The following is a 144,179-nucleotide window of genomic DNA, read 5'->3' on the forward strand; positions in this document are numbered from 1 at the left end:
GCAGCAGAAGGGGAAAGTGGAGCTAGGAGGATATGCTGATGTTGGGAGTGAAATGAGGGAGAGAGAAATGCTATGGAAAGCATCAGGGTGGGCTGTTGCTATGACCATTCTTGTTTTGCTCATCATGTTAAAATTAATGCAGATGGCTGTTTTATCCTCTTCTGAATGCTGTGTGTGTGTGTGTGTGTGTGTGTGTGTGTGTGTGTGTGTCTGCAAGCCTTTACACTTGAATGTCACTTCTATCCCTGGGTTCCTAACCTCAACCATACCAGGTTGGAGAGGTGTTCTGTGAAGTGTAGGATGTTTGACAACATTCCCGGCCTTTACACACTGAATGCAAGAAGGCAATATGTGCATGGAGTACCTTCCTTCCAGCTTGACAACCAAAAATGTCTTCAGACACTGTGGAATTTTTCTTAGCAAAACGGCCACCAGTAGAGAATCACTGCTCTAAGCAAGAATCTCACTGAGGCTGTGACCTGGTTCTGCCTCTAATGGGGTGACTTTGGGCAAGTCACCCAGCCTCTTAGGGCTCTGTGTGTTCATCATAAGTGTGAGTTAGATGCTAGCCCAGGTTGGAAACCATATACTTTGGTGAACCAACTCTGTCTTTCTGAAAAATTAACTTCCACTGAATTTCAGATGCACAGTGTCTCAAAAATATCTTAGTAAAAACATAACAGGTTTTCTTCTGGGAGCGAACAAAATGCCCCCACCAATTATAGCACTGATTTTCTCAATGTAGGCCAATATTTGAGCAGGAAAAATTTGCTAATAGACATTCCCAGCTTCTGAAAAATCATCTGCAATTTCCTTGTTTTGCAAAGGACAATTGAGGACTTGTAACCTCAGCTGTCCATATGTGGTTTCTTGCGATTCTTACTGGGTAATTTGGTCTAACAAAGTTTAGCTTTCAGCTGACAATATTGAATTATGGCAGGTGCTGTTGGGGGTTCTTTTGTTACATCACATCTATTTTTTTGCCCAATTAGAGCTCTAGGTAATAATTGTGTATTTTTCCTTATCCACCCTGAAATTTGTGGCTGAGAGGTGTTCATCATCAAAAGGATGGTACTCATTTGAGTAAATTGAGACTGAGATGGGCTTGTGTCTCCCTCTAAGCAGTAAGGAGTTGGAACCACAGACTGGATCTCTTCCTCAAAGGTCTGGGCCTTGTTCAGCATACCTGCAGGCTCTGCTCTTTTGCCAGATGTTGAGGAAGCAGGTCAGCACACAGATTCACCACGGGTTCTGAAGGTGTATTTGCAAAACTGTGGCTCCAACAGGAAGTCAAATCACATTATTATATATTTGTGTATGTGTTGTAAGATGGCTGAAGGCTACTCTCGTGTGTGTGTGTGTGTATTCTCTATTTGGATGACCTATATGCAGGGTTTCTACTTTTTGAAATCTATGGATGCCTTTTATTAAATGAAAAAGAGAAATCAATTTTCTATATTTAATCCCTGCATTTGAGCTTCTCCCAGCTTGGCCACTGCCAGAAACTTTTAAGGAAAGCAGTGTCAGCTGAATGTGTCTGCCCTTTTTGGCTTTTCCTGAATTCTAGATGGCCAGGGATTTCCTTCCTGGCTGTAGTCGGTGGTCAAGGCTTGATGCTAAATGGTGGATTGATTTTTGGCATTGATTACTTTTAATTAAGCAGCATATGTACAGAGTGGTCCCAAGAGGACTGAATCTGGTGACTTTGATGGGGGTAACCTTGAGATGACTTTCATTATTCCAACAACTAAGCTCTTCAGAGATGGCAGTGATGTGGTCCAACATGGGGAAGACCCAATATTATTTGAGCATCTGGAACCCTGAAGAGCTCTATCAATCAGGGTTCTACCTGGAAAACTGGTCGCATAAGAAAACAGAATACATTATAGCCCAAGGCAGGTCATCAGCATACCTGAGAAGCCACTAGGTCTGCTTGTTGGAGGTTCTAAAATTTTTGTTGGCTAGAGGAATTGCAAAGAAATGATTACTTCCTTTATTCTTTCATTCAACAAATACTTGAACATTCACGGAGCTTAATACTAGGCAAAGACAAAGTTCAGCAGGACCCAGGGCCTTCTGTTAAGGAGTTTGTGAAGTTGTACGGATCAGACTGTCATGGATAGTTCTAAATGGATGACATACACGTGACAAAATAAAATGCACCCTGTGACAGTGGGAAAGCAAAAATGTAGAATAACAGAAAAAAGTGCAATTGATTATGATTATGAAAGCTGTATTTAGTATCTTAATTTAGATTCTTCAACCACGAGTAACAGAACACAGTTTGCAATTAAGAATGACTTATACTGGTGCTGGTCATCTTGTTAAGATGCAGATTCTGATTCAGCATTTCTGGGGTATTGCCCAAGATTCTGCTGTTTTAACACGTTCTGGATTTGGTTGATATGGTTAGTCCACTTGCCACCCTTTGAGCTGAAAGAACTTTCAAAACAAGATTTTCTCTTATCTCATATAACAAAAGTTTACAGGTAGTTAGGTAATGATAGGGCTGATTTAAAAGCTCAAACCACATCAGGATGGACCCAGGTGCTTTCCAACCTGTTCTCAGCCTTCTGGCTTTGTCCTCAGGCTTCTCCCTCAAGGTCTCAAAATGGCTGCTGGGATTCCAGGCATCACACACAGGCATGAAAAAGTGCATGAGAAGTAGAAGACAAATGTATCCCTCTTTTTATTCTTTCCATACAAAGAAAGGCTTTTACTAAAACAATTCTTGGCAACAAGCATCCACTTAGTTTCCATTGACTGAAATAATGTCTGATGTCATCCTTCACTGCAAAGCCTTCTGGGAAAGCAAGTATTCAGCCTCTACAGTGAGATACAGGCTCTGTTAGAAGAATGGTGGGAAGGAGAATGATCATTCTGTTGGACAGCCAACCACATTCGTCAGTGGGGTTAGAGTTCTTTTGGCTAAGGAAGTCTTGCAGGGCTAGGAACACCCTGCTGAGTTGGCGCAGGGCAGGGAAATTGTTAAGTGTCACTTAGATGATGCCAGAGCCATCTTCCTCTCTAGGTGCGCACCTCACCGCCTTCCATTGTCTGGACTCAGAGCCCGAACGTTTCTCACCTAGAGGATTTAATAGGGTCCTAAATGATCTCACCACCCCATCCCTCCATTTACACCTCTCATCTGCTCTGCATAGAGAGTCAGAGACTTCTAGCATGCAAATGTGACTGTGATATACCTTGTTCAAAAAATTGTAAAGGTTCCTCATATCATTCATGACAGATATTAATATTAAAATGTTAACTCCATAGTATCGTACAGTCTTCAAATCTCATTATAATTTCCTCTCTACCACTTATCCTGTCTCCCCTCCCAACACTCCCCATTAAAAATTCATGTCTTCAGGGAGTTCCCTGGTGTCCTAATGGTTAGGATTCTGGGCTTTTACTGCCATGGCCCAGGCTCAATCCCTGGTCAGGGAACTGAGATCCCAGGGGACAGAGATCCCACAAGGCCGTACAGGGTGGCCAAAAAACAGTCAACACCTTTGATGTTACAGAGAATACTAATTTTGCTAGAACCAACTCTGGGTATAAAATCATCTACTTAAGAATTTCTTTCAATATCTCTGCAGATCATGAAAAGTGATTACTGGGATTCCTCTGATTTGGAACATCGGCATTTTTCTGATCTACTCCGTAAGCTAGATGCTTAATTATCAAGGTCATCTTCAAATATGCCAGGAGGCTTTAAGGTCAGGACTCCAGGGCCTTTTCACTCCCTGAGGGAGTCGAAGTCATTTGGAGTGCATGGAGTATGTATGTGTGCTCAGGTGTGTCTTTGGACTGTAGCCCGCCAGGCTCCTCTGACCATGGAATTCTCCAGGCAAGAATACTGGAGTGGGTTGCCATTTCCTCCTCCAGGGAGGATCTTTCTGACTCAGGGATTGAACCCACATCTCCTGCATTGCAGGCAGATTCTTTACCTGCTGAGCCATCCTAAAAGTCTTGGAGCCAACGTTCTTACTTCTTTAACACTCCCCTTAATATGTTCTCCATTTCATGAGTAAGTGCTGCCCAAGACTGGAGGACTTTCCCACTTAACTGACTTCTCACTAGGCATGTTTTTTCATTATTAATGTCTCTGCCCATCCTCTGATCACTCTTTTATTCCATCAGGTGTGGGTCATAGACTGCTTCCTCCCCATCCTGTCCCTCACTGCCGTCCCCACTGCACCAAATCCAGCACGGAGCTGGTCACGTCTTAGGTGCCTAGCAAACACCCTTTCCATTTTCTTTTTCTTTTTTTCCCAAGCTCAAAATTTAATTTAAAAACATACAATGGGAGTTTCTCTGTTTTCCTCTATATGTACATTTTACTGAATTGTGTGTGTGTGTGTGTGATTTTATACTGTTAAAATAAAAAGCAAATACACACCATGGTCATACTTCATCAACAATGAAATAATGTACTTACTAGACAGAACAAGGGAGATCAGTCCTGAGTGTTCATTGGAAGGACTGATGTTGAAGCTGAAACTCCAATATTTTGGCCACCTGATACAAAGAGCTGACTCATTTGAAAAGATCCTGATGCTGGGAAAGATTGAAGGTGGGAGGAGAAGGGACAACAGAGGATGAGACGGTTGGATGGAATCACCAACACAATGGACATGAGATTGGGTAAACTCTGGGAGTTGGTGATAGACCGGGAGGCCTGGAGTGCTGCAGTCCATGGGGTTGCAAAGAGTCGGACATGACTGAGGGACTGAACTGAACTGACTGAACTGAGACAGAACAAAGTTTACATAAAGAAAATAATACTGTAATTCAATAGTCATAAAACTTTTGTTTAGTAAGCTAATTTCCTAATAAAAGAAGCAGAGAGCTTTTATTTGCCTTTCTACTAATTCCTGCCTTGTTGCATGGACACCTCTTATCTGTTTGATGCCAGGGACTTAAACATCTGACACATGGCTCCAGCCTTGAGATGATCACATGTGTGCTCTCCATGACCATGCTAGTTTGTTGATCACCACCTTGAAAGAGTTTCCATGGAGCACTGACAGTGGGGGAGCAGAAATAGCCCTTGGGTCTTCCTGTGAGTTAGGAAAGACAATCTGGGGAGGGTGTTGGTGACAGAAACCTACAAGCAAGGAGACCCTGGCTTCAGAGATGGAGATGCCCGGCAGGACCTCACTGAGGGCCAGCAGTGTGACGGAACCCTGAGCAGCTAAGCGTGACCGAACCAGAAGAAGGGGGTGTGGCAGAGGGCGAGACTAATGACACAGGCAGGAGAAATGATAATGAACTTGGAGGCTGTACAGGGAAGTCAAGATTTTTAATCCTGAACCACTGAAGAATTCTGAGCACGTATGTCTCACATTTGCAGGTTCGAGGGTCATTTCCAGCTGCTGTGCCGAGAAGAGAGGAATCAGAGAGTGAGCCTTTCAGCAGGAAGTCCAGGGTTCAGGTGAGAAATGACCGTGTTCCGAAATCAAGCCAGCAGTGGAGGGGGCCTGTTAGTGTGGTGGGGACTGTTAGAGAGCCACAGGGAGGTACACTTGGTTCAATCAGGTGATTCACATGCAAGAGAAGAATATGCCTTTCAGGGTCTTTCATTTTGAAAAGATCTCCCTCGCTGGAATTGCTGCCCGGCTTCTCGTGTACAAAGGTGTGTGCCAGGCACACCCCGCAGCCCACAGCTTAACTCAGGCTTGATTGCCGGTCAAACTCTCTAGCAAATGCTTCTCCAAGTTTGACTCTTAAGGAATCGAATACCATCGCTCACAGAAGCAGAACATTGGCCACGTGTGAATATTGCACTCTTCCTCCTGGGTATGATCTCTATTTTTATTGAACAACTGTCAGTAGACCATGCAGCACTGCCAACAACACGCTGAAAATAGAATGAAGGCAATTACCTCAGCAAAGATTAACGCAGAAAGTAAAATTGCACTTATGTAACGCTCATCTTCCAGGCACGGAGACCAGCCCGCCTCTGGTTTCCCTGTCTCGGCATCGGCATCGTAATCCAACGGCACCACCCCGGACCACACCGGAAGAACCAACTGTCTCCGCCCTTCCCTCTTCCTGTGTTCGCTAAGCCTTTTCTCAGAGCGGCCCGCGGAACACGGTGCTGCGCTCAGGGATGTTCCCCTCAAGACGCCGCCAACAGATGAGAGAGAATATTAGCTAAGAAGGCAATGGCACCCCACTCCAGTACTCTTGCCTGGAAAATCCCATGGATGGAGGAGCCTGGTAGGCTGCAGTCCATGGGGTCGCTAAGAGGCCGACACGACTGAGCGACTTCACTTTCAGCTTCTAACACCATTTCCGCACTCTTTTGCTGCTTGGCAATTACTTGTCAGTGAACTTCAGGAAAATACTTGTGTTTTGGAGAATGTCAGGTCTGAGAGGAACTTTGCAGATGACTTAGGCCAATCCTCTCAAGGTACAGAGGAAAACACTGAAGCCTGGGGGATTAAATGACATGACTGTGACTTCCTTTGTGGCTTAAATTTAGAAGAGAGGCCTGAAACCGGAGCTGCACTCCAACAAGGGCATTTCCCCTATGCCCTTGGCTTCTTGCAAAGAAACAGGGATGGTAGGAAAAGCCTCCTTGTCAAATCCCCAACACCCCCCAGTGGGTGGAGGAGACTTGAATACAAAAGAAGAAAATCAACCCCATAATTCGATACAGCACTGATTCCAGACCAACTAGCGGAAATATTGTGTGGCTCCCATAAAGCTACAGAAGGAAGAAAACGAAGCCTGCATCAGCAACTTGGGACCCAGGTGTAGGTCTGACAGAACGATACCATTTTCATAAAAGCCAAATATGACAAAAATAGCTTTTATGGGATGCAAGAGAAACAAGAGCAACTAATTCCTAAGGATGGCTACTTGGGTATCAATTGTCAATGTCACCCTGCTTTTCCCCCCTGAATCTCTGACATTGCAGACTGAGCTGGCTCATTGCATCTATTGAATTGCAGTCATATTATAAAAATATTAACCTTGACTTCCCTGGAGGTCCAGCAGCTAAGACTCAGTGCTCTCAATGCAGGGGGCCTGGGTTTGATCTCGGGTCAGGGAACTAGATCTCACATGCTGCAACTAAAAATCTTACGCACTGCAACTCAGACCTGGCACAGACAAATAAATAAATAAAATACTAAAGAAATATTAACCTCACAGTTGGAACTCTGACCACATCTTGTCAGGCCAACTCTTATATCAGAAAATCAGCAAGCGGACATGAAGGATAATGGAAATCTTGGGAAGAAATGGGGTACCTGAGACACAATGGTGATTCTGTCCTATGCACCCAGGTCTGTATTTAATTTTGCTCAGAGAGAGGCTGTTTGCAAATACATTGATGTCATATACTCTATCTCAATTAACTCCTACAGCCACCTGATGAGATGACCATTAGAATAGTGTTGCTTCTTATAAGTAGAAAAGGCTTCCCTTGCGGCTCAGCTGGTAAAGAGTCCGCCTGCAATGAGGGAGACCTGTGTTCAATCTCTGGGTTCGGCAAATCCCCTGGAGAAGGGAAAGGCTACCCACTCCAGTATTCTGGCTGTGGATTGGGTAGTCCAGAATTCCATGGACTGGGTAGTCCATGGGGTCACAAAGAGTTGGACACAAGTGAGCGACTTTCACTTCATTTCATAAGTAGAAAAACTGAGTCAGAAGGGTTTTGAACCTTCCCAGGTTTGGACCTTCTCAGGTTCGTGTGTATGCATGCTCAATTGCTCAGTTGTGTCCAACTCTCTGTGGCCTGATGGGCTGTTGCCCTCCAGGCTCCTCTGTTCATGGGATTCTCCAGTTAGGAATACTGGAATGGGTTGCCATTTCTTCCTCCACGGGATCTTCCCAATCCAGGGATCAAACCCACATCTCCTGTGTCACCTCTGTTGGCATGCAAATTTTTTACCACTGAGCCAACTGGGAAGCCCTCTTCTCAAATTTAGACCCACTTTAAAATTATTTTGCAATAGTTTCATCTTTATACAAGAGTTGCCAGTTTAGTACAGAGTATTCTCATAGACCTTTTACCAGCTTCCCCTAATCTTAGCATTTAGCATCACCAGGTAGTCCTAACTTTGACAGGTTTCTTGAGATGTGATTCATATACCATATAATTTACCTCTTTAAAGTGTACTTTCAATAGCATATTAGCACATATGGGCAACCAGGGCATCCCTGGTGGCTCAGACAGTAAAGAATCCGCCTGCAATGCAGGAGACCTGGGTTCGATCACTGGGTTGGGAAGATCCCCTGAAGGAGGGCATGGCAACCCACTCCAGTATTCTTGCCTGGAGAATCCCCATGGACAGAGAACACTAGTGGGCTATATAGTCCATGGGGTCACAAAGAGTAGGACATGACTGAGCGACTAAGCACAGCACACACATGTTCAACCAACACTCTAGTTTACTAGGACATTTTCAGGACCTCAAATAGAAACCTCATACTCTTTACCCATCACTTTCTCTTCCCTCCTCCATCCTAAAGAATCTGCCTGCAATTCAGGAGACCTGGGTTCAATCCCTGGGTTGGGAAGATCCCCTAGAGAAAGGAAAAGCTGCCCACTCCAGTATTCTGGCCTAGAGAATTCCATGGACCATATAGCCCGTGGGGTCACAAAGAGTTGGACACAACTGAGCAGCTTTCACTTTTCCCCATCCTAACCTTCACCTGACCTGCCTCTTGAGAAATTTGTATGCAGGTCAGGAAGCAACAGTTAGAACTGGACATGGAACAACAGACTGGTTCCAAATAGGAAAAGGAGTACGTCAAGGCTGTATATTGTCACCCTGCTTATTTAACTTATATGCAGAGTCCATCATGAGAAACACTGGGCTGGAAGAAGCACAAGCTGGAATCAAGATTTCTGGGAGAAATATCAATAACCTCAGATATGCAGATGACACCACCCTTATGGAAGAAAGTGAAGAGGAACTCAAAAGCCTCTTGATGAAAGTGAAAGTGGAGAGTGAAAAAGTTGGCTTAAAGCTCAACATTCAGAAAACGAAGATCATGGCATCCGGTCCCATCACTTCATGGGAAATAGATGGGGGAACAGTGGAAACAGTGTCAGACTTTATTTTTTGGGGTTCCAAAATCACAGCAGATGGTGATTGCAGCCATGAAATTAAAAGACACTTACTCCTTGGAAGGAAAGTTATGACCAACCTAGATAGCATATTGAAAAGCAAAGACATTACTTTGCCAACAAAGGTCTGTCTAGTCAAGGCTATGGTTTTTCCAGTGGTCATGTATGGATGTGAGAGTTGGGACTGTGAAGAAAGCTGAGTGCCGAAGAATTGATGCTTTTGAACTGTGGTGTTGGAGAAGACTCTTGAGAGTCCCATGGACTGCAAGGAGATCCAACCAGTCCATTCTGAAGGAGATCAGCCCTGGGATTTCTTTGGAAGGAATGATGCTGAAGCTGAAACTCCGGTCCTTTGGCCACCTCATGCGAAGAGTTAACTCATTGGAAAAGACTCTGATGCTGGGAGGGATTGTGGGCAGGAGGAAGAGGGGACAACAGAGGATGAGATGGATGGCATCACTGACTCAATAGACGTGAGTTTGAGTGAACTCCGGGAGTTGGTGATGGACAGGGAGGCCTGGCGTGCTGCGATTCATGGGGTCACAAAGAGTCAGACACAACTGAGGGACTGAACTGTTCAGTTCTGTTCAGTTCACTTCAGTCTCTCAGTCATGTCCGACTCTTTGTGACCCCATGAATCCCAGCACGCCGTTCAGTTCAGTCACTCAGTTGTGTCCGACTCTTTACAACCCCATGAATCGCAGCACGCCAGGCCTCCCTGTCCATCACCATCTCCTAGAGTTCACTCAGACTCACATCCATCGAGCCAGTGATGCCATCCAGCCATCTCATCCTCTACTGTCCCCTCTTCCTCCTGCCCCCAATCCCTCCCAGCATCAGAGTCTTTTCCAATGAGTCAGCTCTTCGCATGAGGGGGCCAAAGTACTGGAGTTCAGCTTTAGCATCAGTCCTTCCAATGAACACCCAGGACTGATCTCCTTTAGAATGGACTGGTTGGATCTCCTTGCAGTCCAAGGGCCTCTCAAGAGTCTTCTCCAACACCACAGTCCTAACCTTAAGAAACCACTAATCTATTTTATGTCTCCATAGCTCTCCTGGACATTGCATATGAATGTGATCATATAATATGCCATCTTCTGCGACTGGACCTTTCACTTACCATACGTTTTTCAAGGTCCATGCGTGTTGTAGCATGTACCACTGCTTCATCTCTTTTAATGGCCAAACAATATTTCATTGCATGGATACAATATATTTGCTATATTTTTCACTTGATGTATATTTGGGTTGCTTCCACCTTTTGGCTTTTATGAATCATGTGGCCCTATTCTAGACAGAATCTAAATGTCCACTATGTTGCTAGCAAAGCTGATGGGAGCACGTGATTTTAGATCCGTAAGGACCTAGAGGGTATCCTCATACATCACTCTTGAATTAAACTGATTTATCCATCCAGTTGTTAGTTAAAGACCTTCCCTTGGGGGCAAGACCTCACACATGGCAGGAGGCAGGATAAATATGCATGGCCTGTGGACTTGCTGTCACCAAAAGAGGGGCGGTAAAGGGTAATGCCCAGTTTCTCCTTTAAATTCATCAGTCAGGTAATCTGACCCTCTCCTTTAGGGACTTATTGTCCCAGAAGCAGTCTTGACATAGAGATGAGAGTTCAGTTTCTCTGGAAAGTTTTATTAGAGGTCTGGGAAAGTGAAACAAAGAAGCCAGTAAAAGCTTCCCTTTTGAGTGAGTTAGTGTTGTCGGTAATTGGGGCACAGTGATGTTGAGGGCCTCTGGGAGACAGTGTGGAACATGCCTTAGCATCATATCAGCAGAGTAGTCATGTAGACTTTCTACCCATCACCCGGCATGAGTCACTGGGGGAGGGGCAGTTGGTCCCCAGCGCTCCCAGGCTGCCCCCATGGACCAGGCACGGAGTAGCAGGTGCTTGCAGTTGGGAGATGTGGGGTTGAGGATGCAGATGCCACCGGAAGGTGGTGGAGGGCCAGCAGTGACCAGGGACTGAGAATCTTCTGACAGCCCCTCATGGAAAAGCAGGGGGAGGAGGGAGAGGGCTTCCGTCCCGATGATGCTATTTCCACGGAGATGCTGATTAATGACTATGGGAGGCAGGATCGCAGACCTGCGTTAACTGGTCTGTAGAATGAGGACTCATTCTGTGCTCACTACCCCCTTGATAATTAGGGCTGAAGTCATATATGAAGCAATATTTCAATCCAATATTCCTACCCTCTTTCAGTCTACTGCAGATGTTTCTGCCTATAGATAAATAGGTTGGTACATGATTGTGGGATGGTAAAGAGAGCATACATTTCAGAGACTGATGCTCCTGGGTTCAGATCTTGACCCCAACACATATCATCTGTGTGTAAACTGAGTGAACAATTTAATCTCTGAGCATGAAAGAAGTTGCGAAGTTGCCCCCCACCCCCACGCCAAAGCGGGGTAACAAATTACATCAGACGTCTGATGATACTTAGCCCCATGGCTGGTTTATAAAGTAAGTTCAATACATGGTCATTTTTCTTATTTCTTCCTGGGAGCCAGGAAGAAATACAACAAAGAAATACATTGTCACTCAACAAATATTTATTAAACCCCTATGTATGTGCAGAATTCTATTTTCATCACTGCAGAAAATGGCAAAGAATCCAAACCTCTGCCCTCATGAAGCCACCATTCTAATAAATCACAGACACTCGGATCCCGTTTCTACATGTCAGGTCCTATCTTTATTGCCTACAAAAATAGGGTTCAATTTACGTTACTCACTGGGCTTTTAACTTCTCAAAACAGAAGCTTCATATCAAAGTATCCCCAACTGTTCTCTCTCCAACTTTAATCAAGTGTATTTTGGGAAGCATTTCTCAGATCTCTCTTTGATGCTGCATTGGTTGGAATCCTTTTTGGTCCCAAGTGACAGAAACCAAATTTGAGCTCGTTGAAGCCAAGAGGCACATTTATTGAAGAGAGGATGAACAAAAAGCTGTGGCTGGACCTCCAAACCGCTGGAACCAGGAACTCAATTGTTCTTCCTCTCAAATCTGTCCCTGGGGGGCAGCTTTATGTGGAAGTGTGGCTTTCTCCACGTGGCAGACAGTATTCCTACCCGTGGCTTCTACAGTTCACTAACTCTCTCCTAGCAATCTTCCTGTCCAACATTCTGATAATTCCAGCTTGGAACAGGGGTTCCCTCCTGGGTCATTGAGCTTTGTAGTCACATGACATTTCCTATGGTAATTGCATGGCTGGGGGACTACGAGGGTGTATCACTCACACGTGGAATCTTATTGTAAAGTGCGATACAAATGAACTGATTTACAAAACAGAAACAGATTTACAGATGTTGAAATGTATGGTTACCTAAGGGAAAAGGGGAAAGATGGGGGCGGGAGGGATAAATCAGAGCTTGGGATAATCAAACACACACTACTATAGATAAGATACTGAATGCATAAACAGTAAGGGCCTACTGTATAGCACAGTGAACTCTGCCCAACCTTCTGGGATAATATATATATGAGAAAAGAATCTGAAGAATAGATACATGTATAACTGAATCACTTCATTGCACACCTGATACCCAACACTAGTTGGGTTTGTTGTAGTTAATCATAAATCACTAATTGTAGTTGATTGTAAATCAGCTACACTCCAAGACAACTTTTTTAAAAAGAGGGCACTCCTAGAACTCCATAGGTGCCCACACTACCTGCCAAGACATAGAATCCCCAGAAGGCTGGTTCTCACATCACAGTCACCTTCCTGGCAGGAAGTACGTATAAACAGCAACTCTGAAAGCTGGAGAAATGAACAAACAACAGAGCTAGAAGAAGCCACAACTTATTCAGTCCACACAAGATGTCTATCAATAGGAGTGAACCAACAATGCATTACCACCTGTACATTTATCTAGTATGTTCAAAAGAAACACATTAAAAAGGGATTACTCACTATTTATGTGTCAGGGAAGTAGTAATAATGTCTTTATTGCACATATTAGTGTTCTTGAGTGCTTCCAAAGTGTTGTGGAACTTGAAAACATTTTCCGGTTTCAGAGAATTAATTAGCTCCCCTGTGGAGCAACTCACGAACAGTACTGCCATGCTGGAGATAGACTGATTGAGTCAGAAAGGGGAGCAATACTGAATTATTCATCTTTGCAATAAGTGTACATCAAGCATCCACCCCATGTGTGGCTCTGGGCTGAGGGCTGTGAGCACATAAATGGATTGAAATAAAGTCCTTGCTCTCAAGGAGCTTGCAGCCTAGTTGGTGGGTGGGGCGATTTGGGGGAGGGTAGTGAACTTGTCAACAGCTGGCTCTAATCAAAACAAAGGGCCCAGGTAAAAAGGATAAACATTGAGATGCTGGAGGAGGCTATGAAATAGTGTGTAAGATAGATCTGGGAAGAAAGTTAAATCGCAGAGGCTGATGAAAACCGTGATTAGGAATTTGGTCTTTTACTAAATGGAGCCATTATTAATGATTATGTATATATACTTACATATATATTTGTTGTTTTTCAGTCACCAAGTCATGTCTGACTCTTTGCAACCCCATGGACTGCAGCACGCCAGGCTTCCCTATCCTTCACTATCTCCCAGAGTTTGCTCAAACTCATGTCCATTGAGTTGATGATGCCATCCAAGCATCTCATCCTCTGTCGTCCCCTTCTCCTCCTGCCTTCAATCTTTCCCAGCATCAGGGTCTTTTCCAGTGAGTCAGCTCTTTGCATCAGGTGGCCAAAGTATCGGAGCTTTAGCTACAGCCTCAGTCCTTCCAATAAATAGTCAGGATTGATTTCCTTTAGGATTGACTGGTTTGATCTCCTTGCTGTCTAAGCGACTCTCAAGAGAATGTGTGTGTATATTTAATTACTTTGAATTCATTTAAATGGATAATCTTAAAATTATTGTTGTTTTTTTGGTGCTAAACAATAAACTCATTTTTCCCACCCATCAACCCCTTCCTTGGCAACCACCAATCTCTTCTCTGTATCTATGAGTCTTTTGTTTGGTGGATTCCACAAACATTGAGCTCATACAGTGTTTGTCTTTCTCTGACTTATTTCACTTAGCATAATACTCTCAAGATACTCCATGTGGTCACAAGTGGCAGGATTTTTCTTTTTCATGGCTGAGTACAATTCCATTACACGTATATACTCTACATTTACTTTATCCTTCTATCTGTTGATAAACACAGGTCGTTTCCCTATCTTGGCTACTGCAAATAATGTTGCAATGAACATGGGGGTATAAATATCTTTCCAAGACAATGATTTTTGTTTCCTTCAAATAAACACCCAGAAGTGGGACTTCTGGGTCATATGGGAGTTCTCTTTTGAATTTTTTTGAGGAACCTCCATTCTGTTTTCCATAGTGGCTGCACCACTTTACATTCCTAGCTAGTCCTCCAATTCTTAATGAAAAATCTCCATACATGGAAGGAAAATTGATCCACCTGCCTGAATTATTCAAATGATTATCTTTTTAAATAGTTTGGTGAGTTTCAGATCAAAATGTATACTATTGTGTGAAGACTGGATTGTTTGTAGAATGGGCAATACTTAGTTTAGATTTTCCACATTCACAGAAGATCTGATTTCTGTTGACGTTCCTTTTTTTGTGAATCAGATTGCCATGAAATGAGGAAATCTGTGAGAAGCTGTGGAGAGAGACACATGGAGAGGTGAATGCGGAAGGACAGTGGGGACCCCACCCTCAGCTCCTGGTGACCCCTGAGAGCCTGTAGACCGCCAGGCAGTGGGGTGAGCCATCTGGGAGGCAGAGAAGGTGTCCCTGAGTTCACACAGCACAGGCCAGAGCTCAGCCTTCCTCCCTGAGCCTCGTCCAGATTTCAGATTCAGCACAAGGAAGGATTGTTATTTTAAGCCAAGAAGTTCTAGGGTGGTTTGTTATCAAGAGCGGTTAACCGGCACACCTTCCACAAAGAATTCATGACAGTAACATCTTTTCGCCTTGATCCCATTCATTCCTTAGACGCCAGAGTTTTTGACACCCCAACTCTTCAGATTTCAGAAATTCAACTCAAGGGCTCAGAGAAATGCATTTCTCTTTCTGGTGAGAGTTTCAAAGGGAGACAATTCAAAAATCAAAGACTTTCCTTTACATGCAAAATTACTGAAATATATTCCTTTTAAAACAATTGACCCCTATTTTTTTAAAAAAGTTGCACTAAGGACACCAGTAAGTATTGTGGCCTTTACATTTCTGTAACATTTGTAATATGCTCAGACAAGTTTTACAAAAGCTTCACCTCCAACCCACAGGGACTACCGCTGTACACGTGAAGGTCACAGACACTCATGGCCCTTCAATGCCAGGCTTTGTTTCCTAATTCCCTAATCAAAACTTACAAATATAACTTCTCTCTCCTCTTCTTTTATTTATGTGTTGGCTCTTAAGACAAGGCGGGAACAGCAACCAGTCAGCTCTTCATATTAAGCAGCATATTTTGCTGAGCTGGACTTGACTCCTGGTTGCTACAAAACAAGTCCAAGTTTATATGGAAGGTGACAGACTCCATGCCCTGTCATTCATCCTTTTTATAGCCTGGGTGACACCAGCAGCCAGCAAGTCCTGTTGATTATGTGAATCGACTAGAGCACAAAGCGTCCTAGTCTAGAGGTTTCCTGTGTCAATAGTTAGAAATTGTTTGTTTTAATTAAGAGAAAACTAATTCCACTGCTTTTGGTTACTACATAAATTTTTAAAAAGAAACCCATAATCCAAGTATTAAGAGGGATAAACAATGCTTATCGTTTCAGCTGCATATTTATTGTCTAGAGTGCATATTACTCTACACAGGAGTCTAAATGCATATATATGCAACAAAACATGTATTCAGCTCATCTTTAACAGTTAATAATGGCCAAAAGGAAAACATATTGAGATTTTACCATGCCTTAGGCATTGCACTGTTTTTCATAAATACTATTTAATTTAAAGCACAAAAACACTATGAGGTAAATAACAATCCGATCACGCAACCAAGGTATTAGAGAGGAACAGCACAGCTGGCAAGTAAAAATGTCTGACTCCAAACCGAGATCTGTCCATTTCAGATTTTAATTTTCACTATTTTCTCATCTTCTGCATCTGATTTTTTCAACTAAAATTGTATTATAACCATCATTCTCGACCATATTCACCTATCCACTTACAACAACTGTTCAATGTCTGACTAATATTGAAGTAGTTATTCAAACTATTTCACCATTTCTTTCTTGTGAGATATGAGTTTGGTTTTGATATTGTACTAGGAAAAGCAACACAGCAATAAACATCCTTGTAGATAAATCTTGTCGTACATCCTCAATTATTTCCTGAGGATGAATTTCTAGAAATAGAGTCATGAGGACAATGACATGCGAATACTTTATGTTTTCAGTAGTAATGCCCAATTTCTCTTCAGAAAAAAACTATACCAAATTACACACCTGCCATCCATATTTACCTGTGACTTTATCTAAAAAACAAAACAAAATAAATAAACAAAACTTCAAACTACAACCTTTCCAATCACAGTATCATCTTAGAAAATATCATTTTATTTTTTTTTTCCCTCAATCTCCTACACATTTATGGACCCTTTTCATAGTGCAGCCCTGATCTGGGGAATCTGACCTATAGTTGATAGGAAGTGAGGGCAGAAAATAAAGGATTATTTAATATATCCCTAAGCCACAAAGCACAAACTCTCTTGGCGATGAAATACTGCTCAGTTTGAAGATGCATCCAGAACAAGAGAGCCACACTGGAAATGAGGAAATCTTGGCAGGCTTCCAACAGACTTGACACGGGTCATGAAATGATAAAAATTGTCTGGTCCTTCTCACCTGGAATGGGTTTGCTCTAGGTGTTAGCGCTGGGAATGTACCTCTCACCCTATGCAGCTGTGCAACAGCTTGGTTTTCTTTGCCTTTGGAAATTCTGCAGACAGAGGTGGGGTGATCAGTGAGAGAAGATTATTTAGAAACAAGACTGAAGTACACAGTTGTACATTTCTAGCTCAGAGAGGTGTGAGTTTAACTGTCTGTGTCTTCTGTCCCATCCAAACTCTTACAGATTTCATCACTGAGTCCTTGTGATTCTAGATTAAATCACTGAGATTTAGCTGCTTGAAGGAGAAATCGACCTTCCACTGGTTAAGCTTTCCTTGAGAACCCTACCGGTTAGATACAACACATTGCTGGATGTTGCAGTGGAGAAAGAAAAATTAACAATACTCACAGGTGAATGAAGCCATAGAAATCTATAAGCAAATCTATAAATATGCAAATCCTGCAAGTGACTGGCAAATGCAACGGTGACAGCAAAGAGAAGGGAAGATTAATTCTGCCTGGGGTGAGAGTGAGGATGGGCTATAAAAGAAGGTGTTATCTGTAGACCCTGGGGAGGCCAGGTCCTCTGGCCCAATTTTTTATTTTTTCCTTTTGGTATAGATCTGATAAATAATTTACATCATGAAGCAATACCGTTATGAAAATCAGTAAGTAATTCGCTTTAATCTTACACACACTTTCTTAGGGACTTACAGACTCCATTTCGGCTGCAGATACATGCACGGTCCTCCCCGGGAGAGGAAGGAAAAAATTGATTTTCTAACACCTTCTGCTTTGGGAAACTGATTGGACTGGCTGCGGGGGAAGGGCTCTGAGCCCAAAACTTTGGGCCTCCGGAACTGCAGGGGGCCTTTCTAGGGTCTTATCCTGGAGTCTGAGAAGGGGCGGGGGTGGTATCCACTTAATCATCCTCCGGCAAAATAGCCGAGCGCGATGCTCTGCACCCAGTGGACCATCATCTGTCAAAAGGATTTCAAGCATCCTCCTTTCTTCCCATTTAGAGGTTTATCCACCCATATCCCCACGTTGTGTTGCTCCGGCCAGCTAAATTCGGTTCTGATCTCGAGAGTTAGAAAAAACAGAGGAGAAAGGATCGGGCCGTAGCAAGCTGAGAGTGGAGCTATGCCAGGAGGTGTGAGAGAGGGGGGCGAGGGCGGCGCGCCGAGCGAGCGCTCGCGCCCCAGCTCAGCGGCTCCTGCGGCGATCGCTCAGCCCCCGCCCCCTCGCTCCCTCGCGGACCCCCGCCCGGGAGGCGGGAGGGCAGCGCCCGCGCCGCCGAGGCTGGGCTCTGGCTGTCGCGCTCGTCCCCTGCTGCTCTTGCCGTCCCCAGCCGCCGCCTCCTCCTCCTACTCCCTCCTCCCCGGCCCGGCTTTGGAGGCGATTCCCCTCTAGCGACCGAGCCGATCGCTTCTGGGCGGGCGGCGCTTTGTCTGCTCCCTCCAGCGAGGCTCCGGGCCCGGCGCCGGGTCTGCAGCGACCGCCGCTGCAGCGGGAGCCCGGCGGCGCCTTCTCGCGCCCCCGGGGGCCGCGCCCTCTCCCCGCCGAGGCGCCGGGGGACGGCGGCCCAGCCACTCACCGCCCGCGTCCCGCGCACCAACGCCGCCGCCGCCGCCGCCGCCGCGGAAGAACCGGCCCAGCCGGCCCGCCAGGTTCGAGGCAGGCAGCCCGGCGGGCAGTCGGGCGGGGACGGCGGCTGCTGCGGGTCTGGCAGCGCGCACGCCGCCCCGCAGACGCACCCAACGCCTCCTCCGTGCGCTGCGAGGATGGAGCAGCCGCCCCGGCCGCGGACTGGCGCAAGGTAAGGTGCAGCCGCCTGTTGCTTTTCGCCCAGCGCCGCGTTGGCCCCTCTGCCCGGGTACCTAGGCCGTCCCTCCCCGGAACCCGTAGAGAAGAACCATCATCATCCCATTTCTGAGCCGTGTCCAGCCCCCAGGCTCCCTGGCGCAGATCCTTGGAGAGACCCCCTTCTTGGCGAGTGGCGGGAGAGGTGGGGGGGGGGGGTGTCGACCCTCTTTGCTCGCGTGCCGCTGGCTGCAGTGCCACAGTCTGCAAACTTTTGTGCCCCCTCGCTGCGCGGCGCTCAGCCAGTGCGTGCAAGTTGCACGTCTAGTTATCGCTTGCGCCCTTCCCCCCATCTCCCCCCACCCCGCCCCCCTCCCCGCCTCGCCGGAGGCATCTATTTCTCTGTGTGTTCTTGCCAGTCGACTTTTCGCTCCCTGCAGAGGGGCGAGGGTCTGGGACCCAGCGGTGCTCATCCTGCCTGTAGGGGTTGAGTAGGAGCCAAGAGGGTTAATAGAATTGGTGGGACGTGGCGGGGAGGCTGCCCCCTCCCCTCGCCCCGGGGCTCCGTCCGGCGCGGCGGGAGTCGGTCGGTTCTCCCGTGTGCCACCCCCAACTCGGTCATGAAACCCTCGGAGTGGTTTGCGGCTGTGCGCCGTGGGAAGGCAAGTACAGATCCGGGTGGGTGAAGTAAGTGGTTTGGGGGGGCAAAGGTGGTCTGCGGGGTGTTGTGGGGGGCGGTGGGAGGGAGCTGAAGGTGGAGACGGATCGGGTTGAGGGGAGACCCAAAAGCTCGGCTCAAGTGGGCGAGGGGCCGGCTCCCCAGCCGTCTTCTGGGAATCTGAGTGTGGAGGGCACCGACTGGGTGTGTAAATACGGCTGGGGGAGGGGGCGGGTACCCGGGGAAGCGTCTGGGGGCCGACCCCAGCCGCCGAATGCTGGGCCCGGGGTGGGGGGCGTGGGAAGGCCGGCTTCTGGATGCCTGGACTGGGGCGATCTCCGTCTCCGGGTGGAACAGACCGTGTCGGTTGGCGTCTTGGGCGGTGACTGAGTGGTCGGGGGACGCTTTCCCAGCTCCAGGAGGACCCCGCGTCCCCTCTCACCCAGCACCCGCGGCTGCACCTTTCCCTTCCGCAGCCTGGCGGGCCGGCCCACGCCCACCCTCCAGCCCGGCGCCCGGGAGTTCGGGGTGTTTCCGCAGCCGCGGGGTGGGAAGGGGATTCCGGGATTCCGGGGGGAGGCTTGTGTGCTGCTTGGGGAGTGTCCCCGGAGCCTGGGCTTGGAGACCCGGATCCCAGTCTGTGGGAGGACAGCGCAGGGGCCGCGGCTGCAGCGCCAGCCCCCTCCCCCGTCTCCCGCACCACCCCCCTAGGCGGAGCGAGCGACCCGGGGAGCCCCGAGACCCCCGGGCAGCTCCGGAGCGCTGCTCCCGGAGGGGATGCGGCGAAAGGCGGGGCGCGGGGCGAGGGGGTGCGGGCCTCAGGAGAGGGGAGGCCTGGCTCCCAGACCCGGGGCCCCGGGCAGAGGGAACTCGGTCCACCTCTCTGCCCCCAGGTAGACCCTCTGGGCTGTTTCAGACGTCTTGGCAGATGCGGGAAGGAGAGCCCCTCTCCTCCTTGGCACCCCAGCAATCTGGTGGGGAAGGCCATTGGGAGGGGGGGGTCCCTAGAGTGCTGTGAAGAAGAAAGGGGAGCCCCCCTCACCCCGCGGCCCCGCGGAGGCCGGCGGGGAACTCGCTAGGCTGTCAAAGGCCTGGCAGCTCCTGGTTTAACCCTTCCTCTCTGAGGAGTGCACGCCCCTCTCAAAGTGGCGCTTTTGGCTGAGACTCCGGTCCGGGTCGCTTCCTCCTGGCTGCAGAGAAGAGGGGTTTGAACGTTGCCTGGGTCTAGAGAGCCCGAAACCCTCGGGTCGTCCCTGCGCAGCTCTCCCACGTGCAGGCTCGGAGGGGGACCCCCGTCTCGTCCCTGCGGTTCCCCTGCAGACATCTCTGGATCCGAGCTGGGAGAAAGCAGAGCTCCGCGCAGACCCCTCTTTTGGGCCCCAGGCTTTGCAGACCCTTCTGGAAGAGACATCGACAGGCCCGGACTCAGGGAGGAGTCCTGAGTTGGGTCATTCCCCTCCATCCAGATTCCCCTGCGGCCGCGCGCTCCCTGCCTCCCGAAGGCAAGCTCCAGAGCCCCAGGCAGCTGTCGTGGGGCGGCGGGGGGGGGGTGCCCTGGGACGAGGCTGGGGTGCAGCTTCTGAGCGCCAAGGCCACACCCCACAGGCCCGCTTTGGTCTCTTCAGAATTCCCCAGCTCTCCAGGTAGGATCCTAGAATTAAGTCCCTCGCTCAAGCTCACCATTGAGCTTTTGACTCCCAGGGCCTGCTTCTCTCTGGATGCTTATGGCCTGGTTTGTGTTCTGCTCACTTGCTTTGCTTGTAGAAAGAGATGGAACGTGTCCCTGGGCAACTCTTTTGAAATTGTTCCTTTGGTTGCTGTGGGTCTTGTGGCGGGCAGGCTTTTTCTAGGTGCAGGAGAGTGGGGCTACCCTCCCTAGGTGCCGGGTCCGTGGAGCCCTCAGACTTCAGTAGTTGCGGCGCCGGAAGCAGTTGTTCCCTGGCGTGTGGAATGCTCCCAGACCAGGGGGAGGACCTGTGTCCCCCATGTTGGCAGCCAGATTCTCAACCCCTGGACCGCCAGGAAAGTCCCCTTGGCAACTGCTGACGGAGGACTTAAAATTCGCACCAAGGTGCTTGTGCAGGTTGCTGGGGAGCTCTTCTGAGGGGCTAGGTAGCAGGGACAGTGGTCCACACCGGCCTTTACCCTGTGCCAGGCTCTGATGGTTTCCTGGGCACAACCCTGCTCACAACCCTGCAGGAGAGTTATTTTGAAAACTAAGCGGTGGAGAAGGTAGTCGGTTTGCTCTTTGTCACCCAGCCAGTAAGTGGCGGGATGGGTTAGTCTTGGGTGGAGGACGGTTGGTGTGTCCCTGCTTTGAACCCCACTTGCTCCCAAAGACCCTTTGGCCACAGGACGTGGGTGAGTCCCTAGTTTTCTACTGCAGCCCAGGGCTGTGTTGGCCGCTCCATGCTGGCCTGTGAGGCTCCTGGGGATGTGACACCGATCGGTCCCTTGGGGCGCACCTCGGCAGGGTGGGATCCTGGCACTGGAAGCAGATTTAGGGAATTGGCCACCGGCACTGGACTTCTTTTCTGATTCTTTCGGAGAGTGTGCGTGGTAAGTCGCTCAGTCGTGTCTGCCTCTTTGCGACCCCATGGACTGTAGCCTGCCGGGCTCCTCTGCCCATGGCATTCTCCAGGCAAGAATACTGGAGTGGGTGGCCATGCCCTCCTCCATGGATCTTCCAGACCCAGGGATCGAACCCATGTCTCTTATGTCTCCTGCATTGACAGGCAGGTTCTTTACCACAGCACCACCTGGGAAGCCCCTTTGTAAAAGTGAGGAGATATGGAAGGGGGGATATGAGTGTGAGCAGGGTCTGCTCTAGAGACAGAAATTGTAGGCACTGGATTCTGCAAGAGTCTATTTCTCATGACTGAATCACAGAATACCAGAGCGAGGGCCTTCTCAGGTCTGCCCCTCCCAGCCCAGAGGTGGAAGGATGTTCCCTGATGAAGGTCATTTTTGTGTGTTTCTAGCGCCGCTAGTACTGGAACCACTGTCTTCTGACCCTTGGTTGAAATAGCCCATGTTGATGCATGCATGCATTGGGTTCACTGCGGTTGTTTCTCAGCATCTTAAAATTAACTTGTGAAAAATTGATTAGGGAAAAACTTTATTAAAAAAGTAGAGCTCTTTGCTAATTTGGCATCAATGCGTCCATCTGCACAACCAGAAAAAAGCTGCTCATGTAGAGTGGTTAAACCACTGCAAGTGTATGTCTTTCGCCAAAAATTGCAGTAGACCATTTCTAAGTCTTCTGGTAAAAGACTAACTGCGCAGCCTTTTCAATAATTCTAAAGAAAATTAAAGGCATTCTCAGCCATTTTAGCCAGGTCCTTCTGTCCAGTGGAGTGGATCTGTCTTCCCCCACCCGCAGATATTCGTGAAAATAAGAGAAAATGTCGGACTTCAGAGGGAAAGATCCTTTTGCATTCTATGATACGATTTGGTATTATTTCTCCTGGATTTCTGATCATTGGTTTCTGATTTCTGATCCTAAACTTTAGGCTGCTGTCAACTTGAGGCAAAAACCACATCTTTCTGGCGGACATACTTGGGGCTCAGAAATAGACATACTTGGGGCTCAGAAAAGGGAAATTATTCTTTGCCACGTCTCACTCACTGAGCCCCTTTAACAAAGGGGACTTTCTCTAGCAGTTTGGGCATTCCTTATGCCCCTCAGTGTTCTTGCAGGACAGAATTCTGATTCCTAAGAACATCCCCTGTCTTCTCCCCTGCAGCTCCAGTATCAAGATGCTCTTCCCCTGGAGCTGAATCAACAAAAAGTAAACAGAGAGGAAATTGGGAAAGCCTGTTTCTCAGACTCACACTGAGGCGGGGGAGGTAAGAGTTGCAGGCAGATGGTGGAGATTTGGTGCCTTTTATGTCCCCTGGAACAAGCTTTTCACCCCTGTTACTGTGACAGGCCAGGATGGAGGCCCTTAGGCAGCAAGGACACCCACGTGGGGTGAGGCAGGGGTGGGGGAGGTAGAAAGAGGCTTGGGTGACAGAGGGCTTTGGTGGGCCCTGCCCGATGCTGTCCTTCCTGCCTCCCCTTCTGCCCACCTCCTCAGTCTGCCCTTAGGGCAGGGCTGACTGATCTGAATCCCAGAGTCCTCGGTTATCTCAAGGGAAGCATTCACTTTCTAGAGAGTTCATTAGAAACGCATATTGTTTTTACTATAAGGAGGGAAAAGTATGTCCCGATGCCCCAGTCTGCAGGGAGTGCCCTGAACCTCAAATCATCCCAGAAGGGTGATCTTCTGAAGGAGGGGCTGCTGCTTTAGCTGGATTCCCTCAGTGTTGGAGCAGTGGCTTTGAAATCAGGTGCGACAGCCTCCCAGAGAAGGGGTCTCTCTCAGGAACCACAGGAGGAAGACACTGCTCGCCCCTAGGCGGACATCCTGGTTTCCAGTTCCTAGCTTTTCAGGCGTGCCAGGGGAGTTCCTTGTCTCCTTGTCCCGTGTATGTGGTCCGTATCCCCTCTGCTGACTCACACACTCACTGCCCGAGGCCCACACAGCGCTTCTACAGGGACAATTCATTGGGGGTATATTTATCTTAAACCATATAAACACAAGTTTTTTGACAGAATAACTATTATTATTGAGCAACATGCTCTGGGAAGAGGTTATGAAACACATGAAACCTTTTTATTTGGAACACAATGAATAACTATTGTTATACAATACATAGTAAGAATTAAAATTCTCAGTTTTGGTGAGATAGTTAAAAATAAGAGAATCAAGAACCACAGCATCTGAATTTGACCTGTTTTTATTAACAAGAGAATCCGAATAATAAGGATCTGTGGAATTTGAAGGTGATGACAGGGGGAAAATAAGGAAAAGAAAACATAGCCAAGTAGAACCTGAGAAGCTATTTCTTCATTGGCTTTATTTTAAATAAAAATATAATATCTTAATCTAGATTTAAATAATCCACAGGATTTATCTTCAGGTTGTAGCTATGACGAGCTTTATTCTACAAGTGGTTGGGAACCATAATGGCAGCTCTTAGATCTGACATACTGGTATATACCCATCTGTGCTTTGTAAAAACTCGGTGAATTAATGCATCACAACATGACATGAAATGGCCATTTGAGGTAAGAATGAAGTCTGCAACCTTCTCAAGACCTGACAAGTTTGGACCATATTTTCCCAAAGTGAGTAAGTTAAGGGTAAGGAGTGTATAATATTTAAATTTTTTTTAAAAAAATATTAATTAAGTATTGAAAAGGGTTTTCCAGGTGTTGCCAGTGGTAAAGAACCCACCTGACAATGCAGGAGACTTAAGAGATGCAGGTTCGATCCCTGGGTTGGGAAGATCCCCTGGAGGAGGGCATGGCAACCCACTCAGTGTTCTTGCTTGGAGACTCCCATGGACAGAAGAGCCTGGTGGGCTACAGTCCATAGGGTTGCACAGAGTTGGACATGACTGAAGTGACTTAGCATGCATGCATGCATGTACAGAAAAAGAACCACTCTGATAAAGACTTTTTTCTTTTGGAGGATAAATTAACAGCTATTATAAAATTTATGGTTTCAATTTCTCCTAAACTCTGAGCTGCTTTTTATGTTAATACTTGTCCAGGGACAGGTTTTGAAAAAAGGATTTGAGACAGTGTTTGAAAAAGGATTTGTGCCTTTGAGTAGAAGTAAAATGGAGACAAATATAAAAAATAAAAATATATAATATTGTGAATCACTCTTAAGCATGGAGTGACAAAATTTAGATCGATTCCTTCTTTCTTTCTTTTTTCCTGCCTTCTTTTCCTCTTCTTCTTTTCTTTAGATCATTGATAGACTTCTCAATCTGCATATAAGTCAGTCCCTTGCTGGGGGAGATGGCTGTTTCAGGACACAAATTTCCCCTGGTGGGAGGAGGGAGAAGGCACAGGGCCCTTGCATATTTGTCCAGAGCTAAAGCACAAAGGTCCTTAAGTCACACTGACTTCTCGAGTCTGCCTTCGGTCCTGATCGAGAAAAGCAGTGCTTGTATAGGCCTGCATACAGAGGGCTCACCCGGGTAGCAGTGACTAAGCAGGATCCTTTCTGTGGCTACACTGGGAATTTATGCTCTGCGAGGAATCCTGGCCCCAGCTTGCTGACCTTCCCTAGACATCTGGTCATGAGGGATTATCAAGCAGGAATGCTTGCCATCCTTTCTACAGAGTACATTTAAGCTTGGGTTGTCAGAGTAATAGCATCTCCTGCCGTGGACTGTTTCGGAGTCATTTATTTGGGTGGGCAGTCTGTTTTTTAGTTGCTTCTCAAAAGCACTTCCTATCAACAGAATGAATACCCTGCCCCAGTGAAAGATAGTATGACACCCTTGGTGCACAAAGCACCTGCTACGAAACCTATGGAAAAGGGAAGGCTGAGAGCCCGCCAGGTCAGGAGGCCCAGGAGAGAGGTCCGGGAGAAGCAGTGGAGGCAGGGGTAGGAGAAAACGGGTGGGGGTGGGGCAAGCGTCAGCGGAAATGGACCACCCAAACGAAGAGGGCCCAGTGATCAGCAGCAGAAGATGAACAGATACTTGGTTTAAGCCAAACCCAACAGATAAAGAAAGGCATAAAAGTAAGAGAAGATGAAGAAAGCTAATGGGAATGCTCAAGGCCTGCAGAAGAGCTGTGCAAGCTGTCAGGGTGCACCTGCGTAATTCCTCAAGGTCTGGATCAACTCAGTGGCAGGCTGAGACATCACCCAGAGGGCAGGATTTCTTTCCCACATCCTCTGTCCTTGGCGAAGGTGGCTTCTGCAACACCAGGCCAAAGCCTCTTAATCTTATCTATGCCATGGTGCCCCTTGGTGGTCTGACAAGTTTAGGGACCCTGGAACGATGCGTTTCAATGTACACATTGCAATGCGTAAGATTATAACACAAATCTTATTGAGACCATTTTACATTCTACATAAACCACTGTGAACTACCCGAGTCAGTGTAACCAGATCGGACATAGACCAATAATTGGGTGAGCGTGATGCTGCAGGCGTGGGTAACTGCAGGCCTGAACCATGATAGGAAAACATCCCATTTGTATGTTTGGGTGACAGCGTCGCTGGTACCTGTACTCCGTCTAAAGTTTGTGGCCTGCATTTATAATAGAATGAAATGCTACATTGTAGCTCGTTGTTGGGAAGCACATTCATGACTGTTGTCATATTCAAGTTCATGGATTCTTGGAATTCTGTTGATAGACGCCTTGGAGAGGTCTGTGGCTAGAGTGACCACAGACGATCAGGTACTTTCGAGAATGAAAGGGAGCCTAGTTGTTGCTGTACAAAGTGGGTGTGAATTGGGATGGGCCTGGGCAAATGGTAACAGAAGGTCCCTCCTCTGCTATCCACCACTTCCCTGGTGGCTCAGATGGTAAAGCGTCTGCCTGCAATGTGGGGGACCCGGGTTTGATCCCTGGGTCGGGAAGATCCCCTGGAGAAGGAAATGGCAACCTACTCCAGTATTCTTGCCTGGAAAATCACATGGACAGAGGAGCCTGGTGGGCTACAGTCCGTGGGGCCGCAAAGAGTTGGACACAACTGAGCGGCTTCACTTTCTTTTCTTTCTTTCAGCTGCCATCACCTCCCCGGGGTCTCTCTCCCCAGATCAGTTTTCCCTTCTCTGGCCCAAGGGATTGTCATTATCTGCCCTGTTCCCAGGGGTCATGGTGGTGGCTACTGATGGGCTTTGGAAAGTGGAGAACAACTCTAGCTGAAAGAAGCCACGAGGCAGGTCGCAGCCAGGCTGGAGGAAGCCTTTGTAAGGACTGGACAATGGGCTTCCTTGGAATAGCTGCAGCCTCTGGGTCCTGGCTGGGTGAACGCTGGCCTGCATTTCAGTTCCCGATTGCTGCCTTGGCCAGATGTCCTGAAGCCTTGGCCAATTTCACCTGAAGCGAGGCTGAATTATTAGACTACGGTGCAATTCAGCAGAAAGTTTCACCTTCTCCAACAATCTTTTCTTTTTTTCCCCAAAGCAGAGCTGGCACAATGGCTTTGCAAGGTTCACTTCCTGTCCCTGCCCATCCTACTTACCAGGAAATGGCCTCAGTGCAGGCAGGTGGAGGGAGGCCCCGTGGGAAGAGCCCAGGACCTGGAGAGTCCTTAGACTGGATCATAAGACCTCGAGTGAGGTAGGTGGACCGAGGTCACAGCGTGTTCCCTGAGCAGATGGCTCGTGTTGTCCTGTGCTGGGGGAAGTGGCAGCAGGTCCCTGCTTCTGGAGATTGCCTTGTGTCTATCTGTTCCAGCTGGTGAAGTGGAACCAGCTTGGTAGGAAAGAAAGACTCTTCTAAGAAAGCCTTTGATTCTGCAGGGGGTACACAGCATCTCAGAAACATTGCTTTATGTGCACCTAGAGTATTCAACTGGGAGCCAGGCAGCCTGGTTCTTGGTCCAGCTTTGGACCTTACCAGCTCGGGGTCTTTGGGCTGGCTAAGACGATTGCCTTCTGCTCTCCTTCCTCGGTGAGAGGGTGTTTGGAAGCCAGCTGGTTTCTAAAGCCCCTTTCAGCACTGTGGTCTGCGGTGGCATTGTTTCGTTTATACTCCCCAGACCAGGCTCTCTCTATAAGATGGTTCAGGCTCACTGCTTTGCGCTGCCTTCCTTAGATAGCACAGATCCAGCAGTGATAGCTAGAGACTCCCCACCACCCCGAGGGGCTGCGACTCGAGTGAGGGGATGGAGGAGAAGAAGCCGGCAGGCACAGGCATGGTGTCGGGAAGGAGCGGGACGGTTGATAGCTTTTCTAGCAAGAGTCATCGCTCAGGAGAGACAGAGGAGGAGCTCCTGAAGTGTGGACGGTGTGCTCATCTGCGTCTAACCCTTCATAACCGTGGAGTCATGTCCCTCCCTGCTGAAAATGGCTCAGGCGCTCCTGGTTGCCTCTAGAAGAAGTGGATCCTTATGATGCTTTAGTGGGTCCTTCCTCACCTGCCTGTGTCTTCAGTGGGCATTTTCCACTTCTGTACCCTGAGGCATTCAAGCTGGAGTGCTCGTACTATTTAGTACCAGCTAGTAAGTGTGTTAGGCTTCACACCTCTTCTCTCAAGCTCTGCACTGGGTGGGTCATACGGCAGCTTGCCGTCAGCTGTGGTCAGCCATCTACACCTCAGAAATTGACTGACGTTCTAAAGCAGGGCAGTCTGCCCGGAGAGTCTACTGTTAAAAATGACTAGCTCACACCACAGCCCCTGCCCCCACCCGAAGACTTCAGTTCCTGCCACGAAAACGCCTCCATCTGCTGTTACCAACTCCTGACAGCTCATCTGTCTTTCCTTCTCTCTTGCTTTCCCTTCTTCTTTCCCTCCCTTCCTTCTGTCTAAGGGTCCATCCAATCCACCTTCTCATCCAGACGTCGCCAGACTCCATTCTTTTGCCTCTTCTGCCGCTTAATGGTTGGGTCAGAGAATCTGGGAGGCTGTCCTAACTTTTAACACACCTCAGTTTTCTCTACATCAAATGGGTATAACTGGTCGTCGTGGGGCTAAAGTGAGTTAGGATGTATAAGGCACTTTGAATAGTCTCTGATGCATGGTAAGTCTTTCATTTTAGTATTGATCACCACATTGGGGATTGCTTACTCTGTACCCAGAACTGAATAGTGCATGTATGGTCCAATAAAACAAGCACAAGAAAATGTCGAAGAGACTTAAACAAAGCCTGGTTAGCTCTTCCAGGCATATCAGAATGGACTTTACGGAGCCAGGGTCATTTGAAGCGAATCCAAAAAAGACATGATAAAAGCCCGTGTAACTGGCAAGACAGGTGGCGGCCTCTCAGGAGAAGGAGGGTCCCGTGACCAGAGGCGCCGAAGAGAAGAGCAGCACAGTGTGTGAGGCTTTGTGTGGCTGAGCATGAGCCAGTGGGAGGAGTGGGGCTTTGGTCACATCTGGGTTATGGGCGGAGTGCCCCGCAGCCTCCTCTTAGCCCTGCCGTCCTCTTGCCCGCAGCAGCACAGGTCTAAGCTTTGGATTTTCCCCAAAAAGTCAGACATCTTGATTCACTAATTCAATTAAAAAAAATAAGCAAAATAAGCAAAGCAAAGCATATCCAGAGGCTGTATCCAATCTCCTGTAAGAGATGGGGACTCCAGATCCCCAAACTGTGTCCCCTAAGGTTGCAGTCGAACACGGGACCCCATTTTGAATGTGGTTCGGACAGTCGCATCCCTGGTGGCTCAGCTGGTAAAGACTCTGCCGTCAGCGTAGGAGACCCAGGTTCAATTCCTGGGTCAGGATGATCCCCTGGAAAGGGAATGGCGCTTCACTCCAGTATTCATGCCTGAAAACTTCCATGACAGAGGAGCCTGGAGGGCTCCAATCCATGGGGTCACAAGGAGTCTGACACAACTGAGTGGCTAACACGGACAGTCTTCTGTGGCCACAGGCGAGAGACCCTCAAGGTCTCGGAGCTCTGCCACGTGGCTCTGCTGTTTCTTGTCCTACCGGCCTTGGGGTGAGGAACCTTTTGGACTACAGAGATAAAAGCCCTTGCAAAGTGCCAGACACGGGTTAGAATTGGGCCCTGCATGCTGTGGGCAGAGCCCCGCCCTCAGTGCCCCCCAAGCCTGATCCCATCTCATTCATCCAGAGCTTCCTGGGTATCCTCACCTGCCTTTTTAATTTTAATGATCGATGGGGGAAGAGAAATGTAGGGGTGTGTTTTCTCCTTCATTCTGTTAAAAACTTCGCGAGGAGCTTGACATGCCATTTGGAAAGGCTGGATGTCACAGATCCAGCTGAGAGCTATTCATTGCTTCTGCTTGGATTCAAGACTGTGGGGAAGAGAGGGCACGCAGCCTCCACGCCCTGTGTGGTGACTGTTCCTTCGAGGTGCAGTCAGCCCTGTGAGGTGTTAGTTGGGGTCATGTCAGGATCTGCACTTACGTTTGTGCAGTTTCCTCTCTTTGGAGTCCTTTCCATTCCAGGTTGGCTTTGACCATGCAGGCTTTTACGGAAATGATCATACCTTAAGAAGAGAGTAGAATTATTTCTAGCTGAGGGAGCTTGGTGGATGTTGGCTTCTGTACAGTAGAGAGGTGGACAGGCCCCCAGCCTACTTCATCAAGCCTGGTGAAAAGCACTCTCTCACTGCAGCTTTGTGAAAACTGGCTTTCCTGGTGGTCCCAGATGGTAAAGAATCTGCCTGCAATGCAGAAGCCCCGGGTTCTATCCCTGGGTCAGGAAGATCCCCTGGAGGAGGGCACGGCAGCCCACTCCAGTATTCTTCCCTGGAGAATTCCATGGACAGAGGAGTCTGGTGGGCTACACTCCATGGAGTTGCAAACAGTCTGACACGACTGAGCAACTAACACTTTCTTTTCAGGCTGATTATGTGCCTTGAATCCTGTTGTTACTCTGATTTTGTGTTATCTATATTCATTTCGTGGCATTTCCCAATTGAACTTGATCAGGAGACACTTCAGAGTTGCAGGCGGGCCTTGAAGTCAGGACAGCTGTCTTTGAAAATTGCATCAGGGCTAGATTCTGGCCCCACTGCAGAACACTGCCGCCTCTGCTCCAGGAGCTGACCTGAGCCTTGGTCTGCCTCAGTCTCCAAGCTCTAAGCCACCTGGGCCCTCAGGACTGAGGTGTCTGATGCTACTGTGGCCCTCACCCCCTGTCGGTGCCTTTCCTTACCAAACTCTGCAGGAGCCAAACTGCAGAGAAGCCAAGGGCTTACTCTTCTGAGGTGAATATGAAACACTTGCATGCGTGCGTGCATGCCAAGTCGCTTCAGTGTGTCTGACTCTTTGCAATCCCATGGACTGTAACCTGCCAGGCTCCTCTGTCCATGGGATTTTCCAGGTAGGAATATTGGAGTGGGTTGCCATTTCTTCCTCCAGGGGATCTTCCCCACCCAGGGGTCAAACCCGCATCTCTTCCATCTCCTGCGTTGGCAAGCAGGTTCTTTACCACTAGTGCCACCTGGGAAGCCCTATGAAACACTTCAGTTCACTTCAGTTGCTCAGTCGTGTCCAACTCTTTGCGACCCCATGAATCGAAGCACGCCAGGCCTCCCTGTCCATCACCAACTCCCGGAGTTCACTCAGACTCACGTCCATCGAGTTAGTGATGCCATCCAGCCATCTCATCCTCTGTTGTCCCCTTCTCCTCCTGCCCCCAATCCCTCCCAGCATCAGAGTCTTTTCCAATGAGTCAACTCTTTGCATGAGGTGGCCAAAGTACTGGAGTTTCAGCTTTAGCATCATTCCTTCCAAAGAAATCCCAGGGCTGATCTCCTTCAGAATGGACTGGTTGAATCTCCTTGCAGTCCAAGGCACTCTCAAGAGTCTTCTCCAACACCACAGTTCAAAAGCATCAATTCTTCGGTGCTCAGCCTTCTTCACAGTCCAACTCTCACATCCATACATGACCATAGGAAAAACCATAGCCTTGACTAGACGGACCTATGTTGGCAATGAAACACTTAGGTCTATAGAAATTAACATTATGGGTCAAATAGCATATTTACTGTGAAGGAGGTGTTGGAGCCGCAACCCCTTATGTGATGTTGTTTGGAGATGAGACCTCTGGGCGGTGATTATGGTTGCGAGAGGTCAGGAGGATGGGGCCAGACAGTGAGAGTTCCCTTCCTCTCTTTCCACGGACATACACCCAGGAAGGGCCATGTGAGCATACAGGAAGAACAGGGTCTTCTGTGACCCAAGGAGAGGGCCCTCACCAGACACTGCCCATGCTGGCACCTGATCTTGGACTTCCAGTCGCTAAAACTGGGAGAAACAAAATTCCCGTTGCACCCAGTCTATCGTATTCTGTTATGGCAGCCTGAGATGACTAATACAGGAGGTTGCTGTAGATTAGCCTGGTATCTAGCCACCTTGTGAAACATCTCTTGGAAAAGATGTGCCTTTTTCATGGCATGATATCTCATGCTTACTGCCAGCTTGGCCCTTAGTAGGCACTCAGTAACTTCTTGTCAAATGCAAGAATGAATGAACACTAATGAATGGAGTGGGAAACGTTCAGTTGATAAATGAACATTTGGAAAACAGTTCATTTGAGTGTTGGAAATTTCCTGCAATCGTGGTTTTGGAGATGAAGGAAAAATAATTCTTGTAGAGAAGAAGCTGTGAGTAGTCTGAGTTTTTTCCTCGTTCACCCCATATAAGGTCTCCTGGACCGATTCTCCATAAGAAAATGCTTGAGTTAAGCTGTTGACCTACCAAAGCATCATTACCTTTAGGTTAGTCAAGTAACAAAGAAAAATCATTTCTTTATAAGAAAATCTTAGGACCTCAAAATTGGAAAGGACTTCCAAGGTCCTTTTTTACTTTAAATACCCAGTGGGCAGGTTGTCACAGAAGGATGTGATTTTTTTTCTGAGAACACGGTGGCTCTTGAGGTCTTTCTTGTTCCTCCGAGAGATTCCCTCAGACGCTAGGAGGACTTTGCTCCACGGCTTTTGCCATTTGAGCGTGGAGATGCTATTTCCTCAAGAAGCTCTTCATCTTTATTCATACCTGGGTGCAGATGAGTTCACAGTGTGTGGGTGTGGGGTTTGAAGAGTCTGACGTGCTTAGGTAACAGTTGGCGTGTCAGCTGTATAATGAAGAGTATGTATTGACAATGTTAAATTGTGGGCTGAATCTCGTTTTTGGTGCTTAAAAAAAAAAGAATAAAATTTCTAAAAGCAACAATGTTGTTTTTAGCCAGGGGTGTTTCTAAACGTTGGGACAACAGAGCCGAGAAGTGTGGGCTTCCAGCAGGCATCGCTTCCTTCCGCCCAGCCTGGTTTTACTGTGGAAGCCCCACTCCACTTTCTTTTTAATTGGAAGGTGCTGTACGGCTTCTAAATATACATTCATGTTGTACTCAACCGATGAAGGGAAGTAGCTTCAGAAATAACAGGTAAAATTTTAATGCGCTTTTCATATTGAGGGTGGAAGAGCCAGCTGGTTTCTAAGAACAATTAATGGCGTTTTACTGAATTACTAGGAAGTTACTGTTTGCTCCGCAGGCTCCAAAATCTCTCAGTCATCGTCAGCTTCCAGGGCTTTCTCAGGTGAAGCTGTGCACCATGGCTTCTGTAAACAGCCACGTGCCTTTCTCTACCTTTGCTGTGTGCTGGCAAGAATAGAGACTGAAACACAGAGGGACTTTCTGCTACTCATTTGTGGGCCGAGAAGGCAGTGTGAGGGTGATCCTGATGGGCGCTGGGTAACCCTGTGGATTCTACCAGAAGCAGGTGCCCTGAGTTAAAAACACGTGGGTATTTGGAGTCCTGTAAGGCTTGGGTGAACTCTGGGAGATGGTGATGGACAGGGAGGCCTGGCGTGCTGCGATTCATGGGGTCGCAAAGAGTCGGACATGACTGAGCGACTGAACTGAACTGAAGGCTTGGGTAAGGGGGTTTTAACTTTTTTCCTGGTATGTATTCTTTTGGCAGTCTAGTGAAATCTATGTACACTTACTATTTTTTTTTTTTACATTTTATTTTGTTTAAATAAAATTTAAAATATTAATGTTAAAATTAATACTTTTATTTGTTTAAATAAAATATAAAAAAAGTCAAAACGTAAAAGGTATGTAGAATTACTAAGAACAAAAAAAATACAGAAACACACTGATTTTCCCAGAACTTACAACCTTATGCATGGTCTATATCACTGCCCAATCTGTCACCATATTTTAAAAATGACTTTAAATAACACGCTTTAGTTAGCTTAACCATCAGATGTGTTTGAATGTGCCTGGTAAAGACTTGTAGCTGACTCACCTATCATGTTTCAAAAAACAATGCTAACTTACAAGGAGTTACAAATTCTCATTTTTGCAAAACTCTAACAAATAATTTAAATAGCTGATTTCTTCCCATGTATCCATGAATGACAAGCAAGTGTAGACAGGTAAGACCATAAAGCATGTTCCGTGTCTGGATCGCCAGGTGGAGAAAGCACCTCATCCACAGTGACCAGATTAGAGATTGACCAAGAGTTGCCTCTGTGTTATGAGGTGCTGCTATGCATGTGTGCGTGCTGAGTTGCTTCAGTCGTGTCCGACTCTTTGTAGCCCTGTGGAGTGTTGCTCGCCGGGCTCCTCTGTCCATGGCATTCTCCAGGCGAGATAACTGGAATGTGTCATCCTGCTCTTCTCCAGGGGATCTTTCCGACCCAGGGATCTAACCCGCATCTCATAAGTCTCCTGTACTGGCAAGTGGGTTCTTTACCACTAGCGCACCTGGGAAGCCCATGAGGTGCTATAGTCAGGAAGAATTAACTACCATAAAGTTATGATGTGCATAAATCATATTTCAGGATTTCTGAAATAACTGTGTTGTTATGAGAAAAAAAAAAAGCTGTGATTTTTATTGCTGATATCATAGGTCCTGATAATAGTAACGTAGTTTATTGCTTGCCTTGAAATTTGAAGTGAGGTGAAGTGAAAGTCACTCAGTCGTGTCCGACTTTTTGTGACCCATGGACTGTACACTCTGTGGAATTCTCCAGGCCAGAACACTGGAGTGGGTAGCTGTTCCCTTCTCCAGCGGATCTTCCCAACCTAGGGATCGAACCCAGGTCTCCCACACTGCAGGCAGATTCTTTACCAGGTGAGCTATTAGGGAAGCCCTGAAATTTGAAGGACATGCTAAATTTCAGCTGGAAATCAGTGGAGGAAAAAAAAAAATCAGAAAAGACCCTCCACCATTGTGGATCCCTTTTATTCTAGCCACGGCTGTAATATTGAGGAGTGGTGGATGGACCCTGAGTGAGAACCCTCTGCTCAAGGTGTGAGTAAACACCTGGTAACAAACAAAGCAGTTTTCAGGGGGATGAGACCTGTTAGAAGGAATTTTTAAAAGAATGTCATTTTCTGTTTGGTAGTTTATTTAGCAAACATGCCAGAATTTAACCTAAGGAGCGGTTGGCTTTGTAACTGGTCCCTTTGGAGAGAGATGCCATTGATTTTATTTAAAATACTGTTGGGTCTTCTTTGAGATCCAGTAGTATAATATTTTGAATATTCTTATCAGTGCTGGTTCTTGAACTATTTGGGCTGGTTTGAAATAAGCCAAAGGCGTTTGAAAGGACTGCTGCTGGAGGTAGAGGGTGCTCACGGTGTGTAGACACCAGACTGGGAGTTGAAAATCCCAAGGCTTCTTTTCAGAAGGGACTTGTCAGCTACCCTGGAGGCTGCTCCATCATGGGTGGAGGTGGGGTAGAGGCGAGATCCAGAAAAGATTGAGTTTCCAAAATGGTAGCATCTTTGGATTCAGTCTGTGGTCCTCTGGAATGACAACTTTATACATGCATTTCTGTCTATAGAGTAACGTTCCAAGATGGTTTAAAAATATTCAGTGACAACATTCGGGGTCACGGTTTACACAATCTTGACTGCACTGAACTGTCCAATATGAAATAATGCTAGCTACTTACTTAATTTCAGCTTCCCAGTAGCTACACTCCACATCTAAAAAGAAAACGATGAAATTAGTTTTAATAATTTATTTTACTTAAACCCAATATCTCCAAAATTATCATTTAAACATAAAACCAAATTAAAACGTATTAAATGTTTTTCACACCGAGTCTTTGAAATTTCATGTGTATTTTATACCCCGCAGCCCATTGCATTTTGGACACTGAATGTTCATCAGACTTATTTGACCTACATTTACATTTCATAAAATGTACTGTTGAAAATCGGATTTGTGTATCCAAGTTGTTTCAAATATACCTAAACATCTTCCAATAGCTGAATGAGTGTTAGTTTTTGCGTTTTGAATAAATCACAATTAAAATTCAGCCTTCGGCTTCTCGGTCTTGCCATTTTGAGCGCTGGAAGCTGATTACTGTATTAGATGGTGCAGGTCCAGATTATATGGAGCACCGTTGGAGAGGGGTCCCCAGACACAGAGCCCACAGGGAAAACTCGGTGGGAAAATTACAGAGAGCTTTGTCCTTCTGATTCTTTGTTCTTTCTGTGAATCCGTTCCATTTGTCTTTTTCTTAATCCAGTATTTTTCCAAAAGCTCCTGATCGTTTTTCTAGGATCTCTCTTGTAACCAAAAGAGACTACTGGTCACCTACATCTGGGGACAACCCGTACCTGTACCCTCGGCTTCCTAGGAGGAATGTTCGGGGTGGGGCAGGTGCCAGGAAGCTCACACCTCTGCCTCAGGGTCTCAAGACTGAGAGTCTAGTTCCTGACTCTCCACCCCGATGCCTATGTCTGTCAAGGTACCTCTGATTCTGATTCTGAGAAATTGGGCAGAGCCCAGGAAACTGCATTTTTATCAAGTCTTCCTCGCTCTCCCTACCTTCGCCCACCAAGTGATTCAGAACAGCTTTGTCTGAGAACTGCTGATCTTAGCATCCTTCCCACCACTGTGTTCTTTATGCTGGTGGTTCGGAGCTGTGCTCTGAGGACCCTCTTCCTCAGGAGCCCTTGTGTCTCCTTAAACTGGAGAGTTGTAGGCCCTGCTCCAAACCAGCTAAATCAGAATATTTGAAAGTGTGGCACTAGGAGTCTGCATTCTGAACAAGCTCCCCAAGTCATCGTTATGCCTACGAAAGCTTGTACAGACCCTCCTGCCTAGTAATATGGAATTCTTCAATTCCAGCTTTTCTCACTCAGCCTTTCCCCTCATGTCTGACCTTTAGAAATACATATCCCATTTTTATTCCACCTCCCCTGTCTTAAGGTTATTTCATGAATATGCGTTTGTTCCAGGCACTGAGGAAAGAAAAATACAAACCATGAGATCCTGTCTTTGACTGTAGAGAGCCTGCAGAACATGGAGTGGAGAGACAGATCTGTGGAAAACTGAGGTCACAGAGGAATGCAGGTGGAATGCTACATAAATGTGCTGGACTCCAGGGAGAAAAGAGTCATGCATATGCACCTGGGCTTTGAGTTGATGAGGATGGCTTCAAAAGGGCTTCAGGACCTGTTACCAACCAGGGCTTTTGGCCTCCTCAATCAATAAAAATTGATCAGAGGCCAGACAAGAAATTCAGGCAAGGCTTTATGGGGACCCCAGCTGCACAGAGGGGATGAAAACAAGTAACAGGGTTCGTTTGCTCACTCCCTGACGAGGGTGAGCAGTTCCTTCTACAGGGTGAGAGCAGGGGTGGATCCAAGGATCGGGCTGGAGGGGTGACTGAGGTGGTTTGACCATCCTTGGGTGGTACTGAGTGCAGGGGGCAATGCACAGTACCCTGCTTTCATTCCTGTCCCCAGCTCTTCACAAGTGGCACTTGGGTTCTTGGTCTCTGTATCTTATTGTCCATAATTTGCCCCAACTGCTCATGCAAGCAATTGTTTTTAATCCCTGATAGTTCCTTTGTATTTTGTTGCTGGAGGAGACGTTTGTCCAGGTGCGAGCACTGCAGCAAAAGGTCCCAGGTCCCGGGTCCCAGCCTGGCTCAGACTCAGAGTTAATTGAGGAAAGCTACCATTGAGGGGTTTTCCATCAGATGGAGGAGGGGGGCACCCTGATGACTTAGTATGAATTAGAAAGTGGGAAGGGGAGCTGGGCCATCACAAATGACACAGCCTAATGCATTCATCTCAGGAATCAGGCCTCATGGAGTCCTGGGAGAAGTTCAGCATGCAGATGTCCACAAGGGCACAGGAGGGAGCAGAGGAAAGCCACTGCGCAGGGCCCAGGGAGGGAGCCAGTGAGACCTCCAGAAAGCACAGTGCCTCCTGGTGATGGACCCGAAGTTGCTCTAGGTCGGCAGGGCTCAGAGGGGGAACCGGGAGGTGAGGGAAGCAAGGGCCACCGGAGCCTAGGAGAATGAACTGGAGCCCCTGCCCGTGGGAGAAGCTGGAGGAGCTGAACATGCACACTCAGAACCGTGGGCCACCTCCATGCTCAGCACGTGGGGAGCCACCGCCTGGGAACAGCCACGGGGCCATCCAGTCTGATACTGTGGCTTCACTTCTGCTGCCAGGGTTCACACGGATTTCTGCCGTGGCCAGTCTTCACTTGCACCCCCAGGCTAGGGAACTCCGGAGAACACGGGCAAATGAAGCAAAGTCAACGCAACACAAAACCACTGCAGCTGGCTTAGGACACCTGTGTGGGGGTGGCTCCATGGAGGAAGGGAGTGGGCAGTGGGTGGGATGTCCAGCCTCAGTCAATCTTTGCGACCCCATGGACTGAAGCATGCCAGGCCTCCCTGTCTATCACCAACTCCCAGAGCTTGCTCAAACTCATGTCCATTGAGTCGGTGATGCCATCCAACCATCACACCCTCTGTCGTCCCCTTCTCCTCCTGCCTTCAATCTTTCCCAGAATCAGGGTCTTGCATCAGGTGGCCAAAGTATTGGAGTTTCAGCTTCAGCATCAGTTCTTCCAATGAATATTCAGGACTGATTTCCTTTAGGATGGATTGCATCGATCTCCTTGCAGTCCAAGGGACTCTCAAGAGTCTTCTCCAACACCACAGTTCAAAAGCACCAGCTTTGTTTATAGTCCAGCTCTCACATCCATACATGACTGCTGGAAAAACCATAGCTTTGACTAGATGGACCTTTGTTGGCAAAGTAATGTCTCTGCTTTTTAATATGCTGTGTAGGTTGGTCATAACTTTTCTTCCAAGCAGCAAGTGTCTTTTCATGGCTGCAGTCACCATCTGCAGTGATTTTGGAGCCCCCCCAAAATAAAGTCTCTCACTGTTTCCATTGTTTCCCCATCTATTTGCCATGAAGCAACGGGACCAGATACCATGATCTTACTTTTCAAGGCCCTGCTAAATTCATAAGGACTTTACCTCTGGGTAGCAACGCCTCATACGTTGCAGGAATAGCATGATAAATGAATGTCTTTAAGAAAATAACTCAGGCAGTGGTTCTCAAACTTTTTGGCACCAGAAACCTTTTGGACTCTCAACTCTGATGGAGGATCTCAAAGAGGTTTTGTTTACATGGATTATGTTGTTCATATTTACTGAATACTGTAAATTAGAAATTAAAACCAAGACATTTTAGAAATGGTTACTAATGCATTAAAACTAACAACAATAAGCACATTATATATTAGCGTAAAAACAATTTTTTATGAAAAAGAATTTATTTTCCAAAACAAAAATTCAGCGAGGAGAGTGGTTTCATTTTAGGTTTCTGCACACCATGTGAATATCTGCTTCCTCCACTTGCTCCTGGTTCACTGCTGTGAGAGCCCATGGCAGAGAGCCTTGGGAAAACCCCACATTCCACGTGTGACAGATGAAGAGCAGAAAAGATGGATCATGTCTGTAGTGTCCTGTCTGTAGTATTATGGAAACAGTCTCTGTCATATCTACAGTCAGGTCATGTCTGCAGTAGTATGGAGAGTCTCATCCCCCTTCATCCCTGGGAAGGGTCCTGGGGGGCCCATGGACCACACACCCACTGGTGAGCAGGCAGTGTGACCAGGATACTCCGAAGGAGACCTTGTAACAGTGTGTAGGGAGGTGAGGGCTTGCCTCAAGGGGTATCAGTGGGGATGAGAAGAGGGGTACTGGGGAGAGAGGCTAAGGAGACAGATGCCACAGAATGAACCAGCTGATGTGGAGATGAAGGAGGGGAGAGGCCCTGAGGGTGTCCTGGATCAATGGAGATCCACTAGCCGCCAGCCAGGCCTCTAGTTCACAGGGTCATAGAAGACGGGAGAAAGGAAGTGGCAGACCCAGCCCTGTTGTCTGCAGGTCTAAGGCTGCCTTCGGTAGTCTGATCGAGGCTTCCCTGGGGCTCAGTGGTAAAGAATCCACCTACCTATGAGGAGATGTGGTTTCAACCCCTGGGGCAGGAAGGTCCCCCGGAGAAGGGAATGGCAACCCACTCCAGTATTCTTCCCTGGAAAATCTCATTGACAGAGAAGCCTGGCAGGCTACGGTCCATGGGGTCACAAGAGTCAGACATGACTTAACGAGTAAACAACAACAAATATTAATAGTATAATTATACACTAGGGGGAACTCCCCGGGTCTGTAGGTGCCTGAGAAGAACTAAAAAGCCTCTTGATGAAAGTGAAAGAGGAGAGTGAAAAAGTTGGCTTAAAGCTCAATATTCAGAAAACTAAGATCATGGCATCTGGTCCCATCACTTCATGGGAAATAGATGGGGAAACAGTGGAAACAGTGTCAGACTTTATTTTTTTGGGCTCCAAAGTCACTGCAGATGGTGACTGCAGCCATGAAATTAAAAGACACTTACTCCTTGGAAGGAAAGTTATGACCAATTTAGATAGCATATTGAAAAGCAGAGACATTACTTTGCCAACAAAGGTCTGTCTAGTCAAGGCTATGGTTTTTCCAGTGGTCATGTATGGATGTGAGAGTTGGACTGTGAAGAAAGCTGAGTGCCGAAGAATTGATGCTTTTGAACTGTGGTATTAGAGAAGACTCTTGAGAGTCCCTTGGACTGCAAGGAAATTCAACCAGTCCATTCTAAAGGAGATCAGTCCTGGGTGTTCATTGGAAGGACTGATGCTGAAGCTGAAACTCCAGTCCTTTGGCCACCTCATGCGAAGAGTTGACTGATTGGAAAAGACTCTGATGCTGGGAGGGATTGGGGGCAGGAGGAGAAGGGGACAACAGAGGATGAGATGGCTGGATGGCATCACCAACTCGGTGGACATGAGTTTGAGTGAACTCCGGGAGTTGATGATGGACAGGGAGGCCTGGCGTGCTGTGATTTATGGCGTTGCAAAGAGTCGGACACGACTGAGCTACTGAACTGAACTGAACTGAATTATACACTGGCAGGAATATTAGATGGGCAGAGATCCTGAAAGTGTTCCAGGTTGGTTGTGTGGTTCACGGAAACAAGGTTACAGGGAGAGATGGTTGTTTGGTGAGTAGCAAACACAGTCGGGAAGAGGGGAGGTTTGGAGAATGCCCTTCTCTCTGGGACACCTTGGTGGTGAAAGAGTGTTCAGGAGGCATGCAGGAAGTGGGCACATGGTTTTACATAATGTAAGTATGCATGTGTATACATGTGTTGTATACATGTATATAAATATGGTTTTATGTGTGTATATGGTGTGTGTGTAGGTGGTTTTACATATAAATAGCTAGGTAGGCTTAGCATGACGAATTCCAGAGGGGTGAAATGAACTGACCCAGGCATCTGAATTTGTGGATGAAGGTCCTGATTCACCAGCAACTCCCAGTGTGGCGCTGGACAGCCCACCAAGCATGTCTGGGTCTCAGTCTCCTTGTCTGGGAAGGGTTGAGGGTGAAACGGCAAAAGTCGTGTGATCCAGTCCAGTATTTTCCACAGAAGAGTCATCTTCCGGAGGACACAGCGGCTGCATCAGTGTCAGGTCTGTGCGAGCAGCATTGTCCCAGCCTGTTTTCAGCCTTGTCTGCTGACAAGGCTGCAGATGAATGGAGAGGCCATCTATCTGGTGTCAAGGGACAGCAGCTGTCTCTCAGGAGCGGCAGGTCTTGTCGTGTTTGAATGTGGCCCCCGGCTTGGCCTGGCAACCTTGGCGTCTTCTTATTTCCTTGGTACTTGAAAGAGCTTTTTGTGCTGTGTCCACACCTGCCCACGAGTGCTCACAGAGCTGTTTGACCCCACTCTGGTCAGTATTTCCCAGTGTACAATGGAAGTTGTAGATGTGTTTTAGATGTGCACAATTGTTTGGTTTTTGTTTTTTTTTTTGTATTTATGTATGCTTCGATAGTATAGAAAAATAGAGCAAGAATGGCAAAACTATTTATATTGGTATCATTTCTTAGGATAAGAGTTTAAATAAACAAACTGAATTTTTTTAAAGATAGCATAAATGCTAGTACAGGTAAAACTGGATGTATTAGTAGCAAAATTCTTGATGGTACGATGTGAGTGGCTGATATGTGGGGAACACTAAATTGCCTTAATGAGCCTTTTAACAAATTCAGACAAGGAGACAGTCTTATCAGGGGATCCTTGACTCTGATACAAGCTGGAAGTGTTATTCATCATAGGTTTGGTATTTCAGCCTAAAAATTCCTTTTGGGGAGCCTCTTTTTTTTTTTTTTTTTGGCCATCCTATGAATCTTGTGGGATCTTAGCTTCCTGACTGGGGGTTGAACTCAGGCACTCAGTAGTAAAAGCATGGCATCCTAACCACTGAACAGCCAGGGAATTCCTCTGGGGACCTGAGTTTTTATATCTACTTTATACTGGTCATGTTAGGTACTTAAAACATTAGACTTTAACCTGGATTTAACTAGAGGAGAAAAATCAAGCAACTTAAAATGAAGGGAAATTTTATAAAACAACTGGCCCTGTAATATACAAAAATGTCTTGTCATAAAACACCAGCACCCCTCCCCCCAAAAAAACACATGCACCCCCAAAGAAGCATAGCTGGTAGCCATTCTAGAGTAAGAAGACTAAAGAGGAATGACAGCTAAACATAATGTGTGATTCTTGGTTGGACCCTGAATCAAAAATGAGACGTTATAAAGAACGTTAGGACACTTGGGGAAATTTGGAAACCAATTGCTTATTAGATAATAATAGAGTTATCAATTTTAAATTTCCTGAGTGTGATAATCTTCATATAGGGGACTATTCTTGGTTTTAGGAGATTCATGCTAAAGTATTGAGGGATGAAGCACATTAATAATTAACTCCCAAATAGCTCAAGCCAAAATATATGTACATTCACATATACTCATTTGCGCACATAATGCCCATACACACACACACACATGCACAGATACATACACACACAAAACACACAGGGGCACACATAGATATAGACATGCACACATACACGCCCATATATACACACAGATGCAGAAACACAAAAACACACATATGCACACACATGCACATAGACACATACACATACATGCCCAGATGCACACAGATACATATGCATATAGACACTGACATGTACACATGCTTGCCCATACATAGACACACGTGTATACCTACATACACACTCACATACAAGGAGAGGGAAAGCAAACGTGACAGAAAATTGCCAGTTCATCCAGAAGGCCCAGGGTAGCAATTCTTATACTCTTTGGTAGATTTAGACTTAAATATTTTTTGAAAAACTAAGTTGGAAAAAATATTAGACTTTGTGAAGTAGGGAAATCTCAGCGATAAGCTCAGTCTTTCACGAAGCAGATCAAACAGTAAGTGTTGAGAATTTGGATAACATTTTCCCAGTCTTATTAATGTTACCAAAGCAGACTTGCATGCACTGCCCCACACAGTAAAGCTGGTCCACTGACACTGGGCTGTGGGGAAGGAAACTGCAGCCTTTATTGCAGGGCACGCACAAGGAGGATGGGCAGCTCACACTCAGAAGCCCTGAACTCCCTGATGACTTTCAGGGGAGGGGTTTTAAAGGCAGTGTAAGAGAGGGACTGCAGGGTGGGCCGTCAGCTCAAGCATGGTTCTCAGACTAGTTGGCTTTAAGGTGAAGTTTCAAGCATCATCAACCTTCTGGTTTCAACTGAGTCTATGGTCTATGTTCTTGTGGTCAGCAGTTTTCATCTGGAGGGAGTCTGCTTCCTGTAAAAATAACTTAGGGACCTGTGTCAGACCTTTTTCTGTATCTTTCAGGGAACTGGGAGTGGTGAATCCCCCATCTGCCATGTGGCAGATTTATAGTCCAAATTGTAGCCAGTTCCCTAGCCCAACTGGTATTCTTGGTTTCTACCTATTTGCATTTCCCAATCATTAACTCTTGAGTCAGCTTTTTACTTGAAAAGACAGGGACACAGTGGCTTATACACAGTTTCAGTGAGGAGTAGTCTTACATTGTGCAGAAATTTTTTGCAGCTGCTCCCCAGCTAAGATTCCTTCCTCCAAGTAACGTTGGTCATAGTCCGTCTCTGGTCAGCAGAGCCAAGGATGGTTCATGGTGACAGCCCAGGTTCTCGTTTGCACAGGCTTTGCTACGACAGCTGTATCTGTTAATACAGAATAGCCTCTAATATAATAAGAATTTTGTGGATTCAGAAGTCCTTCAGTAAACATTCATCGAGGGCCTACAGGCTCTGGGCATCATTCCTAGGGGCTCATGGAAGACTGTGGAATCCTGTTCCTCGTGGAGATTGTGCTCTCGGTGGGGAAACAGAAGTATCTAGCTAAGGAATGAGATGAACTGAGTAATTTTAAAAAATCGCTAAGTCTTGGGAAGAAAAAGAAAATCACGAGGGAACATGACAGAGAGAGATGAGGCACGTGAGAGGATGGTGGTGACCTGAAGGCTTCTCTGAGGAGGTGACCCACTGCTAAGATCACTGGGAAGAATATTCCATTTTACACGTCTCTGTGATGGATTCCTTGATTCCTCACTCTCCCAGCCTTCGAGTCTGCCCCTGATGTCAAGGTCAAGGATCTTCTGAAACCTGCGAGTCTGCTGGGCTGCATGGGGTCTGTCTCCCCGTTCATCCACACCCAGTGACTGCAGGGTGGGACCAACCCTGGGTGTGCCCATGTCCTCGTTCTTGGGTGGATGAAGGCAGATGTTCTCTGCGCACTTTTCATCTTTATGATGGACTTTTAAGAAAGTTGAATCTAAAAACTACAGAAAGCCCATCATTTGCTCACTCTGACACTCAGTGATCAAAGTGAGTTATCGTCCCCGAATAATGCTGCAGGAAGCCTTCCAACCAGCAATGTTCAGTAACGCCACACTGGCACCCCTCTGAATTACTATCTCCTTTTGCTAATTCACTGTGACAGGTTTCTAAAGCAATTTGAGTTCATGTAAAAGCGGTGACAGGGAGATTATTCAAACTTGCGTAAAGGAGGGTGGGGGACAGAATTGATATCATCTTCCTTGTAGCACCGAGCAGGATCCATTCGGTTTCATTTCCTGGAGGCATTAAATCTGTTTTCTTTTTTTCTTTTTCAGTCATCTTTTCAGTTTCATCTGATAATTATATTCTATCTGCAGTGCTTGAATTTATCCCAGAGCATAGAACCAGTCAGCTGATTCTCCAGCCCAGAGGCCGCCAAAGACAGGAAGTGAAGATGATATTCCTTAGCATTAAAGAAATTCCGACTTTTAAAATCCAGGCCCAAATGATGTCCTTCATGTGAAATCACTCCGGGGATAGGCCAGCAGGTAGAAGGGATTCAAAATGTCCATGTTCCTTTATGTGTCCTGTTTCCACCTGGGTGAACTGAAGCTGGCGCCCCAGATGGCAGAGTGTGGGCTGGGCAGGATGGCATGGCCTGGAGCCCTGGGCCAAGGCACAGCCTCCCTACTCACAACCCTGAACTTGGCTCAAGGCCTGGCTCAGAGTAAACACCCAGCAGACACGAGCCGGTCTCCTCCCCTCGCCCTGTCTCGCTTCCTTATGCCTGGTGGCTCACGCTCCAGCCCACCTCTTACCATCCTCCTGCTCAGCCCGGCCAGTCTGCTGGCTTTCGTTCTGTTTGCAGAAGACGCTGCTGGGAGTGTTCCTGCTTGGAAGCTGCCGAGCCTACATTTGCTGCAGCCCCATGTCCCTCCCTCGGGTCCCCAGTGGCTCCTCCTCACGCTCAGTTCTGAGCTCAAGCATCACCACTCAGAGTAGCTCCCATCCTTGGTTGCTGCAACATGGTACCCTGATGGGTTTTCTTCACATCTTCTCTCCCTCTCCTAAGTCAACTTGATAATTTCTTTGCTGGTTTTGATGCTCTGTCCTGTGCACCCTTGAACTTGGTGGGAACAGCGGCCTTGACTACCTTGATTGCCCAGTGCATGGTTACATACAGTTCAGTTCAGTTGCTCAGTCGTGTCCAACTCTTTGCGACCCCATGGACTACAGCACGCCAGGCTTCCCTGTCCCTCACCAATTCCTGGAGTTTACTCAAACTCATGTCCATTGAGTCGGTCATGCCATCCAATCACCTCATCCTTTGTCATCCCCTTCTCCTCCCGCCTTCAATCTCAACAAGTGGCTCACTAAATATTAATTGCACAGGAGTTACGGGGGACTCCGCTAGAGATGGAAGAGCCTTGCGGAGCTGGTCTGCAGGTCAGATGGTATGAGGTTTCCTTTCTTGAAATTTTTATTTATTGATTTATTTTTGGCTGTACTGTGTCTGATTCTCTGTGGGTTTTCCTCTGGTTGCAGCAAATGGGGGCTACTCTCTAGTTGTAGTACTCAGGCTTCTCCACTCTGTGGCTTCTCTTGTTGCAGAGAATGGGCTCCAGAGCACGGGCTTCAGTAGTTGGGGTTCCCGGGCTCTAGAGCGCAGCCTCAGTGGTTGTGGCTCACATTGGCTTAGTTGCTCCGTGGCACGTGGGATCTTCGCAGACCAGGGATCAAACCCGTGTCTCCTGCATTGGCAGGCAGATTCTTAACCACTGAGCCACCTGGGAAGCCTGGGTGAAAGATTTCTGAGAAGACTTTAGAAGTTGTAAAACTCCATGCAACTAACGCGTCAGTCAGTCTCCCCTCCCGTGGGAGCACTCCTTCCCCGGTGGGGAGCACCCAGACCCAGGCACCCTCTTCGCATTCTTGCAGAACTTTCTGTAAAGATCCCAGCAGTTCTGACATCAGCCTTAACCCCTGATACATTTCATTAGCACTAGTTTCCAATGAAACTCGGAGGAATTTGAAGCAAGAGGAAAAAAATCCTCCGGCTTGGACATTGGTCGTCGGCAGGCCAGCAGGTGTAGCCGGAGTGCAGGGGACCACGCAGGGCCTGTGCCGTTTTGATCGTGGCCAGCACAGCTTCCTGTGCCATGGTTCACTTCAAGAACCATCCTGTCCCTGGTCCGGGACATGGAGACAAGCACAGAGGGGTCAGCTCGGAGGTGAGTGCAGCCCTTGTTCCCTGCGTTTCTTCAGGACAGCAGAGCAGTGGTCCTCAAGGGCAGTGCTGATCAGGAACCTCTGGGTACCTCCCCCTCGGTTCAGTGTATTTTTTCTTTTTTCCCCCATCTACCTACCTTTGTGGAAAACTTTCAGCCTTTACTATTGATAACCTTTTCAGGCTTCCATTAAGATGTAGTATGCTGACTTTGAAAGAGCTCGATTTAAATTGCGGAGGGAGAAGAGGGGCTTTCAGGAATCTCAATCTATGATTCCTGGCTAGAAAGCTATGTTTTTTATTTTTGGAGGTGTGGCGATCATCCCCAGAGAGGCTGATTGGCCAGATTTCAGACGGCCAGAGCCCTGCGTGGCGGCCCCCTGGCTGTAGACACAGCATGTAGACACAGGAAAGTGTCCTGTGCCCTTTCCCCTCTCCACGCTCAGGTTTCCGGGGAAATTGAAATATCCAGTTTAGGAAAATGAAAATAAATCTTGAATTTGGGGGAAAAAAATTACTTTACCTGTGGCTCTTAAAATGGATGGTTTCCCTCTGTATTGAAACGTGATTTTGGTAAACTGAGTCAGAAAAGGAAATTGCACATTGCATCTGTTTCTCTCCCTTCTCCAGAAAACCGGGTCCTACCCTCTTCCTGGTTTCTTTGTTAAACTCGAAAGAGAAACCCTTATATAAAGGCACCTGCCTACCAATAAAAGAAGTATATAGCACAAAGATTTTGAAGCTTGATGCAAAACAATTTTCATTATATTCTTTTTATTTTTTAATTTGAATGACTTGAAGAATAAACAGTTGCAACACCCAGGTTTTTTTAAGCAAAAATTTCCCTAGCTTTTTTTAGAGATATAAAGCTGTATCTGACATATAACACTGTGTAAGTTTAAGGTATACGATGTAATGATTCAGTATACGTACATATTGTGAAATGATTATCTCAGTAAGATTAGTTAACCCATTTACACACAGTTAAAAAATTTTTTTGAGAACTTTTAAGATCTGCTCTCTTAATGACTTTTAAATAGACAATACAGTATTAACCATCGTCACCAGCTGTACATTGCCTCCCCAAAATATTTTCCTCTTACAACTGGACGTGCGTACCCTTTGAATACATTCACCAATTTCCCCATACAATGAGTAGACTTGAAGAACTCACCGTATCTGTTCTTATAAAGTTCTTATGATTGAACTTTGCTTCAACTACAGCATCCTGATTCTAAGCTATCCTACTAAATAACTGAGCACAGGAGAAGTGATTACATTTATTCTCAGTATCCTACTAAGTGAAGACTTAGATATTACAGCTTACAGATTTTCTCTTATGAACATTATACCATTAGACTGTTGGTGTTCATAAGAAGCCAAGAGAATCCAGGGGTACTGCAGGTCATGCCAGTGGAAACACCAAATTTCTAACATGGACTCTGACTTAAATCAGCAAACTATCTGTAACAAATATATTGACTCTACAGACTCTTAAGGGCTTTGCTGGTGGCTCAGTGGTAAAGAATCTGCCTGTAATGGAGGAGACCAGGGTTCGATCCTTGGATCAGGAAGATTCCCTGGAGAAGGGATAGGCTACCCACTCCAGTATTCTTGCCTGGGAAATCCTGTCGGGCTATAATCTGTGGGGTCACAAAAGAGTCAGACATGACTTAGCTATTAAACAACAACAAAATTCTCTTAAATTTTCATTCCTCCCTTAAGCCAACTCATAAAGAAGAACGGGGCACTTGCCTCTTCTGGAGAGTTTTAAGAGTTCTTGAAGGGAGCTTTAAAGAGGAGAGGTGATTCATTCCCCATTATTTCCACCAAAAGAAAAGAAAAAAAAGAGGAGAGGTGAATTAATTAGCATGGGAGACATCACAAATTAATCACAGCTCTGAAATACCACTCATTCAGACCAAGGATTAACGCATACCTCTTTTTTCGATTGAAGTTACTTATGTTTTCAGGGAAGCTTCCCAGGAGGTGCAGTGGTAAAGAATCTGCCTGCCAGAGCAGGAGATGCAAGAGACGAGGTTTCGATCCCTGGGTGGGGAAGATCCCCTGAAGGAGGAAATGGCCACCCGCTCCAGTATTCCTGCCTGGAAAATTCCATGGACAGAGGAGCCTGGCAGGCTACAGTCCATGGGGTCACAAAGAGTTGGACAGGACCGAGGGACGGAGCACACGCACATTTTTCAAGGAGAGAAATGGAAATAGAAGGTAGATGCTAAATTCCTAAGGGGCCCAGGGTTTCCTATGACATCTGGGCCCAGGCGGGTTGTCTCAGGTGGGGCCGACCACCAGACAAATATTCTTGAACACCATGCGAGTGATTCTTCTGGGGGTTTTCTTCTTTTGGAGGATGCAAAGCGTTTAGTGGCTTTTGTGGAAAAACTGAACATTTGAGCTCTAACTTTCAAAGGGAATCCTTTGTTCCTCTGGCCTCTCTGTGCTGCTTCTTCAGGAACATTCATGTCAGAAACATTTCATCTTCAGTTCAGAATCCAACATCCATGAGCTGAAGAGAAATTTCCTAGATGACGCTTGCAAGACTGTTTTCCCCACACCCTTGTCTTCATATTCTCCAAATTAAAAATAAATGCAAACCCTATGAGTTTTAATTTTGTGCTGTTTGATCCTCACTCTAATATCACATGCGTGTGCATGTGTGTAAGTCACTACTGTTGTGTCCGACTCTTCGTGACCCCATGGACTGAAACCACCAGGCTCCTCTGTCCATGGGATTCTGCAGGCAAGAATACTGGAGTGGGTAGCCATGCCCCCCTCCAGGGAATCTTCTGGATCCAGGATGGAACCCTTGTCTCAAGCATCTCCTGCATTGGCAGGCAGGTTCCTCCACCAGTAACGCCACCTGGGAAGCCCCTAAAGTCATACATTTCCATTCACTTTGGAGGAGACTCACTTCAGTTCAGGCCTTGATCACTTTTCACAGGCATCCAAATTTGCACCTACTTCAGCCTCTTCCTCCAGCTCAATTCTTACTTTATAATTCTACCAGATTCATGTCTCAAAAACACCACTTTGAGTTGGACTTATTTGCTTAAAACGGTTGATGACCCTTGGTTGTCTAACTCAGGGATCGGGGAGATCCCCTGGAGGAGGGCATGGCAACCCACTCCAGTATTCTTGGGCTTCCCTGGTGGCTCAGCTGGTACAGAATCCACCTGCAATGTGGGAGACCTGGGTTTGACCCCTAGATTGGGAAGATTCCCTGGAGAGGGGAATGGCAATCCACTGCAATATTCTTGCCACAGGGTTGCAGAGAGTCAGACACGACTGAGCGACTAAGCACAGCACAGCACAGCACAATTGTCTATAAAGTCAGATTCCTGAACCTGGTGTGTGAGCCCCCCACGGCCCCACCCTGCTCCCCCGGATGTATTTCGGGGTGCATCTCAGCGTTCATGCTGGACCATTATCCACACTGCTTGACTCTGACCCACTCTGCATTTTCTCTCTCCTCTTCCTCTTTTCTTACACCCATCGGTGCCATGTCTGCGGGGTCAGGGGTGCAGGCAGTGGGAGTAGCGGGCAGGGAGAGAGTTTAAAAGTGTTGTGAATGGGCTTAGAGTGGTTCTATTTCTCATCATGACCAACACTAGCATTTCTAAATAATGTCAGTGATAAAATACTCTTTTCTCCCCAAAATATGCATTGCTGTGGCTACCGTTCAACTTTAATAATACACGTGAGCTCCAGATTAGCAGACTCTTTTTTTAAAAAATTTACTTATTTTGGGCTGTGCTGGGTCTTTGTTGTTACCTGCGGGCCACTCTCTAGTTGCGGTGTGTGGGCTTCTCGTTGTGGTGGCTTCTCTCATTGTGGAGCATGGGCTCGGGAGCACGTGGGCTTCAGTAATTGCAGCTCCTGGGCGCTAAGGTACAGGCCCTGTGGTTGTACAGGCTTAGGTGCTGCCCTGAATGTGAAATCTTCCCAGTGTTGGGATCAAGTGTCCCTGTGTCTCCTGCATTGGCAGGTGGATTCTTCACCACTGGATCGCCAGGGAAGTCCCAGCACATTCTGCTTATTATGTAATAAAGGCTGTATTCTACATGAAAGTTGATTCCAAGGGAGAAGTCCCAGTTATGCAGACTGCTCACATGATTTCAGCCATCCAGTCAACAAGGACACAGTTGTTCTGGGACCCTTCTCCTGCTTCACGCACAGCTTGGGTCTCCAGCACCTCTGATATTCTTGCATTTATTTATTAAATTTTTTGGCCACCTCACATCATGCGGGGATCTGAGTTCTCCGACCAGGGACTGAACCCACAGCCCCTGTAGTGGAAGCATGGAGTCAATCACTGGACCACCAGGGAAGTCCCTGTTCTCGCACTGAAGCTGTAGCTTTGGAATAAACCACAAGAACACAGTGATTGTAAGAAGGAATGGACTTCGAGTTGCATGAATTCTGTCATTCCCTGAGACCATCTGTGGCTTTTGTTTGTGTTTAACATTTGGCTCCTTCATGTGAGTGATTTCATCTGGTGAGGGCACATTTCATGATTATTGTGAAAATCACTGTTTCAGATAGAGGAGGGGTATGTTGACAATGAATTACTTTGTGAGTCAAATAGACTAAGAATTTCTGTGCATCAGTTGGGTCTGTCTTACTGAAGAATGGTTTCCAAGGAGGTGTCCAGAGAAGACTCCACACAGATGTCAGAGGGTCTTGTTCTGTTCATCCCCTGTGAGACGTGATCACTCTGTACCCTCTCACACCCCGCTTTAGCATCCTTACCCCGTGAGTTTTCTCCATACACTCATCACCTGCTGATACATCATACGTGAGCATGTGTGTGTGTTCCCTTACTAGTCAGTATTTGTCATTTCTTCTAGTCTTGAGTTCCATGGGATCAATGAATTTGTTTTATCCAAACTGTATCCCAGGCACCTATCAGATAGCCCAGCCTATGGTTGATGCTCAGTAAGTATTTGCTGAGTGAATGAGTAAATGAATGAATGAGAGAATTGTCAGAACAAATCCCACACAGACCTTTTGTTCATTTTCTTCTCTCTGGAGCCCCTCTGAAGTGGGGAGAATGAACAGGCCTTCAAATGAGTTACAAAAGTACCTTTTGCCCATCTTAAAGAATATAGTTTTCTTTTTTTTTCTATAAGTGAAAGTGAAAGTTGCTCAGTTCTGTCAGACTCTCTGTGACCCCATGGATTATACAGTCCATGGGATTCTCCAGGACAGAATACTGGAGTGGGTAGCCTTTCCCTTCTCTGGGGGATCTTCCCCACCCAGGGATTGAACCCAGGTCTCCCGCATTGCAGGAAGATCCTTTACCAGCTGAACCATGAGGGAAGCTCAAGAATACTGGAGTGGGTAGCCTATCCTTTCTCCAGTGGATCTACCTGACCCAGGAATCGAACTAGGATCTCCTGTGTTGCAGGCAGATTCTTTACCAACTGAGCTATCAGGGAAGCCCGTTCTATAAATACTTCAAACAAACTTTAAAATTAATTTTTATAGTTGCTTTACAACATTAAGAACGTGGTTGTCCCGAAGTAGATGAAAAATTGCTCCAGCTGCCCTCCTCATCCATGGAACCTGTGCATCTAACTCAGAAGCTGCTGGTGTAACAAAAATGACCACATACTGAGAATTTACTCTAGTTAGGCCCTTGACTTTGTTTCCTCTCCTCAACGGGTTCTCAGAAAGCCATGGTATAGATGAGAACAGGACACCACCCTTGGGATCCCCTGGACTGGCTGGGTCCCTGGGCCCGGGCGGGAAGAGCGGCCAGCCTGCAGGGCGGAGCCGACCCTTGGTGGCCCCGGCGTCCCTCTCGGTCTCGTCTGCTCGCCCAGCATTGTCGCTGCCACATGTTAGGAGTCACCGCACAGCTGGCCGGTGGGGCCGAAGAGGGAAGCTAAAGGAAGAGCATGGTGGAGCCCGGGAGACTAGCACAAGGCTGCAGAGAAGCTGAGCCGGGTCAGCTCCAGGTCCACAAGAAAATGAGCACTGCCTCGGGGAAGGATGCGCGGGAAGCCTTCAGTCCAGAGTGTGCGCCGTGCTCCGGGAGGACTGGCCGTTTCAAACACCCATGCACTAAGCCCTCCTCTGCCAAGGCGCTCATTACTGTCTGCCTCACTCTTTGAATTACTCACTCTATGAGCCCACTTTTTAAAAGGCAATCCGCAGGTATTTTAGAGATAAGTCACTTTGTTCGTGGGCTCCAAAATCAATGCAGAAGGTGAAATGAAAAGATCCTTCTCCTTGGATGGAAAGCTATGACAAACCTAGACAGCATATTAAAAGCAGAGACATCACTTTGCCAACAAAGGTCCATCCATATAGTCAGAGCTATGGTTTTTTCCAGTAGTCTTGTACTGATGTGAGAGTTGGACCATACAGAAGGCTGAGTGCCAAAGAACTGACGCTTTCGAATTGTGTTGGAGAAGACTCTTGAGAGTCCCTTGGACTGCAAGGAGGTCCAACCAGTCCACCCTAAAGGAAATCAGTTCTGAATAGTCATTGGAAGACGACAGTTGCTGAAGCTGAAGCTCCAATACTTTGGCTACCTGATGCAAAAAGCCAACTCATTGGAAAAGCCCATGATGCCGGGAAAGATTGAAGGCAAGAGGAGAAGGGGACGAGATGGTTAGATAGCATCACTGACTCAATGGACATGAATCTGAGCAAACTCCGGGAGATAGTGGAGGACAGAGGAGCCGGGCGTGCTGCAGTCCATGGGGTCACAAAGAGTCAGACATGAGTTAGTGACTAAACAACAACACTTTTTAAAAAATCATGCTTTTTTATTCAAAAGTTTAAAATTCGATTAACAAAGGAATAACAACACTAGCAAAAGTAAAACAAAGCATCTCCCTAAATTTCATGACCCTACAAAATATTTTCAATTTTTTCTGTGTTCTCCCCTTTCCAGTCCTGGCCCTTATCATGCCCATTTTTATTATGGTGTACACCTGTATCTTTAATGTGCTTCCAGATGGAGTTGTTTCCACTACCACCAGTGCGGGCAGGGCACTGCCAGGGCCAGGAGGAGGTGAGGGGGTGACTGCATCCCCAGTAGGCTCACATTTAGGGAGGAGTCACCCCAAAACCAAAGGCTGAGCTTGTGAGATAAGAGAATGGAGGCGATAGCAGAGAAAATCCCGAGGAAGAGAGAACAAAAAGTGCCTAAAACACTAGATAAAAAGCATAGACCATAGTAGGGGGCAGAGAATAATGAGGGGAAGAGAAAACATTAGTGGGGCTTAATGAAAGGAAAATGAGGTGCGTCTCCCTGACATGTAGCTCAGCTGCCAGCCCCTGTCTGGACAGCTTCTCCAGGAAATCGGGAATGCCTGTCATTTTTCTACAGGCAGACTAACAAGATGGCAAAAGGACTGATGGAAAATATCCTCAGAGATGGGCTTGGATACACATGTGGGTTCAGATGTGGCGGACACTGCTCTGCCATTAATCATGTTTTAGGAGAAGCTGACATGTCATTTCTCACTGATTTCAGAACCTGGGAGGCTGAGAGGGATGGTGAGTAACACAAAACATGTCAGAAAAACTCAGAGAGTAGAAAGCTCACAGTGTCTTTTAAACAACGGTAAGATAACCTGGAGATAGACAGAGGAGCCTGGTGGGCTACAGTCCAAGGGGTCGAAAAGAGTCAGACACGACTTAGTGACCGAACAGCAAGATACCCTAAAACCTAGCAGAGATTCTGAGAGCTCTTGTGTGTGGTGAGTGTTCTAGGCTCTTGAATCCTACCTCCAATTATAGCGCATGGCCAAGTGTTAAATTTTGCTTTCTGCCTGCAACGTGGGAGACCTGGGTTCGATCCCTGAGTCAGAAAGATCCTCTGGAGAAGGGAATGGCAACCCACTCCAGTATTCTTGCCTGGAGAATTCCATGGACAGAGGAGCCTGGTGGGCTGCAGTCCATGGGGTTGCAGGGAATCGGCCGTGAGTAAGCGACTAACGCTTTCACTTTTTTCTTTCATAATGATAACATGCGTGCTCAGTTGCTTAGTTGTGTTTGCGACCCCATGGACTGTAGCTGGCCAGGCTCCTCTGTCCATGGGGTTCTCCAGGCAAGAATACTGGAGTAGGTGGCTATTTCCTCCTCTATGGAATCTTCCTGACTCGGATCAAACCCATGTCTCCTGCATTGCAGGTGGATCTTTATACTTGAGCCACCCGGGAAGTAATGGCAGGCATTTAAACTCACTCGGAACTGTGTCTTCTGGAGCACAGCCTCTCCCACGTGCGTGCCTGTGTCGCCAGGCACAGCCATGCCGAAAGACACCAGATTGAAAACAATGGCTCCTCTAATCGATAGGATTTCGTTTACAGAGTTGAATTACATCACGTGGATATTGGAGGAAAAGTTGTTCGTGTCCTTACTCAGTGGCACCAGATAGATATTTCTTTCCATGTTTAGTTAGCATCCTAAAATGGCCTGCGTGATACTTTTCCTAGATGTGGAAGCAGTCCAGTGCCTGGCTGAATCGTTATCATGCCTTCCTGTTCCTGGTGGTCTATTTCTAATAACCTGTGCAATTATGTAATAGAGTCATGACTGAAAAGCCATCAGAGATTTGGGTGTCTTAGCCAGCCTAGGCCTAGATGGATTCAGACACTGAAATGGATGCTTGAGGCTTTCTAGGCCATTCCATCTATGCCAAGGTGAGCAGACATAGAGGCTGATCTTTAAGTAGCAGGGGCCTGGAGGAGATCCCAAGTCTCTGCAGCAGTGGTTCTCAGACTTTGCTGCAGACTGGAGTCTGCTGCACAGCTTCAATGATTCTCTGAGACCTGGGTTGTCTCCTGCGCACAGCAAACCAGGACTTCTAAGGCTGGGGCTAAGGCATTGGTCTTCCCAGGTGGCGGAGTGGTAAAGAATCCCTGTGCCAATGCAGAAGACTCAAGAGACACGAGTTCGAACCCTGGGTCTGGAATATCCTCTGGGGTAGGATATGCAACCCACTCCAGTGTTCTTGCCTGGAAAATCCCATGGACAAAGGAGCCTAGCAGACTGTAGTCCATGGGGTCACAAAACGAGTTGGACACAACTGAGCATGCCCGCACATATGCAAGGCATCAGTAATTTGAAAAAATCTCCCAGGTGGCTCTGATACATGGCTGTAACATAAGGTAAGGTAGAATCATGCTCATGAGACGTGCAGATTGCTTTCGGAGTCCTTCACAGAAAAGAGAAATAGCAAAGACTTCTTTGGCAGGGAGTACAGAGGATGCTAGGCGGACGGAACTACTTAGACAAAAAAGCAGAAATAAGAAAGCGGGTAGTGGCCCAGTGTGGAGTTCTTTTTGGCTTGAACGAATGTGGCAGCATAAAGGAAAAGCAGAAGAGAAAGCCAGGGAGTGTTAGAATGTGCTAGAAAGAAGGGGCTCGGTTGCCAGGCTTAGAGGAAAACTGGTATTAATTTTCATAAATAGAAGTTTAACCTTAGGAACTAGTGCCATAAAAATAACACAGAGTGTTTCCTGTTAGATGCCCTCCCCTGCCAGTGATTTTTCTTTAACACCTTTAACTCTGCACAAGCGAAGATTTGCAAGGGGTGTTACAGACAGAGTAGCGCTGAGCACCGAGTGGAGTAGAGTGGCAAAGATGGAGGGGAGGGACTGGGGTGAGACAGCTCAGGGACAGACACACGCAGCCTTTGGCCAGTGGCCCTTGTGGCCTCTGCATAGGACGAAGGGGATTTTGTCAGTGGCGTCTCAGAGGATGCGGTCAGAGTCTGCTGTGTGTCAGCTTGGATGCTACAATACCTGCATGGGGTTGGCTGAGAAACACAGTTCAAATCACGCCAGCACATCTCTGAAAGCGCTTTTAGATCTGATCCTCCCTTATATTCTGCCTACAGAAAAGGCAGCTCCTGGTGGTTTGATAATCCTAGGAAGAATGTGTTTGTTCTCACTGTCAATGAACTGAACTGGTAACATATAATTTCACTAAACATACCTGGATTTGGAGAATGTCATTTTTAAAATGAAATATTGAATAACAGGAGAATTTGAAATGTCATGGAATTTGACAATAATGTACCGCATGGCTATAGTTTATAGGGTGCGTTTTATGTTGGTGATCATTGAATGAGGTTTGAAGCAATGCAAAAACTGTGCTGTCCCTATGTGTGTGAGTTTCCCTTGTAGCTCAGTTGGTAAAGAATCTGCCTGCGATACAGGAGACCCCGGTTCGATTCCTGGGTTGGGAAGATCCGCTGGAGAAGGGAAAGGCTACCCACCCCAGTGTTCTTGGACTTCCCTTGTGGCTCAGTTTGTAAAGAATCTGCCTGCAATGTGGGAGACCTGGGTTCAGTCCCTGGATTGGGAAGATCCCCTGGAGAAGGGAAAGGCTACCCACTCCAGTATTCTGGCCTGTAGAATTCCATGGACTATATAGTCCATGGGGTCACAAAGAGTCGGACACAACTGAGTGACTTTCACTGTGTGTGTGTGTGTGTGTGCGCCTGATGTTCACAAAGCACTAGGGTAAATGGGAACTTTCCAAAGTAAAGTTCTGAAATTGCTAGGCAAGGAAAGCAATGAAAGAAGTAAGCCCAAAGTTATAGAACAAATATTATGACCCTATCTTTAAAGTCTGTGGCCAACGGAAAAAGAAATGTAATTTTCTCTAACACTCTGATGTTCTCTTAAGGACTATGAGAGGCGTAATAATGTCTGTATTTGGGTTACATGCTGCTTTGATTATGTAGACTATTAGTGAAATCCAATCCACAGCCTCCTACGAGATCGAGTGACTAAGGCATTTTGCTGATGAGTAGATCTTACTTGACAGGTTGACCTAGGATTATTAGTGAAGCCAGAAGTACTGCAGAGAAATACACTTCTGCTCTAGTCACTAACTCATCGGCCCATTTACGTCAACAGCACTTAAACCTTTATCTTTTTAATTGTCTTAACTGTCTTTCCTAGCAGTGTCCCCTTTAGAATAACAGATGGAGAGCTGCAGTCTCTGCTTCTCCATTATTAAGCACCCATGTCACCCTCAACTATAACATAGTTTGTTGTGGTGATGGAAAGCTCGGCAGTGCATCACCTGAAGATGAAATATGCCTACTGGAGACCAAATATCCTCACCCCCTGGTCTGTGCCAAGCATGTCACCTAAGTGGTGATATAGCTTGAAATTGACCATAACATTATTGCTGTTTATTATCACCATGATCATGCATGTATTATGCAGAGTACATCATGAGAAATGCACAAGCTGGAATCAAGATTGCCGGGAGAAATACCAATAACCTCATATATGCAGATGACACCACCCTTATGGCAGAAAGCGAAGAAGAACTAAAGAGCCTCTTGATGAAAGTGAAAGAGGAGAGTGAAAAAGTTGGCTTAAAGCTCAACATTCAGAAAACTAACAGCATGGCATCTGGTCCCATCACTTCATCACAAATAGATGGGGAAAGAGTGTCAGACTTTATTTTGGGGGCTCCAAAATCACTGCAGATGGTGATTGCAGCCATGAAATTAAAAGACACTTGCTCCTTGGAAGGAAAGTTATGACCAACCTAGAGAGAATATTAAAAAGCAGAGACATTACTTTGCCAACAAAGGTCCGTCTAGTTAAGGCTATGGTTTTTCCAGTAGTCATGTATGGATGTGACAGTTGGACTCTAAAGAAAGCTGAGCGCCAAAGAATTGATGCTTTTGAACTGTGGTGTTGGAAAAGACTCTTAAGAGTCCTTTGGACTGTAAGGAGATCCAACCAGTCCATCCTAAAAGAAATCAGCCCTGAATATTCATTGGAAGGACTGATCCTGAAGCTGAAGCTCCAATGCTTTGGCCACCTCATTCGAAGAACTGACTCATTGGAAAAGACCCTGATGCTGGGAAAGATTAAAGGTGGGAGGAGAAGGGGATAACAGAGGATGAGATGGTTGGATGGCATCACCGACTCAATGGACATGAGTTTGAGTGAACTCCGGGAGTTGGTGATGGACAGGGAGGCCTGGCATGCTGCAGTCCATGGGGTTGCAAAGAGACACGACTGAGCGACTGAACTGAACTGATCACCACTTTACACCTGGGGAAACCAAGAGTCAGAGATGCTCAGCAACCAGCCAGAGTTTGCATAGCTTATAAATGATAGAGCGGGACTTCAGACTGAGGCGTGTTCACACAGCCTGGTCTCATCTGCCTCTCTGCCCTGCCTCCAATGGCTCTGCCTGCAGGCCTGGCTCCCCTAGTGCCCTGGGAACCACTGCAGACATGGATTTGATAGTCTGCCTGAAGTAGAGCCAGAGACAGGGTGCTGCCCCAGACAAGCTGGCCTGCAGGACAGCTTGTGTATCACAGCCAAGAAAATCCACCAACTGACCCACCCAAATGTGACATGACTCAGTATAACAAAAGTTTACTTCTTAACCACATGATTGTCCAATCTGAGGGCGGTTGAGGTCAGTGGTGGTGAGGTGGGAAGCAGACTTTGCTCCACACAGTCATTCAGGGACCCAGGCTAACTGTGGCTCTGTTATCATCAATACGTACTTTCCAAGTTTGTCATTGTCATCTCCACTGCAGCCCAGCCAGGAGCAGAGCAGGGTTAGAGGTGTGTGCCTAGGAGACTTTGTGGTCCAAGTCTTAGAAGAGGCACGCACGTCTTGCATTCCCGTTTCATTGGCTAGAATTCATAGTGTGACTATGGCTAATTGCAAGGAATGCTGTGGAAAGTAGTCAAGCTGGGTGTCCAAGAAGAAGAGGGGATAGATGTTAGAGAGTATTCATACAGGAAAACAGGGGAAAGGTCCCTAGGCTTAAAATCCAAAGATTGAGGTTTTGGTCTGATGACCCACCGTAGGGCCACTTGACAAGTTTCTCGTCTGAAAATCAGAATCACCACCACCTGCTGATTTCTGCTCTGTGTGTGCACGCATGTACACTCAATCGTGTCTGGCTTTTTGTGACCCCATGGACTGTAGCCCACCAGGATTCTCTGCCTGTGGAATTTTCCAGGCAAGAATACTGGAATGAGCTGCTATTTCCTACTCCAGGGAATCTTGCCAACCCAGGGACTGAACCATGTCTCTGATGCTTCCTGCGCTGGCAGGTGAATTCTTTACCACTGTGGCACCTGGGAAGCCCTTTCGACTCCATAGGATAATTGAAGATCAAAATTAGGATTAAATAAGATATCTGGGCATGCAATTTAGGACTAGCATGGGAGAGTAGGAAAAACTCTATATTAAGACATGGAGTTCAAATTCTTTTCTCTAGTTCTTTGTGGCTGTGCAAACATGTCTCCCTCATGCTTTCTGAGCTGGGAAGCTTTTCTGTTAATTTAGGAGGAAAAGCACTTGCCTTGTCTTCTTTATAGGGATCCAGAGCGTGTACAAATCAGTAACCTAAGTGAAAGTATCTGAAAGCCATGAATGTCAAATTTCTGTTTTGGGTATCACTGGGAACCATTTTATCCGGAGACTTCTTTCTTTTAAACAATTAATTAATTAATTGCTATGTATTGTTGTTATCATTTGGCTCTGCCGGGTCTTTGTTGCTGCGAGGGATTTTCTCTCACAGAAAAGAGATGAAAAAGTGGGGTGGAAAATCCCATGGACGGAGGAGCCTGGTAGGCTGCAATCCAGGGGGTCGCTAAGAGTCGGATAAGACTGAGCGACTTCACTTTCACTTTTCCCTTTCATGCATTGGAGAAGGAAATGGCAACCCACTCCAGTGTTCTTGCCTGGAGAATCCCAGGGACGGGGGAGCCTGGTGGGCTGCCGTCTGTGGGGTCACACAGAGTCGGACACGACTGAAGCGACTTAGCAGCAGCAGCGGCAGTGGTTCCCAGGCTCCCGAGCTTGGGCTCAATGGTTGTGCACAGGCTTGGCTGCTCCCTGGCATGTGGGATTTTCCTGGACCAGAGATCAAACCTGTGTCGCCTGCATTGACAGGCAGGTTCTTTACCACTGAGCCACCAGGGAAGTTTTAGAGATTCCTTTCTGAGCCCAAACTCCCTGCTTTGTCCTTTCATCCTGGCTAAATGAAGTAGAGTATTTATGCACAAAATAATATTTTTTTCAAAAAATTGAGATAGATGTCTCAGCACACATCATGAGTGACTATAAACTCCTGAGGGAACAGCCTGAGTCATCTCCATGTTTGAAATTCATACTCACTGAATTACGTTCAAGTTTCTTTCTGTTTTCTTTTTTTTTAATGTAAACAAGTCAAATGGAAATAGTGGGTTTGTTTTTTTTTTTGGAATATAGTTGATTTGTAATGTTGTGTAAGTTTCAGATGTACGGCGAAATGATTCCTTTATATATACATGCATATCTGTTCTCTTTCAAATTCTTTTCCCATTTAGTTTATTACAGAATATTGAGTAGAATTCCCTGTGCCATACAGTAGTTCCTTATTGGTTGTCCATTTTATACACAGCAGTGAGAATCTAAGTAACAAAATACTGAGTTGGCCAAAAAGGTTCCCTTGGGTTTTTTCCATCTTATGGGATATGAATGAACTTTTTGACTAGCCCAATCTTAAAAATGATACAAATGAACTTATTTACAAAACAGACCCACAGACTTAGAAAACAAACTTATGCTTACCAAAGGGGAGAGTTGGGGGGAGAAGAGTGGCTAGACAGTGAGTTATCAATTTATCAATTGATTTATTTATCAATTGATTTATTTATCGGTTTATCAATTAGGATTGATAAATTGAAGTTTCAAAGAGACTGTCTGGCTAAAGACAAGGGAACCATGTGGCTGGCACAGCAATGGTCAGTGGCTCCAGCCCACAGCGTGGAGCTCTCCTCACTATTTGTTCTATCTTTGAACCAAGGGTTTATCCTAACTGATCACATTCCCACTTTCTGATTTGCAAAGTCACTTCTCTGAATTGTTGGTGTTAGTCACTCAAGCAGACTCACCGTTTCTTTCTTCATTCAGTTCCACAATTAGAGTGATTCATTAGGCTGTCTTCCTTTCTCTCCTATTTTTCCTGTTGTCTCCCGAAACTTCTTAATTCCAGCCAAGACGCTGATTACCTTCCGGGTTGCCTTTGGGGCTGCGTTGTGCAGAAAGGGGATCGTCTGTCTGACCTGCCTCTTCATTCATTTCTGGGCTCAGTCAGCTATGAAGTGACGGGCTTGCTCTGCTAATCTCGATGTGCGATGAGTCACTCTTCCATTTTTCTGGCTCATTGCAGGTGAGGTTGCATCTGCTTTTTCAAACTTTAATAAGTAACAAGAGACAGTAGAGAAAATCCAGGAGGGACTGGCTTGCTTTTCCTTCTAGAATGGTTGCCAGAGTGTAGCACCAGCTATCCAATTTAGGCTAATCTCCACTTTATCCACCCACTCAACAGCTAGCATGTCCTTCTTTAAATGGCCCCTCCAGGAAAAGAGACACTGTAAGTGACGCCCTTGCAGAGCGGCCCCTCTGCTTCTCAAACCTTCACCTGCACAGGGACCACCTGGGATCTTCTTGCCACAAAGATTCTGACACATTCGATCGGAAGTGAGACCCAGGATTTGGCATTTCAAACAAGCTCCCCAGGGACGCTGCTGATCCAGCAACCATACTTGAGGGGGTGGAGTTGTTGAGGTGGGCCCGTTCTTACTGAGGTCTCATTCTTCACATACATTTTCAGATGATGGGCTTTCTGGAATAAGGAGAAATAGTCAGGATGCACTTGTCAAAATAGATAAGAAATTGTAACCAGGAGGAAAGTGGGATCCCTGATGTCTTTTCAGTTGTGAATTTCCATAAGTTGAACAGCTCCAATTCTATTTGCATTTACATTGACAATAAGCAGGAGGGTGGCAGATCCCATTCCATTTGAGGGATGGCATGGGTGTCACTACCACCATTAATTACCCTTGCTCTATTAGTTAAGAGCAAGGCTGTATCAGGGTCACAGGAAACTGAGGATCTGGGCTGTAATCAGAGGCTAACTTGCTAACGATTTTGCACAGAACATTGGGAGTTTGGGCATATCCAAATATAAATATTGGGAACATGACTTGACAAATATATTTGTGTGTTTTAAAGGGGAGGTAGAATGGGCTAGCTGTACTTATGTTAATAACAGACACATGTATGGTGCCTACTGGGTGCCGAGCACTTTACAAACATCAACTCATTTTATCCTGACAGCAACCTTAGGAAGCAGGTACTATTATTGTCTCTACTTTTATAGATTAATTGAGTTACAGAAAGGTGATGTTCTCCAAAGCAGCAGTGTTCAGGTTTTGAATCTGGGTAGGCTGGCCACTGGGATTCTCTGGTGGGTTAGCTGTAAAGAATCCATCTGCCAACTCAGAAGACATGGGTTTGATCCCTGGGTTGGGAAGCTCCCCTGGAGGAGGGCATGGCAACCCACTCCAGTATTCTTGCCTGAAGAATCCCCATGAACAGAGGAGCTTGGCGGGCTCCAGTCCCTGGGGTCACATAAGATTCAGACATGACTTAGTGACTGAGCACATGCATGAAGCTGGCTATTACTGGGGTTTTCCTGGACTCGTGTACAGCAAGAACATACTAGTTCAAGGTCAGATTCTGCCATTTGCACTTGCCCTTGATTAAATCTTCTGGTCTCTGTCCTCATGATGCCCCGGGAACCTCTCAAAATTGTTGGGAAATTGAAATAAGATAATGCACGTGAAACTTAATAAATTATATGCCACTGTACAGACAGATTCAAAGATTAGATGGATACATTTGATTGCTATTGTTGTATTTTGAAAAGTACTGTCTAAATAGCCAAATTCTCTTTCTTTCGTGTCTATGTTTATATTTCTGCTGCTTCCTCAGGAAGAACTCATTTTGCCCAAAATCCTGAAATGAAAAACAAGAACATCTTTTTGGATTTGTTTTCTTAGGTTTTCTGAAAATAGGATATTTTGTAGAGGCTAAACACCAGTAGATGGCCAATCTGCTGATTTCATCCGTTCTTATTTTGTGATATCGTGCCCTGGAGGTTCTTCTCGGCAGTGTTACCCCATCTGAATTGAAATGATTTTCCAGTGCTTCTTGCATTTTGCTATTCATTTGGTAAAGTGTCTTATGATGAAATCAATTTCGTCTTAGAACTTTGTGCTCGGATGTAAACCATGATTTTTCTTGTTACCTTTCCCCATTGCGGCATAGTTATCTTTCTTTAAAAGCCCTCACTTTTCTCAGAGTTTTAATATTGCAGCTGCACACATTTTTCCTCCTCTGAATTTTAGCAGGAGTTAATGTAAGGTTCCCGCCCCCCATCATTACATTACTACATTCTTCCTCAGGGGACTCGAGATTATGGAATTATGATAAAGGAGGATTATAGGGGTTCAGCTTGTGTTTCTGGGGCCAGGATATCTATGTCTCTGGTTCCTGGATGCAGGTGATGGAAGTGCCTCCTAATTATTTAATTATGAAATTATGATTAGAGATTCATTTCCTTTTCTTTTTGTCAGAAATCCATGGAAGTAAAGCAAGGAAACTTTATTTATTTAAAATTTTCATTTTATGCTGGAGTAGAGTTGATTTCCAGCGTTGTGTTGGTTTCGGGTGTACAGCAAAGTGATTCAGTTGTACATATACATCAGTCATTCATCTTCAAATTCTTTTCCCATGTAGTTTATTACAGAATACCGAGCAGAGTTCTCTGTGCCATATATTACATCCTCGTTGGTTATCTATCTTATATATAGTAGTGTGTGTATGTCAGTCCCAAACTCCCAGTTAATCCCTCCTCTGGAAAGCAAGTCAGTTTTAAACCAGAACTTAATTCTTTTTCATTTAATTTAGCCAGATCAGAATCTGTTTCCTTTTCAGCAATAGATCATGGTAAATCTTTCAGAGTAAATGTTAGAGCTGGATACAGTTATTAGCTCTCTCCTAAGTCAAGTAGCAAACTCAAACCAGACCAAAGATGCAGTGAATTTTATGTATGCAAACAGGTGACATTTTTAAGCTGATTTAATCAAAGGCAAACCACAGATAATGGCATCACCATTTTCTTTTAACTGGCTTCTAAGATAGGGTTCATTTAGGTTTCTGGAGTGGCGGGTATAAGCAACTCTTGTAGTTGCTGCGTGTGTGTCTTCCAGAACATTGCTTGCCTTCTCTTGTATTGTTCTAGAGCAAATGTGGATAAGAGAAGGATGGTTGGTGAGGACCAATTAATTCCAAGATATCCGGGTGTGTATTTCTGGTGTCAAAATAGGCAGACAATACAGAGTAGCCGTCTCAGAGGCAGACCTGAGGTCAGAGAATCTGCAGCTCCATGTCTTAGCTGTGTGACCCTGAGTGAGGCACTGTCTTGCCTAAGCACTTCTTTCTTCATCTGTACAACTGGAATGATACTAGTGCTGAGCTTAGGCCTTTGTGCTGTGTGGCATATCACACACAGGCGTCTCTTGAAAGCACATATAATTCTTAAGAAGAGTTAATCTTGGAAAAAATCTAAATAAGAATGAGTGATATATGAATATGTATAACTGTGTTTGAGCAAACTCCGGGAGATGGTGAAGGACAGGGAAGCCTGGCGTGCTGCAGTTCATGGGATTGCAAAGAGTCTGACACGACTGAGTGACTTAACAACAAATATATAACTGAACCACTGTGCTGTACACATGAAAGCAATGCAACGTGGTAAATCAACTAAAATCAAATTTTAAGAAATGCTTCCTACCCCAGGCAGCCTGTTCTCCCACACAAAAAAGTTAATTTTGATATAATTTTATCCTTGACCTACTATTAATCCAAATGAAATCCTAACAGCTCCAATAAATCTTTGTAGACCTTTGAACAATTTCAAAAACACCCTGAAAGGATGATTAAGTATCTTATGGTGGTGGTGGTGGTGGTCATTTAGTTGCCAAGTCATGTCCAACTCTTGTGACCCCATAGACTGTAGCCCACCAGGCTCCTCTGTCCATAGGCTTTTCCAGGCAAGAATATGGAGTGGGCTGCCATTCCTTCTCCAGGGGATCACCCAGCGATTGAACCTGCAGGGAGGTTCTTTACTGACTGAGCTACCAGGAAGCCCAAGTGTCTTATGAGTGTCTTTCAAATTATCCCATAGAAATGCTGACCCCAGAGCTTCGTGCATCTTTTAACTGAAATCCCCTGACTACTACAACACACACACACACACACACACACACACACACACACACACACACACAGACACACACATACACATGCATTCATTGGCCTTTGCTTGTGGGAATGTCTTGTGCAAAGAACATGGAAAGATGTAAAGAGTCATAGCTTTGAATATGGAGCCAAAAGGGTAATTCCTCTCTGAAGACCACACTTGTTAACCACAGAATAAGTGGAAGTGCCTACACTTCATCCAAAGCAGACGCCTGCTTTCAATTCGTTATTGCATGGTTATTTAAAGTAAACTGAGAAAATACTAATAGATAAAAGGAGGAAGAAATGACACTCAAAATTCCAATCCTCACCCCTAAATACTGTTGTTATAATATTTTGGTGATTTTTATGACTTTAGGTGGTTTTTGTTGTTAGTTATGAACATACTATACTGGTGATTTTATCTCCTCCCTTTTACATGTATACATATATTTTTATGGCTGTGTGATATCACACCAAAAGGGTGTATTGTTGACTATCTGCTCACATTTGTAGAGTAAACATTGATGCTTTCCTTATTCCTGGCTGTCACAGACACTGCGGCCTTGAACCTCTGCTCGTATGATGCTGATGCTGCAGCATTTATGGCAGCGACCCACCCCTGCCCCCGAGCCCTGCATGCGCCAGACCCGTGAAAGTCAGTAGAGTTGGAATTCATGAAGCCGAACCCAGTTCAGTTCAGTTCAGTTCAGTTGCTCAGTTGTGTTGGACTCTTTGCAACCCCATGGACTGCAGCACACCAGGCTTCCCTGTCCATCACCAACTCCTGGAGCTTACTCAAACTCATGTCCATTGAGTCTGTGATGCCATCCAACCATCTCATCCTCTGTCATCCCCTTCTCCCCCCGTCCTCAATCTTTCCCAGCATCAGGTTCTTTTCTAATGAGTTGGTTCTTCGCATCAGGTGGCCAAAGTACTGGAGCTTCAGCTCTAGCATCAGTCCTTCCAATGAGTATTCAGGACTGATCCCCTTTAGGATGGACTGGTTGGATCTCCTTGCGGTCCAAGGGACTCTCAAGAGTCTTCTCCAACACCACAGTTCAAAAGCATCAATTCTTCAGTGCTCAGCTTTCTTCATAGTCCAACTCTCACATCCATACATGACCACTGGAAAAATCATAGCCTTGACTAGACGGACCTTTGTCAGCAAAGTAATGTCTCCGCACCCCAACACCGAATTAAATCTGAGACAGAGTTTTGGATGGAGAATTGGTTTACCAGGCAAAGAAGGCCACACCAGATTCATGCCCTCAAACCTGTGTCCCCAGTATGGGAGGATTTGATGAGATGTTTTATAGTAATGTTTCAAAGAGGGTGTGATAAGCTCATGGACATTCTTCTGATTGGTTGATGGTGCTTTATTCGGGAGTCAGCATCATCAACCTTCTTGTTCCAACCAGTTTAGAGTCTACATGCTTGTAGGAAGCAAACAGTTAACTTCTCCTACCTGGTAGGGATTTCAGTATGTGCAAAACAGCTCAAAGATGTAGCTATGTGTATCCCTTGATGGGGAGGCAGGATCCTGCCCCAAGGCTGCACTATTGTTTCTTGGTGTGCTCATTCGCGCAGTCGTGTCCGACTCTTTATGACACTATGGACTGTAACCCGCCAGGCTCCTCTGTCCATGGGATTCTGGAGTGGGTTGCCATTTCTTCCTCACCCAGGGATTGAATCTGTGTCTCTCGTGTCTCCTGCATTGGTAGACAGATTCTTTACCACTGCATCACCTTGGAAGACTGCTTATCTCTGTATGCCCTCCCTTTCTCGAGTAGGAACTGTTTGAACCTGCCCTTTGGAGCTCAGGGAGGGTTGTGGAGACTGAATGAAGCCCATTTCCTATAATCGAGACATGGAGGGGGCTCAGAGAAGCCTTCCTTTGTGCCCCGGAGCCCACAGGTCCTGCTCCACATCCCTTGGTTGATGAGCCGCCGTTGGGTTCACAGTCACACTGCGTTTCCTGAGGGTCTTAGATTCCTCAGGCTTAGGATCAAAGTCCAGACTTGCTCTCTGACATTTTGCTGGTTCTGAAAGGCTGGAAGGCCAGGAAAGTGCAGAAAGGTTGAGAATGGAGAGGGGATCCCCATCCTGCTGATCACTGTGATCTTGGATGGGGTTACACGTCGCATCTCTGGGACCCCACAGGAACTTCTAGTAATTATCCGAGGATCTGGAGTCTCCTTTGAGAAATGCTATTGTCCTTAACGTATCTCCTGAGAATCCTTATCTGTCCCAGAAAACCAGTCACATTCACCTCGCCATGAAAGAAAGAAACATCTCAGGTCACTTTGTGAAATCCTTCGTTTATCCATCTCTTGAGTTAGATAATTAAGTCCCTTCTTCTAGCTATTAAAGCTAGCCTGTTCTAACTTTTTGGAAACCTCATTATTGTCAGTTTAATTCATTACTCTTAGACTCTCTACCATGCCCAACTCATGCTTGATATTCTGCGATTTGTGGAGTGTAACACGAGAAAAATATTCTTGTTTTCTAGGACTGATAGCCGTCTGATAGGTGTGGCACCAGCTATATCAAATATGGAACTCCATTAGTACTGATTAATAGTTTCTGCCCCTGAGTCCCTTTGAAGGGCCCGCATTGACCCTTTAACTTCTCCCTGGTAGTCCAGCCTGTGCTCTGAAGTTTTCTACCGTCCAGTTCTTCAACTCTGTGGTCACTATGGCATTGTCAGGCTGATTGGCTTCTGTTTGTGTCTAAAGATAAGCAGGCGTGTGTGTGTCTGTTAACACCACGCTTTGCTTTATTCTAATTGTAATTAGAGTCTGTAACTGCAAAGTTCTTGGAGAGAATGTACCTACTTTGGTGGTAGTGCCATCGCTTGATTCCTACCACTCCCGATGCTCTTAATGGATCTGTTAGTGGAAGCCTTAGGTTGATGGTAGGATGATGAAGCCAGCTGGCATCTTCATTACTTTTAGGAAAGCCTGAAACTGGTCATTTCTGTTGTCATTTCCCTCATTTTGGATCCTAAGTAGTTGAAGTCAGATAGAGCAGAAAGGAGGAAAGGTGTGCACCCTTGTTACTCAAGGAGTCTTTCTAAGACTAGAGAGATGGAACCCTTGGGCAGAGGGGAACTGAGTTCTCATGCTGAGTCTGCCTGTCTGTCCCTTTTGTGCCCAGTACATGAGGTACAAGAGGAGGGGGCTGGATTGGATTGGACCGTAGGCCCCCCAGACACAGCGACACCAGTGAACGACCTCTTCCAAGCCATTTCCCCAAGCTTCTCCCTTTTGGCAGACAGCTTCTGCCTTGATCAGGTTCTGTCTCTGGCAAAGGGGCACGTTTAATGGCTAGTCTTTATGAACCACAGGTTGGGTTAGGGTCGGGGCTGTGCTTTGCTTCTGTCCAAATAGTAATCTATGGGTCTCATTTTGCAGTTTGCCTGTTGACAGATTATACTGATTATGTTTTTGCTCCCTGAACACCACTGTTCATTTTACCATTTCTTCTCCTAGTAAACGTCTGCATGTCTCTCCATCTACTTTTATCAAAACTTTGAATTTTATTAATTACTTAAATACTGGAGCCTTTCACAAACTTCCCATTTAAAGTAATCATGCCTAAATTGTGTTGAATGAAAGGACTTGCATATTAATTGCGCCTGGTGTTTCTGTTGATTAGGCAATTCTGTACCAGCGCCAATCAGAGCTGCCTGTGTCTTTCAGCACTGATGAAGTTTTAAATTGACTGCGTTAATTTAAAATGTTAGTCATATTTAACTTTCCCAAGGTTAGGAGCAGGCTTCCCTGGTGGCTCAGATGGTAAAGAATGTGCCTGCAATACAGGAGACCCAGGGTCAGTCATTGGGTCAGGAAGATGCCCTGGAGAAGGGAAGGGCAACCCACTCCAGTATTCTTGCCTGGAGAATCCCATGGACAGAGGCGCCTGGGGGCTACAGTCCCTGGGGTCACAAAGAGTTGGACACGACTGCGTGACTAACCCACACACACAAGGTTAGGCACAACTTTCAGCGTGACTCTTTTCATCCTGACTCTGAAGTGGCAAGATGGAAATGACTATGGCTCTATGGCTTTGTCCTCGCCACACCCTCCCTCTCACTCACAACTGCACCTGTTCAGTGGAAGTCTTACCAATTTCACCTGCTAAATCCTTCCTGGGCTCCACATTATCCTCAAGTTCAGGCCTTTATTATATCTTGCCCCGAATGTCACTGTAGTCATTGACTCGGTCCCCTTGCTGATAGAATTGCCTGCGTAATTCAGCCAGGAGAATCCTCATGCTGAAAACCCATCATCCCACGCCCATCACCCACAGAATGAAGGCCACACTACTTAGTGGGACCGAGAAGTCTTTCTGTGCTTTAGAACATCTCCATTTTTTCAACTTCATCACTTACCCCTCTTCAGTCTGAATTTAATGCTGGAGAGATGCCAAGTGATGCAGCGTTTTCTGTGTTCCTCACCTCCATGTTTTGGTCCATGACTTTGGCTGGAATATTTTGTTTGCTTTCCATATCCTGACACACCAAACCCCAACCACACTTCAGCAGTTAGCTTAACCAATTGCCTCGTATGTGAATTTTAGGGGAAATGTTTTCCCAGCACTGTTGAGAATTTCAGCTTTGTTATATCATCAAGATCCATTCACAGGTCTGCTCCCCATCACGACTCCACTAGCCCCCAGCACCCCGAGGTCACAGGGAGTCCTGACCTTGTTATCCTCAGACTCTAGTTAGTACCTGTTTCTAGAGTTAGACTCTAGAAACAATTGACAATGTGACGCCAGGCTGCCGGCCTATCACCAGTGAAGCTGAAGTTTTCACAGAAGGAGATAGTTTTGGCTTGGTTCTCTAGGAGCAGACTCTGAGCAGAGGATTCAGTGAGACTGATTGATTAGGAAGTGGTCCTAGGAAAAACTGGGGGGTGGTGGGAAGGTGAGACAGGGAGGTGAAAGGAACGAGGCTAAGTGAGGCTGTGTTTTCAGGAGAGTCCCGCAGAGGGCAAGTGTGGCTGAATTCTATAGGGGGTTCTGGAAACAGCGAGGGTCCCACCTGCAGTGAGGTGGGGGTATTGAAACACCCACTGCTCAGCATTGGCTCAGGGCTGCCTCTTCCCAAAAGACAAACTCCAAGTCATTCAACTGTCTACATGGAGAGGTGAGTGGGTCAGCATTGAGCGAGTGTCAGAACAGCCTAAGGGGCCTATTAAAATATGGATGGCAGAACCCCGCTCCTAGAGTTTCTGATTCAGCAGGTCAGGGTGGGACCCAAGTTTGCATTTCTAACAAGTTCCCACGAGATGTTGCTGCCACTGTCTTAACCCTAACTGTCTGTGGCTACTGGTCTGTGGCTCACACCTTGAGGAGCACTAATTTAAGCAAAAGCATTTACAGCAGCCCAGGGGTCATCCTACGATAAAGGCATGGCCCTGACTAGTGTCCAAGAAGACTTGAGCCCTGCTGCCGGCCCCATTTCTAATCCAAGGCAGGTCGCAGTTTGCAGGACTGACTCAGCTGAGTATCCAACTTCAAACCAAGCTTCACTTTGCTGTGATTGAAAACCATACTAAACTATTTCCTCTTAACATCTTTGGCTGCCTTCTTCTCTTCCTCATTCAGTTAGGCTCAAAGTATTTCCTGGAAGCACCACTGCTTTGTCTTGTTGGCATGTTTCTCTTCCCAGCTGACCCTTTGTGAATTCTGTTATTAGAATCGACCAAAATTTCAAGAAGTTGTTATTAGTCAAGAGTAGAAGTCAGTCCCAATAGTTTAGAAAAGAGAGCTGAGGCAGTAAATCATAAAAGTATGTACAGTGAAAGAGATAAATAACCAGATACCAAAATGGCTAGATGAGCAAGAAAGAACCTAGAGGGGGAAAAAAAAATGTTGATTTGCCAGACATTCTTTGGAAATAGGGAGAATTTTTTGGCAGCTGTGGGACTTATAGTCAAACCTTAAGGTATGTTTTTATTTTGCTAAGACTTTCCTTCCTTGGTTGATTGAAGGAGTTCACACAACTCCCAGAGGCACGTAATGTTCACAAGAGGAACTTGTGTACTGGAAAGCCTGTCTAACCGGGTGCTTTGAAATACATATGAAAGAGCTAAAAGCTTAGCGTCATAATGAAACCTGGCATCAGGCTGGAAGGCTTGCGAAGTTAATAAATCATTCAGAAATCAGAAACGGGCCTCTCACTGTACATGGTGTCCGGTAATTTACATCATGCTCACAGAGAACTGCTGAAAACCTCCTCTGTGTGAAAACAATTCTGTCATTCCTGGAATGCGGCCACAGCCTCATGGTCCAGAAGGAGGGAGACCCGAGAGGAGTGGGACGGAGCCCCGTGGAGAAAACGGGCGCTGTGTCCCGAGGGTTCCTGTGGGATGCACCTCTTATGACGTGGCTCCTAAATCTAGTCGTAGCTGTGGATGTTTGAAAGTCTACAGAGAGAAGCCTTCAAGAAAGTGTGTGAGGAAAAGCTAACGACACATACCTTAGTCACGGTGGAGAAGGAAAGGGCAGGAAAACATACAGCCATCTTCATTCACGAAAGTTTATGACAAGAGGGTAAGTTACTCAGTCAAGACAGAAGTACGTGTCAAAGAATACCTTTTGATTCCACCTATAGGAGGTAACATGGAGAAGGGAATGGCAACCCACTCCAGTATGTTTGCCTGGAGAATCCCATGGACAGAGGAGCCTGGCAGGCTACAGTCCACAGGGTCGCAAAATGTCAGGCATGACTGAAGCGAGTTAGAACACAGCACGCATACAAGATACCTAGAATAGTCAAATTCATCAGGTCAGAAAGTACATTGGTAGATGCTGGGGCCAAGCGTCAGGGGGTGGGGAATGGAGTGGGGAGTTGTATTTAATGGGGACAGAGTTTCCATTGAGGAAGATGAAAAATTCAGGAGATGGATGATAGAGATATGCAACCATGTGAGTGTCCTTAGCGCCCCTGAACTGTAGAGCTCAGTGTGATGAAAATAGTATGTTTTATATTATGTGACTTTTACCACAATAAAAAACATTAAAAAAAATTTTAAAAGAAGTACAAGTGAAAGAACCTGTCTGATCAGTTCAGCTCAGTAATAAAATAAGTTGTTCATCTTGCATCAGTTAGATTCACTTATTTTACAACTGACCCAATATTCTCCCCCTGAGGGAAGCAAATGAAGTTCCCTCTGTGGGATCGGAGGGCGGGGGCTGTGAGGACCAACTGGCTTTGTCTCAGGGAGGTTGTTGGGTGATTGTCCCTGGGCTGGGAGGAAGTTAGCCAGGTCTGAGTCTTACCATGAGCCAGGAGTGGAGCTAAGAAAAATGTTCAAGTAGGTATGCATGTATGCATAATGTCATGTACTGCTGGACAGATAATGGACTATTAATCCCATTTAGTCACTCGTGTGTGTGTGTGTGTGTGTGTGTGTGTGTATGTGGGCTCAGTTGTGTCTGACTTTTTTCAACCCCGTAGACTATAGCCCCCCAGGCTCCTCTGTCCATGCAATTTCCTGGGCAAGAATATGGAGTGGGTTGCCATTTCCTTCTCCAGGGGATCTTCCCGACCCAGGGATCAAACCCTTGTCTCCTGCACCGGTAGGTGGATTCTTTACCACTGAGCCCCCTGGGAATCCTCATTTTGTCATAGTAAACCGTATACTTGAATGGCACATGAGGAAGATAACTACTTCCTTTTGGAAACGACATCTCAAACTAACTTAATTTAACACAAAAAGTTTGGTTTGAGGGAGCACAAGACTGTCTTAGGAGCATATGCTCTTTGACTAAAACACACCCAGTTAAAAAAAAAAATACCCCGAAAAGGACTTAGAACAAAAGCGATGGTGGGATTTTAAGGGTTTACTTGAGAAGAAGCACATGAGCACTTACAGGACTCCTTCTGCGAGCTTTTACACCGATTATCTCAACTGACCCTTCTGAATACTTAGCAATACATAATGAAATTTTTTAATCTAAAAATTTAAAATTTTTTTCAACATACACAAAGTTGTAAAGGCAGAATGCAGAGTTTCTGTGTAGCATCACCCAGTTTCCCTGCTTGCTCACATCTGACGTCACTTTCTTTGTCACAGTTTCAACTACGGGTGCGTCGTGTCATCGCATCCCAGACTTTATCTGGGTGCTGCCTGTTTCCCACTCCCGTGCTTTTCTTTTTCAGAGTCCAATCCGGGATCCAGCTTACCTTTCGCCATCTTGCCTTCTCTTCTCTGACCTGGGGCAATATCTCAGTCCTTCCTTGATTTTCATGACCTTGACAGTTTTGAGGATTACAATGAGCTATATCATCGGGTGAAAATTATACAGAGTGAAGTAAGTCAGAGAGAGAAAAGTATCATATATTAGCGCGTATATGTGGAATCTAGAAAAATAATACAGATGAACCTATTTGCAGGGCAGGAATAAAGACACAGACATAGAGAACAGACTTGTGGGCACGTGGGGGGAACTGGAAGGAAGGCGAACTGAGAGAGTAGCACTGATATGTATACACTGCCGTCTGTGGAACAGCTAGTGGGCACGTGCTGTAGAGCACGGAGCTCCGCTCGGTGCTCTGTGATGGCCTAGAGGGGTGGGATGGGCCGTGGGAGGCTCTAGAGAGGGGGGATATATGTACGTCCATGGCTGATTCACCTTGTTGTACAGCAGAAGCATCACAACATTGTAAAGCAATTACCACCAATTAAAAATTTTTTTTAAATACAAGTACTGTAACATTTTCATCAAAGATAGGAATTTCAGCTGAAAAGAGGCATCATCATGGTGGAGAGGAAATGACAAGGTAGTTGTTCTTGCCTGAAACTGTTTTTGTGGAATATGTTGTCATGGGAGAATGAATGTTTAGTTTTCTGTAATTTCCTATGACACTTTGTGGGAATGGGTCCCCAGGACAGACTGGGAGCGGATATTAGGGACATTTTCCAAGAATCTGAGGTTGTTTTCTTTTAATTGGAGTACAGTTGACTTACAATGTTGTGTTAGTTTCAGGTGTGCAGCAGAGTGGATCAGTTACACATGACGTGAAAGTTGCCCAGTCATGTCTGACTCTTTGCGACCCCATGGACTGTAGCCCGGCAGGCTCCTCTGTCCATGGAATTCTCCAGGCCAGAATACTGGAGTGGGTAGCCTTTCCCTTCTCCAGGGGATCTTCCCAACCCAGGCATCGAACCCAGGTCTCCTGCATTGCGGGTGGATTCTTTCCCGCCTGAGCCACCAGTTATACATATTCATGCATTAGTATCTATTCTTTTTTAGAGCCTTTCCCTTGTACATCATTGCAGAGCACTCGCTGGAGTTCCCTGTGCTGCACAGTAGGTCCTTACTGTTATCTGCTTTGCGCACAGCAGTGTGTACCTGTCAATCCCAGTCTCCCAGTTGTCCTTTCCCCACTTTCCCCTTGGTTAACCATGACTTTGTTTTCTGCATCTGTGTCTCTATCTCTGTTTTAAGTTTGCAGACAAATGCTGGGGCCTTCCTGATGAAGTGGCATGGAGACCTTTTGTTAGGTTTTTTGTTAGTTTGTTTTTACTACAACAGGGATGAATAATTTTTGCTGAGAATTTGGAAAATACAGAAAAGCAAACAAACCTCCCTAAGCTCTTCTAGTCGGCAGTGAATACTGTTCATTTCAGTGTGTGATACGCTGCTTCTTTATCAATGCATATAGGCTGCAAACTTTTGCAGGATAACATGCTGAAATGCCTTCCAAAGTCTATTTTTAGACCATGGAGTCTTTAGCAGAAGAGAAAGGGTTCAGTAGTTCCCATCTGGCAGCTGAAGAATCCCAGGGAGCCACGGATTACTTATAAGGGTCTTCAAATCCACATGTTTATCAAATGTTGTCTGTAGACAGAACAACTTGCTATATCACACACACACACACACATTCAACCTTTGGGTAAACATACAAGTTGTGCTCTTCATTGAGATTAATACATGCAAATGCATTCAAAAGCCCTACCGAATTTAGAAGAGCTTGCTGCCATTAGTTACTTTTTTCAGTCAATGAATATTAAATAAGTTCAGCTCTTTAATGGAGGGTCCACAGATGTGCTGATACTCCAGAGGGCTCTCGTGCTTATAAAGGTGAAAACAAAAATGTGATGAGGAGATGAGTGACTGACAGAATGCTTGCTGTTTCTACCACATCACGCTTCAGCCCACGTTGATCACACGTGTCCAGAACACCTCTTTTGCTTCTGATTTTACAGTTTAGCTCCTTTCAGAAAAAGTGAGCAGATCACATTGTTGGGTGGTCCTTCTTCCAACTCTGGATTAACAACCTTCAACTGGTGTAGCTAAATCCAGAAAATGAAAGACTTGATTATCAAAGCAAAAATATTACATCAATATGCTAGTATTTGTGAAGTATGGAGAAGGTGAATTTTACCTTTTTACTGCATGGTGACCCCAAGAGTCCTATTGCTGAACCCCAACCTTTTCTACTTCTTGAAACTTTTTCTTTAAAATTTAGTCTCTTAGTAAAATCTGTCCTATTGGAAGAGAACAAACCAGTAACTTGGAAAATATTTTTAAAAGGTTTCTTATTTGCCATTCTAAAGAAAAAAACTATTTCACACTTCATTACTTTTCTTGCCCCAAAGTTGAATCTTACTTAAAGTCATATGGTTGCTGATGAAAGATGATTTCTTGGCTTTTCCATAAGCAGGATATGTTCAAAGATACCCCTTTCCAGCCAGTTATTTTAGCTTGTTTTAGTTTGCTTTGGTTCAGTCTGTTACTTTGGGGTGGAAACTGGCTCCCAAATGAAAGATCAAACCCTTCTCTTCCATGCCAGGAAATTCCAATTTAAAGCCCATTTTTTGAGCTTGGTAAAGTTCTTCTCTTTCCCTCCTACACACCCTGATTAGCTTTCTCTTTATAAGTGACTTGACTTACTATTCCCAACCCTCTCTGTGCCTGATGGGGCTTGCTAACAGTTTAGTACCTCATTCTGATCATTTCTCTCCATCCCATCTACTTTTATCTGTGTGCTGTTCACTACTTTCATCACAGGAGCAGTGAGGGTGGTTTAGGGAAGGATGGACGTTTCCTATTAGGATGCCCAACTCCAAGGAGAAGACATTCCATCACTTTCCCTTTCAGTGATGAGACCCAGGGAGGCAGTCTCCCAGAATGTGGAGAAACAGGAGTGTTTCCCAAAATAACTAACAAGACTTAGTTTTGATGTCCATCCCCTCCTTCCTGTTTGCTAGAAGCACATGGTGGGCCATAGAAGGCAATGTTCTTTGAGTGATGATTCTGAAGGTGTGAATTCTTGTTCACTCTGCCGCTAGATCCTTGGGCCAATTGTTTTTAGTTTCTCAACTTCTTAACCTATAAGATGGAGCTGAGGCTATTCCTAGGTTGTTAGGGTCATGGAGCATCACATATGCTATGAAAATATCAGAAATTATTACTGCATCAAAGACTTCATGAACAAGCTGAAGGCAAAAGCCATTTATTTCTTTTATTTTTGGAGTGGTTTTTGAATTTTTTATTTTACATTGGACTATAGTTGATTAACAATGCTGTGCTAGTTTCAGGCATGCCACAGAATGGTTCAGTTATACATAAACATGTATAACTGAATTTTCAAATTCTTTTGAAAATTCTAATTTTCAAATTCTTTTCCCACTTAGGTTATTATACAATATTGAACAGAGTTCTCTGTGTTATACAGTAGGTCCTGGTGGTTATCTACAGTAGTGTGTATATGTCAATCCCAAACTTCCAATTTATCCCTGCCCTCCATGTTTCCCCTTTGGTAACCATAAGACTGTTTTCTAAAGCTGTGAGTCTGTTTCTGTTTGGTAAATAAGATCATCCATATTTTTTTTTTTAGATTCACATATAAGCATATCATATGCTTATATCATGTGATATAAGCATTTGTCTTTCTCTGTTCACTTAGCATGATCATCTCCAGGTCCATCCATGTTGCTGCACATGGTATTATCTCATCCCTTTTTATGGGTGAGTAATACTCCAGTGTTCTTGCCTGGAGAATCTCAGGGATGGGGGAGTCTGGTGGGCTGCCGTCTATGGGGTCGCACAGAGTCGGACACTGAAGCGACTTAGCAGCAGCAGCAGCAGCAGCTATACTCGTTGTATACATGAACCACATCTTCTTTACCCAATTCATCGTGGACATGTAGGTTGCTGCCATGTCTTGGCTATTGTAAAGAGTGCTGCAGCGAACACTGAGGTGCGTGTAACCTTTCACACTGTAGTTTTCTCTGGATATACCCCTAGGAATGGGATTGCTGAATCGTATGGTAGCCCTGTTCTTAGTTTTTTATTTGCTTCTTTATTGTAGAAGGAGATCATGAGTCCAGGTATGGATTTCCAGTCCTGCTGGCTAACTCTGCTACCTCGGTCAAGTTACCTCTTTGCATCTCAGTTTCTCCAAGCATAAAACAGAGATTATCCTAGTAACTGTTTCATTAGGGGAGTGGAGAGCAACAGTCTCCATAAAGAGTTAAGTGTGGTGTTGGGAGAGCAGCGAGCCGCCCATGAGGTGAAGTGAGGTGAGGGTGCCGAGTGGGAGGTGGGCGGGCGTCACTCGCTGCTCGGAAGTTCTGCTCGCCCCGGCTCACAGCACTTGGGAGCCCACTTCTAGCCTCAGCATCTGTCGATGTTTCCATGTGAAATAAACCTTAGCAACCACTCCTGAATGGTCCAGACAAAGGTCTGTTGTAGTGCTGAGCCATCTTTTTGTACAAATGTCATGTCAAAAAAAAAAAAAATATCAGTGTTCGTAGGTTGCCTTCATTTCTTCCTAGAAATCATAACTTTAAAAAAAAAAAAAACAAACAGAACATGAAGTGTCTAAAACCGAGCCTATCCCTTCTTTCGTTTCTCGTAGGCTGAGGTTTTCATTTCAAGCAGTGCCTGAAGCGCTGTGTCTTTAGATGTACCCTGTGTGAGACGAAAGACCACCTACGTGGAGGCGGGTATTGGTGGAATTTGTAGGTGGGGAGAGAAACTTGGCCCTGGAGTTGAGCCACAAGGCAATGAAAATGCCCTTCTGTTAAGGTTTTCTCAGCTTCCAGGGGTGGTTTTGAGGGACAGGCTTAGGAAACGGGGCAACCCCATGAGGTGGGTGGATGCCCAGACCTACTCGTGAGTATGTGCCTGTTTTGTACCCACTGCCGGGCTGGATGTAACTCAGCAGAGAAGAACTCAGGGGTCCCAGCGCCCTGGTGATGGGGGAGATGCCGGAGCAGTGCCCTCTCTCTCCTTCCTGGCTTGTGTCGCTCTGGCTGCTCTTCCTTCTGTGGGGTCGCAGGCCCTGTGAGGTCCCGATTGCCGTCTCCCTGAGAACGTCCCCGTCCCTGCTTCAGTCCTGGGACAACGTCCTTCTCAACCTTCCCAGTGAAGAGTCATCGGCCTGGTCCTACCCATGGTCCCTCCTGACTACTTATTAGAGAGGATACGTGCCAGTACAATCCAAGATGGATTCAGAGTAGTTCATATTGGCTCCAGTGTTGATGTCCCATGACCTGCCTTGAGATCCTTGGAAACACCCTGGGATTTCCCAGTGGAAAGAACAAGAATCCGCCTCTCATCATTCTCTAGATTGGGTGTGTGTTTTCTGTGTCCTGCGTGGGATGCCTTCCTTATGGACTGTTTATCCACCTGATTTCAGACGTGAAGTCCGGATGAGATCCGCTAGCTCTAAGTGCGTTTTCTAAATGCAGCCGCTTGACTTGGTGAGTGACACCCTTCTCCACTTTGCTGTTTTGAATTCCTTGTTTGTGGGTTGTACACTGCATTAGAAAGCTAGACAGGCTGCAGGAGACACCGTCTCATCTCCTGGCCTAGTGTAGATGGTGTGTGTGTGTGTGTGTGTGTGTGTGTGTGTGGGCACGCGCGCGCTCAGTCACTTCAGTCCTATCCAACTCTTTGTGACCCTATGGACGTAGCCCGCCAGGCTCCTCTGTCCATAACAAGTAATGATAAATAACAAACCAAAAGATCTGCTGATGAGAAGGTTTTGAACTAAGTTTATTTACTCCGTGATTTGAGAGAGAGTCATTTAATCCACTTGAATTTTTTAGAGCGAGCATACTCTGCATTTTACAGGAGAAGGTATGTTGAGTTAGACTTTGGATTAATGGTGCAACACCATCAGAAACGTGGCTGCGAGGTTTACCATCTCCCAAGGTTAATAGGGATTTCTCTGAGTCTGTGGGAAAACTATCTCCAATTCAGTAGGTTAATTACTCACATTTGGTCAATATATGTTGTCACACTGTCACAGGACAAGCGCAAACAAACTAACGGATGAATGAAAACTATTAAGATGAAATTAAACGGACTAAAATAAAATGTAAGCTCTTGGCTAATGTAGCCAGATGAACAGAAGAAAAGCAAAATATGGGATTAGGCAAATTACAGCACTTGGCTTCTATTTCTGTTTTCTCATAAGAAAGAATGAAGGATGCTCTTTAAAATTTCCAAATGAATCATATATTTTAAAACAAGCTTTCTCAGAGAATAAAAGCACTCTATCAGTTACCTCAGAAATTATTGCTGTGAAAGTCCAGGTTCACTGTGGAAGCAATGCCATTTTCTTTCTTACCCATAACACCTCCCACAGAGTTTGACATTCAGATGATGTATGTAAATAAATATTTTTAGATAAGTAAGTGGATTTATAAATACATACCAGACCTCACAACCTGCAAGCCCCACGAGTACTTCAAGCTGAGCATTTATAAAAATGAGCTCAAATCTGCCCCTTTCTTATCTGCTCCTTCCATATTTTCTTTCTCACCAAAGAGTCATCAGGTTTGACCTGAGTGTCAGCATGGACTAAGGCCTCTTCATTGGCCCTCCTAACTGTTTCTCCAATAGCATGTGCTTAAATATAATATCGAATGTATTCAAAGTCATTTATATCAGTTGTTTTGTTGATGTTCCATGACTTGACTAGAAATAGCTGGAAATATCCTCAGGTACCTACCATAAGCAGAAAGGACAGGAATCCTTCTCTTTAATGGCGTTTCATGGGTATTTTCCATGCACTGTAGGAGGATGTCTTCTCTCCAGGGCTCTTCTCTGACTTTTATTGCAGATAAGTAGATGTCTGTATCTGTTGGTAGTTACTGTTTGGGTAATTTTTTTTTTTTTTAATAAATGAAGACTTGCAGATATAGTGTGGGAACAAAGCCAGTGATGCTCACTGTCAGGTCTGCAGTGTGATGCTGTGCTCCAGAACTTGCAGCTGAACTACCCACCACCTCCCCGGCACTCCAGAGAGAGACGGCTGGGGGCATGGAAACAATCAATCCTTTACTTTTTTGCTTGCCCAGAATACTCCAAGCCAGGTGAAGAAGTGAGTGCTGCTTCCATATTTGCCAAGCAGAAATAAAACTGGAGGTTTTATTATTTATTTTTATTTTATTATTATTATTATTAATGTGGATAAAAGTGAGGTTAATTGGAATGACTGTGTTTTTCTTACATTGTTGAATAAATACGTATATGTGTTTGTGTGTATATATATATATTTGTACACAAACACATGTACCAAGATTGACAAACTTGTGTCAATGAATAAAAATGTACAAAGCATGCCGAAAAGTTATTTTCATTTTTCTGCATGTAAATTCAAAATATAATTTAAAAGAGTGATGTAAAATGCTTTCACGGTTGTTTCCTAGAGAAGACTTAACTTTTAATCACAGATGTTTCCCACCCTGTTTGTACGGTGAACATGTCACTTCTATTACCATACAACAGCGGTGCCTAGCAGAACCAGATGTGACAACCCTGTGTCGCTTCTCCGTCTGTTTCATTTTGAAATTGCGCACGGCCGTGAACGTGGGGCTGGCGGCCCAGTTTTGGAGGGCGGGGTTCTAGACTTCATGGCAGGCACTGCCCTCGATAGACATGGTTGCCGTTCAGAATCACAGAATAAAGTCAGAGCCCTGTGAGGTGTTAGAGCTGGACTAGGAATGCCACCGGTTTGGGAGTCAGAGAACAGGGCTGCTCACCCTCATTGCATCATTGATTAGTCATAGAGCTGAGTCGTCAGTCTCCCCGCCTGCAACATGGAGACATGGACCACATCCCCTTTACGCACAGGGATGTTGAACAATCCAAGTAACGTGCGGGAAGCACTTTGAAAGCTGCATGGAGCTGTACAAAAATAAAGTATTAATCATACAAGGAGGCCATGTTTTCCTCCGGGGAAGTGGGAACGTGTGTGGGTTGTTACGGAAAATGTTTACCCACCCGGGCCTTGTGCTGCAGAGACTGCGTTCCCCTTGTCGTCCACACGGGGGCGAAGCTGAGGGAGACCCTGCCAGGCCAGCGGGCACCTGGCTGTCTTGGAGGTCCCCCTGCCCAGGGCAAGTTCCTCCACCTCCTCTGGAGGGACTGGCAGTCTTGTGTGTGCAGAGGGGTAGCTTATGTGAGTCAAAGTAGATTGGCCAGTTGGTTGAGGGACCCTGGGAGAACGCTTGGGCCAATGCCATGGATCTTTGATGGCTATTCAGGGTGCTATCAAGACCATAATTCTATAACTTCAAAGAAACACACTGTACACATGAAATACATTCTCGTTGTTAGCCAACACTGAGCTGCCAATTAGCATTTTAAAATTGGTTTAGGTATATTTGAAAGCTCCAGAGAGGCCTTCCTGATGAAACTCAGATCATCCTGAGAAGCAGTGGGGTTGCTGGCTGGTGCTGGCAGCTGAGGAATCAGACTTTGCCCCTGGGATCCTGGGGACCCTCGTGCTAATGACAAGGCTGATGCTGGTTCCTGACTCTTCCTTTGGAAGAAGGGTTGGGAAAGCACCACGGTTGGAGGACGTAAAATTATAGATTCCTAGAACCAAAGATCAAAATGACTAGGAGGTCATCTAATACCCAGATTACATTCTGCTGAAGCTCAGCATGAAAGCCTCTGAGAGTTAAGAGGAAAGAAGAACTTTCTGGGAGGAAGGATATTTAATTTCTTAAATTCTAACTATGAGAAGAAAAAATGTATATTTTTCTGATCTCCCATTAGAAACTAAGTAAAAACTAGAATTCCTCTTCCATAAATATTTGGGTGGACTTTCTGTTGACGACATGCCTGCTGGCTTATAACAAGTCCAGATAGATTGGATGAGAAGGACTGTAATAAGTATGGGATAGCATAGGATTCTTTGCCTTGGGCAGCTGGAACATGGACAGCCAGAACCTTTCACTGACATATTCATTCAGTTATTCATTCAGGCATCAAAGATCTGAACATGAAGGCACAAAGCCCTCAAGCATGGACATTCTGTGATATTGTAGGTGTTTGTAGGAAAGCGGACAGCAGGTGATGGCCTTCTTGCAACCACAACAGCCAGAGTGATTTTTCTAATGTATAAATGAGATCATCTCGCTTCTCTGCTTACAATCCTCCAGTGGCTTATCATGCTTAAATAAATTCCAGCCCCCACCATGTTCTTTGAGGACCTCCCTAAACGTTTCTCCACCATTCCGCCCTGCCCATGTGTCTTCAGCCACACTGGGCTTCTCACTGTTCCTCAGAGGAGCTCAGGGTGTCTCAGGGTTTTGGCACATGCTGTTCCTTCTGCCTGGAACACTGTTCCCCCCACTAGCTTTATAAATCATTTCTCTGCTCAAAAGATGCCTCCTTGGGTAGGCTTCTGCCAACTAAGCACCATCACACCCCAGGACACTTCTTTTATTCTGCTTTATCATTTTATGGAAGAAAGGTAAAATATGCTTAAATACCCCATTTTTTTTTCATGGAAAGGGATTTTATTTCAAATATAGTAATGTGTACATGTCAGTCGCAAACTCCTAATCCCTCCCTTTCCCCACTCTTCACCACTGGTAACCATGACTTTGTTCTCTAAGTCTGTGCGTCTGTTTCTGTTTTGTAAGCAAGTTCATTTGTATCATTTTTAAAGATTCTTCATATAAGTGATATCATATGATGTTTATTTTTCTCTGTCTGATTTAGAGACAGAGATGCTTATTCACTTAGAATAAGCATCATCTCCAGGTCCATCCATGTTGCTGTAAATGGCATTATTTCATTCTATTTAATGACTGAATAGTATTCCGTCGTATACGTGTCCCACATCTCCCTTACCCACTCCTCTGTCGATGAGCGTTTATGTTTCTTCCACGTCTTGGCTCTTGTAAACAGTGCTGCAGTGAACACTGGGGTCCATGTATCCTTTCAGACCATGTTTTTCTCTGAATTTACACCCAGGAGTGGGATTGCTGGATCATGTGGTAGTTCTATTTTTAGCTTTTCATGAAACCTCCATACTGTCCCCCATAGGGGCTGCAGCAGTTTAGATTCCCACCAACAGTGGAGGAGGGTTCCCTTTTCTCTGCACCCTCCACAGCATTTACTGTTTGTAGATTTTTTTGTGATGGCCATTCTGACTGATGTAAAGTGATAACTCATTGTAGTTTTTATTTTAAATGGTCCATTTTTTTTAATTAAGAAAGGAATGCACAGAGCTTTAGTGTTAACTGAAATTTGTGGGAGAATTTCAGGACGTTTCCATAAGAATGTGAATCTCCTGGTTCTTGCCATGTCAAGTTTTTTTCTTCTTATACATATCCAAAGGTATCAATAAATCGTGATTATTGTCCCAGAGTTTGAAGAGTGTTCTCAGTAAAGATATTCACAGAGGCAGAAAAAAATGGCATGCACACACGCTCTTTTTATTAAAGTTTCTGTCTTTAGGAATCTTACTGAATTGCGTTTTGGCATATACATCTCCTTAATCTATTTAGGGATTGACTATTTATTTATTTTACAAATGAAGTTCTGATGGTATTTCTTCTGGATGAGGTCTAATGCCACTGGCAGAGACTGTAAATTTCCCGATGAGCTTGAGAACTAGGACTCTACATTTTATCCATTTGCTGGAAGGTTATCCCAGAAATGTCACACATAGGGTACTTCTGTAGTTTCCTGAAGCTTCTCTGTCACCCCAACTCACAAATGTGCAGTTTCTACTCTGCAAGCCAGGGTTGTTGAAGCAATTGAAGTTTTACACCTTCAAAAAGAATCCCACCGAAAGCCCATGGGCAATACGCAAACATTGTTTGGACTCTTGCGTCTGGCAGAGGAAACTACAGCCGGCTTCTCCCTCTTGGTCTCCAAGACTTTTCATTTCATCGTGATCAAAAGAATCAAAGGATCCTCCAGCCCACAAAGAGAACCTGTTTTGGCATCTCTTAAAACACAGATTTCCAAATATTTCAGACAGTATCCTAATCCAGAAAGAGGACTTTATCTTTCCTATTTCATTATTAATCATAGAGTTTTCTTTTGGAAACTAAAACCCAAAGGTAACATTAGACAGAGAAGAAAGAGCCTGTTGTTTTGTTCTCTCCAAAATGTGTTTTTGTCACTTACATGCTACACCAGATAATTTAAATACTGTGGTCTGGATCAGTTGTGTCTGACTCTGCAACCCCATGGACAGCAGCACGCCAGGCCTCCCTGTCCATCACCATCTCCCAGAGCTTGCTCAAACTCATGTGCATCGAGTCAGTGATACCATCCAACCATCTTATCCTCTGTTGCCCCTTCCCCTCCTGCTTAAAAAAAACATAGCTTTTAAGGGAGTGAGAAAGAAGTAGGCAACGATTGGAGAGTGAGATATTATTATAAAGTTTCTGTTCTCATTGGCATTTACTTGTTCTTTTGTGTTTATGGAAGTTCTTTTTCACAGGTAACCTGAGATGACAGCAAATTGTGTAAACGAACATAATTATAGGTGTTGATTTTATGGTTAAAAAAAAGTAATATTGAATATGCAGTTGTAACAGGGAAAGCATTTTGAAAACAAAGGCTGAATTAAACATATTTATGGGAACACACAGGGCTTTCCAGGTGGTGTTAGTGGTAAAGAATCCACCTGCCAATGTGGGAGATGCAAGAGACTCTGGTTTGATCCCCGCGTTGGGAAGATCCCCTGGAGGAGGGCATGGCAACCCACTCCAGTATTCTTGCCTGGAGAATCCCATGGACAGAGGAGCCTGGTGGGCTACAGTCCATAGGGTTGCAAAGAGTCTGACACGACTGAAGTGACTCAGCATGCACTCACACACCATAGGAACATCGGGGTAGCACGTGAAACCTCCCTTCCTCACAGTCTCATAGGCAAGAATAAAGCTAAGCCTCATTAGTTCTACACAGCAAGAGATGGTATTCCGTAATGTTGATGGACCCAAGATTGTGAATTGGCAGACTTAGGTCAGTCTGTGCCACGGACTGAAGTGAGTTTTTCTGAGCGCTCGGACTTTGTGGCTCGCACCTCTCTGGGTAGCTCTGAGGGTGGGATAGGATGATGCGATGTGTACAGAGCATCTGGTCCAAAGGCAGGGCTGCATAGCTCTCAGCCACCCCAATTACACTCATCCTTCTCATCGCTGGACCATCATGAATGTCAATCACTGCCTGGTGCGAGAGTAAGAACCAGATGGCTGATGAACCTGCTATAAACAAAAGTGTTTCTGAAGTGGGCCAAGGCTCTTGAATTGAAAATGTAAACAAAATGATTCATTTAATAACCCAGCCGATGCAAGGTGTTTACCAGATTGAGCAGGGTTTAACCAGACCCATTTTACACCATAGCCAAGTTACACCATTAACCTGCGGTGAGACTGCAGTGACCAAGTCTCACTCGGGACTTGGCAAGACCTGGGTTTTGTTTTGTGTTATTTTGCCCTGCTGGGTCTTCACTGCTGTGCATGGGCTTTTTCTGTCGTTGCAGACAGCGGGAGCTAGGCCTTGTTGCATTGCCCAGGCTTCCCATTGTGGTGGCTCCTCTGTGGAGCACCAGCTCAGGGCGGAGGCTTCAGTGGTTGCAACACACAGGCTCCCATGCGGGATCTTAGTTCTCCGACTGGGGACTGAACCCGAGTCCCCTGCATTGGCAGGTGGATTCCCAGCCCCTGGACCACCAGGGAAGCCCATTGGCAAGAGTTTTGTAGTCACTCCTCCTTCTTTATCCAACACATGTATCTGTATCTCATGCTCCTTTTGTTTCTCACGTGCTGCCAGAATTTAGACCCCTCTGGACACTCACTGTGTCTGGTCATCGTCCCCTTTCCCTCGCAGACTCTCTGTCTCCTTCGCTTTCCCCTCCCCAGGTACACACGCGTGTCACCTGCAGGAGAGGACGTCTTTGGTTGCTGTCTCATCACCTGGTTTACTGCGTGACTACATTTCTTTTTGCTTCTGTTCCTGGTGGAAAGAGCTATTTACTTTCCCCCAGGAAGTCCTGTCGTTGAAATGGGAAAATACGCTTCTTGGCCAAGTGCCTCCAGAAAGACCGTCCCCAGCCTGGAGAAAAGCCAGACGCTGCTTTGGTGGGGCGTTGTTTGCTCCCTGGGCCCCTGCCACACCCCCACTCAGGGTGCTCATACAGGAGCGTCACTGTCCCCCTTGGGTGGGTCCACTCCTTTCCATTGCAGTTGCACGTCCACCCACAGAACATCAGCGTCAAAAGATTACTATTTTTCCTCCTCCTATAGCAATTATTTCCTGTTTCCTCTTCCTTTCTGTTTACCCCAAACGATGCAAGATCTCAGGTTACCTAATTGGCACTCTGTGTTTCCCTACACGAGCATTCTGCCGCATGCATTAAAAATGGCAGACTAAAACAATTCCGGCTGTATATATATATATATATATATATATATATATATATATATATATCAGTTAAACCTGGGCAGGCAATTCTGAGATCTTTTATATTCTAGTCGTGCTGAGTTCCAAGGCGTGCTGAGGAGTCAGCTGCCCCTTTGGAGAATAGGAGGAGGTTCAGAAAGGTCAAGATCTGGGAGAGGGAGATTCATGAGGTTATGAGGCTTCCCTTGACCCATCCATGAAAGGGACAGCAGGTGAGGTCACACCTATGACAGAGGCAAACACTGGCTTTTCACATCAGGTGGCCAAAGTTTTGGAGCTTCAGCATCAGGCCCTCCAATGAATATTCAGGATTGATTTCCTTTAGAATTGACTGGTTAGAGCCCCTTGCAGTCCAAGGGACTCATTGGAAAGATTCCTGGCCGCTTTACCTCCCTGTCCAGCCCAGCGGCCATCAGTTCTTCTGGGCCAAGAGAGGAATCACTCAGGATTCCTTTGGTGCTTCTGCTGCTGTTTAGACACTAAGTCGTGTCCGACTCTTTTGCGACCCCATGGACTGTAGCCCAGACTACAGTCTGTCCATGGGACAGATCAGGCTCCTCTGTCCATGGGATTTTCCAGGCAAGAATACTGGAGTGGGTTGCCATTTCCTTCTCCAGGGGATCTTCCCGACCCAGGGATGGAACCCACATCTCCTGTTTGGCAGGCAGTTTCTTTTCCACTCTTTTTGCTTATTCTACAGAGCTGGGATGCTCACTTTTCCTGAAATACGTGCCAACAGAATTCCTGAGGAATAAACCTCTGTTCTTACCTTCAGGACAGCTTGCCAGATGCGTCTCGGCACTGACTCTTTGGGCTCTCAGTCATGGTGAAGTCTGACGGAGCCTGACCCTCCGGCTACACGGCTTCAACCTCTCAGCGTTTTCTCAGGCTCCTTCTAGCTGGAGCATCTCATCCCATTTCTGCTGGTGAATCAGCCAGTTTAGACAGTTTGCCTGTTATTCAGTAGGATCATGGATGAACAATTCCTTTGGAAAACTCCCTCTTCCCACCCTTTAAAAAATAAAGTTTTGATACATGTATACCTATGGCTGATTCATGAGGTTTAACAGAAAACAACAAATTTCTGTAAAGCAATTATCCTTCAATTAAAAAATAAAAACTAAAGTTCCAGCCCTCTCTGTGAAGCTTTCCATTTTGTGATAGTGGCCAAGGAGCCAAAGGTGAAAGCAGATTGCGTGGAACTGGTCAGTAGAGCTGGTTGCCATGGCATCAAGTCAGAGAGTCAATCTACATGGCATTTAAAGGACCAGCCAAGGTCAGAAATTGGGCCTTGGTGGTGGAAAATCTTGCTGCTGCCTTGGCCTTGAGCATGACATGAGCTGTGTCTCTGTTTACACTTCTGTGTCTCTTTTCTGACAATTTCCAGTCCTTTGCTCCAGCTTTCTGTAAACATATTTAATAGTTCAGAGTGAACTTGATATTCCTGTGGAATTCAGAACCCAGATTTTGCCCTGTCGGCATCAATCCATTCCCCCCACACACTGGAATATTTGCAATGGCTCCAGTGTTCTCTCCGGCCTTCTTGACTTTGCTGGGGTTCGTGTGTGTGTGTGTGTGCGTGTGTGTGCCTCCTAAAACGATCTCTCTCCTCAATCTCTGCTTGTCAAAGGGTTTCCCATCTTACTACTGTGTGTCCATGGACAAATGGTTAAACCTCTCTGAACCTTAGTTTCTTTATCTGTAGAAGGAGGATAAGCACTTCAGAATGGTGAAGATGGGCTTGGTAATGCCGCAGTAATAAATGATCCCCAGATCTCAGTGGCTTCAAAGTACAAAAGTTGGGGAGCTGCCTAACAGTCCAGTTAGTTAGGACTCCAAGCTTGCACTGCCGAGAGTGTGGGTTCAACCCCTGGTTAATTCTTATTCCTGCTGTGTCCAGTGTGTTAGTGACGGGATCTGCTTTTTCTGAGTTACTTACAGACCCAGGAAGACAGAGGAGGAGATTAAAAGGGTCCTTAAAACTCACCTAAGTTCTGCTGAGAATGCATCAGCCAAAGTGATCACACGGAGACAGCTAACTTCAAAGGGGGTGGGGAAGTACAGCTCTCCACCTCCACCAAGGAGCACGGAAGATGTTCTGAAGCACCGTAGTGACAACCACCCCTCCGCCAAGGCACCTGGTGATCCAAGGGCCTCATACAGACGTAGGTGGTGCCACTATACTTCCTCTTTGCAGGGCCAGCTTCAGTGTGGTGGTGAGGGAGACAGAGCACACGCACACACGCGTGCACACACACCCACATATTAAGAGAGAGGAAAGGAGGGAGAGAAAGAAGTGACCTGCAGGGATTCTACACCAGTTCAAATCCTACCTTAGCTAATTACTAACTCTGTGACCTTGGGCAGATTATTTAACATCTCTGGGTCTTGATTTCTTCACCTGGAAAATGGGGGTGCAATTGGCAATTGTAAATTCCTCCAGAGGTGTTTATGCATTTTAAACATGAGTGATTATAAGATTATCAGATGTAGTAAATGATGCCACAGATGTATTTGCTTATTGCATGAATTAGACAACTGCCTTTTTTCTTCTAATATTAAGATGTGGTAGACTTTATATATATATGTGTGTGTGTATGTGTATGTGTGTAGTGTTTGTTTGTGAAAGTCACTCAGTCGTGTCGACTCTTTGTGACCCCATGGACTGTATAGTCCATGGAATTCTCCAGGCCAGAATACTGGAATGGGTAGCATTTCCCTTCTCCAGGGGATCTTCCCAACCCAGGGATCTAACCCAAGTCTCCCGCATTGCAGGCGGATTCTTTACCAGCTGAGTCACAAGGGAAGCCCATGTGTGTATATATATATATTTCTGTGTGTATATTTGTGCTTTTTTGTGTGTATATTCTTCTGGTTTTTTAAAACAGCTACATACTATCCTATTTTTTGCCATATCTTAATTGAAGTTCAATTGCTATAGTAGAATTTAAGGAGACCTTGGTTTCATGAATCCCCATTCACTGAGCTGTTTCCTGCTTTATTCCCCTCAGACATAGGGTCTAAAGGCTGTGTCTGGTGCCATTCAGTGGCAATGATAATTTAGTCCAGTCTCTATGTTAGGACACTTTTATCTGGTGGCAAACATTCTCTTCAGATTGTATTGCCAAAAGTTCCCCCAAGTAGAAAGCATCCTGTTCTTAGATTTAGCCCCAATGGTCACTTGCCCACTAGTGGACTCAGCTGTGGTTTAGGAGTCATCCGAACTCCACCCCTTATCTCACCAGCTGACCACCACTCTGGACCCCTTCGCTGCCCTCCTCCCATAAGCTTGGACCTGATCTGGGTGCCATAATGTTTGCTGAGTGATGGACCTGATCTGGGTGCTGTAACGTTTGCTGAGTGATGTGCCTGTAACTTCTTGGTGTTCCCTATTCCTTAGGGTCCCTTCCGCTGCTTTTTTTAAAGTTCAATTTGAAGCCCAGTCTCGTTATCCTAGTCCTGCTCGGCTCACGCACAGCCTTTCTGTCTCTTGCATCTCCCACGTCCTCAGCTTACATGTCTTCTTGGATGTGTTCCATAGCTTCTCTTGTACATACCAATATCATAACCAAGAGTGAATCTTTAGCTCAGGAAAAAAAAAATGATCAACTGTACATCCCAGGCAGGATGATCACTTGTCAAGCTCTCAGGGGAGAAGACTGGGAATGGGACTCTGCAAACAAGAGGTTTATTAAGAAGTAGTGCACTTGGGATCAGCATTTGTGGATGGGACGGGATGGACTGGCGAGAGGAAGAAGTTACCCTGTGATGCAGAGCCTTGAGATGACCTCAGCCCACCCTGAGGCAGCTCAGAGCTGTCCCAGAATGGTCCAGTGTGGCCAGGACTTTCTCCCTTTCCCTGGTCAGTCATTGGGTGTGGGTTCTTCCTGGGAGGCAAAGTGATTCTGCTTTGGAGACGGTCCCTGAAAAGGGTTCTCCCCGTCAGCTTCCCAGTATCTGGAACAAGCCCTTCCTATTACATAAGCTCTTCCTTGCAGGGCCATGTGGGTGGCACTTCGCAGGGTCGGCTCCAGAGCAGGACAGGACACTGGGAACCAGGGTCCAGTCCCTTCCCATCACATGAGCTCAGAGTGAAGAGGACACGCCCGGCCATTCCAGCTTCCTTCCCTCTCCTGCAGCCTACCTGTGTGAATGACGGTGGGTTAAAAATACTCCTGTGTTTTGTTTTCCTTTCGTTCTTCTTTCGGGTTTTCATACAGTTCTTCCTTGTGTCTGTTGTTGCTGTCCTCGGCATACTCTTTGCAGAATACTTTCTTTTTGTTGCTATGACAGTCGGTGCATCTTCTGTATTATAACTGCTCTCAACATGGTCTTCAAATCCCTTTCCCTCTACTTCTAAGGGAATAAAATGCGTCCAAACGTGACCTTGTTTTATAAAACTTGGGCTACTCTGTGTGACATCTTTTCCCTTTCCTTTGAAGAAGTTGCTGCCGGAGTGAGCTTCCCCCCCGCCTCTCTGCTTCTGTCCCAACAGCTCATTTGCATCCAGCCCCCTCAATATTGCCTGGCAGCAAGGGGCACAGGAATAGCTCAGAGACTCGGAACCCACAGAAGAGCAGCCGCCGCCTCGCCCCTGTACGCTCGCAAGCTGAGCTGCAAACAAGTGGCAGGATTGATTCATTTGAATTTCATCTCCCTTGATTTCCTCCACCTTCCTTCTGGTGCTGGCGATAATGAGTGGTGAAAATGACCCGGGACCCAGGAGGCGGATGAAAGAGAGAGAGAGAACCCCAGGGGTTGGAAGAATCCAGAGTCTGACTCATCAGACATTAGCCCGAGGCTTCTCCACCTCCTGCAGCAGCAGCAGCAGCATCAGCAGCAGCGTTGCCTGTGGCCATGGGGCAGAGCCTCCAAACAAGGAGATGTCCCCACGGTGGCCTCTGGGAACGCTGTCTGTGAGCACTTCATTTGTTGACATTATAAACACGCCTCTCTGAAGCTTACTCCTTGGTCATCTCAGAAAAAGGCTCAGGAACCTCACATGTACCTGGGAAGACTTAACATGGAAGTTTTATGATAAATTAAGAGAAAAGAGACCTTTATAAATATGTCCACAGCCAGACACCCAGGCAACTACTCTTCTCAGGTCAGCAGATAACAGATGTGCTCCCCTGTGGAGGATAACAGACATACATTTAATGTATTTTTTTGAAGCATAGTAGATTTACAATGTATTAACTTCTGCCGTACAGCAGTGATTCAGTCATTCTTTTCCATTATGGTTTATCGTAAGATATTGCACGCAGTTCTCTGTGCTGTATAGTAGGACCGTGTTGTTTATCCATTCTCTATATATAACAGCTAACATGTGCTAACCCCAACCTCCCACTCCATGCCTCCTCCAGCTCCCTTCCCCCTTGGCAACCACCACTCTGTTCTGTGTCCATGATTCTGTTTCTGGGCCACAGATAGGTTCCTTTGTGTCCTATTTTAGAGTCTACCTATAAGTGATATGATATGATATTGTCTTTCTCTGTCTGACTTATTTCACTTAATGTGATCATCTCTAGGTTCATCCATGCTGCTACAAATGGCATTCTTTTATTCTTTTCTTTTTATTTTGACCTTTTTGATGGCTGATTAGTATTCCACTTTATACACATACCACATATCCTATATCCGTTCTTCTGCCGATGGACATTTAGGTTGTTTCCACAGACATATCTTGCAAATAAAGGGCCACAGAGGTAAGAGAGCTTGCTGTTTCTTTGTTGAAATGGAAAGTCCAGCCTCATCAGGGCATATTTGCCTGTACCAAACGAGAATAATGACCTTTTCCAAACCACCCCCATCATCCCTGCTTAGAGCAGACTTTCAACCCTCTGTCCTACTTCTGCCTGCAGATAGGCAAGCATGGTCCCAATCATAGATAGTTGTTAATCAATTGGAACAGACCTCCCTGGATGCCCAAAGAGATAAGAGTCTACAACCTGGATAATAGAAGAGTCAGCTCTTCATGTGGTCAAGGCCTCGGCTTCCCCATCATGAGATGAGTGCCATCTGTTTCCTCCACTGAAGAGAACTCAGTGTTGGAGTCCTGCCAGGACAGCCTTGCCTCTGGAGAGCTCCCTGCAGCTAAGCACCAGGAGGCCTTATAGACTCATAGACGCTCCCTCTCCCTAAGGGTCGATGGTGAGCTGAGACAGAGGCTAGGCAAAGAGAGAAATGCTGCACAACTAAAGTGAAAAGTCCACTTGGTACAGATTCAGCCTGTCTCTGCCACTTATAGCGTTGTTTAGTCCCTAAGTCGTGTCTGCCTCTTTTGGGACCTCTTGGACTGTAGCCTGCCAGGCTCCTCTGCCTGTGGGATTTTCGAGGCAAGAATATACTGGAGTGGGTTTCTATTTCCTTCTCCAAGGGATCTGCCTGACCCAGGGATCAAACCCAAATCTCCTGCATTGGCAGGTGGATTCTTTACCACCAAGCCACCAGAGAGGCCCCTCTCTGCCTCTAAAAGTGAAGTGAAGTTTCTCAGTCGTGTCCGACTCTTTTCGACCTCATGGACTATAGCCTGCCAGGCTCCATCCATGGAATTTTCCAGGCAAGGATACTGGAGTGGGTTCCCCATAAATATTTTACCTTCATGTTTTGACTATGTGTTTCTGGAACTCACAGGCCAGGCCAATGTCACTGGCTTGATGACACAGCATCTGAGAGACCGGGACCCGTCTCGGCATGTTAAACACGGTGAGCCCACCTGGCATGCCGGGGCATCAGCCTACTGATCCTGCTGGATGCTGGTGTTCTTGAGCTGGATGCTGCCTTCTTCACTTTCTCAATGTGGAAGGCTACCTGCGTTGATTTGGGTCCTGACTGCGTGAGAAGCAGGTCGCCATTAATGATGCTCTCTCTTCCTTGGTTTCTCGGCTACCATCTAGATGAAAGAGAGGGGGCACGTCTGCACCCTGTCAGGCTCTTTGCTTCTTGAGAAACGTCTGCTTCGTTTTCTGCCATTCAGCCCTTCATGGAGCAAGCAGGTCCTGAGCACCTCCTGGGTCCCTGACCCTGAATCAGCCCGGGGGCTGCTCACGACCACCCTGTCCACCCCACCTACCTGTTACTTTAGGAACTGCTGAGGTGCAAAGAAGTGTGTGGGATGTGGGGTCGTGGCGGGAGCAGCAGGGAGAACGATGTCCTCATGCTTAAGTCAAGTCTCACTACGTCAGGGATTCGGGAGGCCAGCCCAGACCCAACATTTCCCCCGTTCTCACATCCTGAGATAAAGCAAAATGCCACGGTGGCGTAAAAACGACCCACCTTCTCCTGACCAGTCGTTACTGGAGCTGCCTGTGTATGGACTTGCTTTAATACATAGGCAACTTGGTCACAGGTGCAAGGGGCAGCAGAGGATGAGATGGTTAAATAGCGTCCTAGACTCAACGGACATGAGTTTGAGCAAACTCTGGGAGATGGTGAAGGACAGAGGGGTCTGGTGTGCTGCAGTCCATGGAGTCACAGAGGCGCACATGACTGAGGGACTGAACAAGAATAACAATTTGGTCACAGCTTCTGAAACTGTCCAATGGGCAATCAAGCCGGTGACTGCTTCTTAATATTCTGATGATTTACATTTTAAAAACTGTGCAAGCCTTCAGAGGAGACAGAAATGGGAATTTGTTCTCTTTTTCTGGGAGTGGCGCTCTCCTCTGCCTGACTTTCTTATCTTCACCTGGACCGATTCTTACCTTTCTTACTTACCTTACCTGGCTGGTTTCTTCCCCAAGATAGAGTACATGCTGGGATGGAGAACACACATTCGGTTTTATTTCAATTGACATTTTACATCTGAGTGAGGTGTTGAGGAAATCTGACTGCATCCTGCAGACAATTAAGTGAGTTTGGAAAGTTTTATTTGGTTGGTTGTTGACAAAAGCTAAGTCCCTGGATAGCTGTTAATTTTTCCGGGTGATTCCCAGAGGCAAGTCAAGCCAACACAGGGCCCCACAGTTCCCCATGGACGTGCCATGAACTACGTAGTATGGAAACTCAGTTCTGGTTTCCTTTTTTTGTTTTGTTGAGTTTCCTTACGTAAAAGGAAGTTTGGGGGGAAGAAGCCTATGTTTCACTGAGAAGATAAAGGACTCGGGTGGAGAACAGGAAGAGGTGAGAACAGCTCTAGGCTAGACCCAAGCCATTAATCTGAAAGCACAGTCTCGTTCACCCAAGGGCATAATTTCATGAACAGGAGACTGCCTGTCTGAGGATCCTTCGGCTTGAATTAAATTGTCATCAGTAGTATCCAAGCAAGCCTTCTGTGTGACTCTATAATTCTGCAGATACAGTTTTTCCACCTTATCTTCTTCTCTAAGGAAGACTTAAGTCTGGTTTGTTTTTTTTTAATGTATATTAACATATTTGTTTATTAGCATACTTAATTAGTGCATATTAGCATGCTAGCATTTTTTTTTTTTTTTTAAATGGGAGTGTAGTGTCACTTACAATGCTGTGTCAGTTTCAGATGCACAGCAAAGTGATTCAGCTATTCATACACATGTATCCATTCTTTTTCAGGTACCTTTCCCATATAGGTTATTACAGGGTATTGAGCAGTGTTCCCTGTGCTATACAGTAGAGGACATAGCTCTTTGAAAAGCATGTATCACAGGATAAAATCAGTGAGGAAAAGTTTGATCTTACCTGATCCCCCATGTGGTCACCGAGAAGATGGAATTTGACAGTGTACGTTAGGGTCCTTAGTGGAATGAAGACTCAGCCTGAAATTGAAGGCAAATCACATGAGGGTTCAGGATAATTTATCCACTGCTTGTTTTCTCCTAGCATGTTGGAGGGGTGGCAATTCTACTTGGTTTTTCACACAGGCATTCTGGAAAGGAAAAATTGTCAGGTTCTAGAAGGAAGGAAAATTTGAATGCAAGTGAAATCAGGGTCCAGATGTCAGCCTCAGGTTATCAGCCTAGATTACTCGGTGACACTTTCTGTGAAGTCACAGGTCAGGGCAGGTGTGCTGGTGGGCGAGTGGCCAAAATGAAATTGGAGAAAGCCTTCCCTGGGGGGTCTACCTTTAGGTGTCTGCAATGGAGAGCAGGTTTCATTTGATGGACACCTTTTGCAGACAAAACAACAGGTGAGCACCTCAGAGAAACTGCGTGCTGGCCGTAGTGCCTGAATTAACAAAATACTGTTTATTTCAGTTCTGTTTCATCACAGTTGCTAAGGCATGACCTTTAAATTCTTCATGGAGATTGGGATTGACATATATACACTCCTGTGTATAAAATAGATAACCAATGAGAACCTGCTGCATGGCACTGGGGGAAAAAAGAAGGCACAGTCTGTTTGCAGGACATAGATTACGTTAACTTAGAGATGCATTCCAATGTGCATTAGATGCAGACAAATACTGTTTGATTCCACTTATACGAGGTGACTAGAACACTCACATTCAGAGTCAGAAAATATGTTGGTCGATTCCAGGGACTGGGAGGGGCGCTGCTGTTTAATGAGGACAGTTTCAGTTTAGGAAGGTGAGAAATTCAGGAGACAGATAATGGTGAGAATTGCTATGTGAACATACCTACTGCCACTGAACAATGTGAACGCACCTACTGCCACTGAATGGTACGGTTAAATACAGTTAAATTAGTATGTTTTATATTGTGTGACTTTTACCACAATAAAAATATTAAAAAATAAACATGATAGAGTAAAAGATTATGTGATAACATGGAAAACTATTGATACAGTGAAAAATTCAGCCAATGGTATGCATACAGTATGAGTTTCATATCTGTATGTGACACTCTTAATATTTATATTTTTTAAGTTTTTCAAAACTTATTTGGAAAAATTTCAAAGTTTTAAAAAGTTGCAAAAATAAAAGTAGTACAAGGAACACTCAAAAAAACATTCTCCACTGAATCTCTAGAAACTTGGTTTTCCCTGTAGTTGTCCCTCTGATATTTGTCTCTGCATGATGGCTTCTGAAGCCCTGTCTCCAAGAGTATGTGTCAAGCAGAAATCGCTCAACAAATAGGAATAACTAATATTTACTGACTTAGTGCCACATCCTGTTTCAAGTGCATCACCTAAATGATCTCCTTTAATCCTTACTACAAATAGAAGAGGGTTTCCCAGGTGGCCTGGTGGTAAAAAAAAATAAAAATCTGCCTGCCAATGCAGGACACCCGGGTTTGACCCCTGGATTGGGAAGATCCCCTGGAGAAGGGCCTGATAACCCACTCCAGTATTCTTGCCTGAAGAATCCTATGGACAGAGGATCCTGGTGGACTACAGTCCTTGGGGTCATAAAGAGTCAGATATGACTGAAGTGACTTAGCACACACCCACAAATAGAAGAAGTATAGCTACTTCTGTGATCTTTGTTTATACAGGAGGAGACTGAGGCAAGGCAAGGTCATGGATGGAGCTGGGACTCAGTGTCAGATACAGTCTGACCCCCGAGGCCCTGGTCCTAGCTACACAGATGGAGCTCTGACCCCACTCTGGGCACTGAGCCATAGGCACCAGGGCTATGGGAGAAACCAGTATTTAAAATGTATTATCCAGATTTGATCTTGGTCTTGAATGAATGTCTTTCATCTATGTATTGGCTTTCCTGAGCTACTTGGGGGATGCCGTAGCAGTGTGAAACATTATTGACGCTCATGGTCAGTAGATAGAGTTCTACTGATAATGTAACTGCTAATGCCCTTCAGCATTGAGCCATTACAGTCCTCTTGAATGAGTTTTCTATAAACTTTAAGAAGCATTTTTTTCTAATAGCTGTTGGTATGAATCTGTTAAATGTCAATCGGGCCTTGTGATAATTAACATAAATATATTAACTTTTTAAACTGTTAAATGTTCATGTGTATCAGCTAACTTTTTTGAGATAATAGTGTGCCCAAACCTGGTGGCATTTGCGTACAAGTTCATGAGCACCTGAATGGTCCTCTGGTCTAAGGTGGGCTCACTCATGAGTCCATGAGTCCAAACCCCGCAGATCCGATAGTTGACTCTGATGCTCTGGTTTGGGTTTCCCACATGTCAGTGTGTGGCTGGGTCTAGGCTGGGACAGTGGTGAGATTCACGGAATCACTCACTACCCAGCGTGCTGGCCGTGGTGGCTGGGGAGATTCCAAGAGCAAAGGCAAGGACACGTGCTGACTCTTGAAAAGGCCGAGACTTAGAACAGGCAAAATACAACTTCTGCTCCATCTGCGATCAAAGCAAATCCTAAGGCCACTTCTTTTTTTTTCCAGGAGTTCAGATTTATTCATTTTAAATAATAAAAATACAACTTTCCAAGAATTTGATGCAATTATAAGAAATTACTCTGAAAATTCAGTTTCCCTAATTTAAAAAGTTCCAATTTAATTACAGCTTCCAGTGGAAATATGCATCAAGTTGTCAGTTTGTGTCAGTAAGTTGCATGAGAAAGAGGATATAATTTTGAGAAGGCAAATGTAATGTACCATTTATAACAACTTTTCTTAAAACCATAGTCTAAATATTCTATTTCTCATATTCACATTTCTTAAAATCTAATCCTGTTGAGATATGAGTTAATAAGAGTTGTAACTGTATATGTTTAATAACTATTTGCCACTCCAGTATCCTTACCTGGAGAATCCCATGGACAGAGGAGCCTGGCAGGCTACAGCCAATAGGGTCACACAGTCAGACATGACTAAAGTGACTTACCACACACGCAAGTGATTGAATGTCAAAGTTAGAGGCTTCAGTTCAGTCGCTCAGTTGTGTCCAACTCTTTGCGATCCCATGAATCGCAGCATGCCAGGCCTCCCTGTCCATCACCAACTCCCGGAGTTCACTCAGACTCACGTCCATCGAGTCAGTGATGCCATCCAGCCATCTCATCCTCTGTCGTCCCCTTCTCCTCCTGCCCCCAATCCCTCCCAGCATCAGAGTCTTTTCCAATGAGTCAACTCTTCGCATGAGGTGGCCAAAGTATTGGAGTTTTTCAGCTTTAGCATCGTTCCTTCCAAAGAAATCCCAGGGCTGATCTCCTTTAGAATGGACTGGTTGGATCTCCTTGCAGTCCAAGGGACTCTCAAGAGTCTTCTCCAACACCACAGTTCAAAAGCATCAGTTCTTTGGCGCTCAGCTTTCTTCACGGTCCAACTCTCACATCCATACATGACCACAGGAAAAACCATAGCCTTGACTAGATGGACCTTTGTTGTTAGAGGCTTAGATATGGCTAACTCCAAAGCCTTCTCTTTGAGTTACCACTCTCTAAGGTTTTCAGGGGGCTTCCCAGCTGACAGTAGTGGTAAATAACCTGCTGCTGACTCAGGAGACTCAGGTTCCATCCTTGCGTTGGGAAGCTCTCCTGGAGAAGGAAATGTCAACCCACTCCCATAGTCTTACCTCTTAAATCTCATGGACAGAGGAGCCAGACAGGCTATGGTCCATGAGGTCACAGAGTCAGACACAGCTGAGCACACATGTGCAAGGTTTCAAAGCCCTTAAGGATCATGTTATTAATGATTTTTCCAAAAATAAAAGTGGTGCCTGAGGCAGGATGAGAAAATTGGAGAGCCTGAAATTGAAACATAGTAATATCCCATTTGTTGCAATTTATTTATGGCCATGTAAGTTTTAATCGAGATATTTTTTTCATTAAACAAAATGATCCTTTGTGCTAGCTATAGATTAGTCATTTTTTCATCTCTACCTGCAATGAATCTTATTAATAGTTGGTGGTGATTATTTCTGTATGGTAGTATTATTTGGCCTGAGAAGGATCAAGTGGCAAATTGAATTCTCATTTGCAAAACATGTCACCTCGTATTCCTTCAGAATATTTGGATGAAGTAACAGGAGAAATAGTAGAGATAATATTAAATGTTCTTTAGTTAGATCTGAATTTACCAATTATCATATTCCATGGATGGTTATGCTATAAAAATTACACCGCACCAGAGGCCTTTGTCAGGGGGACCAAGTGTGTTTGGATAATTCCGAGTTAATAGGTTCCTTTGCTGTAACTTCTCAGAACCTTAAATAGGCTGATGACCATTGTAACTCTCAAAAAGTGTGTTTCTTAGACTTACGAGACTGCAACTCACAGGTGGTATTCCACAGAACCCTTGGGAAATCTGAACTTGACTATGATGCCTTTGAAAGTGTGTTCAGAGTCTGTAATATTTTGTCAGGCATCTGCTATGAGAGTGGCACGGTTACACCCATACATGAAACCTGTGAAATCAGTGTTATTCTTATTTATAGCTGAGAAACCTTGGACTCCAAACAGTCACTTTGTTTTCCCAAGCTCCCCCAGCTGGTACCCAAACTGAGGGTTGACCTGGTTTTATCTAACCTCAGGCTTATGGTGTGCTGTACTCTTATCTAAGACTCAGTTTAAACGACTTTTTAGGGTGACTCAGCTAGTCAGAAGAGACATTATGTCTTGCATACTTTTGTACTTTCTGTAACTCCTAACAGAAAATAGCTTATCAGTCAGTACCTTCAGACCAACCCCTTTTGTTCTTACCTAGTTAATGCTATGATTGTGCTCATGGCAAAGATTGTAATAGTAGAGAAGATTATAAGATAAAGTCAAAATTCTCTACACCTTCTGCTCTAGAACCATACTCTGAAGATAAGACTATTATCTATTTTTTATATAAGGTTTTTATATAAGCATTTTATATAAACATTCTTCCATAATGCTTTAATTATACAAGTGTGTGTGTGTGTGTGTGTGTAGATTGATCTCTTTTGTTTTACATCAGTTCAGTTCAGTCGCTCAATCGTGTCCGACTCTTTGCAACCCCATGAACCGCAGCACGCCAGGCCTCCCTGTCCATCACCAACTCCCAGAGTTCACCCAAACCCATGTCCATTGTGTCAATGACACCATCCAACCATCTCATCTGCTGTCATCCCCTTCTCCTCCTGCCCTCAATCTTTCCCAGCATCAGGGTCTTTTCAAATGAGTCAGCTCTCTGCATCAGGTGGCCAAAGTATTGGAGTCTCAGCCTCAACATCAGTCCCTTCAATGAATACCCAGGATGGACTGGTTGGATCTCCTTGCAGTCCAAGGGACTCTCAAGAGTCTTCTCCAACACCATACTTCAAAAGCATCAATTTTTCTGCACTCAGCTTTCTTTATAGTCCAACTCTCACATCCATACATGACTACTGGAAAAACCATAGCCTTGACTAGACGGACCTTTGTTGGCAAAGTAATGTCTCTGCTTTTTAATATGCTATCTAGGTTGGTCATAACTTTCTTTCCAAGGAGCAAGTGTCTTTTAATTTAATTGCTGCAATCACCATCTGCAGTGATTTTGGAGCCCAGAAAAATAAAGACAGCCCCTGTTTCCCCATCTACTTGCCATGAAGTGATGGGACCAGATGCCATGATCTTAGTTTTCTGAATGTTGAGCTTTAAGTCAATTTTTTCACTCTCCTCTTTCACTTTCATCAAGAGGCTCTTTAGTTCTTCTTCACTTTGTGCCATAAGGGTGGTGTTAACTGCATATCTGAGGTTATTGAGATTTCTCCCGGCAATCTTGATTCCAGCTTGTGCTTCTTCCAGCCCAGCGTTTCTCATGATGGACTCTGCATAGAAGTTAAATAAGCAGGGTGACGATATACAGCTTTGACGTACTCCTTTTCCTATTTGGAGTCAGTCTGTTGTTCCATGTCCAGTTCTAACTGTTGCTTCCTGACCTGCATATAGGTTTCTCAAGAGGCAGGTCAGGTGGGCTGGTATTCCCATCTCTTTCAGAATTTTACACAGTTTCTTGTGATCCACACAGTCAAAGGCTTTGGCATAGTCAATAAAGCAGAAATAGATGTTTTTCTGGAACTCTCTTGCTTTTTCCACGATTCAGCAGATGTTGGCAATTTGATCTCTGATTCCTCTGCCTTTTATAAAACCAGCTTGAACATCTGAAAGTTCATGGTTCACGTACTGCTGAAGCCTAACTTGGAGAATTTTGAGCATTACTTTACTAGAGTGTGAGATGAGTGCAATTGTGTCGTAGCTTGAGCATTCTTTGGCATTTCTTTGAGATTGGAGTGAAAACTGCCCTTTTCCAGTCCTGTGGCCACTGCTGAGTTTTCCAAATTTGCTGGCATATTGAATGCAGCACTTTCACAGCATCATCTTTCAGGATTTGAAATAGCTCAACTGGAATTCCATCACCTCCACTAGCTTTGTTCATAGTGATGCTTCCTAAGGCCCACCTCACTTCACATTCCAGGATGTCTGGCTCTAGGTGAGTGTGAGTGATCACACCCTCATGATTATCTGCATTGTGAAGATCTTTTTTGTACAATTCTTCTGTGTATTCTTGCCACCTCTTCTTAATATCTTCTGCTTCTGTTAGGTCCATACCATTTCTGTCCTTTATTGAGCCCATCTTTGCATGAAATATTCCCTGGGTATCTCTAATTTTCTTGAAGAGATCTCTAGTCTTTCCCATTCTATTGTTTTCCTCTATTTCTTTGCATTGATCGCTGAGGGGATCATATATGTACATCTTCACTTAGTATTTATTTGACATCTTTTATTAAAAGTAATTATATATAATGGTATATTAGTTTCAAGTATACAACATTGATTCAGTATTTGTATATATTGCAAAAAGTTTTACTACAATAAGTCTAGTTAACTTCCATCATCACTCATAGTTACATTTAATTGATTTGCAGTATTATATTAGTTTCAGGTATACATTGTAATACTGCTATACTTTTATAGATTATATTCCATTTAAAGTTATTCCTTGTGCTGAACATCTTATCCTTGTATCTTGTTTTTTTAATACTTAGTAGTTTGTTACCTCTTAATCCTCTTTCCTTATTTTCCTCTTTTCCCACCCATCTCCTCACTGTTAACCAGCAGTTGGTCTTCTGTGTCTTGCCACTGTTTCTGTTTTATTTGCTTGTTTCTACATATTTTGGATTCCACATATAGGTGAAAATATACAGTATTTGTCTTTCTCTGACTTACTTCACTAAGCATAATATCTTCCAGGTCCATCTATGTTGCTGGAAAAGGCAAGATTTCATTTTTTTTTAAATGGCTGATAGTATTTCATTGTCTATGCATATGCCACATTTTCTTTATCCATTCTTTATCCAAGTGTTAATGGACATTTAGGCTGTTTCCATATCTTGGCTATTGTGAATAATGTGGCTGTGAACATTGAGGTACGTGTGTCTATTTAAATTAGTGTTTTCATTTCCTTGATTTTAGATCTGAATCTTGTACTTTTCCCACCAAGTCATTGATCATGATAAGTTTTTTTTGTTTGTTTTTTTTTTTACTGGTAAGAGTCATCCATCCCAGTCAGAAATGCAACTGAATTCAGCAAGGATAATGCTTTCTAAAAGCAGTTTTCAAGTTGCCTCTGGACCTTGGAGCATCTCTGGGAGCCTACATTTATGTAGATTGTGTGTTAGAGTTTGCAAAGCTCTCACTGTTGCAAATACCTTAGGCACTTAGTGGGAAATAATAATAACAGAGAAGCAGAAAGAAACTGAGACGATGGGTTCTTACTCGGCCTTCCTATATAACCTTGCAGCATGATGAATAATAAATACAGATGTCAGGGAAGACATAATCTTATCTATATTCTTTATTTAGTACCCAGAGAGAGAGAGAGTTAAAAAAAAAAGTGTTGTTTATTTGTTAGTGCTGACTCAAAAAAAAAAAAAAAAACCAATCTGAAAGTTTCCAGATAAGTTTTGTTCCAGGACCTTAGTGAGGACTATAGCCTGCGAGAGACAACCTCTTATTAGCTCCAAGGAAGTACTCTGGAGAGGAAACGGAGGGGCCAGGATATACAGTAAGTCCCTTGCAAATGAACGAGTTCCTTTCCAAAAGTATGTTCATAAGTCCATCAAAGTTAGCCTAGATACCTAGCTAACGCAGTCAACTATATAGTACTATTCTGTAATGGCCTTATAATCCTTTTTGCACAAATAATATATTAAAAAAATAAAGAAACATTTCCAATCGTACAGGACAGGACCTTGTAAAGTACAGTAATACCAGCTGCATCAGCCTGCTTTTTCACTTGCTCCCTCACATTAGAGGCTTGAAATAAAAATACTACACTAATGTATTCTATACAGTAAAGTACACAAAAGCCCAACCACTTACAGAGGATCCACATATATAATAATGTACACCAGACTTGTGATTGGACGTTAGACTGAGCAACAACTTAGTTGACAGAAAACTTGATCAAATAAAGAAATCAGTATGTAATTTCCTAACCACTGGCCCACCAGAGAATTCTCCTATTATGCCAGCTTTTTAGACAAAGAATTTAAATGCACAGAAAGGTTTGACCAAGGTCACAAATAAGTGACAGCCTGTATTTAAACTTAGATAATTAAGTTACACCAAAGCAGAGCTATATTTTTGTCTAAGTTGGGGTTCTTCAGAGAGTTAAAAGCAAAAGTAAACTGGTAATGTCTAGGTTATACAGTCCCCTGGTTTTTTTTTTAGATTTTTATTTTATATTGGGGTTTAGCCGATTAACAATATTGTGGTGGGTCCAGACGAACAGTGAAGGGACTCAGCCATACATATACATGCATCCATTCTCCCCCAAACTCCGCTGGCATCCAGGCTGCCACATGACATTGAGCAGAGTTCCCTGTGCTCTACAGTAGGTCCTTGGTGGTTATCCATCTTAAACACAGCAGTGTGTATTTTCCATCCCAAACTCCGTAATTATCCCTTTTCCCAGGAACCGTAAGTTTCTTCTCTGTGAGTCTGTTTCTGTTTGGTAAATAAGTTCATTTGTATCATTTCTTTTCAGATTCCACACATAAGGGATGTCTCCTTCTCTGCCTGACTTAACTTCACTCAGTATGTCAATCTTTAAGTCCATCCATATGCCGCAAGAGGCCATATTTCATTCTTTTCAATGGCTGGGTAATATTCCATTATAGGGGCTTCCCTGGTAGCTCAGTCAGTGAAGAATCCACCTGCAATGCAGAAGCCCCAGGTTCAATCCTTGGGTCGGGAAGATCCCTTGGAGAAGGAAATGGTAAACCACTCCAGTATCCTTGCCTGGAAAACCCCATGGACAGAGGAGCCTGGTGGGCTGCAGTCCATGGGGTCAAAGAGCTGGACATGACTGAGCAGCTAACATTCCATTTTATGTATGTACCGCATCTTTATCTATTCCTCTGCCGATGGACATTTAGGTTGCTTCCATGCAAGATAGAGTTTTTAATCAGCCACTGAAAGAACTGCCTTCTCACTTAGTAGGCTGCTAAGTACATGTTTTTTCTTTCTTTCTGGAAACAGTATTTGAGGATTGCCACCCGATCCCAGCATTAACTACTATAGCTCAGAAACTTGTGTGACAGGGGACTTCCCTGACTGTCCAGTGGTTCAGGCTGCACTTCCACTGTGGGGGGCACAAGTTCGACCCCTGGTCAGGGGAGTTCTGCATGCCGAGAGGTGCAACCAAAGGGGAAAAAAGGAAACTTGTGTGACAGGGACACGGGAGCAAGGCTCAGGTCTAGGGGTCAAACGGTCCTCTGTGGGGGCACAGCTCAGACCTGACAGCACAGCCAGAAACCCCGCAGCTTCTTCGTGGCCCCGGATGTATTGGAAGGGAATGAGGGCGTGAGGATGGGCAGAAGTAATGAGTTGAGGGATGCGAAGGGGAACTTAGGAGGCAGAAGAGATGCTGTTTCATTTGGGCTGTCCCCTTGCTGGGTCGTCTTCCTCCTCAAGAGGACAGGCGGAGAGCTGCTGTGCCCCTGTCACTTCACCAAGGTGACCCCAGGGCTCCTTTATGTTCCACTCACTCATTCTGAAGTTAGCAAGGAGGCTTCCCCACACGCCAGCCCCCAACCCCGCAGAAGGATGGCTTGTTTGTTAGGGTTTGTGGTTAGACCTGACGGAGTCAGAACAAGAGGGCATTTAGGCACCTCCTTAGCTCTGCCCTCTGCTGGAGAAGCAATGGTGTCTGCAGAATGCCTGGTTTTTACTCTGAGAGACACATCTCCCCACAGCTTCCCTGCCTGGGAATCGCTGTTTATCTAACCAGTACTTGTAGGCAATGCCAAGCTGATAATCCCTTTGGAAAACAGTCAGTCAGTGCGACAGAACGGAGAGACAGTTCTTCTGTCCTCCCTGCTGGAGGTAACCTTGATGCGATGTCTTTGGACGTCTCTACATGCTGCGTCTTCTGTCACTTCAAAGTCCTGGGTGAGGGTGAAGGCTCTGGAGGCTGTTGCAGCAATAGCGATGTAGCCAACCCCAGAGGATTCCATTCCCTTTTTGTGAATCACAGAGAGAAAATGAAATAGTTTTGAGTCCAGCCTTTTTGAGTACAAGGAATATGCAGGGTTTATACTCCCAACAGGCATTTCATCCTGTGTATGGGTGGACCTTATAGGGCATGAAGGATTTCACCTCAAGACAAATTGCACTCTGATGTTGAGAAGATGTGTTCTAACCGTCTCTTGTCTGTGACCATGAGCATTGGACTGACCATTCTGGAGAAACAAAGCCTAGAGATGTGTGCTGAGAAAAAGTTCTATTCTTCAAGTGGGAATCTACACTTGTGATTTTGCCAGAGGCTACTACTGTTTTGACATGTAAAACCAACAGATGTTTGATGAGCCGACGTTTATGTGCCAAAATAATGAAAATAATTACCGTAGGGAAGAAAAAGCACAGCTAGATTGCTGAATATTTCATTGATTCATTCATACGATGATAGATATTTATGTAGCACTACTCTAGGAGTTGGAAATGGTTCTGGAATAATAACTATAGCTAACAAGTGTTGACCACTTGGTACCTACTATGCATTGTACTAAATGCCTGGCATGGATTATCTGATACAATTTTCATGTCAACATTGTCATCAGATGCTTTTATAATCTCTATATGAGAAGGAGCAGAGAGGGGTGTAGAGAGGTTAATAACTTGCCCACGGGCACAATGATCATAAGGATAAAAGCTGAAAAACAAACTCAGGTACTGTTCACCTGGTAATTGTTTGCTATTATTTCTACACGAGGCAGAAACAAGTCCCTGCCCTCACAGGGCTTATAGTCGAAACTGTTGTTGTTATTTAGTCACCAAAGTCGTGTCTGACTCTTTTGCAGCCACTTGGACTGTAGCCCAGGCAAGAGTATTGGAGTGGGTTGCGTTTCCTTCTCCAGGAGATCTTCCTGACCCGGGGATCAAACCTGAGTCTCCTGCCTTGATGGGTGGGTTCTTTACCACTGAGCCACCTGGGAAGCTCATAGTCTAAATTAGAGAATACTTTTCTCCAGATGGACTCGGTCTCTGGAGAGATGTGAGTGTGCTCCAGAGGAGGGTTTGCACCGATTCACAGGATTTAGGTGGGTGGAGGTGGCACATACTCAATTGGTGGAATTTGCTTGATGACAGGAAACTCTAGTTTCTCTATTCACGCTCATTTGTCCATCTCCTGTCCTCCACCCAGGAACCTGTGCCTGTCCTCTGCCACCCTCCTTCTTCTCTGATGTAGCCTCCAGTACCTTCCTTTTATGTCTTTTCTCCCACATCTAGGCAATGACTACAGTCCCCAAATGCCCCGCAATGAAGGTTTGCAGGAGGGAAAACACGGGAGGGAGGTGAGCCTACACTGCAGATGAAACGAGCTGTTGACGGATGGCTTAGTCAGCCTCGGGGTTCAGCTGCAGCCTCTCTGGCATTTGAGGGACTCGAGATTCCAAAAGCACATTCATTTCATTCTGCTGTTGCTAATCTGATTTTTTTTCCATGATGAACAACCCAGTTCGTTATGTTTTCAGCTCACATTAATCTTCTTTTCTGTGAGTTTGGTAACATTTGGAGTCATTTCCCTCTCTATTTATCCATCTGGGATCTTTAGAAAAGACAAGTTTGCAAAGTCTTTTGTTGCTTACGGCTGTAAGAGGGATGAACCTTTTCCTAGTTCCTTAGATCCTGAGAGAGAATCCTCTGAAGTCAGGCACAGGTTCCCAGGGCAGGGAGCCCCCTCCCTGGGGCTCATGGGATCCTCCATGTGGCACTGAGTCACAGCATAACAGCATCGGAAGCCGCAGCAGTCCCTGGACTTTGTCCCCATGGAGCAGATGGAATCAGGAAAGAGCTGTAGGGGTAGCGAGAAGAATTGAGATTCACCAGTCAGAACAAAGGCTTTGGCTTGATTGCCATCTGTACCACTTAGGAGCTCTGTGATCGTGGACAAGGCCCAGAGTCTGTCTGAGAGCCACTTCCCCAGTCTGCGAGAATGCCTGTCCTCTTTACACGAGCAAGCGGTTTCAAGTGTAAACTTATATTCACATCTCTATTTTGGGGCAAGTTCATAATCTTGCTCATATCACTAAAGCTTTGCAATTTCTTAGGCCTTTTCCCAACAACAGCTCAACAGGAAATATATATATATAGATGGATATATGTAAAAGATATATGTATATATATATAAAGATATATACATATATTTTATATAAGTATATATAAAAGATATATATATATATGTGAAAGGTGAAAGGCACTCAGTCGTGTCTGACTCTTTGCAACCCCATTATTCCCTAGGCCAGAATTCTGGAGTGAGTAGCCTTTCCCTTCTCCAGGGGATATGTACATATATATATTATATATATAATGCTTCCCCGGTAGCTCAGCGTGAAGAATCTGTCTGCCAGTGCAGGAGACACAGGAGACATGGGTTCAATCCCTGGGTCAGGAAGATCCCCTGGAGAAGGAAATGGCAACCCATTCCAGTATTCTTGCCAGAAAAATCCCACAGACAGAGCAGCCTGGTTGGCTATATAGTCCATAGGGTTGCAAAGCGTCAGACATGACTGAGGGACAAAGCAAATAAATATGATTTTCTATATATAAATGATTATATATATATATATACACACACACACACAAAATTGGAAAGAAAAGAATAGGGTATTGAGGAAGACTTAGAGGCTAGTAATTCCTTTTTGGGGGGAATGTTACATTTTTGTTTTATTTTTAGAACATTTCTCTAGAATAGATTACTTAAAAGAAAATTACAGTGTCAAAAGATATATATATATATACATATATATATGTAAAATTTAATGTTCTCAATAGATATTGCCAAATTTCTTTCCAAAACATATTCTCAAAATATGTGTTTATGAGGATGCCATATTATTCTGTTCTTATAAGCATACAGATGGTATTTTTAAAAATTATATTGATAGAAGAAAAACATTCATAGCTCATTTTACAGTTGCATTTCTTTGGCTGCTAATTATGTCATTCCCCACCCCCCACCCCCAGCTTCACTGACATAACTTCATACAGCACTGTATAAGCTTAATGATTTGACTTACATATAAGAGGCTAGTATTTCTTAAAACTCTTTTTATACTAAAAAAAAAAAAAGAGCTGTGTGTCATATTCGAAGATCTATTGGAGAGGGACTACACTGTTTAGAAAACAAAGAGAATCCTTTGGAAATTCAGGTAAGGACATCCTTCCGGGTGTGGTGTAGTCCCCAGAGGCCCCAAGGGAGGCAGCTCCTTTGGAGAATCCAGGCTGGAGATCTCTGGAAACAGTGTGCTGGGAAGCTTGGGATGTACCCATTCGTCTCATTCATAATTCAAGTACGGGGTTTCTTTAGGGAAAATACTCCAAATTGGACAGCCGTTCAAAAGCCATGAAAGTCGTTGAAAGTCATCAACTGTAAAATATCAGGGTGATTTCTCGTTGCCGCTCATGTGAAAGGCTCATTCGCATTGATGCCTCTTGCAAGAGGAGGGAGAGGGGTGACTCTGTCTGGTTGCTGTCAACTTTAGGAAGGGCACAGAATGTGGTACAGGCCAGTGGAGAGGAGAGGAATCTGGACTGTTTGCTCAGATTCCGCACCAGGAGCAACAAAGCGACGTCCTTCCGCTCCCCCAGCACCTGGGATTTGAGCAGAGACTCCATTACACAGATAACTCCCAATGGTGCTGATGGAAATTACCTGCATAAACAGCTCACCTGCCCGCATAAAATGCCAGATGCCTGTTTCGTCGCGATGTACCCCCCCTCCCCGTTTGCAAAAGAGCTCATTACGTCTGCTTTCTTCCCTTTAGGTGCCCATGCAAGGACCAGCATGATGAAGAGATGCGTGTGTGAGTAGCAGCCCTTTGGACCACGCCGGAAGGAGACCAAGCGTGTGGACAGGGCTGGACCGTGAGCACACGTGCTTGCTGGAGTAGGTGAGGCTTGGGCCTGTGATTATGCTGACATCCCAGCATGAATCTGGTGGACCTGTGGCTAACTCGCTCCCTCTCCATGTGTCTCCTCCTCCAAAGTTTCGTTCTCATGATACTGTGCTTTCATTCCGCCAGTATGTGTCCCAAGGGCTGTCTCTGTTCTTCCTCTGGGGGTTTAAATGTCACCTGTAGCAATGCGAATCTCAAGGAAATACCTAGAGATCTTCCGCCTGAAACGGTCCTCTTGTACCTGGACTCCAATCAGATCACATCCATCCCCAATGAGATTTTTAAGGACCTCCATCAACTAAGAGTTCTCAACCTGTCCAAAAACGGCATCGAGTTTATCGACGAGCACGCCTTTAAGGGAGTCGCTGAGACTCTGCAGACTCTGGACTTGTCTGACAACCGGATTCAGAGCGTGCACAAAAACGCCTTCAATAACCTGAAGGCCAGAGCCAGAATTGCCAACAACCCCTGGCACTGTGACTGTACGCTCCAGCAAGTCCTGCGGAGCATGGTGTCCAATCACGAGACAGCCCACAATGTGATCTGCAAGACCTCCGTGCTGGATGAACACGCTGGGAGGCCGTTCCTCAACGCTGCCAATGACGCCGACCTTTGTAACCTCCCTAAAAAAACGACTGACTACGCCATGCTGGTCACCATGTTTGGCTGGTTCACCATGGTGATCTCTTACGTGGTGTATTACGTGAGGCAGAATCAGGAGGACGCGCGGAGACACCTCGAATACTTGAAGTCCCTGCCGAGCAGGCAAAAGAAGGCTGACGAACCCGACGACATTAGCACCGTGGTGTAGCGTCCGAGCTGCCTGGCATCGAAAAAGAAATCCGTTTGGGATTGCGGTAGAATAAGCTGGTTTACTTCTCTCATCCATTGTAAACATTTGAAACTTTGTATCGCAGTTTCCTTTGAATTATGCCACTGTCGAACTTTGAACAAACGTGACAACCTAACAACTCATTTTCCTTTAGGCAATCCACCCCTGAATTGTACCCCTGGCGGTATATTCCCGAGTCGGCTACTTCTCTGAACCTCAGTTAGATCCATCTCACTATTTAATAATGAAATTTATTTTTTTAATTTGAAACCAAATAAAAGCCTAACTTTGAATCATGAAAAACAGAGTGACTTATTGGTCCAGAAAACTCTACAGTCATTCCATTGCTTTAGAGAGAAAAACAGACAACCCGTGTGAACCCAAAGAGCGATCCCAATGAGAGATGTGTTATTAAGTTCTCCTGTACACTGGGGAGCCATAGCTGAGTTTTCAGCCAAGTAAAGTATCTGTCAGACTTCAAAAGAGTAAGGCTTAGCAAACCCGGGTGATAAGATGTTGCGTGACATCCTGCAGAGCCTTAAGTTCTGATGCTTCTAAATGTTTGGTACCTAAAAGTCAGTGTGTTTAGCTAAACACACCATGTCTACTCTCTACTAGACACATGGGAAAGAAAAAGACCACACATATTTTGTCCTCAAGATTACCTTGCAGTAAACAGAGGCCTCTGACCAACATAGAAATGCCTATGCCAAAAACGAAGGTCCTGGTAATCATGCAAACATCAGCTTGCAAGCCCGGTGCAAGGCCTTTGCCTACTATTACTATGGCTGTAGGGCTTCCCTGGTGGCTTAGTGGTAAAGAATCCACCTGTAATATAAGAGATGCGGGATCGATCCCTGGGTGAGGAAGATCCCCTGGCGGAGGGCATGGTGACCCACTCCAGTACTCTTGCCTGGAGAATCCCATGGACAGAGGAGCCTGGCGGGCTACAGTCCATGGGGTTGCAAAGAGTTGGACACGACTGAAGCAGATGAGCAGGTATGAACACTATACCTCTAAACCCTCACTCCTAGAGGAGAAAGTGACAGCCACCCCATCTACAGAGGAGGAAGCTAAATGTGAAAGAGGCCCAGTGTCCTGCCAAGGAGAAAGTTTCAGAATTTGAACCAAGTCTCCCTGTCCCCAGAGACTGAGGTCTTCTCATTAGGTTCTGACTGGGTTGGTTGATAGAGGTACAACTTAACGTGTTAAAAAAAAAACAAAACGCACCTGTGTTAAGCGTCCAGTTCCATACATTTGACAGACACATACACCTCTGCATCAAGACGTTGTGTCCCTGATATTGTTCAGAGATAGGAGAAACCTTGTCTGGTTCTTGGAGGAGGAAATTGTGTCTCTTCAGTTTCAACTGTAGTTAAATGTCAGACGTGGGTGAGACCTCTTCAGATGGTGAGGCTGGTGAGGAAGCAGAGGGAACATGGGGATAAGCATGTAGGGGGGTGGGTGGGATGAAGGGGTCTTCGTAGTGGGAGGAGAAAGACCGGCTGAGGCCACATCATGAGGACTGCACCCAGACTCTGGAATAAAAGCAACTAATTGTGTTTATGGGACACTTCCTGCACACCAGACACTTCCTCTGGGTTGTCTTGGTTAATCCTCCCATAGTCCTATGATGTAGTCTCTTGTGAATGAGGAATCAGAGATGTGGGAGCTTCAGTAATTAGTTCAGGATCCTAGAGCTTCTCAGTATTGCAGATGTTGACACCCGGTCACCTGTGGACCTCACAGCCGTCCTGCTGTATGCTTTGCAGTCATGGACTTGACTACTTCAAGTTGCCGGCTCCTGTGGCCTAGAGGTTTGCAGACTCCCAGGAGATGGTTTAATTAAGAAAGAATAGCAAAAATAGCCCTTTGCGGGTTTAACTAGGAAGGAGGGATCCTTTGCCGTTTTGACTTACACGGCCTCTTCAACTCATATGAGAGTATTTGGGGGCCTTCAAGAATCACATCTCTGCCCATGGAAAGCCCTATGGGGCCTCTCCTGTCCATACAGTTCCTGAGATGTGAAATTCAGGGTATAGGCCCTAGAATGCCTGCATCCCAGAGAGAAGGAAGCCTGATTGTCTGCCTGTGTGTGCTAACTGGCTTCAAATGCCTTTCAGCAACACTGTAGCATTGCTGAAGACTTAACACCCCCTGGAGGACAACCTTATAATATATCTCTGTAAGTATTACCATAGAAAGATGCCTAACTGGATACACTTTCTTCCCCTAAAGAATAAGATCATTGCTAAGATCACCTTTTAAAATATTCAATTAATTTGTTGTATTGATTTGTGTGTGTGAGTTACATTCATTTTAGAGAAGCTTTCACAAGTCATGTAATCCATTTCAGGTTGCTCCAGATAATATTTTGTTCCTGTTGTTCCTGTTGATGATGTTTAGTCGCTAAGCTGTGTCCGACTCTTTGTAACCCCACAGAATGCAGCATGCCAGGCTCCTCTGTCCTCCATTGTCCCTCAGGGTTTACTCAAATTCATGTCTATTGAATTAGTGATGCTATCTAACAATCTCATCCTCTGTCGCCCCCTTCTCCTTTTGCCTTCAATCTTTCCAGCACCAGGGTCTTTTCCAATGAGTTGGCTCTTTGCCTCAGGTAGCCAAGGTATTGGAGCTTCAGCATCAGTTCTTCCAATGAATATTTAAGGTTGATTTCCTTTAGGATGGACTGGTTTGATCTCCTTGAAGTCCAAGGGACTCTCAAGAGTCTCCTCCAGCACCACAGTTTGAAAGCATCAATTATAAAAGAATATAAAGAACTAACATAAGTGGTGTAAAGAATTTATATAATTTAATCATTAGGTTCTTACAAATAGGAGCCTGTTTTCCTTCTGATCAATTACATTAGTCTAGTAAAAGCACCTGTCCAGACAAAACGTCTTCAGATTCTTGACGTGTAGTCCTGGTGTCGTCCAGGTGGGGCCAAGTCTGATCCCCACATTCTAGTGTGTAATTCTCCATGTACATGCGACTAAGAGAGCATCCTGGTTAATCCTGTTCATTTCCAGTGAACATTATAAATGCAAGTGCTTAAAAAAAAAAAGTCACCTCTTAAAATTGTCATGGATTGGAGGATATAAGCCATTGGAGGAGAAAATTAATTCTCTTTTTTTCAAATAATAACAGGCTACTGGGCTCCTTTGGGGCCAGAATGGAAAAGAAATACCCTTCCCATCAGCTTATAGGGATGTTTGACCCACCAGCCCGACAGGGCATGATGCCAGGGAGTGGAAAGAGCTGCCTGAAGCTCACAGCTGGCTGTACAGAAAAAGGCCCCCAGTGCACACTCAGGGTTGAGCCCAGCAAGCTCCATAATTTCTGAACCCTCACACACGTTTACATGTATGGAGAGCGACATATTTTAGGGCTGTACGGTTTGGGAAATGAACTGTTATCTGAGGCACATATCACCTTCCCTTCTGAATGTTCTACCTAAACAGCTTCTTTGCTCGGCATCACTCTTCTAACCTCCACGTTTATTTCTTTAATTTTTAAATTCTTATTTCATACTAGAGCACAGCAGATGACTGTGCTGTGTTAGTTTCTGGTGTACAGCAGAGTGACTCAGTTATACATTTATAAGCATCCATTACTTTTCAAATTCTGTACCCATGTGGGCCATTCAAGAATACTGAGTCGAGTTCCCTACACAGTAGGTTCTCATTAGTTATCTGTTTTATACCTAGTAGTGTTATACAGGTCAACCCCAGTCTCCTAATTTACCCCTCCCTAACTACAATGAGAAATGAGAAAAACACCTGAGAACTTTCATTGTTTGCGAAGTGCTTATCTCTGAAGCAAGGCAAATCATAAACCATGCCAATGCGACTGGAACATTTTCAAGAAAGGGATAGAAAGTTATGTAATGGGAGATTTAACTTCCGGGCACACATTGGCAAATTGTAAGGCTCTGATATACACAGCGTGCTATGCACACTTTGTTCCTTTTTATGTCCTTCTCTGATTGCCCACAGTAATTCTTGCTCTGACATCCTCTAGCAGAAGGCAGTCTGGGGTAGATTTTCTTATTGACTCACACAGTGAGTCCTCTCATTTGTCTGGCACAGCTGGCAAGTGGAAAATTCTGCTTAATTAAATGTTCGGGTTACTAGAGATACATGAACTCATAGAATGACAGGAATGGAAATGTCCGAGAGCTGAGCTCACCCATTGATTCTCAGGTGTTGAAATCTTTGCAGGCTTGGGGACTCACACTCGCCCTTCCTCGTAACCATCTGTGTCCCTAATAGAACACCAATGAACTGTCCTGATAAACTGGCCCCCGTTTTCAAAGAAACAGAGCAACATAAACATTACCCCCCGTGAGAGCATCCGTGGCTCTCGGTAAGTTTCTCTCGGGATTCAGAAGGCACTTTCCTGCATTGCCACAGAGTTGTCATCAAGAATACCTATGGTTCAAAAAAGCTTCTTGTCCACTCAACATGTGACGAGGAGGCTCATTTCCCTTTCACTAATGGGCTCTGTGCCGCGTGTGACCTGGCTTCCCAGTGGAGAGATGGAGACACTGATGTCAAAGCACCTTTCTGGGTCGGGAGAGGTGATCGGTGCTTGTTCCTTTGAGGGGCAGCATAAAAACAGTGTGGTCAAGGACCACCCTGCAGGCAAGAGGCGGGTGAGCACCTTTAGAGGATCTTCTGCTCTGGTAACCCACTCCAGTGTTCTTGCCTGGAGAGTTCCATGGACAGAGGAGACTGGCTGGCTCCAGTCCACAGGGTCGCAAAGAGTTGGACACGACTGAGCAGCTAACACACACCCACAAGAACTCTGTTTTCAGAGTTCTTGTCAGCCTGGCATCCCAAAGTGGCACCACTGATGGATCAAGCTGGCTGGGCCAGACCCAAAGTGACCTAGAGGCAAACTCATTTACTGCACGTTTGCAAAGGCCTTCCCTGACCCTTTGCTGAATTCAAGCAAATGAATCAGAGTTTAGGGAAAAGGGAGACCTGAGTTCTATATCTCACATTGGCCCAAATTCATTATATAGATGGTCCCACATGCACCAAATGAATTAGTGGGTCACAGAGGCCCAGCAGGGGGCACTCCTCAAGGTCCAAGACCTTCTCCTTGCAACCCAGGGCAATTATGATCTTGAGAACAGAAGACCTCACAGGGTCCTCATGGAGCCACATAGAGCCCTGTGTTTCATAGGTTTCATGGGTGAGTGACAGGGAAAGGAAGTCTATCTTCATGACTCTAACTTCTCCAGCTTGAAAAGGACCAAAAGCTAGTGTGAATCACTTAAGAAGTGTGTGTGTGTATCTATGTGCACAATGGGGTAACGTGGGGACCGGGGTCCCAAAAGCACCAGGAAACAAGATCATGGGAATAATGAAAACAAAACCTGTCAGTCATTTGGTCTAGAGAGAGCACAGCTTTGGGTTTTCCGGGGAAATGATTAGATGTATTTTCAAGACTGTCCCCAAGTTCACTGAAAAACATTTACACTTGTCACTAATGGCAACTGAGTCGATCAAGTTTGTGAACTGTGCTCTTTCTTTGGCTGACAGAGCTGCACTTTGCTCACTATTTTCAAAAAAGAATCGGCTCATTTGCTTTATTTGCCTGTGGCCATATGAGCTTTCAACTGATGAGAAGTTTCCAGATATAACCTTGAAAACTAAGCCTGAAATGAATACATCGTGGGTTTCTTTGGGGTTGAGACCAAAACTCTATTTCTTTTTACATTTCATTTATTGTTCTTCTCTCAGACGAGTGTTTGCAAAATGAAAAGCAATCTAAAGGCTGGTTGTTGGTCTAAAGAAGAACAAGCCAGCTATTGAGTTAATGACATTGCTTGTTGAATAGATGTTAAAATAAAGTGGCTCATGCTTCGTCGCTCAGTCATGTCCAACTCTTTACAGCCCTATGGACTGTAACCTGCCAGGTTCCTCTGTCCATGGGATTTTTTCCAGGCAAGAATACTGGAGTGGGTTGCCATTTCCTCCTCCGTGGAAAATGGCTCATAGATAACCAGCAAGGACTTACTGCACAGCACAGGGAACTCTACTCAGAGGTCTGCGATAACCCATGTGGGAAAGAATCTGAAAATTAATGGTGGATTCGTATGTGTAACTGATCCACTTTGCTGTAACTGATCCACTTTGCTGTACCTGAAAGTAACACAACACTGTAAACCAACCATGTTGCTGTTTAGTCCCAAGAGTCGTGCCTGACTCTTGTGTGACCCCAGGGACTTTGGCCCACCAGACTCCTCTGTCTATGGTATCTCCCAGGCAAGAATACTGGAGTGGGTTGCCATTTCCTTCTCCAGGGTATCTGCCCGACCCAGGAATTGAATCTTCATATCCTGCAAGTCTCCAGCATTGCAAGTGGATCCTTTAACACTGAGCCACCAGGGAAGCCCAACTATACTAGACCAACTATAACCAAGTATCAGATCAGATCAGTTGCTCAGTCGTGTCCGACTCTTTGCGACCCCATGAATCGCAGCACGCCAGGCCTCCCTGTCCATCACCAACTCCCGGAGTTCACCCAGACTCACGTCCATCAAGTCAGTGATGCCATCCAGCCATCTCATCCTCTGTCATCCCCTTCTCCTCCTGCCCCCAATCCCTCTCAGCATCAGAGTCTTTTCCAATGAGTCAACTCTTCGCATGAGGTGGCCAAAGTACTGGAGTTTCAGCTTTAGCATCATTCCTTCCAAAGAAATCCTAGGTCTGATCTCCTTCAGAATGGACTGGTTGGATCTCTTTGCAGTCCAAGGGACTCTCAAGAGTCTTCTCCAACATCACAGTTCAAAAGCATCAATTCTTCGGCGCTCAGCCTTCTTCACAGTCCAACTCTCACATCCATACATGACCACAGGAAAAACCATAGCCTTGACTAGACGGACCTTTGTTGGCAAAGTAATGTCTCTGCTTTTCAATATGCTGTCTAGGTTGGTCATAACTTTCCTTCCAAGGAATAAGTGTCTTTTAATTTCATGGCTGCAGTCACCATCTGTAGTGATTTTGGACCCCAGAAAAATAAAGTCTGACACTGTTTCCACTGTTTCCTCATCTATTTCCCATGAAGTGGTGGGACCAGATGCCATGATCTTTGTTTTCTGAATGTTGAGCTTTAAGCCAACTTTTTCACTCTCCACTTTCACTTTCATCAAGAGGCTTTTGAGTTCCTCTTCACTTTCTGCCATAAGGGTGGTGTCATCTGCATATCTGAGGTTATTGGTATTTCTCCTGCCAATCTTGATTCCAGTTTGTGTTTCTTCCAGTCCAGCGTTTCTCATGATGTACTCTGCATATAAGTTAGGCACAACCCTAAGGAAGCTGGATTTGTATAAATTAGCGGCCATTCTCCTCCCTATGAGCTACTTTATTTTTTTTTATTTTACATGAGCATAGTTGATTTATAGTATACATATGTAAAATTAAAAAAAATAAAGTAGCTCAAGGGAGGAGAATGGTGCTAATTTATGCAAATCCAGCTTCCTTAGGGTTGTCCCCATTTCTTCTGGAGGAAAGATACAGGAAAGACATTAGTCTGCTCTCAGAGTCTTTCATCCTCACTGACAGTCATCCTGATTCTCTGACTCTCTGGGGAGCAAGCTGCAGTGACAAGAAGAGAATGACACATGAAGAAAATCTTGGGAAAGGGATGCCTGGAAGCGAAGCTTTGGGAGGACAAACAGGACTGACTGAAACGGACATTAACAAGGACTTTCGTCTTCATATTAAAACATAGGCCAAGGGATCCCTGTGTACAAGTCACAGATAAATAAACATATAAAATAGAAGACCCTTCCATCAATTAATTTCACCTTTCCCTCACTACAGTTATCATGTACTTGGCATAGGAAGCGGTTCTGTTTACACCTTTCTTCTCACAACAGAAGATATTATCATTGTTCCTCTGATACCGACGAGGAGACTGAGGTTCAGCGTGACCCAGGCTCACTCAGCTGATGTACCACAGCAGAGCCCAGGTCTATCCACTTGCAAAGCCACATGCTTATTTATCCTGTACCCTTTCATTCTGTGAAGCTGCACCTTAAGGCTCATGAGAATAAACGGAGTAGAATAGGGCAAGATATTTTTTCTTAGGTGCAAGGGAGAAATGAAGTTCAAAAGGAAAGAAGCAAGTTTTTTCATTTAGCCAGTTAGCGGAGCCTGTGCTTGGGCACTGCGTCAGGTCAACCCCTTTGCACACCCATCTCTCTGTGCCCAGCCCTGACATCCCGTGGACACAGAAAGTAAACCCTGGTCCTGGCAGGACAGATGTGTGTGTAGCTCTCAGTCCTGGGGATGATGACGATGCTTGGTTCCCCAGTTCCTGCTGGGGTGATGCTGAGGGTGGGGCTCAAGACGCTGCATTGTGGAGTCATGTCCCCATGAGTCCGGCCAGCGCCATCCACACCAGGCGGATTCCCCTGGAAGCTGCTGCAGACATTCACCAGAGGGTTTTCTCTGGCTTCCGCAGCACACTTGGCACTTACACAGAAGGTTGGGGGTGCCAGGGAGCTGCCACCTGCGAGTCACCTGTAAGCAAAGACTCCTGGGAACTTGGTGGGGACACACGAGACCCCTCACTCACTGGCAAGGGGGACCCACCCTGGGTCCTCAGAGTTTGTGCTTACCAAGACTTTGCTGCCACAAAGAGGGAACCGCTCTCCCCTCCTGCAGAGTGAGTGTCAGATCAGCCTAAAATAGAGTTCTTTGGCCTCCTATGCCAGGAAATGAGGAGAAAAATATCCCTGCTTCTAATTTAGTGACTATATACGATCTTATAATCCGTCTAGCTGCAGCTTAATTTCCTTTACTTTTGACCTGCTGTTACATGTAGGTTTTGGTTATTCTGACTGGTTTCATTTACTATTTGCACATTTTTATTTTAAGAATCTCCTTAAGACCCCTCCAACCCTTGATGTAAGTAAACAGGGAAGACATTTATGTTTATGTGCTACCTGTCACATTTCCCTTAGATGAAGTGTATAGATTGTTGTAGACTCATTCCTTTTTTAAAAATTGAAGCACAGTTGATTTATAATGTTGTGTCAGTCACTGCTGTACTGCAAAGTGATTCAGAGATATATATATATACACACACACACACACATTCTTTTTTAAAATTTTATTTTCCGTCATGGCTTATCATGGAATATTGAATATAGTTCCCTGTGCTCCATGTGTTGTTTAGCCATTCTCTATATAATAGCTTGCATCCGCCAACCCCAAATTCCCATTCCATCCATCCCCCACCTTTGCAAGAAGAACAATGATCTGTTTCAAGAGAACACTTGGCTTTTGGGAGTTTTTGAAAAGAAGTCCATGTTCACTTCTGCTCAAAGTTGACGGATCATATTTTAGGACAAGTAATATTTTAGTACTTTATTGCTTTTTCCCTCTGCTCTTTCCAGCTGATACCATGTGTTATCAGCCGAGTGGTGTCACCTTCTAACGTTATATGTTTAAGTCCTAACCGCCAGTATGGTGACTGTGGTTTCTCAGATAAAGCTACGTTTTGGGTTTTTTGTTTGTTTGTTTTTTGTTCTTTTGGCTGTGCTCCTTGTCCTGCAGGATCTTAGTTCTCTGCTCAGGGATTGAACTGGGGCCCTGGCAAAGAGAGCAGTGGAGTCCTAACCACTGGACCGCCAGGAGATCCCCTGAATGCAACTGCATTTGGAGATAAACCTTCAAAGAGATAATTAAGTTGAAGCGAGGTCTTTATGATGGGCCCTCATCCAGTCTGAGGGTTGTCCTTATAAGAAGAGATCAGGACACACAGAAAGCCAGGACACTCGTGCAGAGAGAAAGAGAAAGACCAGTGAAGGTGCAGAGAGAAGGCGCCGTCTGCAGCCAAACCTCAGGAGAAACCGACCCGCCGACACCTTCATCTTGGACATGCAGAACTGTGAGAAAACACGTTTCAGTTAAGTCATCCAGTCTGTGGTATGTTGTTATGGCAGCCCTAACAAACTAATACATCACGTTAACCCTTACTTTCCAGGGCTGACAATTTTGGAAGATTTTCTAGAGAATCAGTTATGAGAAATTTCAGGAAATGCAATCAATCACTGAACGCCATTGCATATATGGATCTTCCTGTTTTGCTCCTAGTTTGCAGGGAGAATTTTGTTTGTGAGATAAATCTATTTCTGTCCTCTTGAAATGCCTCAGGGCTGGAAAGTAAGTATAATAGCTCTAAGAAATGAGGACTTCCCTGTAAAATTACAAGAGCAAGAGACAGAGTGACTATGTAATCAGCTTGTGCTGGCTTCCTTTCCAGAAAGCAAAGACAATTTTTAAAGGAGAAAATGGCCATAGGTAATAAAACAGTTTAATTGGAAAAATTATACAATGATCTGTGTGCCCCATATCTAATCACATCTGAATTCCTACTACACCTTCTGTCTCAACTTCAGTTTCCCCAGAGCTAAAAATCCCAACTATTAAAATATTTGTCCTTAAGAGCAGTGGTTCAAAAGTGGGAAGTTCTTTGGATAAACAACAAGGTCCTACTATATACATAGCACAGGGAACTATATTCAATATCCTATGATAAACCATAATGAAAAGAACAATAAAAAGAGTGTATATGCATGCATCATTTTGCCTTTTTATACTAAGTTTATGGGGTTCTCATGGTAAGTATACTGGAGTGGTTTGCCATTCGCTCCTCCAGTGGATCATGTCTGGTCAAAACTCTCCACTATGACCCGTCCATCTTGGGTGGCTCTGCATAGCATGGCTCACAGCTTCATTGAGTTACTCAAGCCACTTCACCATGACAAGGCAGCGATCATGAAGGGGTAGCCTGGCGTGCTGCAGTCCATGGGGTCGCAAAGAGTTGGACATGACGTGGCGACTGAACAACAACAAATATACGTGTATAACTGAATCGCTTTCCCGTCCAGCAGTAATTCACACAACATTGTAAGTCAGCTGTACTTCAATTTTAAAAATTTATTAACATTTTTAGAAATCATGAAAAATTTAAAGCTTTTTATCAATTCCTTTCCAGCAATTTTCACACAGTTCCCAACAATTGGCTTCAATGATCACTTCATCCAGCAGTTTACACAACACCCCCCGCCTTTCACAGAGCAACACAGACACTGTCACCCCAATTGACTTACGTTTGGTTGATGGCACACACAGCTGGCTCTGGTTAGCTCAAAGACTTTTCTACGGGCAAGACCCTCAAAAGCCAGAGACAACGGGAAGCGCGTTAGAAAACAGTTAATTGTGCCGCAAATGCAGGTGCTGTGGAGGCATCAAGTGCAGAGAGGCCCAATTAACTGCCTGTTTTAATTTGCCTTGTGGTGTGGCAAAAAGAGCACAGAATTTATTTTGCTTACAAAGTAAAAATAACTTGTGTTTAAACATCTGAGAAGACAGAATCATGCAGAAAATGAGAGTATATAAGGAACATGAAGAAAAAAGTATAAAGTAGTCCAAGTCCCACCACTCAGAACTACGGTTGATATTTTCATCTTTCTTCTGGACTTGCGGTCTCTCTCTTCCCCTCAACAATGCCAAGATGCTAACACGGCCCTCTGCCCCCCTCCCCAATAATGCCAAGACGGTGACATGGCCCTTCCTGACCAACTCTGTCCAGATTTCCAGAACGATCTCTTGCTTCTATCCCCCAAACCCAGTAGGCTTCTGCTTCTCTCATTCTGAAGTGCCTGGAAACTCCTGCTGCCTCTCACGGGACCTTTGGAGAGTCCCAAGCCCAGATGAGTATGTGATCAGCTTTGCATTTCTGAAAGATAACTGGCAGAAGCAGTCAGGAGTGGGGAATGATTGGGGATGTGGAACTCGGGTGTTTATTGCACTAAAGTCAGGTAGAAAAGGCTGGGCAGAGATGTGGCCGTGGAGGTGGAGCTTCAGTGACTTGCAGAGGTTTTCGGGAGACGCGGTCAGACGTGCGGTCTGCGCTCCTGTCGTGTCCTTGCCCCCGTCGGCGTGGCCACCACTGCCTTCGTAGCTGCTGCTGTTGTGCCTGTGCTCCAAGATAAGCCAAATAGGAGATTATACACGAAACCAAAGCAAAATTTGATTATACATGAAAAGAATGGACTCGATGAAGAGGCTCCATAAAACCAGCCTAATTACTCTAGCCAGGCTACATGATTTCACTGTCAAGTTCAACCTGATGTAGCCAAAAATAGGTTTGATTTCAACTGCATCGCCGATTACATGGTCTTACATTTTCCCTTCTGGTTGTCATAAAAGGATGAAGTTCATTTCATCTGAAGACCTCTTTTAATGAAGGTTTTAAATCAAAAGCTGCAACTGCTTCTCACTGTGCAGGCTGGTGCCATTTATTGAATTCCTTGTGTGACACTTGACCTGAGAGCTGAAATCAGCTGGAATCTGTCTTTATAGCTCCTCCCACACCTCCACACACATGGGGACCTGCTTCTTGGGAGACCTGGGCAACCTCTGTATTTTCATCCAGGAGATTAGGGTGTGAGATTCCTGGGCCTTGAGCTCACAAAAGGAAGTGTTCCCTTGCCACTCGAATGCCATCTCATGGGGTCTAAAAGCCCAATCCAAAATGCTCTATTATAAAAGTAATAATAGTTGCCAAAAATTAGGTGCAATGTTTTTAAGATTCAATATAATAAAATGCCCTCTGGGGCCCTTTTGTGTTGCAGAAATTTAGCATCTACCGTAAAATGAAGATAATCACTGTCAGCTGATAACATTTGTTAAGCAGTGACTATGCGCTAGGTCGGAGAAGGCAATGGCAACCCACTCCAGTGTTCTTGCCTGGAGAATCCCAGGGATGGGGGCGCCTGGTGGGCTGCCGTCTGTGGGGTCGCACAGAGTCAGACACGACTGAAGCGACTTAGCAGCATGTGCTAGGTATCATGCTGTGCACTTTCTGGCCCTCCTCGGTTACTCTTCAGGACAGCCTTCAGAAGGAGATCCTATAAGGGTTCACATTTCCAGATGCGGGAACTGCGGCTTGAAGAGGTCACACCTTCTCCAAGTACAGCAGGGGCTTCCGTTCCCCGAGCCGACTCCAGCGGCAGCCTCAGGACACTGCTCCGTGTCAGGAGAACACGTGTCCCCACATTTGTCATCACCATGCTAACACTTTGGTTAATTCATTTACGCTTGAGAACCTTGTGTGTCATTATTATCCTCCTTCTCTACCTAAAGGTCTATACCCCAAAACCTCTAGTGGCTTACCAGGTCTCCCAAGTTAGGTAGGAAAAATGGGGGCCTCAGCCTCAGTCTTCTGATACATGGAGGGAGGTGCCTATGTTGGCTCCTCTTGTGTCAATCTATGTCATTCCAAGCCAACCTGTCAAGGGGATGCCTAACTGGACATTTTGTGAATTCAGGGACATTGGATTTTGTCCAGGTTAACAATTTGCATGTCTTAACTGAGCTGCCATGATTTAATAACTCTTGCTCATCATAAGGAATGGACTATACAATTTAATAACTTCAGGAATATTTGATTTTCACCATATTACAGTATGGGTTCCCCGGTGGCTCAAACAGTAAAGAATCTGTCTGTGATGCAGGAGACCCATGTTTGATCCCTGGGTTGGGAAGATCCCCTGGAGAAGGGAATGGCAACCCACTCCAGTATTCTTGCCTGGAGAATTCCATGGACAGAGGGGCCTGGTGAGCTACAGTCTATGGGGTTGCAAGAGTCGGACATGACTGAGTGACTAACACTCACTCACGTGTTACAGTATATTTGCTGTTACTGAGAAAGTACCAACCATTTTGAGTTGACAGCTATAGTTAAGGTAAGAGGTCTTAAGACAATAAATTAATAATGTAATAAATGTATTACATTATAAGTGCATGCTGAATCCCAATGTATTAATGTCCCGTTGCTCTTCTCCGTGACAAGTTGGGTGCTATTAGCTATAACACACACTCCTTTCTTTGGGAATGTATGCGGTAAACCTAGTTTCTGATTTTTTGTAAACAATAGAGAGCTCGTCAAAACATAACTTTGTGATTCATCTAGAAAAAAAATCAAAAGTAAGAAAAATAAGCAGTTTGGGAGATGAAATACTGCCTGTGTGATTTTAGTCTTCCTTTTTCTAGAGTTTTATTCTTTTAAAAAAATTTATTGGAGTAAAGTTCATTTACAATGTTTTGTGAGTGTCAGGTGTACAGCAAGTGAATCAGTTATACACATACATAGATCCACTCTTTTGGTCTTTAAATCCTTTTCCCATATAGGCCACTACAGAGTATTGAGTAGTGTTCCCTTTGCTATACGGCATGTTCTTATTAGAAATCCATTTTGTCTATCAGTTCAGTTCAGTCGCTCAGTCGTATCTGACTCTTTGCGACCCCATGGACTGCAGCACGCCAGGTTTCCCTGTCCATCACCAACTCCCAGAGCTTGTTCACACTCATGTGCATCGAGTCAGTGATGCCATCCAACCATCTCATCCTCTGTCGCCCCCTTCTCCTCCTGCCTTCAATCTTTCCCAGCATCAGGGTCTTTTCCAATGAGTCAGTTCTTAGCATCAGGTGGACAAAATATTGGAGCTTCAGCTTCAGCATCAGTCCTTCCAATGAATATTCAGGACTGATTTCCTTCAGGATGGACTGGTTTGATCTCCTTGCTGTCCAAGGGACTCTCAAGAGTCTTCTCCAACAGCACAGTTCAAAAGCATCCGTTCTTCAGCACTCAGCTTTCTTTATGGTCCAACACTCACATCTGTACATGACTACTGGAAAGACCATAGCTTTAACTATATGGACTTTTGTCGGTAAAGTAATGTCTCTGCTTTTTAATATGCTGTCTAGGTTGGTCATAGCTTTTCTTCCAAGGAACAAGCGCCTTTTAATTTCATGGCTGCAGCCACCATCCGCTGTGACTGTAGCAGAAGCAGCAGCATGTGTCCATCCCAATCTCCCAATTTACCCCTCTCCCCACCTTATCCCCCAGTAATCATGTTTGTTTTCTACATTCATGAGTCTACTTCTGTTTTGTAAACAAGTACATCTGTATCATTTTTTAGATTCCGCATGGAAGTGATATCATTTGGTATTTGTGTTTCTCTGTCTGACTTCACTCAGTATGACAATCCCTAGATCCATCCATGTTGCTGCAAACAGAGTTATTTTGTTCTGTTTTTTTTTTATGGCTGAGTGACATTCCATTGTATATATGAACCACATCTACAGTTTTAGCCTTGCCTAAACCAAATGCCATTTTGAAATGGTCTTGCATATATATATCACTGGATGCTAAGTTGCTTCAGTCACATCTGACTCTTTGTGATCCTATGCACTGCAGCCCTCCAGGCTCCTCTGTCCGTGGGGATTCTCCAGGCAGGAATACTGGACTGGGTTGTCAAGCCCTCCTCCAGGGGATCTTCCCAACCTAGGGATCAAACCTGTGTCTCTTATGTCTCCTGCACTGGCAGGCAGGTTCTTTACCAATGGCGCCACCTGGGAAGTCCCATGAAGGCACAATTTTAAAAAGTCAATCAGGAGAAAATAAATACTCCTGTGGTACATCAGACCATGCTACCATCACGTCTTACCCAGGGCCATGTGACCAGCACTGCCTCTTTCTGGAAAGAAGTAACAACGTGCCGATTTAGGGTCTAGGCCTTAAAAGACATCAGGTATTTGCACTCACGCTGCTGTGCTCCTGCTACTCATCATGAGAACACAGACCTCAGGTAGCCACTGGTCCAAGGAAGATGCGAGACCATGAAGCGGACATCCTCAACTCCCTGAAACAGATCAGCCGCTAGCTGCAGGCAGAGTCTGCTGACTGTCGGAACTGGGAGCAAGAGAAATAAATGTTCCCTCCTTGTCTGACTTGGTCCAGGCTCCTATAACAGAGAGCCATGCATATGTTGCCTGAAACAACAAACAGAGTTTGTTGTTTCTACCGTTCTGGAGTCTGCGAAGTTCAAGATCAAGGTGCTGGCGGAGTCAGTGTTTGGTGGGAGCTCATGTCTTGGTCCGTAGATGAGCATCCTCTCGTGGTCAGAGAGCAGAGGGCAGCAGAGTCTTTCAGGATTCTCACAACAGCGCTATGCTTGTTCATAGGGCTGGGCCCTTGTGACCTCATCTGATCTTAATTATGTCCCCAAACCCTTCCTCCTAATGCCATCACATTGGGGGTTAGGGTTTCTACATATGGATTTTAAGGGTACACAGTTTGGTCCCTAACGCTCCTCTATTGCACTGAGATTGTCAGGTTGTCTGTTACGTGGTAATATGGCACAACAGCTGACTACTACAATCCATGAGAATTGGATAATTGAATCCATCATACTAAAAGTGTACCAATGGGGATGAGCAAAAAGGCACCCTCAAGGACTCTGCCTGTTGCCATTAGTGAGTGGTTCCCCAAGATTAATGGGGAGAACTAGATCCGTGCTGCTGCATTCCCAGCCTGAAGGGCACACTTTATTTCAAGGGGAAATAATGTATGTGTGTGTTGTGCATAGAGACAAGTCACACCTCTATTGGTAAAATTCTGTGAGCAAACCTTTCATCAATACCAAAATGCCACTCTGCTGTGTTCAACCTGATTCTCACAGAAAGGTGAAAAACTATAGGTGCAGATAAGATGGCAGTAAATGTTTAGCTCGTTTCCAAAACTGTCATTAGATGAGGTTGATCAGAACCCTGCCAAGCCATGTGTTTGCATTTTAATCTGAAGCACCTTCCTAAGATTGCCTGAAAACTTCTTAAAACTCAAAGGACACAAAACCCAGGGGAATGGAAGGAAGGTTTATCCAAGATAGTTAGCACCTTGTACCGTGACTGTTTTGCACTGAACTTTGCATATCTCTGGGAAGAGATGAATTTGTCAGAGGAAAAAATATCCCAGAGTTCACAGGAAAAATAGTTGTCTGTAGTATTCATGCAGTGTCACTTCAGCATATGATCATGGCTTAAGGATTATCTTGGTTAAATATATAGTGGTTAGATGTGTACGTGCATTAGCACACATTAAATGATTTTATGCATAGTTTCCAGGGGTGGGTTAAGAGTGGCTTGTGAAGCAACTGGAAGCAAATGGTGGCCCAGAGCCTCTCCAGGGAAGACTTGGTGTAAGGGTCTCTCATAAAGAGAGTGAGGGAGAGAGACTGTGTGATGGTTATTGTTACAGATTCACTGCATGGAAAAATATTTTCCAGAATTATGAATTAATTAACAGCCTAGAATTCTATTTTTCATGCTTATGAACTATATAATGAAGGACTACAATGCATTTTGCATAGCTTTCATTTATTTAAAATTGCTACTTTCTAAAATTCTCTTGGTCTCACATTTTGTTGGGGAACCCAACTTACTGATCAGTAGAGTTTCACCCAAGAAATAACAATAGTTGGACATTTCTGAATTTTTCCATATTGCTTTTTTTTATTATATTTATGCTTGATTTTGAAGGATTGCTTATGTTTGTGTCACTGCAAGCAATCAGTCCCCAGTCATTGTGTAATACCTAATGATACTTATTATACAACAAAGCCTGAGTTTTTACCAACTGGAAACCCCTAGAGTTAAGTGTCTCTCTCCTAATCCATCCATCTGTACCATGGCCTTTTCTCTTCATACTCAGCAGATTCATAAGGTTATTTGCCTTTAGTGATTTCACTTTCTTACAGTATGAAATGATGAAGGCTGATAAAAGGAGAGATTACATTCTTTAAAAACAAATAAAGAACAGGAAAGCAAAGCTAAAAGAAACAGCAGCTCTGATTTATTTCTCTGTGAGAGTCTCAGGGCTCCTTAAGTGTTTTCCTGTTTCGGCTCTTCAAATCCAGCCTAAGCTAAAATGAAGAGGTATGGTAGATGCTGTTACACACACGCACAGATCCCAAAGACCCCAGTAGGATAAAGACCAAAAGGAAGCAAAAATTAAAAGAAGATGAAACAGGAGAGCTGGGTTCTACCCCTGGTTTGGGAAGATCCCCTGGAGAAGGGAAGGACAACCCACTCCAGTATTCTTGCCTGGGGAATCCCAGGGACAGAGGAGCCTGGTTGGGTGCAGTCCATGGGGTCGCAAAGAGTCAGACACAGAGTGAAAGTGAGCAGCTTTCACTCACTCACACTCTCTTCGGGACCAAGGTATGCACTGTACCCAAAGGCTTCCCATCACTGGGGCCACAGTTCCCACTGTAGGTGGCAGAAGTATCAGGAATCTCCCTTTCACCGTCTCATTCACATCGTGGTGTCAAAGTGCATTGTTTGTTAGTTGGAGGCATGGCCTGGAATTATTTGCAGAGAATCTCTCAAAGCTATGTCACTGCATAGATCACAGCTATGGTATGATATCCAGCTTTGAATCTTGGATTTTTCCATTTTTCCTAAGAAGCGACCCGAGATGATTGCGAACTTCAGTTCTTTACTGTGAATTAACAAATAATAATGACTGCAGGGGTTATTATGAATGTTAAATAAGATACTGTGTGTCAAGTGCATGCTATAATACTTAGATATAAGACCTAAGTACAAGTAAGGCTCAATGCTATGTTGCCACTTTGACGGCTCGTGAAATTGGGAAGGGCATGAGTGGCTTACCTACTTTTCCCCTCTCTACCCCTCTGCTCCCAAGGACAAGTTCCCTGGACCAAACAACCCTCCTTATCACGGGAGCCAGTCACAGCCCTTGCTTACCCCCAGATAGCAGGCTTCAGTTTCCTGCCGGCCCACAGAATTATTCTAACAAGCCCATCATTTTCTCCCGTGGGAAGTGGGGGTACCACACCTTCTTGGTGTTACCAACCAGGATTTTTGGCCTTCCCCAATCAATAGAAATTGATCAGAGGCCAGACAAGAAATTCAGTCAAGGCTTTATTGGGGCTTCTACTGCCACAGAGGGGAGCAAGAACAAGGAACAGTTTCCCTTGCTCATCTGCTCCCCAAGGTGGGGGGCGAGCTGGTTCCTTACATAAAGTGAGGGTCTGGGCAGGTCCCAGGGCTGGGCTGGAGGGTGGCCACCCCTTTGATGGTGGTGAACGCCAGGGGCATGCACAGTGTCCTGCTATTGCTCCTGACCGCCCAGTCTTGCTCCTGGCTCTTCAGAACTGGTGGCTGGGTTTTCAGTCTTTGTGTATCTTATTGTCCAGAATTTGCCCCAACTGCACATTCACACAGTTATTTTTAGTCCCTTATAGATTCTTTGTATTTTGTTGCTGGAGGAGACATTTGTCCAGGTGCAAGCCCTGCAGCAGAGGGTCCCAGGTCCCAGCCTGTCTCACTGGTACTACAAAGCCTGCTCCCACTTCCCGTTCACTCTGCTCTTCAGCACAACCCCTGGGTAACTCTGCAGGAGCCTCCTCCCCTGGGCTGTGAGTACATGTGACTAATAGTAATGTCCATCCACCTGATCTGCCGGCTGTCGGGTGTCTTCTGCTTGGCCGTCCATTCAAGGTAGGAATGTCCCTGCACAACGTGGTAAAGAGGAGACAGCGAAAGCAAATACCTGGCACATTGCAAATCATTAGTGGTAAATGATGTCATAATTCTCAAGAAAAAGAAACCCCCAACTGCTCTCAGCCTCTTAGAAACCCTTTTAATAAAGTTGTCTGTCCCTAAGGCATGGAGAGGCTCGTCCCCCATCTTTCGTTACTCAGAGCTGACATTTGAATACTGGGACCAAGGGCAGGGAGCGAGGACACAGCTGGGGAGAAACCGAGGGGCCTGTGCAATTGATTCCTCCCTGCATGTGACCCAGAGTGTGAAGGGAGTCGGCGTGAAAGTCAGATTCCATAGCCACTGCAACTATCTCGATATTCCCAGGGTGTCCTACCCCACCGAGACCTGATCCGGCCGCCCCAGGCACATGCCACGCTGTGTCTGCATCCCAGGCATTTCCTGGTCCGTGAGCCTGGACTTACACCCCCAGCGAAGCTTGGGTGTGAAGAGTTCTTAGCAGGACAGAAGCAGAGACGGTGCATCCGCTGTCACTGACCGCTGCTGCTCCCTAAGGGGTACTTCTTCCTGGAGCTTCAGCCATGCTACCAAGTAAGGTACAGTGACCGTGCCATCTCCTGTTGCCTTCACTGTACTTGGAGGAATGCCTCATATTCAGAGGACTCTCCACAGACACGTGTTGAATGAGTTATTGACTGAATGATCAATCATTCAATTCAAAAGTCAGCTGAACTTACCATACACCTAACACACTGTAAGTGTGTAAGAATCATGAGACAAGACCCCTAAACTTCAGGAGACTGCAGTCTGTTTTGAAGAGACAGAAACTGGGAAGGAAGAGTTGGTGATGGCTCCTTAAAGAGGGTGGAGGATTTGACTGGGTCTGAAAGGAGAAGAGGAGGAAAGCGAGGAGTCAGCCGGAAGTGGGCAGGGTGAGCCGATGCCTCTGTTGTGATTGGAGGCTGACCTCCATGCTTCTTGCCTCCTATTTCCAGAAGAAGGAAGCAAAAATGAGGCTGAATGGGCCTATGCTGTTGGGTAGGAAATGCTGGTGCACCTTTAAAACAAATCATCACTCTCCACATATGCAAATTAAATCAAAGAGTTTCTTGTGACAAGGAGACATCAATTTTGTCCCATTTTGCTTTCTTTTGAACAGCAACATTATCAATTTTGATTGTTCTCATCTATGAAATTTACTGTGTTCGGTGTACTACTAAAGTATTATTCACATGATGCAAATGAATTCCAACCGCAAGATAAACCCATGGAAAATGTCAATTTTCCTTTGATTTTTTTTTTTTCATTCTGTACAGAATAAAATGGGAGCTACAGTGTAACAAAATTTGGCAAAACAATGTTGTTGTGACAAATATCTGAGACAAATATATGTGGCATAAAATATGACCACTCAAGGGAAATAATGGAACCTTTCAAATTCCACCCCCCAAAATCCCATTATAGAAATAGGAAGCCAGGAGCTATGCTTTTAGGAAAAGATGTGAAGCCAATTTCTTTCTCTCCTTCTCTAGAGGTTGTGGTTGTATGTCACAATATTAGAATTAGAAATTGAGATACAGTCTTAAAAGCCTGGATTAACGGACAAAAATCATATTACCAACCTGAAAAGAGCTACTAAACTTCAAAAGAAAATAGTTACATTTTGCAATATTATCCCAAATCCATTGTAAATAGGAAAGATATAGGCCATTTACTGATATTTTTAGAATGTTTTTTGGCTGATGTAAGTAGCTTCTGAGTATCAACATGTACATATGTATATACAGAGAGTTCCTCAGTTATTATTTCGGAACAGAGATCTCATTTTTAAGCCAAAGAGACCATGTTTTCTGTTCACGTCTGATGCATTTATGACTCGGTATCTCACAATTTCCAAATAATCTAATTCCTTCCTTTAGTTAGAAACTCTGGAGGACTAACATTTTGAGGTGTTGACTGAGCATTTTCCAGAGCTTAGGCATTTGTGATTTGGGTTTGGAGAGTTTCATTGTCATGGAACAGGGCTTTCTTTTTCAAGTTGTTCACATTTGAGAGTTCAGGAAGGGCATTAAACGTTGCAGTAGTGTGATAAGCTTGAATTTAGATATTCCTAGAGAGAGCCACCCATTTTCTAGAGCAGAACATCCTTCTCCTCTTTCCCTCCCCACCTCGCTACCCTGAATGCATGGGAGCCAAGATCAATCTCTTTGTTCTGTGAGTCTTGGATACAAGACCAGATCTGTGACTAGCAGAGGAGGAAAAGGGCTGCCAACCAGTGTCCAAGATCACAAAACTTCTAGGCTGTTAAAAGAGAGATGTTGGGGGTGGGGGAGGGATAAATTAGGAGCTTGGGATTAACATATACCCACTACTATATATAAAATAGATCATGAACAAGGACCTACTGAATAGCACAGGGAACTCCACTCAATATTCTGCAGTAACCTGTATAGGAGAGGAAACTGAAAAAGAATGAGTGCATGTATGAGAATTCACTTTGCTTTACACCTGAAACTGCACAACACTGCTGTTCAACTGTACGCCAATAAAATTTCTTAAAAGTGAAGAGAGAGTTGGAGACTAAGATCTGCTTGTGTTCTTGGTAAATCTTGTGGTTCCCCAAAGAAAAGCTAGATAACGGGGACACAAATGAAAAAGTGTGGACATTTTTATGAAGCGGGAACTAAAAAGCAAAGAAGTAAAAGGGAGGTCATGGCTGACCCTCTGTTCAGAGGCTTGCAGAGCATGAACTGTTCCATGTGCACTTCCCGAAAGTGCGTGCAGGATGGGCGGCCATCCCCTCCACTCTCCTTCCTTGGGGTAATCCCCCAGACTCCTTCTGTAAGGGACTTCTAAGCCCTCTTTGGGATCCACTGGGTGCAGAAGACACTCCTTTCCTCCCTGGTCACTGTTGGGCAGATGTAGCTCCCCAGACACAACACAGGAAAGGAAGGAGCTTCTATCTGAGACCAAGTACCTGGTGAAAAGCCCTGGAAGGTTGAGTCCCTACAACCCACCAACTTCTCCCAGAAAGGCAACTGAGAGCAGAAAAACGGGAGCAGGGAGGGGCTTCTTCTTGGGTTAATATTTCAGTCACTTTCTGTAGTTACAGAACTATGTACACAGGAGAGAGTAAATAAAGAAAAAGCAATCTGCGCATGATGGGCAGGATGACGGCTAAGTCAAATAGCCAGGGGGCACCACACCTGGCAGCCAGGGTCTGACATCGGCCCCATGTACTGAGTGCCAGCTCACTCCAGATGGAGACACGGCCTCTGGAGCAGTTTCCTCATTCACGTCTGTTATGGCAGCCCCTGTGAAAATTTATCAGGAGATGGAGACAGGGGCTTTCCCAATGGCTCAGCAGGTAAAGTATCCACCAGCAATGCAGAAGACACAAGAGATGCAGGTTCGATCCCTGGGTCAAGAAGAGCCCCTGAAGGAGGAAATGGCAACCCACTCCAATATTCTTGCCTGAAAAACCCCTTGGATAGAGGAGCCTGATGGGCTACACTCCATGGGGTTATGCAGAGTGGGATGTGACTGAGCAACTAAAAGGACACAGAGATGGGGTAAGAGGGAGGCAGGGAAGAGTGACTAGGGCAAATGAGGAGAACTCTGTGGCCTCTAGGGACTCACAGTCTTTGCTGCACCTTAGAATCACTTGGGAGGATGTTAAAAGTCCTGGTGTTCATGTCTGGACCAAGTATGTCAATGTCTTCACTGGTGAGACCCAGGCATCAGGATGTTTTAAGATCCTCGGGGGATTCCAATGTGCAGCCAAGATCATGAATCACGGCACTAGTACATTTTCATGGCAGGGAGCACAGATTCAATCCCTTAGCAGCTTAGGAGTTTTGAGAACCCCTGTGGTAACGTGTAGGTCGACAGGGGCAGCTGGGAAGGGTCGTGGCTGTGGGTAGAAGCACAAGACGACACACTTGGGAGAACTTCTGAATCTGAACACTCGTGACTGCATTAAAGGCTGTATGGTCATTGTATTGTCTACGATCAAAAGAACAACTTTAAGATGCCTCCAAATTTCTCAGACCCTCTTTTAGTTATAAAGCCAGACATCTACAAGGAGGCAGGGGTGGGGGTGGGATGAACTGGGAAATTGGGATTGACATATACACACTAATCATGCATCAGATAGATAACTAATGCAAACCAACTGTATAGCACAGGGAACTCTACTCCATGTTCTGTGGTGACCTAAATGGGAAGGAAATCCAAAAAAGAGGGGATGTATGTATCTGAAGAGCTGATTCACTTTGCTACACAGCAGAAACTAAGAGAACATTGTAAAGCAACTCCAACAAAACTTAATTAAAAAATAAATCAATAAAAGGAGGCAGGGTTCCTAAGGTGTCCAACTAGAGACTGGGGTATGATTGACAGGAGCCACTCAGAGCCTTGGAGGCAAAATGTCCCAAAGGGACATTCAAAAGGGGAAAAGATTGCAGTCAGGACCAGGGAATGAAAAGCAAGTTTGCAGAAAGAAGCGGGTGCTGAAAAATAAAGTGCAAGAGGCAAAAATACAGCCTTGGAAACCTGATCAGCAGCCCCTCCCTGGGTCAGTAGACTGGAAGAGGTGGATGTGTAGAAGATGGATTCGGGTAAATGACTTTGGAGCTGACTGGGCCTCTTTCCTTGCAGCCAGCCGTGTGACTAAAGATGCTCCCTGGCTCTGGAAAACCAGACCACTGCCCTAGTCCAGACCCTGGGACCACCAGCCGGGCCTTGTGTCCATGAGGAGGTGACCAAGGCGAACCGGTTTCCCTGTGCTTCTTCCAGGCCATGGGCTGTGACTGGTGGCAGCGATTCCCTCCTTTAGCTACTCACAGACTTGGTGAATATCAACCAGAGAGCCAGGGCTGATAACTAGAGCACTCAGCCCCCCGCTGTGCTCCAGAGTGGACAGTAGTTGGCGCTGGCCTGGTTGGGAAAGAAGAATCAAGTTTTCTCATTTCTAAAAAGTAGCATCTTTGAACGGATTCTACACTTTCACATCCTTTGTGTTATTTTCACATCTCACGCATTCTGTACAGGTGAAGCTCAGGCTGAATTTCCTAACAATATCCTGTTCCACTTTGTGCTGATGTGCTCAGCCGTGGCCACCTCTTTGCAACCCCATGGACTGTAGCCCACCAGGCTCCTCCATCCATGGGATTTTCCAGGCAAGAATACTGGAGTGGGGTGCCATTTCCTTCTCCAGGGGATCTTCCTGACCCAGGGATTGAACCTGAGTCTCCTGTGTCTCCTGCACTACAGGTAGATTCTTTACCACTGTGCCACCCAGGAAGCCAAAAGTCAAAGTGAAAGTCGCTCAGTCGTGTCCGACTCTTTGTGACCCCATGGACTATACAGTCCGTGGAATTCTCCAGGCCTTTCCCTTCTCCAGGGCATCTTCCCAACCCAGGGATCGAACCCAGGTCTCCTGCTTTGCAGGCGGATTCTTTGCCACTGTGCCACCTGGGAAGCCAAGGAGAGATGTAGATCGGCCTCCCTTGGGCTGTCCACCAACTGCTGTCACCGTGTGGTCCACAGATGGAGAGGGGGCTGCCTGGCGAGTCAGAGCAGAGCAGGCAGCTCCAGTGTCTACAGGAAATTCAGTGTACCTGCCACATCAAGGGTGAATCGGGACTCCTCTGGGGTAATGGGAAGGATCAAGTGGCATCTGTAGCCAGGCAGGCCCCCAGGCCCCATCAGGTGCTTTGTGGGCTCTCTCATCCAACTTACTCACAAAGAACTGGGGCTGGTCAGGGTTGCCCCTTGGGTGTCGCCCAGAAGGGTGCTCAGGACATTCCACTTCAGTTCTCATTATTATTACATGTGGGTCTCTGGTGATGCTATGGACAATCTGCAAAAAGCCCTTGAAATTACTGTAAAGCTATTCTGGAAATAGTACTATTTTCACTAGAATTAATAACAAACCCCCTCACCCAACTCATCAAGCCTTTAAAAATGTTTTCTTTTTCTTTTTTATATATGTGTATATATACATATGTGTATCTTTTTTCTAAATAGGGGGATAAGTGCTTTACAATATGGTGTTGGTTTCTGCAATACAACAGTGAGAATCAGCCATAAGTATGCAAATGTCCCCTCCCTCTTGAGCTTCCTTCCCTTCTACCCCGCACCCCCATCCCACCCCTCTAGGTATCATAGAGCCCTAAGCTGAGCTCCCGGCACTCTAAGCAGCTTCCCATTAGCTATCATTTTTACGCATGGAAGCATATATAAGTCAATGCTACTCTTTCACACAGAGGAATTGAGAGTAGCAGTCTTTTTAAAAATTCTTACTGGAGCCCAGTTTTGAGTCCCACTCATTGAATCCTTCTCTTTAAATCACTAGTCAACAAACTTTATTTGAACATTCTAGGCTTAACAACAACAACAACAAAACAATCAGGATGAAATAAGAAGCCATTCTGTGGCTCAGCGAGTTGATCTGGATAATCCGGTTGCAAATCCTTCTGTTAGGAGCAGATTTGCAAAACCTCAATCAACACAAAGGGGACCTTTCATAAAAGCTTTTCTCTGCCACAATGTTTCACCACCTTATTCTCCAAAAAAAAAAAAAAGAAAAGAAAAGAAAAAAGGATACCTTCTGTGAAGATGCCTAACACACTACATGATTTAAAGCATTTTTTTAACCTATTTAAGACATTGCTTCATTAAAAAATAAGGTCAAGGAATAGTAGGTGTCATGGTAATAACAGGTACTTATAATACGATTTGAAAAACTGTCTTATCCCTGTAATTATCAATTCACCCCATTACTTTCCTTCTTTATGCTCATCATTATCTTTTTAGTTTTTTAGTTCTTATTCTTTGCTCTCTGTCTCATCAGCCTATCCTTTCTTCACCACTTTTGCTTCCCAGGGCAGAGCCACACTAGCATATATTCTGTGTGAAACTTCTAGAGAAATAGAGTTTTCATGAATTTTCAAAGAAACAGATTCTTTACCCACATTTCATACCTCGTTTGCAATGGGATGTGCATTGGGGTTATAGAACACCTCTAGACTTCTCAGCCTCTTTCTCTATTTTTATCTGCGAAACTTCCACTTGGCAGCTCTGCTTGTGGATGACTTTTTTTTATCACTTTAAAAGTTTAAGGAGGACAAAGACTGATCCACCTCTTTTCTAAAGAAAAAAAGTCTCCAACAATCGTGATAATCTTGTAGAAATAATGATCTTTCAAGGACAAACTGATTTTATTTCAAAGGTTTCTGGAATTCTACAGCATTTTCTGGAAAAAATGAGCAGATGTCCATAGGATGGAGATTGTTATAACTTGACGAGAGTTCATCCACCAGGAAAGATAAGTGATCAGCTCTAGAAAGATCCATCATGTTGGAACTTGGCATTTGTCCTCAGTTTAGCCAAGGGCTGTGGCTCAATTCAGGGTTGAGATACAGCCAGTATGAGTGAATTCCTGCTAATTCTACAAACTCTACTTTTATTCTAATTTCTCCAGTGCTGAACTTAGAGCCTGGCTCAGTCTAGACTCTGAATAAATATTTGTTAAAAAAAAATGTAACAAATACTTTTTTGAGGGAAGGCTTACTGGGACTCTTTATATTCTGAAGGAATAAAGGGAAAACCATTCATATACATCCAAACTTGAGTGGTTCCCCATGGCAGTGACGCCAGCGATTATGGTCTTAGGTCCATCTCACAAGCAACGCTCTGAAGACACCCAAAGCCTTGTAAAGTGGGAGCCCCAGGACCCTGTAAACCCTGCCACTGACACAGATTTCCACGGCCACCTTCAGTGACTGAGCAGTCACTTCCTGATGGCTCTTTTTTTTTTTCATTGGAATATAATTGCTTTACAATGTTGTGTTGGTTTCTGCTGTAAAATAAAGTGAATTCACTATATACACATACCCCCTCCCACCCCCCTCCCACCCTTCTCGGTCAACGCAGGGCTCCGGGCTAGGCTCCCCGCTAGACAGCGCCTCCCCACTAGCTGTCTGCTTTACATGGTAGTGTACATGTGTCACTGCTACGCTCTCAGCTCACCTCTCTCCCTTCCCCGTGTCTGCACGTCTGCACCTCTATTTCTGCCCTGCAAATAAGTTCATCGGCACTATTTTTTCTAGATTCTCTCTATCTCTGTGTGTGTGTTGCTTTGATTTCCTTTATTCTTTCTTGGCTGCGCTGGTCCTCATTTCTGGAGGCGTTTCCTTCGTTGCAGTGGGCTGCTCTTCGTCGTGGTGCGCTGGCTTGTCACTGCGGCGGCTTCTCCAGCTGCGGAGCACGGTCCTGCGAAGCGTGGGCTTCAGTAGCTGCGGCGCACAGGCCAATGCCGCGTCAGTTGCTCTGTGGCAGGTGGGGTCTTCCCGGACCAGGGATTAGACCTGTGTCCCCTGTACTAAGCCACCAGGGAAGCCCTATATGTGTTTTAAAGTAGAAAGTTATTTATAATTTGAATTGTATAAACCACCTGAAGGGTTTTAAATACCAAGGGAAAAACCTTTTTGTGTATGTGTATCCAGAAGTGGGGATAAAGTGCCAATACTGAAAGGGTTAAAGCTCTCAAACCACATAGAGATAAAAATATACAATGACCCCAGATAGACAAAAATATTAATTAGGATATGTGTTGAGATTGACTTCTCTATATTGAGCATACTTATGGTTCATGGCATGGTGCTTTTGGAAGTGGGGAAGAAAAAGACGGTAGAAAAAAACAAATACATGTGACCAAACCAAAATGGTGAAACAGAAGGGTGCTGAGCTCACCTCTGCCCATGAACTCATCAAAAATACTGTACACGTGGAACAATCCTCTTTGAAAACAGTTTGGAGACTGGCAGAAAGTCTCCTGTTCAACTAAGACTGTAAAGAAAGATCCACATGGAGTCAGAGAGGAGGGAAGAACGTGATCCGGTCACAACGTAGGTAGAAGAGGTGATCCTCCCTGGAGGGTGACGGGTTTAAATGGAGTATAATTTATAAAAATACTGAAGCATCACTATGTTGGACACTTGAAACCAATGTAATATTTAAAGCATCTCTACTTCAACACAAATAAACAAACAAAATTCCTGAAACAAAACTGACCTCACTTTTAAAAGATTTCTTAAATAATACATTGAATATTTAATTACAAATCCATGTGGTAGATAAGGGTGGAAGGATGAAGTGGTAATTTTTCTGGCTTTATGTCATTCATTCATCCTTTTATTCATTTACAACATCTGTCATTTCCTAAATGATTTTAAAGGAAGCTTGAAAACATCTAAACAACACCAAAGGTAATGTTTTATTATATAATAATATATGTAACACTATATTATATATAATAATATGTTATCTAATGTTTACTAATTTACTCTCGGGGTAGATGACTGGGCAGAAATAACTGAGAGAGGTTACTAACTGTCATCAAATGGGGGTCTTTCCTGAAAAGAGGTAGGAGAAACAGTGTAAATGCTGTACATCAAATAAAATGAATGTGCCTCCTTTACTAAACAGGAAATTTCTCTGACTTCCTTTCCTCCTCTCTGTGGGTTCCCTTGTCTCCTAGGAAGGGCAGCTCATTGGAAACAAGATGGTAGATGGCATGAGAGGAGGTGGCATGGGCCACGTGATCAGAAGAGGAGGTCACGAGATGGTGAGTGTGGAATGGGTCCTCTTCCTCCTGTGGTCCTGCAAAACTCAAACAAATGTAAGCTGGCATTCTTGAGAAGCTGTCAGGATAGGCAGAAGGTAGAGTTCAGCAGCAAAGCTAGAAGTAAGTAGGGTCTAAATTTAACATAAAAAATGCAGGGTCAGCATGGAGGGTGTTTGACTTCAGAGATCTCAGGAGAGTCACATTTTTCAAAATCTCTGATGAAGTAAGAGCCCAGATGACAGTCTCCATGTGGCTGCAGGGGCAACAGCAAGACACCCTCTGCTTGCCTTCCCTCCACTTCATCATGGCCCCATTCATTCTATCATCCTTGCATCTTTGGGCCACTGATAGGTCTTCTAAAAGATTACAATGTGATCCTTTCCCTCTGGACTTCATTCAGGGTCTTCCTACACTGGATTCACTGAAGCTAAGACCTACTTAAGGCCCAATGTATACATCAGAGTTCTGCTACTGCTTTAAAAAGTAATTGACTCTTCTCATCCAAAGGAGGAAAATTTTAACTGTGTTATATTGTGTTAACTATATGCTTGTGTCTCATGGCTGTTTCTCAATTTTGCCCAGAAGGTCTCAGGTTGGGATTTCACTAAGTTCTATTTTTAATTCACTCTTCTTGAAGGAGATGCACCTCTAGATGGGGTGACCCATGGGGCCAGAGCCCTGGGGGTGATGGAAGAACCTAACACTCTACAGGCACAGAAATCTCCCTCCAAACCTGCTTCCAGAACTGCCTTGGGAATTACGTGGCAGTCCAGTGGTTAGGACTCTGCACTTCCACTGCAGGGGGCAAGGGTTCGACCCCTGGTCAGGGAGCTGTGAGGTGTGGCAAAACACACACACACACACACACAGGAATAACATGTGCATTTTTAAAAGTTGCCAGGTGTTGAAGCTATTATGCATCATAGACTATAATTGTTACTAAGTTTTGGGAAAATCATGATAAATCATTTTTAGAAGTTTAACAAAATGCACAGTGGCCAGATAAAAGTCAGTCTGCTCAAAGTCTTGTCATGAAGTCACTCAGTCATATCCGACTCTTTGCGACCCTATGTATTATAGCCAGACAGGCTCCTCTGCCCAGGGGATATTCCAGGCAAGAGTACTGGAGTGGGTTGCCATTTCCTTCTCCAGGGGATCTTCCTGACCCAGGGGTCGAACCCGGGTCTCCTGCAGGCAGACTCTCTACCACCTGAGCCAGCAGGGAAGCCCTTATTTTGCAAATACTGCTGTGTATTTTAGATATTCGGTTTAGACTCTGCTTACTTCTAACTTTGTTGCTGAACTCTATACCCTCTGCCCATCCTGATCACTTTTCAAGAAATCCCACTTATGCTTATCAGAGTTTCATAGGATCAAGGAGAAAAAGAGAGCCCATTTCACTCTCCCCAACTCATGACCTCTTCTGAGAATAAATAAAGTGAAAAAGAACCATTCTTTCACCAAAAACACAGCATCTCTTTTCTAAGGAGGGTCCTCCTCTAGTACAGAGCAGTGTGTTGATATTCACGACGAACGGCACCACTGAACTGGCCGTATCTAGCCGGGTCACCTGCTGCCCAGGCCAGCCCACTGCCCCCCAGACAGTCCTCGGAGGCAGGGGGACGGGGCGAGTTTCCAGTGGCTCCATGTGTGGCCACGGTCCCTTCCAGACTCACTCACATGTTAGTTCATATGCTGGCCGTAGTCCTTGTTTGTGTTGATAGAACACAGAAAGCCAATAAAGTAAACAGACCCTAGCAGTGAGGAGCCAAGGTCCGGCTTTGTCTAAGAGACATCGCCCCTCATTGTAATTCTAGCTCCAGCCCATCAGGCCTTTGGGAAGCAATGTGAAGGGTACAGGACAAGGAAGCCCGGGAACCGGACGCCCTGGGTCCTTCTCACTAGCTGGGTGGCTTCAGACAAACCATTGGCTTGTCTGCCAAGTGGCCCCTCCATGAAACAAAGACTCGGGCAAAGTCATTCTGGGGCCTCCTCCCTTAGTGGAGGCCGTGGAGACTTCATTCACAAATCCCATCCTCTTTCTGCGGTTTATGAGACAGAGTTCAGATGTATCAGCTTGGCTTTATATGCCGTGCAGCCACCTGGCCCCAACTTGCACTCAAGCTCCTTCCTCCACACACACCCAGCGCACAACCCATTCTAAAGAGGCTGAGAACTGTGGCTGTCTCTGCGTATATGCTCGTGAGTGGGACTGCTGGACCATGTGGTGGTTCTATTGTTAATTTTTTAAACGAACCTCCATACTGTTCTTGCTAGTGGCTGTACCAATTTACATTCCCACCAACAGTACGAGGTGGGGGTGTTCCCTTTTCTCCACACCCTCTCCAGCATTTATTGTTTGTACGTTTTGAGATGATATACTCCAAAATACCTTTTTTTTATTTTTTGAAGAAAGGGGAGAGATGTGTGTGGTCATCCTTTGTGAAGACCATCACAGGTTCACAAATCCTGTGACATCTGCTGACCCCACCCCAAGTCCCTCGTGGGACGTCAGCCTTTTTTCCTCTTCACTGGGTACCCAAGCTAGCCCAGAGCTTGGCACTTTCTAAGTGCTCAATAAATACTTGTAAAATGAGAAAATTCAATATGTTGCTTTTCCCAAGGTCATTTATCAAGTGGAGATGCACAAAGGCTAAAATTGCTGTAAAATTTCCAAATACCAGTAACTAGCAGGCACTTTTCTGAAAGATAGAGAAGTCTACTGATACCCTTGAAGGCTCATATCCTGGGTGCCTGTATACCCTATGTATAAAGATTCTTCCTTTATTCTCAGTTCTTTTTATTTTTCATGCATTTTTTGGGTCTGTTTATCTCTGTCTCTCTTTTTTCCAAGCCCTGTACCATCCCTGAAAGCTTCTCAATCTCCAGACCTGAATTCGTCTTGCTTCTCTTAAAGTCATATGCTGATTGCTACCATCCAGGGTTTATTTATTAATATTTAAACACTTCATAGGGAAAAGCACAGAGATCAGGAGACTCAGATTCCTGTCCTAAGCTGGTACTATCCAGCTCTGAAATTATGAATAAGTGTCTTTACTTCACTGACTCTAACGAGGGGATTAGATGAACCTTGCCCCCAAAGAAGTCTCAACCTTTGTGCTTAGTGATTGATAAGATTCTGTACAGATTTTTAATACAGTCCTTGGGATTAGTGGGAAAGACTTGAGTTTGCAACATCCGCTGTGGCCAGAG

At 45.3% G+C, this 144,179-nt stretch overlaps 1 protein-coding gene across 1 annotated transcript; it reads left to right on the top strand.

Annotated features, from left to right (window-relative positions):
• The first annotated feature begins 23,128 nt into the window (after positions 1–23,128).
• LRRC3B (leucine rich repeat containing 3B) lies at positions 23,129–112,221 on the top strand. Its single transcript, XM_055566936.1, has 2 exons — positions 23,129–23,223; positions 110,975–112,221. The coding sequence occupies exon 2, from the start codon at positions 111,138–111,140 to the stop codon at positions 111,915–111,917; it is 780 nt and encodes a 259-aa protein (XP_055422911.1). The 5' UTR covers positions 23,129–23,223; positions 110,975–111,137; the 3' UTR covers positions 111,918–112,221.
• Positions 112,222–144,179: the final 31,958 nt, after the last annotated feature.

This window comes from Bubalus kerabau, chromosome 2 (assembly GCF_029407905.1).
Source record: "Bubalus kerabau isolate K-KA32 ecotype Philippines breed swamp buffalo chromosome 2, PCC_UOA_SB_1v2, whole genome shotgun sequence".
NCBI classification, from domain to species: Eukaryota; Metazoa; Chordata; class Mammalia; order Artiodactyla; family Bovidae; genus Bubalus; species Bubalus kerabau.

Coding starts and splice junctions, on each gene's coding strand:
- LRRC3B (XM_055566936.1), top strand. CDS start 111,138: ATGAATCTGGTGGACCTGTGGCTAACTCGCTCCCTCTCCATGTGTCTC.